Genomic DNA, 144,179 nt, shown 5'->3' on the forward strand with positions numbered 1-144,179 from the left:
CCCTAAATATTTCCAGTAATCTTCAAGGTAATCTATCTTTCTCTTAATATAACATTCCTAGTAATATAACATTCTCTTAACCAAACACATTCTTAATGGGAAGATAGATTACCTTAACGATTAATGGGATCGTGCGTTTGGTTGAGGGGTATTTGACATTACTCCAATAATGTCATCTTATATTACTTACATTATCATGTTTGGTTGTCAAATAATATAAGATTCTGGTAATTCTCCAATACCAATAGTAATCATTGTTGGTTATATAGGTGGTAGACCTAGCAAAACGAGCGGGTGGGCTGAGTTCGAGTCGGGTCGTCACGGGTACGGGCCCAATACAACTCAAGATATACAGGTCCAAAATATTGGGCTCATACCCTACCTTATGCGAGTACGGGTGGACCTGCGGTGCCCCTTTTTTCTCTCTTCGGATTTTAATTTTTACAGTTTCACCCCCAATAGTTTTCAATTATGACAGTTACACCCCAAAATTCATGTAGTTTTAATTTTTTACATTTACACTCCTAAAATCAACTTCTCTAAGTTCAATTCAATTTAGAATATAAACAAATAGGAACCAAAATAAACAAATAACGCATAAACAAACATAATAGGTCAATAACATATAATACAAAACTATAAATACCAACCAAAATAAACAAATACATAATCACTAATAATAATACACAAACAAATACAACAAGTCAATAACATATAATATAAAACTACAAATACCAACCAAAATAAACAAATACATAATCACTAATACACATAAACAAACACAATAAGTCAATAACGTAAAATACAAAAGTACAAATACCAATTAAAATAAACAAATACACAATCAAATGTTCAACAAAAAACATTCTTGGGCAGCAAATGTTCATCTCACAGCGGGGGTGATAAAGTCTCTTGATTCCACAATCCCAGGATTAGTTAATGGCACATCAAGATCTTCATCCGAATCATCATTCACATCATCATCTACAAAACAATGATCAACTACAAATATTAATAAATTTAAATAATAAAATATATGAAATATTATGTTAACATGTTACCTGTAAACTCATATCCATATAGCCAAGTCCGAGTGCATATCAAAGATTCTGCATTTTTAGGTCGAAGTGAGCTTCGATATTTATTGAGCACTTTACTGCCAATACTAAAAGCGGACTCCGAAGCAACGAATGTTATTAGTATTGCCATAATATCACGAGCCACCATAGCAAGTACCAGATAACAATCACAATTATTCTTCTAATGATCGAGGATATCCAAATTCTGATATTTGATGTGATCAAACCTCATCTCTTCCAAATAAAGATTTAATTTAGATTTCTTAGTGGAAATAAAATCACTCTCATAGTTTTCAAAATCCTGTACCATTTGAATACTTAAGTGTCAAAAGTTAAAATTAAACAATAAACAATACTTTATTTATCATAAGAATATAAAAACTAAAAAGTATAGTGACTTACAGAAGAATTATCTACACGCCTACCAAGAGTAGGACTACTCGCAGGAGAAACAACTGAAGGTGAGGCAGGAACTTCTTTGGAACATTGAGCCTCGTAAGCTTAAAAAAGCTTTTGCAAGTTATTCTTAACAACCTCCAACTTCCGTGTGGCAGTAGTTAAATCATAAACTTTCTTGAAAGCATACTCCACAAACTGAAACTTGAGACGTAGGTCAAGAATAGTTGCAATCGTCAACACAAGACTATAAGAATCCCAATATTTTGCAAATTTTGGGATCATTTATTTCGCCATGCTCCTAACAACGTCATCCTCACTCATCCTCTCTTAAATTAAATGCAACTGAATTTTCCACACACATTTCAGGTACAAGTTTGCTGTAGGATATTTGGAACCCAAGAATAAAGTCGTAATATCATAAAATGATTCCAAAAACTTGCATATCCTCGCCCCCCCTATCCTATTCATCATCTGATAGACAAAATTTATAACTGGGATCTATTGTTGATAAAGTCACAAACATTGGATGATATATTAACGTCGTTTCAAGCATTAAAAATGTTGAATTCCATCTAGTGGAAACATCAAATCTCAACCCCATTGAGCTTTTCACTCCCATTTGTACAGCAAGTTCTCCAAACTTGATTCTTCTAGCCTTAGTTGCTTTAATATATTTCACACTATCTCAAATCTTATTTAAAGCGACACTAGTATCTTTTAACCCTTCTTGAACAATAAGATTCAAGATATGTGCAGAACATTGCACATGGAAAAATTCACCCCTGCATAACAAAACATTTTGCACACAAAGCTGGTTCCTTAAGATATCCTCCATCCTAGCATTACTACTTGCATTATCCAAAGTAATCGAGAAAACTTTCTTTTCAATTCCCCACTCTTACAAGAAATTCATAATATTATCTGCCAAAACAACCCCTGAGTGTGGAGGAGGAATATGGCAAAAGTTCAATATTTTACTTTGTAACTCCCGATCCTCATCTGTATAATGAGCTGTCAAAAAAAAATCCCTCAGTTGTACCAGAAGTCCAAACATCAGAAATTAAGCATATTCTACTAATAAGCCTCCCTAATTCAAGCTTAGTTTTTTGCTTCATCCTTTCATATATTTTTAAGCAATCCGCCTTAGCGGTGTTCCTAGAATAATGCTTAAGCTTCTTACACACATATGAAAAGACTCTCCTAGTTCCTTGATTCTCCACATGTGAATATGGATAATTATGTTGAATAATTGATAAGGTCATATATGCACGATAAGTCTCTTGACTAATCTTTCTACTTTACAATCTATGATCACGATCAATCAATAATTGCCCTACATCATGGTTGCCACGTTTTGGACAATCTCTCATATGACGCTTCAAATTTTTAGTCCCATGTGTGGCACTACCATATGCATAAGTTTTATTGCATGCCTTACACCTAGCCCTCTCATTCTTATTCTCATCAACATATGTCCAAAGTAATTCCAAACTGCTGATGTTTTACATTTATTTCTAGAACTAGTTGCAGAAATACTAGAATTAGAAGGAGGTGGCATTACCCTAGAAGCATCGTCACTTGCTCTCATGTTAACCATATTTGTATCTGTAGTTTCAGAATCCACCATGTCAATGCTTGAGACTACCAAAAAAAATATATATATATTAGATTGACGGGGTGATATTACAATAATATTAATATAAATATTACATTAAAATGGATTGAAAAATAAATAAAACTAAATGCGATTAAATTATATTGACTTATTGTAATTACAATAATATTAATATAAATATACACTCCATTTTCCAAATACTCATCATTCATTATTCACATTTTGCTATAAACAAAACCCAATAATCATAAAGAATTTATTTATTTCAATGGACTGCAACAAGTAGAACAATAATTATATCAAAAGATTTGCATTTACCTCCTCTTGTTTAAGTGCAACACTTGTTTTTAAACTTCTCATCATCCCAATTTCCAACAAAAAACATAATAGAGTAGCTCTAGTGTTCTCACTTCATTTCAATCACAATATCTTTCACTAGCCTCAAAAGATTTTCTCCACTTATTTTTCTCTCTGTTTCGTCAAAGCCAACTGAAGCTAAGATTTCCAAAAATCTAAAACCTTTAGTCTTAGAACTACGATAACAAACTTAACTTAATCGACTATCTTCGCATAAAACAAAACTCAAAAAGCCACTAATGTTCACAAAATCACTTCCAATGTTCTTCTTTGCAAGTCTTTTCCATCAACAAAACTTCATCAAACTAAAACATAAAGCAAAACCAGTAACACCTAACATAAAAAGCTATCTCAAAATCAAAACCCCTTATCATAAAATTCACATAGACATTTTCACATACACCAAACACGCATATAGCATTACAAGCCATAGACTTAAAAAATTAAATGTAAAAAAAACACACACAAACACACACACTTTACCTTGTTGTTTTAATTTGTATTAGATTAAATAACGCCTTGTTGTTATGTAAACATAGAATCTCTAACTTGATTGAAAAAAGAAACATGTTTATAGGGCTATTATTTTACAAGCAAAATTGTTAAAATAATTAAGGAGGATATCCGATGAATGAATCCCAAATCATTACCTACTTTTAAGTCAAATTATCAAAGCTTAAAAGGGGTTTATATACTTTACACTTGATTCAATCTTTGGTAAAAACTCACCAATCTGCAATGGTGGAGGTGTGAGAAAGGAGATGTTGACGACGACGGTGACGATGTGAGATAGCGAGAGAGGAAATGTGTGATGGTGAGAGAGAGGAGATGTCGACAGTCAGAGAGGGGAGATGGCGAGTGGCGACGGTGAGAGAGAGGAGATCAGAGATGGCGACGATGAGGATTGGGATGGGAATGAGATGAGACTTGAGAGTCGAACTGATTTAGGGATTTCAAATCCCTTTTTTTTTTTAAATAAACGGGTACTTGCAGGTTTACCCGTATAACCCATTGATAATACGAGCCAGGCCGGGTATAGGTCCAATACATTAGACCCATACCCTATATTTTTTACCCAGGTACGGGTCGACCTACGGGTCTGGACCCGTTTTGCTAGGTCTAATTGTTAGTGTGTGCCCTAGGAACCAATCGTGTCGTCGGTTCCAAGGCATTATGTTTTGTATATATATGTTAATGTATATATTTTGTATATACATTTTTATCTTATCAATAGAAAAAAGTGTTCTTATTTCACATGTGGTTTATTGCTTCATTTATATATATGTATTACATGTGAAATGTCTTGATGATACAAATCTTTAGAAGATCAAAATCATCAAAGTATTCTCTATATATGTAATATTAATTGGGCAATAATATTACATAGTATGCATGTTGAATGCCTCCTTAGAATATCATGTGATGGTATTAGTGTGGGTGATTATAAAAGTTATATCACTAGGGCATTAGCATGGATAAGCGATTAGTGAATTGTTTATTGAATATAGTCATTTATGATGAATCACATGGACATTTAAAATGCAGTCAATGATTCATCATAGGATCGTACTAGTGTATTATAATCCTTAGACCTGAGATATCACGGTTGGATTCTGCATAAACGCATATGGTTCATATGGTATACAAACACGAGGTTATTCATGTCATGTGTTAATAAGCCGATTTGACCATGTGTTGTTTATGTGTGAGGACAAGTGATAGTCAAGATGGGATCCGTTGACTTGGTATAGATTGATATCAAGTTCTTAGACAAATGTCAAGATACGTTGGAAAAGGGAAATCTTAGGCCTGGGTATATAAAATGTTACCTAAAAGGTTGTTTCATGGTAACACGTTCCATATGTATTGATTGTCAATTTAATATAAAATTAAGATAAGGATTTTGATATACTATGAATTCATTCTTAATTAGGATTAAACAACAGAAGGATTTGATTATATAACGTGTATTATTATAAAAGGGTTCGTTGAAGTATATCTTCATTGTGACTTAGGGGTTATGGAGCACTGCTAGATGCCTACCATAATCGGTGGAGGTTTTGTTCATAAAGAGTTATGACAAAACATATCAGAATAGACTATGATATTGGGCCCACAGCTAGGCCACAGTGAACCTAAGAAGTCACACATAAAAACTAAGAATAATGGAGAAATAGCCAAAGAGGGTTGATTATCCAAGGTTGGCTAGCACCTACCAAGGGTAATAAAGTTATTTATATTATTATCATTGAATTAGATTCAATGGAGGGTTATATTAGTTATTATGAATAATTAAGAGTTAAATTGCTAATTGGAATTAAATGAAATTCCAATTCATAATTACTCATTTTATTTATATCAAATTGAATTTAACAATGGGTTGTAATTATAAACATATGAACGATTTAATGGTTAAATTGTTATGTAAACAATTTAAGAGTTAAATTGTTAATTGTGATGAAATGTTAACTTCATAATAATTATGGAATTATTTACAACCCTAAAACAATTATGGAATTGTTTAAGGAAATTCAAAACAATTATTGAATTGTTTACAAGGTTACATAAATAAAGAAATGATATACCAATTTTAAGATAGAGATCAAAATTTCTAAGAACCCTAAATGTCTCTCTTGGCCTAATTCTTCTTTTACCTTAGTGTGAATACTCTTTTGTTTAATTTCTCTTGAAATTAAAAGTCTACAAGGTTGCTAAGGACTTAAGGTAACAAGTTATACCTTACTTGTTTTCAATTTGATTGAAATTTTTTTGCAAAATATGAATATACATGTTATAGTATCACATGCATCATTCTCCATGCATTCTATCATTCACTAATAGGTGGTAATTTTTTATTATAAGACGACATTATTGGAATAACGGGGGATTAACCCCAACCAAATGGGGAATTGAACTCAGTAGACTATGTAAACTTAGATCCTCTTTTGCTCTTTTACCATCAAGCCACCTAGTGGTGATTCTTCCTTTGTTATCCTTCATTCCTATTGATACAAAAATCTACATCAATCAGAGAATTCTGATTGGCCCTGTTGAAACAGGAATAGATGTGCGCGTGATTACGGATAACTAGCAGTGGATGAATAACAAATGCAATAAAGTAAATGGCAAAGAGATTTTTAAAGTGGTTCGGCAAATTAGAACTTGAGCCTACGTCCACTGTTATCTTATTGCTTTTGAGAGCTTACAAAGAACAGTATAATTCCTAGGAAAATTTGCTTAGAACAATTATCCAGCCCTAGAAAACAAGTTGTGATGGGTTTATATAGCACCCATTTACATGATAGAGTTGAGATAAGATTCAAATATGTAGAATTAGGAAGTTGCATGATCATCGCCTACCTTAGTTGGAGAGTCAATCTGAATATATTTCTTCCAAATTGAGCCAATTTAAATATCTTCTCTTCTAATAGGAAATTATCCTCTTCGGACTGACCGCACAACAATAGGCCCCTAGTTTTTGGAGTACATAATCGCGCTTCAAAAACTCATGTCTTTGATCTGGATGGTTGTCGCACTATAGTCTGTAGTCTCGAACTGAAGAACTTGAGTTATGCCTAGCACTATCTAAGAGATCTAAGAGATCTTGAACACGTCATCTCAAGCGAATGAGTGAGCTTATGAACTTAATCAGGGAGCATAAAGAGCTAGATATGAGAACATAAAGAGGTCAATCAGAGAGCATAAAGAGCTCGATCAAAGAGCATAAAGAGCTCGATCTGAGAGTGTGACGAGTTCAATTAGAAAGTGCAGAGAGCTTGATCTAAGAGCATAGTTCGATCAGAAAGCATGGAGAGCTTGATCTAAGAGCATAGCTTGATCATGAAGCATGGAGAGCTTGATGTGAGAGCATAACTCGATCAAAAAGCATGGAGAGCCTGATGTGAGAGAATTGCTCGATTAGAAAGCGTGGAGGGTCTGATCTGAGAGATTAGAAAGCATGAAGAGCTTGATTTGAGAGCATAGGGTTAGCCATTTGAGTGCTTGAAAACGCGATTTGGATGCTTGGAAGCATGATCTGTATGCGGCAGCACGATTTGGCCGCTCGAAAGATAGATCTAAATGATCTGAATACTTGATCTCAACGTTCTTGAACGCATGATCTGAGCATTCTAGGAGCTAAAGAGCTAGCTCGATAGCTTGGGAGCTAGGGAGCTTGAAAGTTAGAGAGCTAGAGAGCTAGCTTGAGAGCTCAATAGCTTGGGAGCTCGAGAGCTTGAGAGCTTAAGAGGTAGCTTGGGAGCTAGAGAGCTAGCTTGAGAGCTTGATAACTTGGGAGCTAGAGAGCTAGCTTGAGAGCTTGATAGCTTGGGAGCTCAAAAGCTCGAGAGCTTGAGAGCTAGTGAGCTCTTTCTAATATGAGAGATCTGAGCATGCGAACTGAGCGATCTGAACCTAAAGATCAGAGCGATCTAAGCGCACGATCTGACCACACGATATGAGAGCTTTGATTTGAAACAAGCTTCAGTATTTTGATAATAACTTGAGCTGCAAACCTTAGATTTGGATGATTCTTAAACCGTCGAAAAGCTAACTCGAAGAGCTACAATTCTTGTGTTTACTGCTTAGCCAGATTCAGACTTTATCCTACTCAGATTTTCACATTTAATAACGTGATTCTAGAAAAAGAAGCTAGGATTCGCTGAAGAAGTTGAGACTTGCTAGAAAAACATGGAGAGCTGATGTGAATCAGGCCCTCATTTTAGCACCAAAATATTGATACAAAAATCTGCACCAACCAGAGAATTCCGATTGACCTTGTCGGAATCGGAATGAATGTGCGCGTGATTACAGATAACCATCAGTGGATGAATAATAAATGCAATAAAGTAAATGACAAAGAGATTTTTAAAGTGGCTTGGCAAGTTAGAACTTGAGCCTACATCCACTGTTATCTTATTGCTTTTGAGAGGTTACAAAGAACAATATAATTCCTAGGAAAATTTGCTTAGAACAATTGCCTAGCCCCATAAAACAAGTTGTGATGGGTTTATATACCACTCATTTACATGATAGAGTTAAGATAAGATTCAAATACGTAGAATTAGGAAGTTGTATGATCTTCGCCTACCTTAGTTAGAGTCTAAGTCAATCCGAATATCTTCCTTCCAAATTGCGCTAATCTAAATATCTTCTCTCCTAATAAGGAATTATCCTTTCCGGATGAACCAAACAACAATTCCCACCAAAACATCAAAACAATATGTTTTGATGATTAATAAGTGAAAAAACAAAATGAAAACTTTTTTCAATTTAAAATGTTAAAAAATCCATGTAATGCCAACCCAAACATTAACAAGAGTTGATTTGTGTATTGTGAACTTAAAACAAAGATGTAAGAAATAAATTTCTTTTACATGTATTTGTGTGTGTCTGTGTGTGTTTTTTTTTTTTTTTTTATATATATCTTTTTATACATTTTTATAGATAAAATGTATAAATTAACAAAATTCTCAGTACATTATGATTAATATATGAGAATCAACTCGTTTGTACTCTTTAAATATATATAACTGATATGGTACATTTAATATTTTTATTCTTACCACCCAAAGTTTGGCCTAACGACAAGTTGCCGCCCGAAAAGTTTCAAAACGATAGTTTCCCACGCATTCATCCAATTTCTCCATTAATTTCAACTGCAGAAGGATAGAATGGTAATTTCAAAAAAAAAAATTAAAGGATAATTATGTCCTTTTATCCCTAATATATAAACTTGAAAAACAAAACCCCAATTTTCTTTTCTTCTCTTATTCTCTTTCCTCTCTCAATCGCACCAGACTGCTTTATGTCTTCCCCCTCTCTTTTCTTTTCTTGCTTCTTTTTCTCTCCTCCCTTTCCTTTTTCTTCTCTTCTTACCTTTCCTCACTTTGGCAGTGGCCGCTACTGGCCAGATCTAGACAACACATGACGCCCTTGCATTGGCCAAAGGCGCGGCGCAAGAGACACATGCTGACTTGATCTGTCTAGCCGAAAAGCTTCATTTGCCGGCCAAACCGAGTCAAAGCCGACTTGACCGAGAGAAGACTTGATTATTTGATTGCTTTTTTGATATGATTTTTCTTGATTGATGATTGTTGTGTGTTGCGGTAATTGTGTTGAGAAAGAATTGAAGTTTGGTGGTGTGTTTGGGATGGGTTTTGCTCAAGGGAAGAGGTGACGAAGCGGCCATGTGTATTTCTAGCCGATGTCAAAACTGTGACTTTGGTGGTGGGGGAGATAATCGGGTTAATTGAGTTGACATTAAGATTGAGAAGGTGCGTTTGGTTCCCTATTTTTATCTATATTCTCAATCATATTCCCCAAATATTATTTGGCACATTATTCCAAAAATATTACTATATTTTTTTAATTACTTTTAAACCCCTTAAGTTTATTAATTTCATAATACCTCCAGAAAAAAAGTTTAAAAATTAGCAAAAACACCTCCACCCACCCATACTTGCCAGATTCCGGCAACTACCGTCGGTGGTAGCCGGAATCTATCACAACGGCTTACACCTCGACCGGAACTGGGTCAGATCTAGCTATTAGGGACGACCAAAGAAATGGCCATCGTTGACGGTCAATGATGGCCAAATCTTAGCCATCCAGATGTGGCCGTCGACGGCTGTAAAAGCCCATCATTGATCGACAACGACGACCAACGATGGGCTTTTACGGTCGTCGACGGCCACATCTGGCTGGAAAAGGCCATATCAATGCGTTACGACACAGATCCGATCGGTTTGTGTTGTAACGTAATTTTTCGGCTAAATTCCGACGGTGGTGGCCAGAATCTGGCACTGTGGGTGGTGGGGGTGTTTTTGTTATTTTACAAAATTTTTATATATTGGGATGTTTAATTAAATTAGCAAACTTAGGGGGTTTTTTAAAAAATTTTAAATTTTACCTCGTAATACTCCCTTATCCAACTACCCAATATTATTCCCAAAATCCTATCCAAAATAATAAACCAAACGCACCCATTAAGATTGAGAAGGAGATTGAACATGAAGGCTTGAATAAAGGCCACATGTCACCTTACACGCCCCATTTAGTTGATGATGATGATGATGATCATGGTGATGATGTGGATCCTTATGACAGTTTGTGATGAACAGGAAAGAATTCTTGAAATTAAAGAACATCTTGAAGATCCAAGTGGGCTAGACCCAATTCCAAGTGGGCCACCTCATGTTGCCAGGATACCAAGGTTGGTTCCAAGTGGGCCACCTCGATATCCTAGCAATATGAAGTGGCCCACTTGGAATTGGGTCTGGCCCACTTGGAACCAACCTTGATATCCTAGATCGCAACTTCCTCAAATGGTCAGCGTCAACGCGAGTTGCATCTACAGGGGTGAGTCCATGAGCGTTGGCAATGACTAAAAATGCAACGACGAAAAATATCAAGTACCTAAGCATTGTGATGGTGATCTTAAGGAACAGGCAAATAATTATATGAGAAATCAATGTTTTGATTTGTTTGATCATAGAGTATCAATCTATACAAGTGCATTAGTTCTAAATATGAAAAGAAATCATCTATATAATCTTCTATCACGATAAGATGAAATGATCTTTACAAAATTGGAAGTTTCCACCACCAAATGGGGTTAACTCAGTTTAATTGCAAATAATATGTGAGTTGTAATATTTCCTATAGTGTTCACAATTTAAATAGTAGATTCACTCAATTCTGTTTATAAATTGTATTTTGGGTGGCTTGAGAAAGTTAAAAGGATAAATAATAAATGAGATATAATTCCTATATAATCAATCAAATCTATTTATAGATTGTTTAAGAAAGTTAAAACGGGTTTTTAACTTTTTACTTAAATTGAACATTTATTACTTTTTTTTTTAATGTACGTGTAATTCAAGTTAAAATAACCCTTGTCGTCCGGGGTTTATTCAAAGGAAAGCTTGGGCTCGGCCCAAACAAAGAGTACTTCCAAGGATTGGTTCCTGAAAGATGGGCTTGGTCTCTATTAGGCGGCCCAGATAGAATGTGGCTATAGAGTTTCATGATTCATGAATAAAGAAGGTTTCATATGCATCGTGCATTTAGATTCCTCTATTCATATTTCGTTGCAATCAAGATTAGTGGGTGATGGGTTCACGGGGAGGTATTTAAGAATGGAAAAAGTGACTTCTAATGTTGTATTAAATTTTAAAGGGCCACTAGAGTATTCTCTCCAATTACCATTTAAAAGCAACGTCCACCCACCTTAATATATATATATATATATATATATATATAAATTTTTAATGAAATAGCAAGCACGTTTGTAAATTTTTGAATAATAAGAATATTTTTAAATATCGGAATACCAAAATAATAAATCACGCAGATCACTCAGACTAAAGCAAAAATTGACATGCTCCATTTTCAACATTTTGTAAAAAAAAAAAAGTCAAAGGACCACATCGTGTTTAAATAAAATTATAACCACCCACATAAACCCCAAAAATTCCTCAAAATTTTAAAATAGTCCTTGGAAATCAACATTTCGTTTGCCTCCTTTCTCCTTCCTCCCTTAAATCTCACTCAAATTCCTCCAAATCAGGTGGCGAGATCCAGCGAACCACTGTAAGGTTCGCATTCTACGATAACGTTCAATCAACGCCATTGTCACTGTAAGTATCTTCTCATCTGATCTGTCTTCAAAAGTTAGATCCGATAACTTAATTCTATAATGTTTCAATAAACACTCTCTTGGAACAGTCTATTCTATTCAAACAAACTGGAACTTAGCGTTATAATTTCTGTTTTGGAGAACTAGTTATTTGTTAGTTACATCAAACTTTGTGATATTGCTTAGTTTTACTTATTATTTGTGCAACTATGTATGGCATCATGTTGGAATTAGAATATAGATAGATTCTTGTGTGTTTGCTTATGTTTTATGTCGCTATTTTACTTTCATGAATTTGCGATAATTTAAAACTGAAGTTTATAGATATATACGACTGTGAGCAAGCTTTACAGATGATCTATATGTGCCTATCGGTATCTTTGTTTATCTATTGGTAAACCGAGGCCTCAATTTGGTGTGCATTCATTAGAATGTTGTAATGTAATCTTATGGGATATTAAAATCTTATCGCGTTGTTTTCTTTGATTTAATTCTATTGAATATAAGAACTGTGAAGTTGTGGTATTTGGAATGTGTAATTAGGACAATCAGACATTTAAATGTGCTCGAGTTTGATATGTCTAGTTGATTGTTTATGGATTGCTTGATTCTTATTTTCTTTCCCATTTTAGGTGCAATGATAAATTATCAAGATCTTTTAAGGTTGCCCGTTTTGTATCTTTTGATCTTCATTTGTTAATTCAGTTACTGTCTATTCTTTGTGTAGGATAAGTGACGTGGGTTAATACCTTTGCTATAATCTATTTACATCTATGTTTGGAGGTCTAGCGACTGCTCCTTCTAGTAGTCCACATTTAAGGAAGTCTGGAAGTAGACCCGTCTTCGTTGATCCTGGTATGACAGTTATTAACTTAAGAGTTAGATTTTTTATAAATTTTTTTTCTTTTTATTTTAATATTTTTGTATGTGTTGATATATGCATGCATCTCATTATTATAAAATATCTGTCAGGTAATGAGGCAGGAAATAATGTTGAGGAAGGTTTCTTGCAAACAGAGGCAAACGGAGTGAAGGTCTTGGGTTCACCAATGACTACTGTTGCAATCATGCCATCTCCTGTATTATTATGGAGATTCAAGGTTTCGTTATTAGTGATGTACATTTATTTATTTGTTTTTTCTTCTTGTTCAGTTTGTTATATGTGTTCGTATGTTGTATTGATATTAATAGTTCAACTTAACAAGAAATCATGAATGGGTTTAGAGTCTTTAGATCTAGTTTCTTTTACGTGTTTTTGTTTTTAGATAAGCCACTTTTCGTACAGTACTTCTCTAAGGAGTATATAAATTATTATGATGAATAGTCTCTTGATTTTACACCTTGTGTTATACTCTAGTGTCATTTTGTTGATTTTTAATATATAATTTCCTAGATCCTAACTTAGAATAATCTCCAGGTGTTGTTATTCTTCGTGTGGGGTTTCATATGCTGTAAGGTTAGTCTTTTTCTTCATGTCTCTTAAATTGCTACAGGTTGGTGCTTTTAGAGTTACAGTATTATTTGGTTATACTTCTCCTGTGTTCTTAATGCAAATATGCAAATTTGCAGGTTGGATGGGATTCTGTTATGAGGATGAGTGCAGACTTGAGGGATCTTTTTCTGTATGAGGCATTTTTGTATTATAATCCTCTTCTTCTTGTGGTTAGTTAAGTTTTTTTGGTCGAATGAAACATTATAATTGTACTGGTGCCCCCCATTTTATAGTATAATAATACTTTCTTTTGGTTTTTATATGGCAGACCATGATGGTTTGGCTTTGGGGAGTAAATTTATGGGTTTTTTCCCAGGCTAATGTCAATTATACAAAAATTTTTGATCTTGATCAAGATCATCTTACTCACAGAGAAATATGGAAGGTATTGAATTTAATCACTAATGCATTGACATCTAAAAGACAGAGATTAGCTTCATTGTTGATGTTACATGCTGACACTTTTTAGTTGTTTCCACTACAAGTGGCCTATACTTATTAGAACTTCCAATATCCTTTCTATTATGATATCCTATGAGATCTGCGAAATATAGTCTTGTGGCGGTATACTACTATTTAAATATGCTCTGGGTCCAGTTCTCTACCTTGTTGTATAGGAATAACAATCTTGTTTGCAGACCTAGAGATGAACTGAAATTGGAATTGCAAATGTATTAAATGATGGTAAAACCGCTTTCACGTATTTTGGATTTAAAGATGAGTGGCACTATCTGTATCATTAATAGCTTGTTTTTGGAGTATGAAAGGATTTCAGCCGAGTTTTTCATATGATTTTGCTGTTTTAATTATGGAGTGCAGTAAAATTACAAGTATATACTGTAGCATAAAATTCTTTTTCTTCTTCCTGACCGAGAAATAAGTCCATTAAGGTAATTGTTTCACAATCTGATCTGCTAATAATTTTAATACCATCATTGGTTAATGCCTTGTCCATTTATAATAAGTTCTATTATGTATATGATTTTAGAGTGACTCTTTTTATTATTTATATCATCCCTGAGTAATTCTTTGTACCTTTTTTATATCTGCAGTGTGCCACATGGATGACTATTGTTGTCCCAAGTAGCATGACAGCATATCTTTATCTATACTCGCATGGAGAAGTATCGTTGGCTGCTTCTCAACCAGTGTAATAGATGCATCCTCTCTTACTAGTTATTGAAAAACACTTACTATTATTATTATTATTTTTTGATTAATTGTTTTATTCTTTGCATTACTTCTTTACATCATATGAGCTATTCCCAGTTGAATTTTTGTTTCACGCTGGGAAGTTGATGTTAATTTTTATGCTGCCATTAGTTACCTGAGCTTATTTGAAAATTGTGCTTGCTTCATTTGTTCACCTAAGGTATCTGTTTTGGCTGCTTCAAGTATATACTAATCTAACTGTTGTTACCTTTTTTACACCCATATATAGATATAACTAAATTGTTATTTTGTTGTGAAAATTCGACAACTGAACTTTTTGAATTGATGTCTTAATTGATGCATTGAGATAAATTAAATTTAACGATCTAGTTTAGTACATAAAACAACATTTTGTTGTTTGAACGACTTATAGGAACAGCAACATGTTATTGCTTTCGTAATATGAATTGGCATTCGTCATATAGCTAATGTTAATAAGTTAGTATACATTGTTTAGCATAAAACTTCCATTTTATGTGATCACTGAACTGGCTGGTTTAAGATGTATTAAATTTTTCATGATCTGTATTGCAGGTTCTTTTATATCTTGCTGTTGTGATGATTTTGATATTTCCATTTGATATTTTTTACTTGTCATCCCGCTATTTCTTGCTGAGGACTCTTTGGCGGATAGTTCTCCCACTACAGGCAAGTTTATCACTTGATTCTCTTCCTGTTCTATGTACTCCATGGAATCTTTATGCTTTATGATGAACATATACAATTATTGCGATTTTTCCAGAAAACAAAAAAGAAAGAATTTTGAAAACTAGTTTTTTATGTACAAATTTTCTTCTGACTTCACTAGTCAGGCCCTACAGAAGTCTTGTTTTTCTTTATTAGGTGGAACAAACAAATTCATTAAACAACCCAAACGGAGACAAGATCATTTTAGGCTAGCAACCAAGCCAATATATACAAAACCATACGAGTTAAAAGAGTAAGAAGCTAGAAAATCTCAAAGCCACCACCTCCTGTAAAACTTCTTTCTTATATCTAGCTGCTTCACAGAGTCAAAAGTGTTGTGCTGCATTCTATGAGGGGATTATGCCCTTTCACTGTCAGTGAGTGATACAAGAATTGGTTAGCTGCTTGTAGGTTCTATAGAAATTGACATTTCTTTCTAAGTTTCACTTGAATGATTTTTAATTATTAATAATCGGATGAATTTGATAGGAACCCACGTCAATAACTCAACAATTGGGTTGGACCATGGGTCTTTCATGGGCTTGGGTTGAACTCTCTTTGGAAAATAGGCTTGCTAAGGGGAGGGTGTCCTAGCCCTTATAACCTACATGCCCACACCTTTTCCTTCCAATGTGGGATGGCTGGGCCATGAGTCTTTCATGGGCTTAGGTAGAACTCTTCTTGGAAAATCGGCTTGCCAAGGAAGGGTGTCCAAGCCCTTATAACCCACATGCCCACCCCTTTCCCTTCCGATGTGGGATCCTAACATTCCACAATGTTGGAACTCAAACCCAAGGGAGAGCCCAACCCAAAAGACCAGCCTGATAGGTAGGAGAGCCCCTAAGCTTAAGTACCACACTTGGTGGGTGTGAGATCCTGATGTGGGATCCTAACATTGCACCTCCTTCAAGAGCCGATGTCCATGACGGCTTTCACTCTATCGCCACTGACCCGACGATTGCCCTTTCCTCCTTTGGACGGCTTCACTCACCTATTAGTTATTCGATACAACACCCTATCCCAAGGAGAGCACATTGCACTTTAATCTAGTCTATAGGTAGCCATTTCCGCAGCCCAGGTCTCAATGAAAGCACCAATGTTAGTACTTAAGCCCAAGGGAGAGCCCAACCCAAAAGACCGGCCTGATAGGTGGGAGAGTGCCTAAGCTTAAGTACCACACTTGATGGGTGTGAGATCCCGATGTGGGATCCTAACAGAAGTCGTCTTGAAGAAATAAATATGCTACTATTAAATTCCAATGGGAATAATTAAAACTACTAGCTTTGTCTAAATTTCTTTCTCAAAGTGGAAAGTGTGCAACATGCATAACTGCACATAGCCTTACAGGATTTGATCGCAAAGCCTCCCAAAAACGTTCTACTGCAAAAATGTTGTTGGACCACTATAAACTAATACTAGTGATTCTTAGTTATATTGGATTAAAATAGTCTTGTGGAATTGTGTCCTACCACAACATGCCTTGTTATGACCTAGTATGAACACCTTGAGCCACGCGATCATTAGTCTCATTCAAACTGATCCCTTTTGTGTCTCAAGCAATGCTTTGAATGTCAAGTAGTTTAGGTTTCATATTATTCTTTAAATTTATTTCATGTGCTGAATACAGGCAATATCATTTCCTGACTTCTTCTTGGCCGATATCATGACCTCCATGGCAAAGGTATGCATCCTGTTGTCCAATTAGGTATTCTCTTATTTTATTCTTGTGTTTCATTTATAAAAAAATTGATATATTTGCATTTTTTTTTCCATAAATTAATTTTTAAAAAAAAAGATATACAGGTCTTCTTTTTTCTTTTAATTTAAGTTTTCATTTGTGATGTATCAAACAGTTCTTTGATTGTGTTTTACTATATCTTTTTGGATATTTATCTCTCAATTTCCTGGTGTATCCTTGCTGACTTGTCATTGTGAATCTTGTGCAGGTGTTCTCAGATTTGGAGCGTTCAGTATGTCGAATGGTTCATCGACAGGTTAGGGTTTTGTGCTGGAGCCAGTACTCATGCATGTTAGTAGAGTAACTATATTAGATTAACATTTGCTTTTCCAGGGTTTCTTATGTTTTGGTTTAACTTTGCTCTATCTTTTACCTCTCTTTCGTGAGACAATATTACTCTTCGATTTTAATAATTGGCAGTTGGACTCCAGTCGCTGGTATCCGGTGACTGGTATAGTCACTGGTGAGTTTGGGTAACAATAGCAGTATCAAAATGATTGTGTTTGAATATTTATTTATCTTTGTAACTTGCAACAGCAAAACAAGTGGTGTTTGGCCGAGATCTGATAGATAACGTTTGGGTGGATGAATTTTCTCCATCAGATCCTGACTAAATGTCGCGTCTATTGCTATAAAAATTGTATGGTTAGATAGATCGTTCAGAGACAATCATTTTGATACTAATATTATTAATAAAACACGCTGGCAAACTTTCTCGTCACCGGATCCTGAAGGCAAAAGGCTGAATTCCCGTGACTGGCAACTGTGGTGGTGAACAATCTTATAATTTTTTAAAAGAAACAAATTACAAAATCTTATTTATATCATTAAAATTTATATTTATTATTGAATAAGGGTGGTTTAGATTATCTAGTTCATTAAAATTTTAGGACTAAGTGATAAAATTTAACCTTTTGTATTCAGATGTTTTATTTGAAAATAAGTGGTAATTTAAAAAGAAAAGAAACCAAAAATCTAAACATATTTAGATTATAAGATAAAGTGGCAAAAGCAAACACAACTTTGTCAAACCTTGTACATGTACTTTATAGCTGATTTTACTTAACCTATAGCCGTTAATTGTATTAAAATATCACACATAATTTTTTCTTTATTGACTTATGTGTATCTGGATAGACACATGCTTTGTTTGTTCTTTTTAAAAGACTGTTTCTAAAACATGCAGGTTGCCACTATTGCGTGGTTTGAAGCTGATTCTGTTTGTGGCAGTCACTCCATTGCAATCCCCTTTGTTTTAGTTTTGCCTTATCTATTCCGCTTGTTTCAATGTCTTCGACAATACAAAGACACCAGGGAGAAGACAACCCTTTTCAATGGTAAAATCTGTTGGATTACCTTTTATATATTTATTTCTTCATTTTCTGTTGGACCTCTTTCTCTTTGGGAGGTGTTATAGGTGTTTGAGTATTGCAATATTTTTGAGCCAACTAGTTTGTAGGTTGTTGTTAAATACCATGGAGGAATATTCGTTTGAATCATTATCGGATTAGGCTGCTTCTGGCTGAAATACATGTTATGCATCAGTGAACATTTTGCCCCAAAAAAAACAAAAAAAAAAAAAAAAAAAAAATCCTCCACATGCTTTGCCTGCCAAACAATAGAGAGAACTTGAAAGTTAAATGTACATGCATTTCAACCTTAAATCATTTCAAGGTTCCATATTTTCTTACATCCTTGAAGTGACAGCAGAATGCATCTAGGAACTGGGTTACTACTTTTATGCCTTTGAGTTGATTCTGTAGAAGCCAATGCTTTTATTTGCTGTTTTTCTCAATAGTTTAATGTTTTTCTTGTTCAATGCTATAGTTTCTTTGTGTCTAAAGGTAAAAGATTTCTTTTGTAGATACTAAATATGTATGTATTGGATGCATGTGAGTATATATGTATCCAATGATTTATTATGATAGTTTCGTGTCAGGTATAGTAACCTTATGTGCTTATGATTTCAGCTTTAAAATATTCGACAGCAGTACCAGTGATTTTTCTTTCAGCCCTTAAATATCATGTCTTCCCTGAGAAGTGGACAAACTTTTATCGGCCCCTCTGGCTCATTTCTAGTGTTTTGAACTCTTCGTACTCATTCTATTGGGATTTGACCAGAGATTGGGACTTGAGGTATGCTAAAATGTCTTTCTATCGCTTCACAAATGTTATATGTAAATTTGCCTCTTTGGCTCTTGCTCTTAAATTGCCTCAATGACTCAAATCATTTTCTATTAATTTGTTAGTGCAACTCTTGCACTGTTATACAATTAGCACCTCCACTGTCTTTTGCTTCCCTCTAATGCACACAAATATTGAGCCTGTGATAGAGAAATATATGTCAGAATTTTTTTTTTTTGGAGAAATTATCGGATGATAATCACCAAGTTACTTGATTATGTGATTGGAACTCATCATGTCCATTAAATCTGTCATTTGATGCTTATGTGTCTTACATTTTTTTTTTTTTAACTTTAATATATATGGCAATTCAGGTTATATTAGAGCACAGAAGACACATATTATTTTGATGTTTTACTTAGTATCTTTTACCGATATTTTCATGCAAATATTCTTTTTTTTGGCAGTTGTTTCACTCGGATTTTTAAGTTCAGCAGACCAAATCTCTTCTCTTACCTTTTATATGGACGAAAATGGGTAAGGATATATGTCTTTCTCCTATTTTATAATTATCTTATTCAGAATAGTATCTCCTGGATCTCATCTTACTTATCTGGTTGGACCAAACCAAGAAATGAAATTCCTTACCTTGTATGCATGACACTTGAATTGACAATGATGAATGATGACAACACTGGGAGCATAAAAAGTTGCGTTAACTGTTGGTAACCAGACAAAATCTGTGGCCTAAATGACATGATTCAGCAACATCTTCAGCTTTGGTTCTGTTACAACACAACATTAGTATATATCAATTTCTTTTTTCATTGACTTAATTTTATCCATGGATTTGCAGGTATATGTTTGGGTTATAGGAAGCAATTTGATCCTGCGATGCACATGGACATACAAGCTGTCTGCCCATCTCCGGCATAATTACCTTACTGTGTTCGCAATCACTGCCTTGGAGATATTCCGTCGCTTCCAATGGGCTTTTTTCCGTGTTGAAAATGAGTGGAATAAATTGAACTCCTCCAAGTCCAATATTCAGCTGGCCGCCAACGACATCATAAATGAAGATGCCAAATTACTTGTTTCTAGTGACCACAATATATAGACCAACCGAGTGGTTGTCTTGCCACGAGCAATATCCGAGGCTTTTGTCATAACCAACATTCTTCATTAAAAATTTTGAACTTCAATTTTATATAGAGACATCAAAATTCTTTTGTTCTTAGAAAAGTGATGCTTAAAATTGTCTATACAAATACATTACTTGATTTTGTTTTTAGTATCATTATACAAATTAGAGAAATTTTTACTGGGTGAAGTGAATTATGTGCTGTCAGTTCTTTTTAAAGACCAAACAGAAGCTGATTGTTTGGGCTTTCGACCAAGCATTTCATGAATTGTTGCTGTCCAATTAATATCTATCTCGAATTTTTACCCATCGACTCCTCGGACCCATTCAATTCAAACGGTTCAGATTTACCCCACCCCAGTCTCACCTTTTCATCCGACCGACCAAATCCTCCGAACACTGTAACGTCTATCCTATCACCATCTTTGGTAATTTCTATGACTAATCAGCAACGTACACTTGTCATAAACCCAGTTCATGACTAAGAAGGTCCACACAAACATGCACATACAACAGATACAGTACAGCCACTCTGAACCACCCAAAATCTTAGAAATTCTCACACTTCCTATCAGAAGAAAGCAGTAAAATGGACTAAATGCTAGCCGCAACTGAGTACAGTAACCACCAAAGCCGGCTGCCGGAGCCGAGCCAAATCGAGTCAACCACACCAAGAGTTCTAACCATTCTGTCATCGGTGGTGGAGAAGCTGGTGGCAAGAAACGACAGGCTAGCTAATGAGTTGAGCCAGCAGGCGGTGAATGGGGTGAGTTGTAGCTTGGGCAGAGTTGGGAAGAGCTTGAACGCATTTCATGGGGTGAGGGCTCCGAGCATAAGCATACCAAAGTACTTGGAGAGAATATACAAGTACACCAACTGTAGCCCATCGTGTTTTGTGGTTGGTTATGTGTATATAGACAGGCTGTTGCATAAACACCCTGACTCCCTTGTCATATCATTGAATGTCCACAGGCTGCTTGTTACAAGTGTTATGGTTGCTTCTAAGATGATCGATGATATGTGAGTTTCCTTTCATCGCTTCACCTCATGAACGGAGTTACATTTATTAATTGTATTACATATTTCTTCTCATTAGACCATCTTTTAGATTTAGATTGGTAAGTTATGTCTTCTTTTTTTCGTTATTTTCTCGCTCGTATAGTTATCTGTTCATCGGTTTTCTACTTCTCTTTCAGGATGGTGAAGGAATTTTTATATTCTGTTTTTCTTACCAGTAATGGCTTTGATTAATATTATATCTGAAACAGTTGAATCTTATACAGCTCTATTCGGTGCAGTATCTTTATATTGACAGAATATAAGCTAAATATAGGCTAAGAAGCAAATCTAATATGATTCATGTTTACAAATCTTAGCCTGACAAGAACATACACCTCTTTTAAATTACAAGATGAGGATTAATCCTGGTGATTTTTTTGTTCTTTGATATTGGAATAATGTAGACATTACAACAACGCATTCTATGCTCGAGTTGGGGGAGTAAGCAATGCGGAATTGAACCGGCTTGAACTTGAACTGCTTTTCCTTCTAGATTTTGGAGTTACTGTGAGCTCTAGAGTATTTGAGAGCTACTGCTTGCACTTGGAAAAGGAGATGCTGATGAATGGCACTGCCCTGAAGATTGAAAGGTCCTTAATCTCCAATAATGTAGACGATGTGACTGAAATATCAATCGAAAATACTGAGAGTTGCTCTCCACCCTCAAGTAGTGGACACACCTGACTCAAATTTTCTTCATTTCTTTGCTGGCTTAGTGCATACTTGTCAGATATAACCTCAAGTTAAAGTCATGATTTTGATTTCCTTCCGTGATCTTTGTTACATATTCATGCATTTCCATATAGCATTACTGAAGAAAAGAATGTAAAAGGAAAATTAAAACACCGAAAGTAGCATTGGACAACGGAAGTTGGCAATAAGATGACGGATGATTATAGAAAGTTGCAATAAAATTTGAGAAAATATTGTTAACTTTGTAGATTAATTTGATATCATTAAAGGTCACTAAGGGATTCTTTAAATTTTGATGATTATATCATAATAGGAGAAGATGCCATGGATGTGATGAATATTGTTGTTATGCAAGTTCATTGTGTACAAAAGACGAGGACTATAAAACTTTGTGAAGTTCGGGACGGGAGAGTGTAGAGAAGTAGAACTACAAGTCCAATTCTATTTTATATTGTAGTTCAATTTAATGAAATCTCGAATCAAAGAAAAAGTAATTTAAACAATATTTTGATATTTAATTAAAATCATTCAAAATTAATCAATTATGCTGAAGTCTTTCTACAGTAGTCTCCCTACTCTAATCTTCCCAAACAACCAATCATATCTATCCACCTCGCTCTTGAACAAGACACATACCCAATCAGAAAATTAATCAAAGATTAATAGAAATAATATAAAATAATGAAACTCGAAAACCCAAAAAATAAAAAGAAATAAAAAATCGCATCACTGTAGAAACTATTTCTCGATCGTTGACGCAAAAGCACAAAGCTTTTTCTTTGTTTCTAAAAATTTTTGCCACTGCCTCCGTTTCATTTTTTTAAGCAATGAAATACCTGGAAAGAAGAATCTGAAATCCCCAACCCTCAAGCAACATCTAAACAGCACCGCTTTTATCACCCCTTTTTTTTATTGGAAACGACTTCGTTTCAATTCGTATTCAGGCAAATGGCGGAGTCGTCGTCGTCATCATCATCTAGGGAAGACCTAATTCAGCTGATCAAACGGTTCGGGGCTTATCTCACTGTCAAGATGTCAAATTTCTTTCTTCTCTCTCAATAACTTGGTACTTCCCCCCTTTTCTCTTTGGCTTTTTTGAACATTGCGTTAAATTTATGGCTGATCTGAGACTGTTTGTACCGCAAAATTTATGTTAATTTAATTTAATTTGTAATTTTAGGGACATTGTTTCTTAGTGATTAGTGGAACGATTTTCCATGAATTAACAACGAAGATTGAAAAGTTAGAATATTAATAGCTTTTTAATTCTAAAGATAAGGGACTTTTCGCCTTGTTACATGTTAAATGTATTGGAAAGAGAGTGGTTAAGATTAGAATGATCTTTTTGTTGAAGATGATTGGATTGCGCATCTTCCACAAGCTATCTGATTCAACGAACCTATTCATGGTTGTTGGCAAGTTGGGTTTCATGGGTTGGCAAAATTTTGAATGGTTAAGTTCAATCTAGGTATTTTTTTTTTTTTTCTAACTGAAATGATTAATTATTTATGATTATTACTACTTTTTACGGTTTATTTTAAAGTGTTTCTTTTTGTTAGAAAATGATTTATGTATTATATGTAAACTTTTTGGGTGGCTAAGTGTGAACCAGCGTGTTGAAGCTTGACCTAATTCATGAAAACCCCCCTTGAGCCAACTTAAGCATAGAAAATTTAGCTGAAGCTGCTCAGGTTTGGATGCATAGCATGCTTCCTACCAAAGTTTTTCGTAAACTGTGAAGTGTAATTGTTGGACTCTGTTACATAGAATTTACATAATGATATATGAATCCAACCAAGATATTGTTTTTCATTTTTTTAGATAACAATGGAAAAGAAGTTATTAATTCAGACACTCAGACTGGTACCTTTCTATTTGTTTTGTGAAGCTTTACATTGATCTTTGAGTATTTGGGAATGTTAAATTAAAAAGAAAACGAGGAATTCAGGGATTTCAGATTGTTATATTTGGAGTTCTCATAGTTTCTATTGATACAGGATTCACGATCAGTATGGGCTATTGCAGGGCTAGCCCTTGCAATAGTCTTTACCTGGCGGATGTTTAGATCACCAAGTGGACCTCAAAGAAGGCCACCAAAACGACAAGCTCCTACAACCAGTAATTCAATTGCCAGTCCTCAGTCTAATACGACTGTGATACCTTCCGGAATTAGTGCACCACCTGAAGATCTAAGAGCACAAAATGTTGTCGATGAGTTCTTTCAACCAGTAAAGGTAAGCATATATCTCTTTGTGCAAATTTTGAATATTTTTGTTCATATTGACATGGTTCATCATTAATTTGTCTCTTTTATCCCAAAATCTTTTTCCTTACTTTTTCAGCCAACTTTGGGGCAAATAGTTAGGCAGAAACTGAGTGAAGGAAGAAAGGTAAATTTACGTATCCTTTCTGATATGCTACATATAATATCAGGTTTTCTTAATGCATTTATGTTATCTGTTGGGAAGGATTTGTTGTAGTAGAATCTCAAACCTGCCCTGAATTGACTCTAGGTGTTTAATGTATTGATAACTTGGTGTGTTTGGTTATTTGCTTTATGCTGGGCATAAATTTAGGAGTTAGTGCAAATGGAAAGGGTTGAAAATTTTGAGAAGTAATGCATTTTGCGAACAAATTATGATGGAATTCATATACTGTGAATTAGGGGTAGGTAGGATTATGATGGTCTAGCAGTAGATAATAATCTTCAGACTGACAGCCAACTCAAAGCCATCTGTAGGCTGTGCCTTATTATCCGAGAGTAGAGTAAGTGATAATTTTCGGGATTTTTTATTTCCGGAGTTTATGATTGGAGGAGGATAAGTTGGGGTTTTCATGATAATTGATCTTGTTTAAAAGTAAGTAAATTTGAAATCTTAGTAAAAAAATAAGTAAACTGGATCTTGTAGCAGACAGACTACAAGAAGAAATAGAAGAATATCAAGAAGAATTATGGAAAAACAATCACTGTATCACACCACTCAAAACTGTCAATAATAAAAATTCTTATTATTAAGTCAACTTTGCCCTTAGGAATAAGAATATATGTATTATTTTAACATAAAGCTTATTGTTTTGTATATTAGAAAAAGAAAAAGGAATATGAAGATATCTATGGAGATTTGAATACTTCTTAACGATTGCTTGAACCTTATTAGTAAGGAATTTGAAGAATACTATCCCAAATCAACCAAATGCATTAATAAAGACCTAATAAATCATTGTAGATTCAATGCCGAACCCATGCAGCAAAACACTAAATGAACAAATTACCACCTATAAAGCTACTACTTTGTAAAATTATTTTGTTAAAAGATAGATGACTAAACTACCTTCTGGGACTTGGCTATGTCAAAAGGCTGTATTTTGCCATTGTTCGGGCCATATGTATAGGTCTTTGCCTCCAATAGAATGTTTAGGTGTACTGGAATTTAACATAGATGTTTGGGTGTGCTGGAATTTAATGCTTATGAATTCAGTTAACATAATGCAATATTGTGTTGTTTGGCAAAGCTATATTGGAGTTTTTAGACCCCCATTAAAATTTAATGCATCGACTAATTTTTTGTAGGTGACATGCCGTTTGCTTGGAGTAATCCTTGAGGAAAGCAGTCCAGAGGAGATCCAGCTGGTGAGAATTTTTTTCCTGTCAGCTCTATACTTGAAATAGAGTTCTAGAAATGATTAATTTAATTCATTTATTATGTGCAGACCCAAGCAACTGTACGGTCATCTGTGCTGGAAGTTCTGTTGGAGATCACGAAGTTTTGTGATCTCTATCTTATGGAAAGAGTACTTGATGATGAAAGTGAAGTGCGTTTAAACCCCATTGCTTACCGTAATCATGTTATCATTCTTCTATACCATGCTTATATTCTTTGTGTTGTTTCATGAGTAAAGCTTCATTAATCTTTTTGACATTTTTATGTTTATTTGATCTCTCTATTAACCTTCAGCATTTTCTTTCCGTTAGAAAATATTTTGTAAAAGAAATTTGGGATGATCGGTTGATGTATAAGTTTAAACTAGGAAGATAAAAACTTTTGGTCTATCTCTGTGTAAGATGCCTGAGTTTCAATTTGTCAAAACTACCTAAAAGCGAAGAACTCATGCTCTTATACTCGAAGATAATGGGTCATAAATTTCTCTTTCCAAGATGGATTGTTTAACTTCTAATTTACACAGTTTTGAGGGTCTATCTTAATACTTGGCATGTAATTGTAGATTCGCTCAATCTCTGCTTTCATATTGGAGGTCTAGGAACCTTTTGGTGGTTCTGCTAAGTGGCAGTAACTTGAATAAGCTCTTTGCTAGCTGTCTGATTTTAGTTTTTCAAACTGTAGTATACTTTTTGCGCCATTACATCCTGACCTGTTGTCTGCAGAAAAAAATACTTGTGGCTTTGGAAAATGCAGGGGTTTTCACATCAGGAGGTTTGGTCAAAGACAAGGTAAAGTTTCATGAACTTTATTGTTGAAACTTGAAAGTTTGACTGGATGAATTAATATTTAATAGTACGTAAGAAAAAAATTGTGGAAAATTTTGTGGTGGAGATAATATTGATAAATATTTAATTATTTTTAATCAATTACCACTTTATTATGTCTGACTTAAAATAAACCAATGCATAAGCAGGTTCTCTTTTGTAGCACAGAGATAGGGCGGTCATCTTTCGTTCGCCAACTGGAGCCTGACTGGCACATTGACACAAATCTTGAAATCATTTCTCAATTAGCTGTATACTTTCAATACTCAGCTAAAGTTTTCTATATTTTGTTCTGCTTTCATGTTCATCTCAGTCTACATAATGCTTGCCATCTGAGTTCTTTTTTTTTTTCGTTACAGAGATTTATCAAATATCAACTTTACATTTCGTCCACCAGACCTGAAAGAAGTGCTTCAAATGTTTTCTGTTCTCCATCATTGGAACAGTTCTTCGGATGTGTATGACACTAGAGGCAGTAAAAAGAGATAAATCTCTCATCTTTTTCTCCACATTGGTTTCATGTATTCCGGCTCAGTAGAAAAGTTTTCAGGCGCTCTTTTAAAGTTATTGCGTTTGAGATGAAGGGAGAAGAAGCTTCATTTGTTTGAAATTTGTGAAATAGGCTTTGTCAACTGGAAATCTCATAATATATTTATGTCTGTAGTTGATATTGTTTAAATTAAAGAGTATGGATCAACAATAATTTTGGTGTCCAATAATACGGTTGTGATAACACTTGCAATTTCTCCCCTATCATTACTGATTTTCATCTACTTGTATTCATACAACTCTTTGTTCCGATGGAAAAGTTAATGTTAGTATCGTTGTAATTTGATTTTCATTAAATTAAAGTTGTGTTTATTAGTCATTTTGAAAAAATTAAATAAAATAAAATTTAGGAAAAAATAATCTAAAACAACCTTTTAGATTTTTTTTTTTTTTTTTTTTTTTGAGATCTTAATACATTCATATTTTTTTTATTTCAACAAAATATCACTCTTTTTTTCATATTAAAATTTAAAAAATATTATTTATTATACATTAATAATACGAAAAAAATCAATGTTTAAATTATTAATATTTATAAATGTTAAAATTACATAATGACCGAGAGGTTTAGTGAAAAATTTAGTCCACAATTTCTAAAGTAAAGACTTCCATCCCTGGGATACTAATAAGAGGTAATTTCAGTGAAGCTTGTATTCAAGCATTTTCTTCTCTCATCATAGCAAGTATTGATTGCGGCGTCGCATGCAAAGCGGAGCAGAGGAGAGGTGTTTCAGTGAGATGGCAAGTGTATGCCCAATCGACGAAAAGTGTGCAAGTCAAGTCTCTTCTCTTCTCCAGCCTCCTTCACCTCTCCAAGTCCAGGCAATTCGATTACTCCACTTTTCTTTTTTTTCTTCTACACTATTTCTTTCTTCCTTTGAAACAATTACAATTTATTTGCAGGATTATTTTGATAACCTTATATCAACTAGACCTTCCCAGGGTATAAAAGTCCATCAAAATACCCACCTTGGAAGGGGTACGCTTTTCTTAGTGCTTAGTGTCTCTCTCAGTTCTCAGTCAAGTTGCCATTTGATGAGCCTTGTAATGTATTCATTTATATCACTTAAAAAAAAAAAAAAAAAAAAAAAACTTTTTTGCTAGTATAAAGTTGATAACTGAAATATTTCTGAGGCACTAAACATCCCAAAATCTATCTTATTGTTACTGGTGAACTGCAGGTGTGTATGCTGAAGTGGACTTTAGAGAAGAGGAACTGGTTTTGAAGGATCAAATGCTTGTGGGAATTCAGCATTCTTCAAACAAGGTCTTCTTTCTTTATTATAAGCATCCTTTATATGTTTCTTGGTTCATCTTCTCTTGAGAGTTTGTGCATTTACTCTTATAATTTTCATTTCCGTGTTTCAGGTAGACTGTTTGGTGTGTAGCTTCTGTTTCCGATTTATTGGATCTATAGAACTTCAAATTGGGAGGAAATTATATTTGCAAAATCTAGGTGTTTCTGCAAATGATTGTTGTGATATGGAGACCTCTTCGCACGTTTCAAATAACTGTTTTGATACTGTTTCATCTGACATGGAAGATGAATCTCAAGTGAAAAATCATCAAAATTTGGAAAATTGTGCTTCCAGTAGTTCGAAAGATAATATCTCTCTACCTAACGGGGTTGTGGAATCGTTGATGAATGGTGAATTGGTATTGCCTTACTCCAATAAGTTTCCCTTGCCTTCGGCTGTTTCCTGTTCTGGGGGATGCAAAGAAGCATACTATTGTAGGTAAGTCAGTTTAATATCTTTCTTATGCGGTCAATTTTCTTATGGACCATGTTTCTTTTTTTCTCTTTTTTGGGTAATGATGTGAACATGGTGCAGCAAGTCATGTGCTGAGACTGATTGGGAATTGTTTCATTCCATACTTTGCACTGGGGAGAGGTCAGAATCACCATCTAGGGAGGCACTTTCAAAATTTATACAACATGCTAATGGTACGGCTCTAACATTTCGGATTTATTGCTACTTAGCATACTTTTAACTAGTGAGATTTTTTGTTTTTAAATTACTGGTTTCTACTTTGTCACTTATTATTATTATTATTATTATTATTATTATTATTATTATTATTTGTATTGTTTTTTCTTTCTCAGGAACAAATGATATTTTCCTTCTAGCTGCCAAGGTATGTTCTATCATATATATATATATATTCACTGTCTGTATATTAGCTATCACCTACTCAATTTTTTTTTTTTTTTTAAATCCACAAAACTAGCATTATAGGTACTTTTTCTCTGATTGAAGAGGGATCCCATATAAATTTAAGGAAACTCCACCTCAATAGGATCTGCCACCCACTGTTTACCTTTCTCTTTCATCTATATCACTTCTCAAGTTGACCTTCCAGGAGATGAGAGGAACCAAAGAGAACAGGACTAAGAAATTGTTGGAAAATGCTAGAGACATTGACCTCAATATTTGAGTGTTACATGATTTTCTATTTGACATGAGAATTGACTAATTCTAAAAAAAATTTAACATAATTCTTGTCATACCATGAAAGGAAATTATCCATTTTGTTGTTATGCCTGGAAATTATAATGAAAGTGAGCACCTCTTGTTTTTGTGTATTGTTGCTCATCTTGTTGAAGTCTACTATGCAATACTTGAAACTATTTTGTGAGAGGTTCATAGAATTTCTGCACATCCATATGTCATAATGATTCATGTAAGGTGCCAAACACTGATTACCAATGCATTCTTAATTGATCTAACTTGACTTACTTTTGCTCAAGGAAATTGCAATAGAAGGACAACTTAATGTTATAAGTTAACTATTCAAATATTGTAAAACTAAACTTTGATGCATATTGCTTTACAAATTCATATTTGTCTTAACATTTGAGTGTCTAGAGAAAGTATCTTTAATGCTTATATTTGACATGAACCCAGTCTTGAACAAAAAGATTCCTTGCCTTCTATTTTCAGGCAATTTCTTTCACCATTTTAAGATATACGAAGCTCAAAGCGGCTCATCAAGGAGGAAAACACACTTCACCTGATGCTTTGGACAGTTCTGATTTGTCTTTACTTTTGGAAGCATGGAAGCCAATATCTATGGGATACAAGAGAAGGTAGTTACTTATTAGTGCTACTTCTATATATCACACCTAGAAACAAAATATCCACCAACCTTAGGTTGCTTTTCTGCTGGATCTATGTATCTGTATACAAGGTTTTAAAGTTCTGAAGAATATCAGGAGACTCACCTGCACTTCTCATTTTTGTAGGTGGTGGGACTGTATTGCATTACCAGACGATGTGGATTATTCTGATGAAGCTTCTTTCAGAAAGCAAATAAAGGAGCTTGCATTCACGGTAGGACCATGTTATAAAGAAAATGCATTCGAGAAAAAATGATTGAATATGTTTTCTCCTTTTAACAGTCTGTTCAAATTCTGATGGAATATTAGAAATGTCAGTAACCCCATTGTCAATTTATATGGTGGATTAAAATTTACAATTGCTCTTGCTTGCTTAAGAAAATGTTTACTTCATGTTCCTCATATTACCAAATGCTTTGTTTATCTCCTCATGTTCTTTCTGCTTTCTATTATATTTGTTGAATTCAATGTCCTCAGTTTCTTCTATCAGTTGTTGGCCGTTATAAGATTATAAATATGCCACAGTTGCTAGTTGCAGTATGTGTAATTCTTTGTCCATTTGAATTTTTTCAGTCACTAAAGCTCCTTAAGGAGGCCATCTTTGAGAAGGAGTGTGAGCCACGTATCCTTTCTAAAGTTTTTATTCAACTGGAGCACTTCTTTTGAAGTAGTATTGTTTCTTACCACTTCTGAAATTTATTGATGGAAGTCCTTGATTTAACAAAGTATTCTCCCTTGATGTCTATGGGCATATAATTGGCATGTTTGAGCTTAATAATCTGTAAGCATTGCAATTTCCAAGGCTTCTCCCATGTCTTTTTACTTTTGTTAATTAATAGAGTATGCACACAGCAAGACCTACTGCAATGCATATTTGACGAGGATGTTGTATCCTCTCAATTTATACATGTTATTTACTTGGGGCTTTTAAATGATAATTTGAAGTTCCACATTTGCAGTGATTTGGTTGTAGCATCTCCAGTGGAGGATTTTTTTTTGTACATTGATGACCTCCCATATCCGGAAAAGGTCTGAATGCATGCATTATTTATTCTTATTCCTAAATTTTGTATAATAAATGATTCTGGGTGCTGACACCATTCATTCTATCATCTCTGCAGAAAGAAGCTGAGTTAGTTACACGGCCGATTCTTGATTCTCTTGGTGATGACTATTCAATTTGTTGCCAAGGTTTGTCATTGAAATGAAGTTGCTTGTCTGTTTGTGAAATATATAATATATAGACTATATAGTATAATGTATCCAATTTTTCATCTTTTTGCAGATACTTAAAAAATAGTACATTATGAGGTATTTGTATTGAAATTTGTGTCAGAAGAGAAGAAAATAAAAGCCATACAGTTTGTGACATACTGCTGCATTCTTTATCTGAATGAATTATATGATTGAGCTTCAAGCTTATTAGGCCACCCATTATTAAGAATTATCACAGGCAAGGCAGAGGGACGTTGGGTGTGCATAAAGGGAAGGGGAGTTAGTTAAGTTGACTGTATATGTGTCCTTAGTTGATTGGGGCTTGAGTGAGAATCAATGGGAATATAAGGGAAGAGTCTTAAGACGTGAGTATGGTTAGTTTGTTAAGGGAATAATACTGGGAGGTCTCTAGCTCCTTGAAGTGCTAGAATTCTGTTCTGCATTTATCAGTTACTCTTTCTGTATTTCAGTTTATGTACTTCTCTGATAATTCAGTATATATAATTCTTTGATTATCAATATAATTCTGGAATATTTCATGTCTGTGGAATTATTTGAATTTCTGTGGTGTGCGTGAGTTGATTGCCAAACAGTGAGCTGAAAGGGATCTGTATCAAAGCTAAACCTTCATTTATTAACATGATTGTTTTCAAACTTTTCATTTATAATTTCCCTGAGATGGAAGCCTAGAAATCCTTACTTTCCCATGTGTGAATGAAACAATGAGTGGATGTACTAACTAAGACTTTGATTTATGTCTGCTTGGTACTTTTTCTTTCTGGAAGGTTTCCCCATTCTTTTTGGGGAAATTCCTGCATCATCTTAATTCTTCTAACACAATTTAGTTCTTTATTTATTTGTTTATTTTATTCTGCATTAGGGACTGCATTCTTTCCTTTGCAGAGTTGTATGAACCATTCCTGCTGTCCTAATGCGAAAGCATTCAAAAGAGAGGAGGTATGTCCAGTTTATAATCAATCTGCTTATACAGTGTCTGTATTTTGTGTTAGTCATTTAGTGATGTAGATATTTTAATTTACTCCTCGCCCAGAAAGACACGCAACATGGTCCTTTTCATGTTAATGTTAACCTTCCAAGTATCTGGTTGTATGCCATTAGGGGACATCTGGGAATTATTAGTTTCTTTTATGATTCTGTATCTTATCCATTTTGGTTCTCTTTTGCAGGACAGAGATGGTCAAGCAACAATTATTGCACGTGGACCCATTAGTAAGGGAGAAGAGGTACTTCACTGACTCAGTTGCTGCAAATTTTACTTCTTATTATCCTATTCTTCTTTTTGATTAAGAGTCACCAATTATCTACATCTTGGGAGCATTGGATTCTAACATGTTTCATCTACCGAATTTCCATTCTTGAGTAAAGACTAAAGACCACTAAATTAATCGGAATTTTCAGGTTACTATTTCATACATAGATGAGGACCTTCCTTACGAAGAGAGGCAGGCTTTGCTAGCAGATTATGGTTTCAAATGTAGGTGTCCCAAGTGCTTGAAGGAAGAATCCTAATCCATTGAAGTGGCCAATAGAAAGGAATACGCAATATAGGTCGTGGGACTTGTAAAATATTGACTCTTCGGAGACCCATTAGGAGATGCCCGCTTACTATCATGACATCAACTTTTTCCCAATCTGCTAATTAATTTGCTCATGGCTACTTTTAGATTGTATCTGGCTTTTTATTTAATTGACTATAGCATCAAAGAACAGAAAGTGTATCTTATACGAGGGAACTGTGTCTTATTTTATAATGGAATTTTGCCGGTACACCTGCTCTTTGATCTGTATATTAAGAGAGAAAAAAAAAATTAGGGTAACGTAAAAAATCGTGAGATTTTGTGAATTGTGACACTAGAACTGACATTTGAGATCGAATGAATAATTACGTGTTCTCGCGGTGAATTAAAGGAAGTGGTTAGCACTGATTTGATTCCCTGCTCATATGAAATTACACTTTCTTCAAAAAAATTCTTCCAGAGCATTCTTCAACAATAACGATTCCCTTCGGTCATAGAAGTCATCGTTGTTAAAATTATATTCAGTTTACTTCACAGAAATTGTAATTTGAATTTGTGACAAATTCCAGCTAGTACTCAAGAGGGACAGAAAACTTAAAGGCTTGACTGCAAATCTCCCACCGCTCTCTCTCTCTCGTTCTTTTGCTGTGTAACATCTACTGATCTACATATTGATTCGATCTGAACAAAAGATGACCAAAATAAAAATTTCATTTTAACATAGTACTGTGTTCGAACATTGTGCCCGGACACGGTAAAATGGAGGTGGGGATGTTAAATAATACTGATATACATAATATAATATCATGTTTCTTAAGACAACTAGGAAATACATCAATTCCAACTGTAATATACTCCAAAAATATATACACAGAGCTTCTGATTCACTTGTTCATGTATGCCAAAGCTAAGTATGAGAGATATTTCAGAGAGGGATATTTCATCCTTAAAACCCTAAGGTATCAACTAATTATTACATTCATCATCTCCTTCAGCCCACCACATCCACGTTCTCATCATCACCCGCATACTGCAAGTCAAACTGCTTATATTAGATGCCAATTTATAGAAAATTTTGAAAGATAGAAATATTAATGGTCGAGATTAAACTTAATATTAGTGCAAGCATGCTTCTTCTAAGAAAAAACATATTACATTTAGCATTAAGTATTTGAGAAAAGGAAGGCTGTGCACAAACTGACCTGTAAATAAGCATTTCGGGAGATTGGTGCAGGAGGGGGAAGTCTGAATGGCATCCGCTTGGCATTGAATATTACCCGTTTATCATTTCCTGCTGAAGCCATTTCAACCACCTGCTCAATCTTCTCCACTTCAGTCTCGACCTCGTCATCAACTGCATGGGCAGCAATGCTGGTTGATGGTAATAGATTCCCGGATCCCAAATTCGTCAACTGCACATTTGATTATGCAATGGTCAAAATCTTCCCTATCCTCCAACACAGATAGTTAAACATGAATAATTCACTTTTGATATCCTTTTAACTTTCTTTCAGCAGCTTTCCTTACAAATTTTATTATACTTTTCATACCATCGATCAAATTTGTTAAGGAGTTTTGATGGATCAGAAAGACAAATTTACTAAAAGTGGTGATTCCCAAGGCACAGCTATAACAAAGAACATGCAAAAGAATTAAAACTCTGGCACTTGCCCACACTAGGAGTTTAGACGTCATTAACAATTTACATACAGTGAGAAAACTCTGATTCTACAGTAAAAAGATAAAAATAATCAGTAAAAGATGACCTTATCTGCAGCAGGGAAGCTAGTAGAGATATTCTTTCTTCTCTTCAGTTTGCCTTGATCTAATAAAGGTCCATGGTTACTGTTTCCATCGTTTACAGCCTCAACTTCTATGCCAACATTAGATTGAAATGGGTGCACATTCCACCGAGAAACTTTCTCCGACGGAATAGATTCAGTCCACCGTCCTCTATCTTTTGTTAAATTGGCTAAAAGACCCATAAAAACAGCATAAATAACAATAGGGCAAACATGATATGGTGGAAAATACAAATATAATATCAAAGACCACAACAGCAAATGGGTTTCACTACTGTTTGCTGGACTTATTACACTGATGATTGGCATTTAACCTCATATATGACCTTCAAGTCCAACAATACCCCACTCCACTTTAAACACTTCTAAAATAGATACTATTTGCCTAAAATGTACAAACAGTTCTACCACACGTATGTCAGCTCAGTTATATCAAATCAGTACACAAAATCACATAAGGTAAGATCACAAGAACTAGGGTCTAGCATTCCTAATTTCCTAAATTAACATAGAATACGGTCATTCTGACCACCAAGTATTTAATTTGTACCTTTTATGAATTTAAGACAATGAGAAGTCCAGGAACTGGGAGGTAATTCAGCAGAATTTATATACTCCGCATAATGTCAGAAATTCAGTTAAAGTACCTTCTTGTATGGATTCTTCAGCAGTGACCCGATCAACATGTAGCTTTGTTTTCTTTGGAGAAGATATAGTCAAGACATCATTCTGTGGGCTGATTAGATGTTTATTGGCAGTCTCTCCATCACTTACAATATTGATGCTTGAATCCTCTTCATTGACACCAGTTACAGTAGCATCTGAGCCAAGTTGATTACCCAACTTCTGAAGTCGTGCTTGTGACCTGCAAATTTAGACATAATAAACCAAAATATTAAACCATAAAATTCATAAAAGCACATCAACAAAATAAAGAATTGCACAGAAGTTGTTTAATGCAAACCATAACTTGCCTCTTAAGTTCATCTTGGATCCTTACGTGACGGTTATGTTCTTTAATAAATTTCTTGATTTTCAAAGCTATCCTGCATATTTCAATTGGCCATAGGAACTGGGTGAGAGAGGGATAATCAGTAGTCCATTCAAGTAAATGATACATGATCAGATAAAGAGAAGAAAAGTGGTGAATGTTCGTGACCTGAAAACAATTTTGAGAAATTAAGACAATCTAAAACTTTTGAGTTGTTTCTCAAATTATTTTAATATTGGAAAACACATTTGATACAAGACTACCAAATTGTTTATGAAAAAAATGACTGCTTACAGTTTTGAACCAACTTTTTATCTGAAGACTGGTTTAATAACATTTCAACAAAAAAAAAGGGCTATTTTCATGATCACCTTTTACACTCCTCTTTCTCCTTATTTAGTTGAGTCTGAAGCTCCTTAATCCTAGAAGAAAGAATATCTGCTTCTTGAACCTTCTCATCCACATCAATCTTTAAAAAACAAATACATCAGGCGATGAATACTGTGCCTTAAATTCATACACATGGATGCAGGAAAAAAAATTAATAGCCATCATGACAATAACACAGAATGATGTAAACAAACAGCGTCAAATTAAAATCATAGTGGCTCATGCTTCCACCCATCAATCTGAGGCAGTCAACTCGAACTATAAGTGAGAAATATACACCTATAGTTGGCTATCTTTGGTTATCTTAAGTTCACACATCTATTTTCAATGGCTAGCCTCATTTATATCTTCATTTACACTAAACTCACTTTCTAGGAGTTCAAATTTACCATAAGAAACAAGAGAATTTTATTACTGATTACAAGACAAAGGATTACAAATAAGGTGAACAAGCAGTTCACCAAACCTCAGAAAAAACATTAAAAAGAATAAAGAAACAAAAAAATAAACTGAAATACTTAAAGGATAGGACAGGATTGAAGTAAAATTACATTTGATAAGAACTTTAAACTAAAATTTACCAAAAAGAAGTTGAGAAATTGAATCTAATAGAACCATATCGTTTATTTCAACTACTTTAAATAACAAAAGCAAGACGCAATGTCCCTAAAGAATATACATTTCAAATTATTTGCATACATGACAACGTAGAAATCTTAAAAAAAAAAATTCAAAAAAAAACAACCTAATATTTGTTTATTTCCATTTAAATGTCGGACAAAATTAAGCATCCAAACAACTAAAAACTAACTCTAAATATAAATTTGGCATGATAGAAAACAAAAAGTAGAAGACAGATTAAATAAAAAAAAAAAAAGGTGACATGATTGGCCACACATGATGATTGATAAGTAACAACAACCAGAAGGAGATTGACTAACCTCTAATTGATGTTTTTGGAGCTCAAGCGTGCTAATATCCGACTGCACTTCTTTTAACTGCACAAATTTCCAAACAATTAGACCAAAATAAGTTTTTTCTCAAAATACAAAGGTCTAAATGACACTAATTAAACTAAGTTCTTCAAACCTGCTCCTGAAGGATAATTTTGGAACCTGAAGAAGTAAATTTTCTGTCTTTAACACGATCTCCAATCCCATCCAAGATTTTCAAACTTCCAGAGGAATCATTTTGCCCATCAATGTGCTGCTTCCTCCTGCGTTTTCTGTCACAGTAAAAGAATATGCTATTGTTTTTTACTAGTTTGCATAGAAAGTAATTTTATAACTGATATATGTAAGCATAAGAAATAACATGAAATACTTCCATGAACATACATAAAGAATAGATGATATTAGGATGTTTCATACTTCTAAATTGATATTTTAATGGACCACAGAAAGTAAAGATATAGAAAGTCATTCATACATAAGTCAATTGATGGAAATTTTATGGGCCTGTTATTGGTTGCCAAACCTGGCAAAAGATTTCAGTGGACTGGAACTTTTAAGCTCCCAAAATGGAATATAAGCAAACTACTCTACCATAATTAAGAATGATGTGAGATTTAGAAAGAAAAGACACATAACGGTCAACTTCAGTATCAACTCCCAATAAAAGAATATCTGCCTAATCAAGTCATAAAGTACCATTTTACATAATACAAGTCTCACAAAAACTTTATTGGCTATTCATGTCCCCTTCAGACTTTGTTGCTTTGCATTCTATGCCTCTCACCTCAGAATATTTATCCCCTTTATCTGCATCTATCCCACTGTCCCTCCTACTGCATCCTTCTTTTCTTTTAAAAGAATTGGAAGTTAGATATTTAACAATATTGTAAACCCTAACAGGAAAAGAAATTAAAGGTAAATGCCAAGATAACAATGCACATGATGATATGGCAGACAGCATTTCAAAAAAGGAAACACTTAAAATCAGTAGATTACTCAAATACAGTAAAATCATCGGCACCAAAAACTGACCAAATAATAATAATAATAATCATAAAACAAGAATATTACCTTTCCTTCTCAAGAGACCTGGAAGGGCTAAGTCCTGCAATTTTAAATTTGATCAGGAATTACACCCTCGACATTAGGGATAAAGAAGAGTAACTAAAAAAGGGGGGAAAAATCTATTGTGACAAACCATCTATGGGGGAAAAAAAAAGGTTTTAGTTTAAAACGGGTGGTCAGGAGCTGTCACATTTATCTGCAAAGTAACTAAACTGGTCTCTTTCATACAACAAAATGACAGGAAGGAATTTAAAAGAAAATATAGTGATGCAATTACTGACCGTGAAATGTATGTCTACCTCCTGCATCACTTCCTGGAGAATACCTTCGCTGCGGGGAAAGCCTCCTATCAAGCTTATCCCTCAAGTCACTAACTCTATAGTCCCTCCTACCTGCAACTGTGAAAGCAGAGAGTTTCCAATACAGCAGACTAGTCATTTTTCATCTACCTTTTCAGTCACACCAACAAAAAAGAAAAAGAAAAAACAGAGAGCCTACAAACAATAATTTGTCTAACCTTACCATCATATAGAAAAAAATATGGTTAACATAATAATGAATAGTAATAGTGCCTCCTTGCCAGTTCCAAAGGGATAATAGAAACAAGGGCTCTCATATAATGCATAGAAATAGAAAATCCATATTTGAAATTTTTGTCCATCATATATCAAAGTAGCGTTGATAAAATAATAATCTCCATTTCCTCAGATTCCTCTTCAGCAATAGCAATACAATCTGATAGGTACTGATTTCTCCTCGATGCCATATTATGATATAGTTATAATCCATTCCACTCCCTGAAAACTGCATACAGTGATTCATCCCCATCCAGGAAATCCCTTCCCAATATCATTGATGGAGATGTTACAAATATAGTGATGATCACATGCTCCAAGAACATACAAAGTGAAGAAATTATTAGGATTACATTCAACTGTTCACCAAACAGGCCTGTGGTCCCAAATTCCCAATGGTGCGGAAGAATATATTTTCCAGAAAAATTAATATTGATCCTTCAATAAGACTTTTCTGTTTCATAGATGCACAAAGATAAACCAAGAAAAAGATCACCACGAAAAATACCATAATCGCCTTTAAGAATTACCAACCAGCATATCCATTCTGATGGAAAACAATACTAAACCTGTCAGTTGATATTTTATTTGTTAACAAAACAGCCACTCCGCTTATATAATTCAAAGTGTCCCAACAAGATATTTTTGATAATTTCTACAATCACTATAATCTCCTAAAAGACATGTCTCTGTAGTGTATGAGGACTCTTTTGAACTTTACTTTGCATAAACAATTAAAAGAATAACAATCCACCCAATTTAGATGTCACCCAGCCCCATAAGATTTATTTACTAAGAACAAATAAACTAGTGCAAAACTAGAAAGCATGAAATTCATAGCAAATTATCATTAATAACTTTGCATTTCACTCCAAACAAGGAATTCTAATTGAGCCAAGGTCTCTTAGTCAAAACATATTCCAGCCACAACAAACCAGTGAGAAATAAGCATATTTCAAAGGCAGATTTATTTTCCGTAATATAGAGGAGAAACTATTCTACATGTGAAGATTGATAGCAAATGCTCTTTATACAAAGTATAAATTTTCAGAAAATCCAAAGCATGGAATAAAACAACTCTAGCATTTGCAAACGACCATATAAGAAAACACACAACTTTCAGAAAGTCATTAAATCTTCAAACTATTATGCCTTAAAATTAACAGAAAAGATTAAACTTATATCTATGCTAAAAATGTATAAAGTAACCCTCAAATATTCTATATACCCAGATGAAGTAAATAACTAGTAAGGCAATTAATTATAGAATAGTGCGACAATGAGCTAAAGTTACCGTTATAGGAGCCAAAAGATCGGCGAAGCTCAGCATCTCCATGAGCAAAGGAGCAAGTTTGGCGCGTACAGCGACCGCTTTGATACAATACGCATAACTTTGTTTTGAAGAGCTTTCGTTCCACCATATTTAAATGGTGATATAATAAGAGAATAAGAAAAAATGAATTTACTAGTTGTAATTATAAACAACTTTACTTGCCAAGATGATCCCCGCACAATATGAGAAGTAAAAAATTTCAGAGACTATTTTGAACAGTATGCCTTTTCTTTATTTGGTTACTGAGAAATTAAAAGAAAACAACAAAAGAAGAGTCAAGAGAGAAAAGACCCATTGCCGTAACTGAGAGAAACCAGGAAGCCATGAACTTAGAAGTGATGAAAACCCAAGAGCCTGAAGACTATAACAAAGCAAAACGAAACCCTGGTATGAGGGAATCTTATCTATATTCTGTACTCTGGTTTTGTTTTGCATTTACTGTCATTCATGCCCGGCTCTTGGTCTTGGTCTTCGACCGTATCGAGTATTTAAACCGACATGTCGTTCTGTACTTGATATGTAAATACGAATCTTAGTGTAAAATACAATTTTTTTTTTTTTTTTTTTTTTTCAAACCAGTTTGGATTTAGCTCAAAAATCACTTAAGTCATAATATTATTATGATAAGTGATTATAAGGTTTGAACCTAAAAATTCAAGAAAAATATCAAATCTCCTTAATTATCAAATCAACCGTTTGAAATTAACATAAATGTTTTCATACGAACATTATGTAACATATTAGTCGTAATTAAAGTAAAATCCAAAATTCATTTGTTTTATAGATAAATCATGTGTATTCAAAATCGATCTATGCATGTGCACGCATTACTTATTAATCCTGTTGTTAAATTAGGATGAAATTCACGTAAAAACTTTCTTAGAATAAATGGGTTTGTTTATCAAACCTAACGAAGGGAATACATTAATATTATGGTATCTCCTTCTTTCAGGAATACATAAACAAAAATATTGGGAAAATAAGCTAATAATATTCTCTCAAAATTCAAGGACTATACAAAATTTATCGCCATTCATAAGATGTCCCATGGGCTTTCGGTTCAGGTTTAATATTCAGTTCTTCACCCAAGAGTTATTTATTAACATTGTATCTGCAATAAACTAACATGGACTTGTTCATACGACGCAGAATTTTATCTTTACGTTGTCATGTTCCAGTGATTACCAATTAAAAGTTCACAAATTACAGAGACAAAACTAATAAGAAACTTTCACATAAGGTAGCTGTTACCTTCACCAAATGAACTAATCACCAGCCAAAAATTTACACGTGTACGAAGTCCTTTATGTGTCTTATTTGTTTTGTAGCTTCCCAATTCTAAAACTTTTTCTTTCAGTTAAGAAACCTCTGTTGCCTGAACCTCAAGATATAATCACAGACAAAATCTGGCAATTTATTTTTTGAATTTAAGATATACGCCCGAGATGATGGCTGCCCCAGCACCCGCAACACCAATAGTAGTAAGAATTTTTGCGGCAGAAAGCACTGGCTTCTGTGTAGGAATTGCCATAAGATCGTTTGTCTGCGACACAAAATGAAAAAGCAATAAATAGTATGAAAATCTAGGCATGCATGTCAGAATTTTTTTATTTTATGCTTGCGCCAGAAAATTTCTATGATATTTGCATGCATTTATATTGAATTCTGAAGGATCCTGGAGTAAGGGTAAAGTTAATCCTATTAATATTTCAAAATAGAGCCATTATGGTAGAATGACTCTTAGTAAAGCTATATTCAACTTTTCAAAACAAAATAAATCACGAGCCAGGATAACAATTATTGAGAAAATAGGACACTAGTCTTTTTCGTATAAGAGGTAGGATCAACAGCATATTATGCATCCAAAAGCTTCCTATATGTGTTTTAACTACTAATGGACTGCTTCGAAGTGTTAAGGTACACGATTTCAACAAAGCATATTGGCAAAATACCGAAACAGGTTGCTTCCAGTGCTTCTTAATTCCTTGTAGGTGTCCTCTTCCAACAACAGCAACCACTGAATTATGCTCACTAGCAACTCTTAACAATGATGATGACATGTACCTGAATATGCACGCAAGTAATTCAGAATAAGGAAAACAAAATTATATGCAAAGTAACATAAGAAATGAAGTATGAACACAGTGAAGCCCCGTGATTTCATAAGTTAGAATGAGAATTGAGAACATTGATTAGTAAAATTACAAAGTACAATCTCTAAAAGTAATTTATCAAAAGCAAATATAAAGCCTGTATGAGTTCTCAACATCACCATAGCAATTAGAAGTGAGTTTTTCATAGGATTACTAACTAGGGTAATAAAAGCAAAATTTATGTACAAAAGCATATAGTAAATATGAATTGGGTGACTTTTCACAAAGTTTCATTGAATGGACAATATTAATTATTTGTATTCCCAAAAAATTTCAAAAACTTCATTCATTGCCAGCTGGGTAGAATGAACCTCTTAAACTTAAATCAGTTAACATGCTCCACATTAATACATATTATATGAGTAATACTACACTTATAAAGATTCTATACAAAGTCATCCATACAAAATGATGTGGCACTGCTCTTGCATTACCATATCATTCACAATTATTTAATGTGTATTTATTAAATTGATTTTTTTATATTAATTCATTCGATCATAATCTGACACGTCATTTTGTAGGGAGAGACTTTGTCTAGAGTATTTGTAAGTGTAGTATTATTAAGATTATATATATGAAACATGCAGTTCGTGTTATCAACTGTGCCCAAGAGAAGCTGGTCTATGGACAAGATTTAATGGAACCCAGAAGAATAAACGAAAATCGTTGCTGGGATTAAACACAAAATAAGGCAGCTCAACTTCAAATCTGGATTCTGCTTAGTAAACAGAATTCAAAAAGCATCTTAAGCCACCCTGTCATTATTTTCACACTTCGGGTGTGCCACAGATACCAAGCAAGGGAATACATAAGATGTAGTAAAAACCAACAGGTTTATTATTATTATTATTATTATAGAGGATTATCTTCCTATTTCACTCATCAGAAGTGAAAAAAATAAAAAATAAAGAACAATGCTGAGGTGAACCAAAGTTGTGCACCACTACAGAAAATTTAGGACATGAGGGCAGTATTTGCAACAGAATACCAAATTTAACAAATATATAAAGCCAGTTAAATACTCACTTATCTCGCTCATGTACAAGGGTTTCCATTAAAGTTGGGAATTCTTTGCTCATCTCTTGAATCACAAGGGTCAGCATGTCAATGTCGTCCATGTCCTTCAGCTGAGGATAAACAACTTCAAATTAACATTAACCAAACTCAAAAGCATTAAAAGGGTCCCTAACTTTAGTTTATCTTGCATCAAAGAGCAAAAGGTTGATGCATTTTAACCAAAAATAACTCTTCAAGGTGAAGATAAAATATGAGGGTAAATCTTGCCATTTTGTTAAGATCCTCAGGGCTAGGCAAGAAGAATGCTTGAAAAATCAAGGAATACAGTAATTTTGCCTTATGCCAAAGCGGCATCTTTGCCCAGGTCCTCCGCAGTGTAATCTGTTAAAATCAAGTCTAAACATAAGCACCACAATAAAATAGACAAATAAATAAACATACATACAAATGCATAAGAAAAATTAAATGAACACTCAATAATGCAAGCAGAGTGAACTTAATAAAAAAAAAAACCATCAGTAAACCTTTGGTACAGTCAAACATTTGAAGTTTGCATCAAAACAAAAGAAGGCAGGTATATTAGAATCAGACCTTGATCTGGCAGTTATCATGAATTGAGCCCATATGGGAGCTAAACAAATTTTTTATTAATTAAGAAACAAAGAAAAAATAATGAACTGAAAGGAAAATGAAAGAATTCCATACAACAATTAGTCAAATATCTTACCTGTACAGGACGATCACCAAGTATCACCTTGCCACCATACTTCATTGCTTCTTCAAATGCTACACGAAACTCAGAACCAGGAAAAACCTCGAGCTTACTAGCGACCTAACAGAAAATCAAGAAACAAATTATGTTTTTAAATAAAAGAGTCAATCAATTGACGAGATAAACAACCAAACACATAGACAGACGTAAAAATTACAGAACATGCCTTGGCAAGAAACCAACTGTAAAGTATTCCAAACATGTTATGCTTCTTCTTATACATTTCTATCATTTCTCCCATGGTGGGTACCTGGTGAGCTACACATAAGTTCAACAACCAGATGAAAACTTGAAAAGGAATTTGTTAATAAACTGAGATGCAAACCTTTAGATTCTGAGGAGTAAGGATAGCCACCCGACTTGAGCATAATTCCAAGAAAACAGCCTGCAATGAATGAAAACAGATTCATAAATGTAAACTTACTTCCAAGAAAAGTTCAAAATATTTGCAGGAGGATAAATTTCCAAAGCAGGTAGCTAACCTGCAAAAAATGATCCATCCATGAATCAAGTGTTAGTGAATTTTGAAAGAGAAAGCACCTGTGGTTTCAAATAATCAATTATTGCTTCCACTTCTCTGCATGAATCCTGCAACCGTATTATCAAGTATTACCACAACCATCAAGCAATATCATAAAATCAGCAAAAGTAACAACAATGTGTTTAAATAACAGGTCATAATATCATACTAGACCAATAACATTACTAGAATATTAGTAACAAATTGCTGGATGCAACTTGCATAACATTGTCAAGTTACCAAAACACATTATTCTAATAACAAAGAATTTCCCTAAAGTATTATATTTTTCTCTTCTCATTTCAGTTTCTAATCCATCAACTTTATTCTAAGACAACTGAATCTAATTCTAACTGAATTACCAAATTTTAAGATAATAAAAAGTTAAAACAAATCAATTAATGTAATTAACCCAATTACAGATTTAACCTAATCAAATGATCACCTGGGAAATGTGAGCAGTTCCAACAACATACACATCGCAAGTGCCGCCTTCGGCGGATGACTCGCACGTGAGGAAAACCACGCTCTTCGATAGCTCCTCAGGCAATTCCTTCTTCGTCTCCTCCGAAACGGCATCGCCCGAATCTCTCACCTCATCCCCATAACTAACCACGCTCTCGCCAAGACTAACAACGCTCTCACTCAGTGCCTCAACGTTGTCAGGGTTCGGATTCTCGATATGAATAAAATCCTCAACCGACTCCGGCGGATTCGGTTCCATGGAGGGAAAGTTTGGGTTATTAACGGTGGCAAACGAGGTAAATTTGAGGATCAATGAGGGCGAGAATTGTCTGTGGAGTGATAAAGGAAGGGTAGTAATAGAACGACGGAGACGGATTCTGGTTTTAGCGGTGGTAAATAAATAATATCGACGTAACTCGGACGAGTTGATTGGGGTGCCCAGGCGAGCCAAACGATTCATAGATGGGCATTCGCGTTATATATGCAAAAGGTGATGGAGTGGAGTGTGGGCATGCTCAACGTTTAATGTTGTAGCTGAAGCTGACGTGTATAGATAACTGACCCGGCTTCCGTTCTTGTATTATATGTAGCCATGTAGGCTGAGAGGAAATTACGGACGTGTCTTTGCGTGGCAGTTTCAAATTTGACGCCAGTGTTTACCATTTTTAATTAAGACCAAAAAAAAATTATTTCACGGTTACTATCCAAATCTACCCTGGGTTTGGGTTTTGGTTAAGGACACCCACAAGTATGAAATACTATCCTTCACCTCCCCTCAAGTTTGGAAAACTATTCCAAACCTCCCATGATAACCGTTAAGTAAACTTAAATACTAGTAAGGGCCCATTTTGATGGGGGGTAATATTAGATAATTAGGGTAATATATTTTAAATTGAGCAAATGACAATGTTTGGTTGGTTTGTAGAAAATTATTCCCGAAATCTTTTATGACAAACAGTGGCATTTGGGGGATAAGATTTACAGAACACCCAATTCACCCCAATGTTTTAAAAACCAACCCAAGGCACAACCCAGTAAACTGATCGGGTCCCGGGTTGACCGGTTCAACTGGCTGGTTCAATCAATGACGTCGTCCCAAAAAAAAAAAATCAAATTCCAGAATTCCAAATCACAAATTCCTAAAAAAATTCTTAACAAACCGTCATTAAACATCAATACAATCCCTACAAGTAATTACAAATCCTTAACAAAGCACCATCAAAGTTCAAACATCAATACAATCCTTAACAAAAACTGCAACTGGCCACACCGCAGCTCACAAGGAGGATCCCAGCAGCAACCAAGAAAAAAAAACACACTCCAACCTGCAGCAGCAGCATCCCACACTCCTGCCCAACAACACGCCAACCAAGACCAAGAAAAAGGAAAAAAACACAAGGAAGGACCCAGACAAGCACCACTTCACCCCACTCTCAACCTAGCTCCAACATTTTCAATAAAGAGAAAGGGAAGCCATTGTCACATCTAGAAAACGTCCCCACACATTCAAAAAAACTGGAAAAAGAAACCTAAGAATAGAAAATGATAGGCACATAAACCAAATTTGTCACTTTCATGACCAAGTCTCAAGGTTATTTGGGCTCCGTTTGGTTCAAGATTGGGAATACTACTCTTGGTATTCCCAAAAAAGTTAAACAGTAAAATACCCAAAATCTCTCATTTTTGGGAATACTATTTTCAATATTATTTAATTTTTTTTAAACCCTCTAAATTTGTTAATTTAATTAAATACCCCTAAATATTTTTTTTAAAATTACAAAAACACCCCAACAATCCACATTTACCAGATTCCGGCCACCACTACCGGAAAATGGCCGGAATCTGGTAGGATGGCGCACTACCAGCTGAATCTGGCCGGTAGTGCGCCGATCTAGCCTTTTTCGGCCAGATCCACCATGGATCTGGCTGGAAAAGGCCAGATCTAAGGCCAAAGATTTGGCCGTTGACGGCCAGATCTTTGGCCGTAACACTCGGTCACGACGGCCAACAAACGGTCGTCGTTGACTATCAACGACGACCGTTTGTTGGCCGTCGTTGAAAGCAAATACGGCCAGATCTGACCGTAGATCTGGCCTTTTCCGGCCAGATCCACCGTGGATTTGGCCGGAAAAGGCCATAGCGACGCATGACCGGTAAGATCCAACAGGTCATACGCCCATACAGCGACTCTGGCCACCTCCGGTGGTGGTCGTCGGCTGGGGGTGTTTGAGGGTGGGTTAGGGGTATTTTTGTTAACTTTTAATGTTTTATTATAGGGGGTATTTTGTAAAAAAACAAACATAAAAGGGTATTTTATTAATTTATAAATTCTACATCGTAATACCCGCCCAATTCAACTTTTTTTTAACTTTTTTCAAAAAAAATTTCCCAAAACCCCCAAATTTTGAACCAAACGGAGCCTTGTTCACCCACAAGACTTCAATTTTCAATGTCTCTACTGCTTTTCTTCTTCTTCCTCACAACACTGATTTTGATTTTAGACTAAAAACCCATAAATTGGAAATGAGAGATGAAACACAAAACTTAAAGAGAGATGAAAGAGGAAGAGATCGACTTTGACAGTACCTGACAAAGATGATCTGGAGCTGATGACGAAGAGGAGATGATTGACGGTGAAAAGAGGAAATTGTGCAAATGAGAGTCACCGATGGAAGATTTGAGGGAAATCAAAAAGTGGGTGCGAAGGAAATCACAAAAATGGGTGAATTGTGTTAAGGAAAAATAGGGGAAAAATCGGTTTAAGCCATGATAAAGATGAAACCAAGTTGCCGGCTGCCGCTGATGAAGATGAAAGCAAGATGTTGACCAAGAAATCGACGTGCAATCGCAAATGAGAGACAGAGAGAGTAGAGTTCGGTCGATGGAAAGAAGAAAAAAGGAGAAAAAATCGGTTTAGGGTATTAAAGGCAGGGTTTAATGTTTCACCCGGTTTATCCCAAAAACCGGTTGGATCGGCGGGTCGCTACAGTGAATACGGTGCAACCCTAAGGTAAAACAGCTTTCCCAGTTTTTTGCCTAGCCCAGCTCGACTCAGTAGCCGGGTCCCAGCCAAGCCGGGTCGGGTTTTAAAACAATGTGCAGACCCTTTTGTACTCATTTTTTAAATTTTCTAGATGACATTGCCCTTATTATTGTCATTATTTACAGAAATGTCATTGTACTAGAACTGGCCACCACCACCAACCACCGCCGAAGGCTGCCCAAGTCACCATAATGGCATATAACCAGTTGTATATGGCCAGTCGTGTGTTGTTGGTGAGGCATTTTTCAGCCATGGATCTGTCGGAAATGGCAAGATCTGGCTAGCGTTTCACAGCCAGATCTGTGGCACCGCCAGCGTCACGACCAAATCTGTGGCACTGTTGCCGGTGGTGGCTAGCTGCCAGCAGTAGCTTGGGCTGAGTAGGGGTATTTTTGTTAAGTTTAAAACGTTTTTGGTTACTTTGGTGTTTTTGCTAAATCTGAAAAGTAGGGGGTTAAAAGAAATTATTCAAAAAATAATAATAATAAATACTATTATATTAATATTTAAAAAGGAGGGCAATTTAGTAATCTATATAACATACCCACCCATTTATCCTCCCAACCAAATATATTATTCACCAATTTATTCGAACCAACTAAACACATTTTCTAAACATTCCCAATAATCTTCAAGGTGATCTTTCTTTCCGTTAATATAATATCACCCTATAGTAAAACATTATATAATCTAAACGCCCCCTAAATATAAGATTTAATTTCTATTGTTTTTGTTATGCCTAAATAATATGCTGACATCATCTCCACCAATCAAGACTCAGCAGACTTCTCCACCAATCAAATCTCAGCATGTATCTCCACCATCCAAGATTCACCAAGCACTTGAAGACAAAACATGTTAGTTGTCTGATCCCTAAACTGACTCTGAATGATATTTTGCACCTACAATTGCCGAAATTTCATTAAATTAAGGATATGGATGATAAGAGCTTGAAAATATGTGTTTAGTTAGTGATTCAATTAGATTATTTTGGCAAAATTAGTTTAAATTGCAAAATTTGAATTAATTATTTCATAAATACCGTTTATGAGATCATGGGTATATTTTGACTATTTTCAGGTTATAAATAATGTTTGAATGAAGAAGGATTATGTCAATGAAATTTGTGACAAGTAGCAACAAACGGTGCAAGAATCGGAATTGAAATGAGGAAGTTATGATGCTTTGAAGATGAGACTTAAAACTTGGAAATTCTTCAACATGAGCATGCTTCAATGTTTTGATCATACTTGAGTTGTATAAATCAGAATTTGATGATACTTGTGAAGTTGGAAAGCTTATTCAGATAGCTACAAAGTTTGTGTTGATGACTTTGCCAAATTCTGAAGATTCTATACTCATGGCACAGCAATCGTTCTTTCTGTCACAGCAATGATGGAGTGTGGGCCTAGATGGGTTGTTTTATTTCCTAGTCCAAATATGACTAATTTGAGGCATTTAATTCTTTCCTGATTAACCTCCAAACCTAGCCTTTATAATAAGGGTCTTTAATTAGTTTTTAGGGAGATTAAAAAAGAGAGAAGAGCAACCACTGTTTTGGAGATAAGAATTCTTGGAGTTTTTTTCACCAATTAGAGAAGTTTTTCTATTTTCTTTCTTGTACTCATGTTACTCAATACAATGGTTGTTTTTAATACTGAAATTAGAGCTGGTCCCAAATAGGACCAGTCGCTCATGGGCCTTGGGATGTCCTAGGCCCATGAGCAATATTAGGACCCGGACCGGTCCCTAGGACTGGTCCTATGGGCCTGGATAATTTCTTTTCTCCCCTGATCTTTTTTTATATTTTAGGGGCAAAATAAAATTTTATAGGGGGTTTTTAGTATTTTTCAAGGGTAGATTAGTAAGTTTCTAAAAATTTAAATTAATAGTTAATTTTAATTTTTAACATAAATTCACATTTCACACATTCACGCTTCACAAATAAACAATTAAATAATTTTTATTAAATTATTCATTTTCATCATCATCAATATTTACATCATTCAAATCTGTATTCCTAAAGAGTTTGAGTAGTTCGGGATCTTCAGGGTGCTGTTGTAGTCTTCTTTCTGCATGAGTCCAATCCTGTAAACACGTTATCGCTTCAATCATCTCATCGGTTAAAGAACATCTTCTGTCTTCAACAATCCGACCATTCGTTGAAAATGTTGACTCGGATGCAATTGTAGATAAAATGTCACGTGCCATTTGGGCTACAATGGGGAATCGACTTTCATGTTGGTTCCACCATTGAAGAATATTCATATCATGTTGCTCCTTCATCGTCATAAAAGACAGGTGTACTTGTAGGTAGTGATTCAGCTCATTTGGTCCATGTACGTACGAGCTGGAGCTGCTACTTCCGTCATGTTCCACATACGTCCACTTGCTCGATCCTTGACGGAGGGCTGCATTAAGGTCGTGATCCTCTCTCTTGAACGTTCCACTTCCATTGTACCTGTTCTCATATAAAGAAAAAAGGTTATCCAATTTTTGTTTAAAGTTAGTCAAATAAGACGTATAATCATGTCCTAAATGCTGGCCTAACTTTGTAATTATACAGTTAACTATGTGTAATTTAAACTTAGGATCTAGAACAAGGCCTAATCCATATAAGAATAGAATATCTAACCAATATCTCTTATATTTTTCTTCCATCTTTAAAACAATTTCCCTTAAAATGTTATTATATCTATGTTTAGCAAAAGTTTTAGCAATTTGAAATAAAATATCTAATGCTAAATTAGTAGTCGGATAATAAATATCACTTAATATATTAGTAGCATCATAAAATTTTTGAAGAAATGACTAAAAAAATTCACAAACCGCCCAATCATCATAGTTGACAACTTCCTCTGGATAGTGCTTCCGGTTAACAAAATCTGTAATTTGTTTCGCGGTTGGCAAAGCTTTTATTGCAACATCAAGTAGGTGTAGTTTCAACGGATAGGCATGTCCATACATAACTTCAAAGGTCGAACCGGTGGGTCCTCTTGCTTACAATATTTGACGTATTCCTGCCATCTTTTATTGCTATCGTCAACGATAAATCTGATAGCCGCGCACACCCTCTCCATCTTCGAATGTATAGCATCTAAACCTGCTTTAACTATCAAATTGATGATGTGGCAAGCACATCTCTAATGAAAAAAATTGTCTTTACCACGCGGATCCAATCTCTTTTCAAATAAAGAGATTGTCGCGGTGTTAGCAGCTACATTATCAAGCGTTAGTGCTACAACTCTATCAGCTAATAAATATTCTTGCAAAACTTCAAGAATTGTAAAATAAATAGTTTCAGCACTATGTTTTTCATATAATGGTTTAAAACCCATCAATTTTTGTTGTAAACCCCAATTATGATCTAAGAAATGTACTGTGACAGTTAAAAAGTCGGTTTTTTATCTACAAGCTCATATGTCTGATGTAAGTGCAATAGATATATTCCTAAAATTTTGAAATTCGTTTTTAAGTTTATTAATTATTTTGTTATAAAGTTTTAGTATATCTCTTCTACTTGTACTTCTACTAACAAGGGTATATGCTAGACAAAATGCAGTTTTAATCATGTGAATAAAATAAGGATTTTCAGATAAACAAATGGGGGAGTCCGTAGCAACTATGAATCTTGCTATTTCCTCTCGTGTAACATGTGCATTGTATTGTCATGTTGAGAGAGTTGAGGATTGTGGATTCAAATTAAGTTGAGTTTGAATTTGTCTACCTAATCCGCTTGAAGATGTATCCGACAACTCCATTATTTGGGAGTGCTTCTTCTCCACGTGTCGTCGCATCGTCGAAGTCCCCTTTTCAGCGCCAATAATAGTTCCACAGAAATTACATATCCCACACAATTATTCCCCCTCCCCATTTGTCTTTGGCCATTTTAATTTGGTGAAGTGTCGTCATACATCAGACACGACCCTCTTTGACGGTCGGGGGGGTTAGGCTATGCCCGTGGCCGTTGACTCGTAGCTCGCATATGTTTGGCTACACCTCGTCTCGACCGAATGTGATTGTGGAATTGCAGCTACTACCTCTAGAGGAAATTGTGAAAATGGATTGAACCCTTCAATTTCTTCGGTGGATGAAACGTAAAACTCATTTAGGGATGATCCTCCGAATGCATCATTTCGGGAATCCATTATGAATTTATGATAAAATAATAAATAATTAAAATGAAAAGAAATTAAATAATAATATGAATAAGAGATGATATTGAATAATAGAAAAAATTGAATAATATAAATAAATAAATAAATTATATGAATAAATTATAAATATAAATATAAATTGAATGAGAATTTGATTGGAGATTTGGAGTAGATAGATTGAGAGAATGAGAGATTGATTGGTGTGGAAAAAATGAAAGATTTTAGGGTTATTTATAGTGTAGTTGGGGGGGGGAATGAAAAAAAATATTGTTATAATAAAAATTATAACCGTTGACTGGCATGTGACCGAGGGAATGAAAAAAAATATTGTTATAATAAAAATTATAACCGTTGGCTGACATGTGACCGTTGGCAACAGCCAACGGTTATTAGAGAAAAGTTAATTTTTTTTTTATTTTTTTTTATAAATTTTGTAAATTTTTATTTTAACCCTTGTAATTTATGTTTATTTCCAAATTTATAGGGGGTTTTATGTAATTGTACAAGGGATTAAACCAAAAATGTGCAAAAAATTTGGGCCCAGGTCCGGGCCTTTGAGGAAGGACCGGGCCCTCCTCTTTAGGCCTGGTCCCGTTTTGGGACCAGGCCTCCTAAGACTGGTCCTCTCAAGGACCGGTCCTAGGACAGGGTTTGGTTTTTGGACCCAGTCCCAAATGCCGACCTCTAACTGAAATTATGAACTAAATCTCTTTTCTAGGGCTAAAGATGTAGCCCGATTTATGAATATGTATTAATTTTATTGTTGTTAGTTTTAATTGAACATTGTCTAAGTTTTATTATTGCGTGTAATGCTTTCAATTCTTATGGATCCGAGAGTTGAATGATATCATGGGTTGGATTGAGATCAAGAGATGAAACCTAATTAGTCTAAGGTAATAAAACCACAGATTGAGCGAATGCTAGAGATCGGTTACCGCGATTATGAGGTTCTGGTAAATTTCATAGAACTTAATGATCTTTTAACTTCTAAATCTAACTTAGAGATATTTCGGGTTGTTGCTTAAGAGTTAATTCACTAATTGTTCAAGAGAAAGTTAGTGAAATACTAGGGAATTTGGCCTTTAGAATAAGTTTAATTAGGTTAACAATAATTGTCAATGTATAGGATTAAATTGGTATGAAATTTGTGTCATAGGTTCAGTCATATTGATTTTCAACCAAAGTTTGATAATAATTATGCTGCTATTTACTTTTAATACTTATTTCTTAAGGATTTTGATTTATCAAATAGTAATAAGATATATTAGTTTGGTACTTGGTAAGTGATAGTTCTCTTGGGATTTGACACTCGTTACTTGAGTTTTATTACTTGCACGATTTCGTACACTTGCGAATAGCTTGTCAATGGATGAAAGCTCTCAACGAATTAGAATGAAAGAATATCTTCACCAAATCAAGGCAACTTGTAAAAACACTCATGACCTTGAGCTAAAAAGAGTATAATTAGGTAGTTCCACTCCTCCAAATAGGATCGATTTTACACACTTATTTCATAGCAAAAATAGCAAAGACATATTATTAGAAAGAGACTGACTTGTCATTCTCTTAGAACACTTCAAACACTTGTAATCACGAGTGATCGCTCTCTTTATAATCTTCATTATCGATCACAAAAGAAATCATAATATAATTATAATGGACATAAGACTTGCTTATATCATCTGAACCACTCTGAAAACCTATCCTATCAACTTTTAGGGCAAAAAAAATGTCCTTGGCTCAAATAGGCTCAAAGACGAAGACACCTTCAACAAAGCTGGAAGCTAAAGCCCAATTCCGATTGAGCCCACAACAGAGTTCTGCAGATGAGGCCTATTCGATACGCCTGCCCAGTTGCCCACCATCTAGACCCAATAATCAGAGGCCCAATTCATTTAGGCCTCATTGCCAGCTTATCAGGGCCTAGGCCCTCTGATCATAGAACATCTGCTAGACTTAAAATCTACTTGGAGCCTAGGGTCGCCTACTTACTCCGGTACTATCTGAACTCTACTAAAGAGGTCAATCACTACCCTAATTCATCTTAAGATCCGTATCCTAGGCACGTTGGGACTCCTTTTCCTACTGAGGTAAAGGAGTCAAAGGCTCCACTCTTTCACAAAACCACAACTGCGAGGACTCCTAGTCCCACCAGGATTCGAAGACCCTGCAATCACTATTTAAACAGAGGTCAACCCTTTCACAAGGGACACATGACACCTACAGACCTCGGAGCTCTCACTCTTGAGGATTTCGCATTACAGCTGTAGTTACAGTCTCCGACTAGACTTTTGGTAACCTTTTCTCTCCCTAACCCTCACTAAATTATCTCACTCAGCCTTGCTTACTTGAGCGTTGGAGTGCCTATGACAAACGCCACCCCAGTGTTTTCGGTCCGCTTCACGCTTGTTTTCTTGCGTGTGCAGGTGCAGCAGATCACTAGTGGCCTCAACCTCACAGGATCAATCCATATTTTCATAAACGTAGATTTTTGCATCTACATCAACTTGTTATTTACATACTAACAAACAAGCATCATCACTGTACCTTAAACACGTCTCACAATCACTTCAGGTGAAATTTCTTAGCACTTTATATGTGCGTAATCGTTAATGTCAAAATCATGCATCAACAGTTTTAATATTCAAATCTCAACTTAACAGTTTCACTTTATTATATCATATTGGTTTTAATTTTAGATGTTGAAAAAGTAATAATATATATAATCTTTTTTACTATCATTTCAACCAATTTGGAGATATAATATTATTGCATATTGTTTATTTTAAACTAGTATGACTATTGTAATTTTTTTTGTGTATGCTTATTTATTAAATATTTGTTTCTAGTTGATATTGAATCTTAAGCATTTCTAATATAATTTATGAATTTGTATGCAAATAACTTAGAAAAAGATAAGGTAGATAGAAAAGTTAGTTAAATTTCAAGAAAAAGATAAGGTAGGTAGAAAAGTTAGTTAAATTTCAAAATAGAATTTTCAAAAAGTTCTAGTTTACTACAAAAATTAAGTAATAATATTGTTTTGTATTCGGAAACTCTTTAGAAACCAAAAGTGGTACCATTTAACACATTGATGGTGCTGGTGCTAGCAGTAAACCATTTCTGGTCGCCATTTGCTCGGGGAAGGTTTCATCGGAGAAGCCTCATGTTTAAATGGTTTTGTTAAGAAAGGTAAAAAGGATGATATGGCCTTTTACTCTTTAATTTTTCGTAAAAAACTGAAAAAAAAAAAAAAAAAAAAAAAGAATAGTACTATACTTACTTACAAACTTTTTATACAAATGAATGTGACAAAATATGATTAAATGATTTTAAACTAAAAATAAATTTTCATACAATTATTTTTTGTCACAACTGTTTTAATAAACAATTTATAAGTATAAATATTTAATATAAATTTGTAAGCTTAATATTTGTACTCACGTGACCAAACCAGGTCGAGAGAGCACAGTTTTTTTTCTTCGAACTCATATAGTTCTATTTGCTTCATTTCATTAGGAGTAAAAGGGATTTTTAGTAATTATAACAGCATTTTCGTATCCATTTCTGCTGTCAATCCTCGCCCAAAAAATATATTTTGATTACCAATTTATATAAGTTAATATGATTTTATTACCAATAAATAATTTCTTTTACTGAAATGCTTCTCCCAAAACTATAGGCCATCAACCACATTTTTATTCATTAACTCCTTTCTTACTTCCAATCGTCCATGACTAATGATCATCGGGCATAAATCATCGATGGATCATCGATGGCCATAAACCTGCCATCACTGTCCATAAATCATTTCTTCATCAATCATCACTCAATATTAATTCTTATTCAGCCGTTCAATTCCACATTCACTTTCCTTTTCGTCTTTCCCAAGGGATTGAATTTTGCTTAGATGATTTTAGACAAACCCTACTCAATTAAATAAGTGGTTTCTCAAGGATTAAACATGAAAGTGGTGTTTCAAGGATTAAAAGTAATGTCTGTGGTGTTTCCACGATTAAATGGCATTGTAGAACCAACAATCAGGATCGCCACATGAAATAAATATCGCGCCCGAGCCATTATACCGAGAGGAACCAATTATCCCCCAGAATTGGTAATGGACGCTTTGACCATAACCTACTAATTCATCAAACAAGTGGGATTATTAGTGCTCAGTGGAAGGAGAAGTCGTTTAATAAGTAGGTTCACGGCGAGGATTTTCAGGTCCCCTCCACTACCCTTAACACACATTCAGTGCTTTCATCTCATCATAGCATCAAAATCCCTTTCAGCTTTTAAAAAAAAAATAAAAAATAAAAACATTCTTAAGAAAACAAAGAGAGGCTTCAGTGTGTGTAACAATCAGATCATTGACAAAATTGCCTCACTGAAATCCGCTAAGATATATTTAATTTATCATCATAAGCCCCCTATTCTATTCTCTAAAAATCACAAGGTGAACTGGGTGATCTGGAAATAGCCTTCTCTCTTCCACCTCCAATATCAAGGATGAAGAGAAAAGGGCTTTCCCCAAATTATCCGATAGTTACCTTTAACTGAAATAACCTAGAAATTAAATAAAAGAAGTAAGGTGCTCAGACAGCCAAGGGTTAGTCTTCAACTTCTGGGAAAACCCAGATCAGAAACTCTAGTCCACAAATATTGTATCATCACAGCACTCTTCCAATCTCATACAAATTCAAAACAACCTCAAAGACAAAACCTCCTAAAAACTAAGAACATATGATCAAATAAAAATAAAATACATACGAAACTGCGAGTTGATGAGATGAAGAGGCAGCCAAATCAGAGCGATAATGAAAAAGGTCGTTACGTTGTGCCGTATATATAGGCAAGTGTGTTGGTGGGATGAGAATTAGGGTTTCAAAGAGTGCGTTTGTTGAGTTAGGGTTTTGTTGGCGGCTGGGCCTTTAAAATTTGGGTTTGGAAAAAAAGTTAGCGACCAATATGGTAACTTACAGCCCAATCTAAAGTGTTGGGTTGCATTTCTTTTTCGTATTATCTGTTTTCAAATTTCATGGAAGGCCATTTTCTATAGACTAGTTCAAACCATCCAGACGTTTAATTTTTATTATAGAAAAATAATTAAAATTTAATTTCTAAAAAATTACTTTTTACTACACATTTAAGTGAGAGAATAAGTATGATGATGAAAAAAATATGATTATCAATAAGCATACTTAAATTTTGTACATGAATCCTTTACAATCCTGTAGGAAATTTATTCTATCAGAATTAGAAATCATATATATTTGAGTTGTCATCACCTGGACCTCCAATAATGAATTCCATTTTATATTAAGAGGTGTTTGGATCATATAATATTTTATTATAAGAGTATATTATATTTACGAAAAGAATAATCACTTTGAAAATTACTTAGAATATTTAGAAAATGTGTTTGATTGTTTCGAATAAATTGGTGAATAATATATTTAATTGGAAAGATAAATGGGTGAGTATGTTATATAGATTACTAAATTGCCCCTCTTTTTAAATATTAGTATAATAGTATTTTTTATTATTATTTTTTGAATTATTTCTATTAACCCCCTATATTTGAAATTTTGTTAAAATACCCCAACCATATAAAATTTTAATTTGTAACAAAATGACCCCCACCTACCCCAAACCACTGCTGACAGCCAGCCACCACCGCCAATAGTCGACAGAATGGTGCATGATTGGCCATATGTGGCCGACAGTGCTCTGGTAAAGCTGAAAATGATCATGGATCACAAATCTATAGCCGGAAAACAACCAAATCTATGGCCGTTTCCAAAGATCCATGGCCGAAAAATGCCTTACCGAAGCACGACTAACCAGATCCCTCCGATTGTATACAATTACGGCAACTGACGTCGACGGCCGGCGGTGGTGAATCATGACAGATGGTGATCTTGGGTGACTGAGGATATTTTGTTAACTTTTAAATTTTTTTGTGGTTGAAGTGTTTTAGCTAATTTCTCAAATGTAAGGGGGCTACGAATTATTATTTGGTAGACATTTAAGGGCAATTATGTTTGAAATGATTTTTTAATTAAGAACAAAATAGGTAGAAAAATCAGATTATCTCGATAATGTTTTAATAATATCTCATAATAAAATAATAAAATTATCTCTTATATTACCATTAATAAATATTATTTATAATAAAAGATTTCTGTTATATTTTATTACTGGTAAATAAAACATAAAAATCTTATAAAATAAACAAAAATTAACCTATCATCTTTTATAGCACTTATCCAAACGGCTGAGAAATTATTTGAGATGTGGACAAATGAAGAGAGAGAGAGAGAGAGAGAGAGAGTGATAGATCAATTGTCAAATTCGTGGTCCACACGCATAAATTTAATAGTCTGGTAACTATGCAATTTACGAAAACTGTGACTCTACACCTTTTAAAACAGTCCAGGTTCTTTTAACGTTACCGTTGTTTCATATATATTTGCCACAGAAATAATTGTTTTTGTTGCCCTTCAATTATGGGTGGGTGTCGTGCTTTCTTTAGACAACATTCCAGGTTCCAGCTATGCTTGAAAAGACATAAAATGCATTTGGAATTGCTTTTGAAGTTTTCAAAAGTGTTTTCAGAAGATGGAAAATCATATTGGGCTAGACTGCTGTTATAAATATACCTTTTCTTAGGTTTTCTCTTTTATGTTATACTTCTTATAGAAGCATTTCCAAACCCATCAGGTCGTTGGATCATAGAACAGCCGGGAAAAAAGTGATTTAAAAAAAAAAAGAAAAAAAAACATTAATTAAGTTGGGAAATTTATTATTTTTGCATGAGAATGACTGCAATCTTATACATGATTGCTGTGTTATTACATGAACACAATCTTCTGAAGGTACCAAGGAAGATATTACACAACGGCTAAATTATTCACACAACATAAAATACATAGCCCAAGTCTCACCAAGATTTATACATTAACAAAACTTCCAAATCAGAAATCAAAATTTGAAAAAATGAGGGGCAATGCGAAAGTTTAGTCTGTCTAGCTCTAGGTGTTAACCAAAGCACATTGCTTCCTGATCTGGCCAGTTGTTCCAGTCTTAACATTGACGCGTCCCATTTTCTCCATAGAGGTGGCGAATTCAGAGAAGAAATTTTGCAATGATCCACTGAGTAGTTGGTTAATTAAAGCCAATGAATTAGAGTTAGTAGTCAAAGCAGCATCAGATTGGAAGAGACCCCTTCTCTTAAGTAAAAGTGTGTAGTAACTAAGGTCAAAAGTCTTGCGACTCCCGGGGTCCATCTCAACTTTTGTGGTAGTATCATTGCGAACTCTGCACTTATTTGCCCTCAGAGTTGCTGCATATTCACTATCAAGCGCAGGGTCTTCATCACCTACTCCAGTGAAATTGTACAGACGGTTTTCAAATGATGTGCAGTGAGAAATACCGATTGTGTGCGCACCTGAAACAATTCCGTAACACTTATGTTAGAGAATAGTTGCATAGTCGTTTGTTCTTGCAGTAAGTTTGGACAAGTTTCCATGTAATTATAACAGTGTGTCCCATAAGCTGATGGAAATGGTGATACATGTTGGGCTTACCAGATAGCAGAACCAAGTCTTTTAGATCAAGTCCTTGATTATTAAAGAGTCCGCGTATAGTGGTGAAGTTGTGAAATGGAGATGGTATGTTGTTTGCAGCTTCTGTGGCATTGGAGATCGTCCCGTCTCTGCGTCCAGTTGGAACATTCCAGAAAGGACCTCCCTGTTCAGTGAATAGTAAGACAGAAATGAAAACTGGAGAATATGAAAATGTAACTAGTAGGTTTAAAGTAATTTGAACGGAGTTCTTACTGTTGTCACAATTGAGTCCCTTGCAACTAGAGAAATAATATCTGCACAGGAAACTACACCAGGGCATTCATCTTCCAGAAGGCTCTTCACTCTGTCAATGAAATCGAAGCCTCTGAGTGTTTGATTTGGAACTGCATCCCTCTCAGCATCTGCGTTGCCTGTAGTTGAGTTTAGAAGCACAGATGCATCACAACCCTGTAAATTAACAAAATGTTAATGTCTAATATTATTCAGACTGTACTGAGAGGAGAAGACAACCAAGTCACTCAGGTGTTAATCAATAAAAAAACTAGTATAGCATGAGGGAATTGAAGATAGATTTGCAAATTAACAGGAAAAACAAAGAGGGAATAAAAACACAAACCCTGACAAAGCAGTCATGGAAATGCATTCTAATGAAAGTTGCTGCTAGTGATGGAGCATTGGGGATGTGCTCTTTAACATAGTTGAGCACAATCTGTTCAGCTTTTGGGCAGCTCTTGGCATAAAATCCCAACTGCAGTTGAGCCTGACTTCCCACCATAAGTCCGAAAAGACTCAAGACCACAATACCAAATTGATTCATCCCTCCCATTGTTTCTTTCTTGATATGGAAGAAACTTCACTGGTAATAAGGAGCTGCTTTGATGTCTTGTTGCAGACACAAGCCAAATGATTTATAGACCTTAATTATAGCAACATGATAAGAAGGTAAACCATAAAAAAAGGTCCACCTAGCTGACTACCATGTGCTTTCGTTTGGAATCTTTGATATATTTTAATGTAAAGTAGTTCATTTAAAATACGATTAGTTAAGTCTTGTCCCTTGTAGGATGGGTGATATAAGATTCATATACAGAGCATCGACCAATGGAAGTAATTTAACCTTTGATAAATATTGTTTTTTACATTGTAAATGGAATCCTTTCTGTTTATTAAGTATAAACGGTAACTATTGTTGAAAATAATTAGAGATGTAATTGTCCCACCGCCACCGGGACGTGGCGGCTTAAATTATTAATGGATTTGGTAATGTCTCTTACGATTGCAAACTAAAATTATACAACAAAGATACAACAATGTGGTGGAATAATATCAACGGGTTCACCTGCTCCCGGATGGCTATGGTGTCATACGCTGAACTGTTCATTTTTCATATCAATAATTTGCTACCTGCTGCAAACATTGCAGCCGACACATTTAAAAGAGATGAGAAACAAATTAAGAATTTGACATATTTATGTACAGTTTGTAATGAGCTGTATAGATCTTATAAAATGACCTTATAACTACACATGGACTGATGCTCATATACAATAAGACGAGAGATCGACCAAATAAAAAAAATAAAAAAAAATTGAGAGTATCAAATCTATAAACTACAGAACATGAGTTACAAGATATCTGTTTTATTGTCTTTAAAAATAATTTAAGAATCTTTCATGGGGATATACTTTGTTTCAGTATGCGAAAAAACCGATCTCCAAGAGATGAAGAAAATAATATGCCTTGGTAAAAGCTACTCTCATTGCTTTCTTTTTGCATAGTAATAGATTATTTAGCTTTAGACAAGCATAATTTTTTTCTTTTAATATATATTCTTTTGACGTAAAAGAAAAATATAATCAATCCTGTGGCTGCAGTTCTTTAGGATTTATGTACTGTAATGTCTTATTGACATCACTGGCTAGCCTTTCTCGAGATGGCCGGCCAAGGGCGAACAGAGGTGAAACTAGAGACTTGCAATATACTATCTTACAAATTCTTTTTTTTTTTTTTTTGTTCATAAATTAATCTGCCTTAATTCCATTGGAGAAAACAGAAAAAGGGAGGAATATAAGAGTAGGTAGCTTAGTCTTTTAAATGAAAGGAATTTAGTAGTTCTTTTCTTGCACTTGAATCTGCCATCACTAGTACTGGTAACTGTGTTAATTAGTTACTATATTTCTTAACCTTTTTCTGTAGAACCATTTACATATTGGTAGCTACTTGTCAACAGAAGTGTTAAGTTAGATTTGGCATCATAATAAACCTGTTTTTACCGTGAATTAGTTTTTAGTTAGTAAATGTAAAAGCAAGTTAATTACTTGATAACACCTCTCTGGTAGGGAAGGCTAAGAATATCGCTGCATATATATGTAAGTAACTACATGGAAATGAATCGCTAAAGTTTTAAAAAAGTATCAAAAGTTTAAAGAAAAGAAAATCCTGAAAGAAAAGTCATAAGACATCTACACATAAGAAATATTGAAAGCAAACCACTTATGTAAAAGAGTAAGGAAGTATTTAATATAATCTTTTAAATTTGAATCCTTTGATAATAAAAGAATAACAGATTTAATATAGTATTTCGAGTTCCAGTCTTAAAAAGAATTATTATTAAAATTCTTATCTAACTTATAATTTTAAAATATTGAAAAATTAGTTAAAGTGTGTACAAATAAATATAATCACTCTTAGTCATATATATATATATATATATATATAAAGTTAAGTACCTTGTCATTGTTTTGTGTGATTATATTTAATTAAATTAACCTCGTTAAAGTACGTGTTGATATCGTGCTTACGGTGCTTTAGAGTTTAGAAGGGGCATTACTTTTATGAGAAATTACGTTTCAATAGAAGGCAAAGGAAGCTCCTTTTGTGACAGATCTAACTGTTGCCGGTCAAAGCATAAGTTTAAAATATGATTAAGTTTCTGTATATGTCAATGTGCATTAATTTCTCTACATGTGCGTGCATATAAGAAACAAGAAAGATTTAATTAATTGTGCACATCAATTATATGTTAGCATCATGACAAATTAATGTTAATGTGAATGTTTTTAACTATTAGTTAAAAGCAAGTTTCTACATGAATAATGAGATTTCCAGATTATTTTATAAAGTTTGAAAGATAAGGACAGGGGACCTGAACTTTTATCCCCACAATATCGTATAAAGATTAAAGGTATCTTATAATAGAAACTTTTACCGATAACGAGACATTTGAAGACATCGAAATTCAGGAAAGGAAAAGTCATATTACAGCTGCTTCAAATAAAAAGCTAGTATATTAAATGATTATATTCTGTCGTTTATATATATAATTACGGCTGACATGATATAGAAGGTAGAAGCCCCGTGATTATAGCACTTTAGTAAGAAGAGTTTTCTTTATAAATTGGTTCTTTGTTTCAGTCACAGAGCAGAAGGAGATTCCTTTACTTGGGTTAGATCTGAATTGCATTCATGCACATGGCATTTTTCGATTAAGATAAAAATTTCATTTGAATCTTAATTTGTCTCTGCATCCATGAACATGCCTGCATATAAACAAGTACCGACTAATTAACTTCATGCATAGGATTGGTAAACGACCTCTTACAAGGTCGATAGCTGTGATATAGAGTCCTAAAATTTTACCTTAAAATTGATGTATGAACAGGTTAGAGCATCTCTATTGGTATTATTTATTTTAAAGAGCATATTTCATATAAATAATAAGCATTTTCATTAATTTCTAAATATAAAAAATAAAATTTATATTCAAATCCAATGGACTCTTTAAATTAGACTTAATAAATACAAGAGAGACTTAATAGGAGAGAAAATTAATAATAAAATACAAAGAAACTTGTAATTTATTAAAAGCATCTTCAATTGTACTCTTTATTTTAAAGAGCATCTTTCATATAAATAAATAGTATCTTCATTGATTTCTATATATAAAGAACAAATTTTTTATTCAAATCTAATAGACTCTTTAAATTTTAGGAGAGATAATATGTTTTTTCAAGAAAGAAACTTAATAGGAGAGATAAATCATAAATAAATTGCATAGAAACTAACAATTTATTATTTAAAATTAAGATAAAGAGTAAAATTTGACTCTATAAGAGCATCTCCAAATGACTATTTATATGACCCAAACTATTTATTATAAAAAGTCTATCCATAAAAACAAGACTCCAACATGCTCTTTATCTTTAAAATATATATTAGAGAGTGAGTTTGACTCTCCACATTTAGAGAGTCAAATTTCACTCTCTATCATAATTTTAATTAATAAACTACAAGTTCCTATGCATTTTATTTATTAATTCTTTCTCCCATTAAGTCTCTTTCTTAAAAATAAAGAATATCCTCATTAAATTTAAAGAGTCTATTGGATTTGAATAAAAATTGTGTTTTTTATATTTAAAAATTAATGAAAATGCTCTTTATTAATATAAAAGATGGTCTTCAAAATAAAGAACACCATTAGAGATGCTCTAAATGTGAAGAGTAAAACTCACTCTTTAATTTATATTTAAAGAATAAAAAGTCTATTGAACTATTATTTTTATGAATAAATTTTTAATAATAAAGAGTTTGAATCATATAAAGAGTCATTTGGAGATGTTCTTAGAGGGATAAATAGTCCAAAAAAATGAATGATTATGAATATGATTGGAATGCCAATTCAATAATATTTTTGGGTTAGTAACAGCTACTAAATTGGTTTAAATTAATATTGAATAATACAATTCGGATGAGCGACATATACAGTCGGAATGCTGTAATAATTTATTAGGACGGAATATTAATGACTTAAGGGCACAAGAAGATTAATTAGCTAGTATCTCAAGAGTAGGACAAAAGAATTTAGATGGAATAAATCAGAGTTCAAATTGACCAATCCTTCCTAGGCAGCTGTCACATTTCTTTCTCAATTTTTTTTTCTTTGTTCTGGAAGAATTGATTTTTGGCGTTTTGTGTACAGTAATAGTACTGTATACGTATTTTTGAGGCAATATTGGAAAGGAACATAATGATCTTATTGGTTGGATAAATATTAGAATCCGATAAAATACAAACTTATTTTAAGTTTCCACAATCCACTCACGTGACAACAAAATTTATGCAAAAACAAGTAGTGGCAAATTAATTGACAAATGCACAGTGCTTCCTGATTTCACCGGTTGTGCCTGTGAGGACGCCAATTTTTCCCATCTTGATCATGGATACAGCAAAATCTTTTGCAAAGTTAGATCCATGGGTAGCAGCCTGAAGTTTGACATAAGCTCTAGTCTCATTGTCATTAAGAAGAGCTGCATCAGATTCGAAGAGTCCTCTTCTTTTATTTACAAGAGTGTAGTAATCTTCGTCAAATGTTTTGAAGCTTCCAGGATCCATTTCGACAAGTGTTGTGGTGTCACCAGGCTTGCATTTTCTCTTCAAATGCACTATGTAATTAAGATCCAATGAAGGGTCTGTGTCACCTTTGCCAGTGAAATTGTACAAGCGATTGGAGAAGGAACTGCAGTGAGATGTACCAATAGTATGCCCTCCTGCAAATTAACAAATTAAAAAGATCTATAATGACTCATGTAAAAATGTCTTGACAGTTCTTTCAAAAATTTCTGAGATTAAAAATTTGAAATGTTACCTGATAAAACCACTAGGTCCTTTTCGTTTAAACCCTTTGCTGCAAACATTTGTTTTAGCAAGGTTATGTTGGCAAAAAACGGTGGTAAAGATGTTGTCTCTGAGCCATTTGAAATTCTTCCATCTCTTCGTCCAGTAGGAACGTCCCAAAATGGTCCATGTATCTGATAAAAAAAAAAATAATGATTGTTAATTTAATTAATAAGCCACTGTAGGACATGAAACTGGTTAATTAATTACCACTCCAACTGCATCTCGAGCTACTAAAGCCAGGATATCAGCGCAAGAAACCACACCAGGACACTTCTTTTCTACTGCAGATTTTACAGCATCAAGAACTTGGTATCCCCTCAGGCTTAAGTTGGGGCCTGCATCCTTCTCAGCTTGATTGTTCTTGGTAGAATTTAGAAGCACAGAACCATCACATCCCTGCCAAACCAACTTATTAGAACATGTAAATTCTCTAAAATTAAATCGCCGTATGCTAATCTATAATATTTAATTTCTAAGCATTAATTGCGTGCTTACAACAAAAGAGAAAATCTAAAATACCACGAAGGGAACACATTACTTATACCATAAATCCATATCTTTATGTCACAGAAAACAAATTTCTCTTATTTATCTTTCTAATTAATGTGATTAATAATTGATAAATGAATATCTCTGTACATATATTCATTACCTTGTGATATAATTAATTTAATACTTCATTGTACTACAGACTTTGTCGACAACAAAATGATTCATGTATTATTACTCTAGCTAGCTGTTATATGCATGCATGTGCGCACGAAACTTAAATAACTCAACTTACCCTAACAAAACAATCATGAAAATGCATTCTTAACAAAGGAGCAGCAATAGTTGGTGCAAGAGAAATGTGTTGATGTGTAACTTCTTTTACAATGGACTCAGCAGCTGGGCATGTTTTCTGGTAGAATCCGAGCTTTAAGCCCTGCCCATTCGAGAGATTTATGACTAAAAGAAGATGAATTAGTTGAAGTAGGAAAAATGATAGCAGTTTTTGATCAATAGCCATTGTCACTAGAAATGGTACTGATCAACTTAATTGTGTAGCCAGGCATGAGCAAATGTCCTGGATTTATAGTAAGTTCAAGTCTTTTGAAAAATGAAAATATGAATAGCCGGGCTGTCATGTCATTGTATTATTGATAATTATTATCGATAAAGGTTGTTATACAAAAAAGGCCACTTGCAATATTTTATTTCATTTGGAAGTTTTGGGCTTAAACTATATCCATGGATATCTGTTTCTTTAACTAATGCAAAGTATTATATAGAACGAAATAAAGTTCGAATAGATACTTGAACGAACTCTGTACTAGCTACAAATAATACTCATGAAAGTAAAACGATGTATGAAATAATAATTAATTCAACAAATCAAGAAGAATTAGATACTAGTCTTTTACAAGAACATTATTAGACCCTTGAAATTCCAATAATATATTCTCCAAAGTGAAAAAGTTTCATCCACTTGAACAGTATAATAAGAAGATATAGAAGAACGACAAGTGAGTGTGGTTAAGCGTTTAGACTTCTGTGAATGGACATTGCACCATCTTTGTATACGTACTCGGTGTCGAGAATCTGGAGAGTAGTTGATATATGATACTTGATATTGCAAGCAACATGTCGAAACATGTGTTAGCTCATCAACGAATCGTCAATTTAATTATTACAAATTGTTGGCAATACATGCATTAGCATTAATCTTCATTGGTTGTCAATGCGATTGATTGACATTATTATATTTATAATATTTAATAAAACATTAGGCCGAAATTTAAGGATAAAATTTTTGAACAAAGACCCGAATTTAAGACGAATTAAATTTAATTAATTCCATCCTCTAGACCTGCACTTAAAGCCTGCAAAAAGACATGCATGAAGATTTTGATTTAACATTAATCCTTCCGAGGAATGAATTGTCAGAATTAATTCAAAATTAATATCTTCATCCATACCGCTGAAAAAAGAATAAGCAAACCAATGTCTAGACTCCTGCATATTCATGCTTGCATGAACCTATTACTTAATTGCTGCGATAATATTGTGATTATCTTTCAGCAGCTAATTGCTGGATTTGAGAATTAATGACAGGTTGGTCAACTAGGACCCGTGAGTCAGTAGGGGAGATAAGTCTAATCGAATAAATCAATTAATTGGAATGTCCAAAATATATTATACAGGGCGGCTATGGTGGNCGCACTTTTGTTTCATTTTGCCCGATAAATTTTATAAATTCTTCCAAATGTACATCAGTTCGTAAAAGAAAACTTTGTAGGTACCTTAGTTTGTAGTCTTCCATAGCTTTTAACTGTTGCTTACCGTGATGAATCGGACCAATTGAGACTACCCGAGGAGTATAGGCATTTTCATCTAGTTGACGTAGACTCTCTTGAACTCTATGAATACTGCATTCTTCAGAGAGAGGAATCAAGGATTTCATATCGTTTCGCAAAGAAGTTGCCAATCCTAAGGATTCCATATTGTTCCTCAAAGAAGTTGCCAATGCTTGTTTGGGTTTTCAATGTCAATTATTTATTTAACCCATTTTTAGTGTTAAAATAATAATAAAATGGCCTTGTATACAGAGTCTTTATTTATTGCAAAAATAATGAGTCCTCATGAACTCTATTTTATATGACAAATCCAAAATAATAATATGGTTGGAATTAGTCGTGATGAATATGACATCTTATAATTCTTTTTATGCAAAGTCTTTTTTTATTATACAAAAAGAATTAGTCGTCATGAAGTCTATTTATATGAGTATTCCAAAAAATAGTAATAATATAATAAGGTGATGAAATATGCTTAAATAAATTAGACAAAGTCTTTTTTAAGAATTAAGAGAGTATTTGCTTTGTTGTAACGCAAATCTTAATGAAATTATTTTTTATTTGGTTTTACAACTTAACATAATAACATGCATTTCAATTAAGTGTTAAATTTATTTAATTTTCTTCACTTCTATGAGTTTGTAACAGTTTATATTTGCGATACTAAAATNAGGGATTGAGTCTCTGGTATATTGTTTGAGTAGACATTGGACTATAGATTTATCAGAAACCACATGTAGATTGGTTTAAGTTGTTTATTATTTCCTCAGCCAATTAAAGGGTTTCAAATGATATATATAGGTAGGTCCATCAAAAATTTGCAGATTATGGATATTGTTCATCATTACCTTATATTGGATGTTAAATCTATCAGTAAAGCAGATTGCAAATGTATTTGATTGGTTCTAACATAATAAAATCATCTGACTAATTAAAACTTCAGAAAAAGATTTTACAGTTAGAACAAAAACTGATACTCTTTTCGACATAAATAAAGATAATGATCGACTAGATCACTATCTAGGTGTAAAATCCAGTCCTAGTGAACTGTACATCAGAACCGTCAGAAATATAGTACTTATACAAGGCTTCATCATCTTCCATTTTCTTAGACAGATGCCAAAGAGTAACATCTTTAGTTTCAATGCCCCAAATCTGCCCAAGTTTCTGCTTCAATTGGATAGCTTTGTGTATTTTGTTCACCCTTAACCCTATTTTAAAAGCCGGAGAAGAGACTGTAATATTTACAACTCGTTCGTCAGGATATAGGTCAACAACCAGAAAAAGTTCAGCAATGGTTCCGAAGTTATATTGCTTGATGGTGGTGAAGTCCACTAACTTAATGTTCTCGTATAAAATATTTTGTCTACTCACAGGAACTCCTGTGTGTTCAGTTATCTTCTTTTTCAATTGATAAACAGTTGCAGAAGTTGGCATTGTGATCATTGGCTTCACTTCACCTCCTGTAATCAGGAAAGTCACCTCTTCCACCTCCATTATCCTCCTCAAACCTCAAGTGTATATCTATCCACAACTAAAACTTCAAAATCATATATGTTGATGCACGATTTTGACACCAACTAAAAGCACATGTGAAATGTTGAGTTGACCCCAAAAGACACACGTGAAAGTTTTTAAAAGAATGGAAGTAAATGCAGTGAGAAAGGAGTTTTAAAATGGTTCGGATGCTAAGGAAGCAAATCCTACGTCTACTGATATTTTTATTAATGATAAGGGTCAGGTCGCTTTAGACGACTGACTTTACATTGATATTGCAAGGTATTGAAGACTGTCTTTTCTACAGAGTGAGTTCTTATCAAGAGTAACATCTGCGAATCCCTTTAATGAGAGAGGAACTCCCATTTTATAGTGGGATGCCTTGAGGCAATCATCACTGAATCTGAAAGTTGGTGGGATGATCCGCACAAATCATTTGTTTGGAGTAATTCACGTGATTTGCTGCAGGAGTTGGACACGCGGGATCATCACAACTCCTTGCTAACCTGACGTGCACCCATTACTCTGAAGAAAGCAAGCTGTGGGTGCCACCGTGATTACACGAAGCAACTGCGTCAGGATGGCAGTAGGCTCTTCCCGAGGTCTAACCTTGCGCACTTAACAGGGCGCCATGTCAGACCTAAGTTCCCAGGCATAACAGGAGTCCCCTAGTTTTTAAGGTTTGAGAACCGAACCTTGGAAACTACAAGTCATGCCGCAATTGGATGATTCCCGAAGATTCTGGAAATTCCAGAAATTCTGGAAACCCCGACCTGCCTGAACGTAGGTTGGGATGGAACTTTTTCGAGAACGACCTCACATGTCCATTGTTTGCAGGGGATGAACGACCTGGTTTTGTCAGACGTCACTTGTTGTCCTTTCGCCGTGGGTGCATTTAATGAAGCAGTCCCTGTGCTGACAAACGTGCCCTGTGCGTGATAAGTGCCTACCAGATGCATTAAATGCGTTGTACGCCGACACAGTACGCCTTATTAGGACATTAAATGCGCAGTATGTTGGAACGATGCCCTTTACCAGAGCATTAAATGTGGATTTGACACGCAATTAACGCTCTGAGAAAGAGAGAATGTCTGTCGTTTGGGCTTTTTAACGAAAGAGATGAAGGTCTGACTTTATCCAGTAGCGACTCTCACTCTTCCCTGCTGATGCACGACATGTGGCTGTGATCAATGGTGAGAAACCTTTGCCGCCCAAACGTCGTTTCAATTCTGAGAAACCCAAGCACCGATTCATATGCTATAAAAACCTCGAGTCGTCTTCAGGCAATGTTACCAGAGCCTTTTTCCTTAGAGAGTAAAAGGTTTGCGCAAACTTGGGATTTCTGCCTTTCAAACCAGTGTTTTCAAGCATTCGGAGCGGAAGTCGTTCTCACACTTCGTACGGTAAGAGCTTCTCCCAGTTTCTGTTTTGTTATTTTCCATAGTTGAGTGGCGTCTGTCTTCCAGTAGCTTATCGGAGACGAGATGCTTAGGCCTGGTTCGAGCCATGAATGGCGGCTCGAATCACACCGTTAGGGTTTCCTTTGGGATTTTGGGAGTTTGTTTTTTCCCACATCATTGTACGAAATAGCGTACGATGGCTAAATGACCCTCCTGCTTGTCACTTTTGCAGACCGGCAAGATGGACCCCTCAATGACCAGATCCGAACAGGGAACCAGTTCGTCCCCAAAGGATGCTCCAAACATCCCCGTCGAGGTCTTCTCGGTGCTTACCGGGGAAGAACTCGAGAGGGTAGTAAAGCAATACGCTATTGAGGTGGATGCTTTCCTTGACGTGGCGCACTCATCGCGATACCCACTAAGTGGTCTGGTCGCGGTTTCTGAGGAGATCATCAAGGGTGGGGGACTGATCCCCTTCCACCCCTTCATCAGGTCGCTTTTGGACCACTTCGGGGTTGCGCCAATGCAGTTGACCCCAAACACGTACGTCATTGCTGTTGCAATGTATATCGCGTGCCAAGAGAACGGATTGGGCGAGCTAACCGCTATGGAGGTCGGCTGCTCTTATTATTTGAAGAAGAGTAAGGACAAGGACTCTTACTACTTGTCTAGGCGGCCTACTATCGCCGATGGGATACATAGCTATCTGAGTAACGCGGGTGCCTACGAAACGAAGTTTTTCTTCTTTCGTTACGATGGCCATTGCCACTTCCAGGATACGAGTAGGTCCCTTTTCTTTCTTTNACCCTTCTGTTTGTCGCTTTTGCAGACCGACAAAATGGACCCCTCAACAATTGGACCCGAACAGGGAATCAGTTCACCCCCACAAGGTGCTCCAACCGTCCCTATCGAGGTCTTCTTGGTGTTCACCGGGGAAGAGCTCGAGAGGATAATAAAGCAATACGCTATCGAGGTCGATGCTTTCCTTGACGTGGCGCACTCATCGCAGTACCCGCTAAACAGTCTGGCCGCGGTCTCCGAGGATATCATCAAGGGTGGGGGACTGATCCCCTTCCACCCGTTTATCAAGTCGTTTTTGGACCACTTCGGGGTTGCACCGATGCAGTTGACCCCGAATGCGTACGTCATTGATGTTGCAATATATATCGTGTGCCAAGAGAACGGACTGGGCGAGCTGACCGCAATGGAGGTCGGCTGCTCTTATTATTTGAAAGAGAGTAAGGACAAGGATTCTTACTACTTGTCCAGGCGAACTACTATCGTCGATGAGATACACAGCTATCCGAGTAACGCGGGTGCCTACGAAACGAAGTTTTTCTTCTTTCGTTATGATGGCCATTGCTGCTTCTAGGATCCGAATAGGCCTTCTTTTTCTCTCTCTCTCTTTTTTTTTTTTTTTTTGAAATGTGCTTTTCTAATGACCTGGTTTCTTTCGGACAGTTAACAAGATGACCGACCTAGGGCTGCTCTTCGATAGATGTAGGATCGTGCATTTCGGCTCCCTACCAGAGGATCAGTGCAACGCAAAGAAACTTGTGACGACCGTGAGCTTACAGAAATACGGTTTCTTCAACGCAAACGTCGCTAGAGCCCCCGTTGAGTAAGTCTTGCTAACTGACCCCCTTTTGGTCGTGAAATGAAATATTTTTGCTAACGATGTCTTGCATGCAGCGACCATGCCTCCGAAGGACTCAGAACAGCCGCGACGAAGGCAGGTCAATTTCCCTCGGACGAAGAAAGCCAAAGCAGCCGAAGCTGCTTCAGCAATTCCCCTGGCCCAAGGCGCGACGTCGGGCCCACCAGCGCGACCTCCTGAGACTCCTCAAGCGCAGCCGTCAGAGGACGTACCAACGCGAAAAACGAAGGCTTTCGAGCCGTCCCCTGCTCGGCCAAGGTTGAAGACAACGGCCCAGGGAAAGAAGAGGAACCAGATTCAGGTCGAAGAATCAGAGACCGAGTCTGAGGGCGACCAATCAAAGAGGTTGCGGCCGGACGCGAGTAAGTCGGGCAAGGCACCTATGGACGACACGGCGGCTGTTGAGGCCGCGAAGAAGGGTACCCCAGTGTTGGACTCGCTGGGGAACCTGTTGGAGTATCTGCAGCTGGTGGTGTACGCCCTGCTGGAATGCAGACTCTCGGAATATTTCGAGCAGTTCGCAAGTTCCAGATATTCCGAGAGTCTGCATTCCAGCGAGGTGGACCTAATGTCCACATCGGTCCAACACTTGAGCAAGGTGAGCGAACTGTCCTCGGTGAGGACTTCCCTTAGCTTCTTTTCATTAGCTAACTCTATCTTTCTTTGTTCGCAGACTCTTCTTTCCATGAGAATGTCAATCAAAAGGGTCCAACTGGGGGCCGCGAAGGGAGGTGTTGCTCTGAAGGAAGAGAACACAGTGCTCAAGCGAAGCCTGAAAGTTGTAGAAACAGAGAGAAACCTGTCTTCTGAGTCGACGAACAGGTATCTGAACGAGAGAGACGCAGCTCTTCGCACGGTGGATTTCCAGAAGGTGCAACTCGAGAAGTAGGGAGAGGAAGTAAAAGAGCTACAAAGGACCATAGCTAGACTCTCCAAGGAGGCCAGGGAGAGGGACCAGAAGCTCAAAGCGACCTCTCTACAGGTCCTATGAGCAGAGCAAGAGAGGGACGCCTCCGAGAGGGAAAGGCAAGCCGTTGCAGTTGAACTTCAGGAAATTCAAGAGAGAGTTGCCTCCCTAACGCAAGAGATGCAGGATCATGCCGCGGAGGTTGAGGAGAAGGCTGCCGACTGGGCAATTGACTCTATTTATGCCTTGCGACCGAAGAACCTGTGACTTGACATGTCCGACCTCCCGGAAGACTGGCAAGACACACTTATGTCCACGGCGCGGGAGGATGATGAAGCGGCGGCCTCCCGAGTAGAAGGTTCGGGACACGCGATGGACAAACCTTCAACCGACCAGCCCTGGGACAGGGAGGTCGGCCCCCCAAGGGCCGGATTAGTTCTTGTAATCGCGTCTTTTTGCCTGCTGTACTTTTCAGTAATGAAATACATTTTTTGCCTTTACAATTTTCTGTTCGCTTTATTATACATGTGTACTTCTGGATTGCTTAAATTTATTGAAACAAGTGTGATGGCATAATACATTCACACGAACAAGATTACATGCGAACAAAATGACACTTTACAAGAAAATTATTCACAAAAATCACAAGTTAATTTTACAAGGAAAGCTGAGTTCGGAATTACTGATAGTATGGTCGAAGGTGCTCAGCATTCCAAGCTCGGGGTACCTTGGAACCGTTCAGCCTTTTGAGATGATAAGTCCCCGGTCTTATCACTTTGTCGACGCGGTATGGACCTTCCCAGTTTGGTCCCAACACTCCTGCACTTGGTTCCCTGGTACCGAGAAGAACTTCCTTTAGCACAAGATCTCCGACCTGAAAATCTCTTCGCCTGACCTTTGAATCGAAGAACCTCTTTGCGCATTGCTGATAGGCTGCTATCCTTAGCGATGCCTTGTCGCGATGTTCTTTAACAAGGTCTAGGCTTGCTCTCATAAGCGCTTCATTGTTGGCCTCATTATACAAGTCCATCCGAAGTGAACCAGTTCTCACCTCTACAGGGATCATCGCTTCGCATTCGTATGCTAGTGAAAAAGGTGTTTCTGAGGTGGAGGTTCTTGGAGTAGTTCTGTACGCCCATAGGACTTCGGGGAGGTCGTCGGCCCAACTCCCTTTGGTCGCGCCAAGTTTGACCTTCAGAGTGTGCTTGATGGTTTTGTTGACAATTTCAACTTGGCCATTTGCTTGTGGCCTTACTACCGAGGCAAACTTTTTATGGATTCCCAGCTCGTCACAAAACTGTTTGAATTCCTCGTTGTCAAACTGTTTCCCGTTATCCGAGATGAGGGTATGAGGAATTCTGTAGCGGCACACAATATTCTTGAAAACGAATTCTTGAAAACGAAGTCCTTGAGCTTTTTGGTTGTGATCGCGGCTAGAGGTTCAGCTTCAACCTATTCAGTGAAGTAATCTACCGCGACCACGACATATTTGACTCCCCCTTTTCCGACTGGCATGGGACCGATGAGATCGATCCCCCACATAGAGAAAGGTCAGGGGCTAGTCATGGTTACCAGCTCGTGGGAGGGAGCTCGCGGTATATTCGCGAACCGCTGGCACTTATCACACATTTTGACAAAGTTGTAGGCGTCATATTGGATTCGGGGCCAATAGTACCCTTGACGAACAACTTTGTTCGCAAGAGATCTCGCGGCGGTGTGATTACCACAGATCCCTTCATGTATCTCTCACATTTTATAATCTGCTTCTTCGCTAGTAACATATCGGAGGAGAGGGGCACTAAATCCTCGCCTGTACAATTGGTCTCCGATGAGGGTGTAGCGAGCAAATCCAGTTTGTAGAATTCTTGCCTCGACCTTATCGTCGGGCAAGATTCCATCCTTGAGATACTGAATAATGGGGGTCATCCATGAGTCTGGGCTCGTTACATTCACGGCATGTTCATTTGGGCTGATACTTGGGATTTCGATGAATCGAACTAGAATGTTCTCCGGTGCATCTGAGTCTAAGGATGAGGCTATCCTTGCCAAGGCGTCTGCCACAGAATTGTTTTCTCTGGGGATCTGAGTGATTGCGAAGTGCTTGAACGGCTTGAGTGCGGCTTGAGCTTTCTTCAGGTAATTGATCATGTTATCTTCCTTGGCTTGGTATTCTCCCAAAATTTGGTTAACGACTAGCATGGAGTCACTGTGGACGCTGATCACAGTTGCACCCATTTCCCTGGCCAACCTAAGTCCAGCGAGCAGGGCTTCATACTTGGCCTCATTATTAGTTGCTTTGAAACCGAACCGGAGAATGCCATGAATGCAGGCCCCTTCGGGACTCAACAAGAGAAGGCCAGCTCCAGCCCTCTTTCTATTCGATGATCCATCGACGTAGAGGGTCCACGTCGAGAGATTTTGAACGGTTCCCTGGATGACTTCGCTGGGCTGTTCTGACTCGTTCGCAGGACGATGCGAGAACTCTGAGATGAAGTCGACAATAGCTTGCCCTTTAATAGCTGCTCTTGGTTTGTAATGGAGATCGAACTGGCTGAGTTCCATGGCCCATTTGAGCAATTTTCCCGATGCCTCCACTTTTTGGAGGACCTGCCTAAGCGGGTAATTAGTCAATACATGGACTGTATGGGCATGGAAGTAAGGTTGCAGCTTTCGGGATGCGATCAGCAGGGCATAGGCTAATCGCTCCATTCCTGGATACCGCATCTCGACATCGAGCAGATGCTTGCTCGTATAATACACTGGCTATTGCGTTCTGCTCTCTTCCCGAACAAGAGTTGCATTGACCGTGAACTGCAAGACGGACAAATACAAAAGGAGGATCTCTTGTGGGAGAGGTTTGGACAGGAGTGGTGGCTTACCGAGGTGTTCCTTTATCCTCTAGAAGGCCTGTTCGCACTCGGGAGTCCATTCGAACTTCTTATTGGCCCTAAGTACATTGAAGAATGGCAAGCAGCGATCTGTTAGCCTTGATATGAAGCGACTTAGCGCCGCTATACGCCCGTTCAGGCTCATAACTTGTTTTTTGTTGGTTGGGCTCTTCATATCGAGGAGAGCTTGGATTTTTTTGGGGTTGATCTCAATACCCCACTGGTTAACCATGTACCCTAGGAACTTTCCCGAGGATAATCCGAATGAACATTTGAGGGGGTTCAACTTCATTCGGTACTGCCGAAGGATACCGAACATCTCAGCAAGATATGCTACATGATCTGAAGCAACATGGGATTTTACCACCATGTCGTCTACATAGATCTCCATCGATCTGCCTATCTGTTCGGAGAACATCCGGTTAACCGGTCGCTGGTAAGTTGCACCAGCGTTCTTGATGCCGAAGGGCATAACTTTGTAGCAGTACAGTTCCCGATCTGTAATAAAAAATGTATGCTCTTCGTTTGGCCCGTACGTCAGAATTTGATTGTATCCCGAGTACGCATCCATAAAACTCAGCAGCTTGTGCCTCGAGGTGGCATCCACGAGCTGGTCAATTCTTGGCAGGGGGAAACTATCCTTCGGACACGCCTTGTTGAGGTCGGTGAAGTCGACTTAGGTCCGCCATTTGCCGTTGGGCTTTTTTACTAGAACTGAGTTAGCAACCTAGGTCGAGTAGAGTGCTTCTTGGATGGACCCATTTTGAAGGAGGTTATCTACCTCAAGCTTCAAGGCAGCGTATCGTTCCGGGTCCATCGCCCTCCTCTTTTGGCGAACTGGCTTGGCTTCACTGTCGATGTTTAAGGCATGGCAAATAACATTCAGGCTGATCCCGACCATGTCTGCGTGCGACCATGCAAACACATCGATGTTCTCCTTAAGGAAGCTGGTCAGTTCGTTAGCGAGCTGGGTATTGAGATTTTTACCGATCCTTAGCACCCTGCTCGATTCCGTGTGGTCGAGCAATACTTCAGCCAAGTCCTCAACTGGCCCACTGGAAGGGCAGTCCTAAATGCGAGGATCTATATTATCCTCGGCTGGGCCAGGCTGTGGCTCTATCCGGCTGATCGCCATTGTCTGGTTCTGATCGCCGCGCGAAGTGCCTTTGCCTTTGCACGCCATCTGAACTGATTTCATACAGCAGCCCTGGGTCACACGCTGAGACCCGCTAACTTTTACGATCCCCATCGGGGTGGGGAACTTCATTTTTAAATGGTATACCGAAGTGACTGCCTTGAAGTGTCTCAGCAGAGGTCACCCCAGAATTCCATTAAAGGCGGATGGGCAATCAACTACCAAGAACTCGATTACTCTGGCCATTTCGTCGAAGTCACCCAACGTGACTGGGGGCGAGATCGTGCCTTTGGGGAGCAGGTGGTCCCCTGTGAAGCCATAAAGGGGGAACAAGGCGGGCTTCAGGTTTGCCTCGTCCAGATTCATTCTCTCGAAAGTTGAAGCGAACAGGATGTTCACAACGCTTCCATTGTCCACTAACATTCTCTGGACATTATGGCACCCTATAAGGGGCGTTATCACAAGGGCATCTTCATGAGGATGATGTAGCCAGGCCACATCCTTTTCGGAGAAGGAAATTTCCTCCTCCCGGCGAACCTTTGTCGGTCACCGCGCCACGCTCATCGCTCTGATGGGCTCGTGGTGTGCGTCGCGAGTATACCTTTCTTGGGCACCTCGCGAGTTTCCCGCGAAGTGCGGTCCCTCGAAAATTAAATTGAGGTTGCACAGACCTTTCTGGTCGCGGCGTTTCTTACTTGACTCTCCCTGATTCTCTTGTAGGGGAGCAGAGTCATCAATGTACTCCTTGAAATGTCCCTGCTTGATTAGGTTTTCAATCGCCTGCTTGAAAGCTCGACATTCATTGGTATATTGTCCATTGTCCCGATGGTAGCAACAATATTTTTTATTATTTCTGGCTGTCGCTAGAGTTTTCATAGGCTCGGGCTCTCCGAGTGGGCTGGCCTCCTTGGATTTATCAAGAATAGTCGATACGGATGCGTTCAGCGGAGTATATTGATTTCTGTCGTGATCGCGACGAGGGACGGGGGCGTAGGAATTTTTGAGCTCGTAACGAGGTTTCTTCCCTCTTCGCTGATCGTCCACGTCCCCACTTCGACCAGCTCTTCTATTATCCCATCGACCAAGTGCACTGCCTAAAGTGCCTTGGTCGCGACGGCGGAGTGCCGCCATTGAATTCTCTATTCGGAGGTACTTCTCCATGAGATTATAGAATCCGGTGAGGGAGACATCTTCCTCAGCCTGTAATTCTTTCCACAGGTCGATCTGTGGACGGACCCCAGCTATGATGAGAGTCCGAACAAACTCTTCAGGAGTATGAGCCACCTTGTTGAGCTCTCCATGGAAACGATCAATGTAGGACTGGAGGGATTCATCCATTTCTTGCCTTATATTGCTAAGGTAGCTCAAAGGCATTGAAAACTTCCGATTTGCCTGAAAATGCCTCAGGAACGTCGCGCTCATCTGAGGCCATGAACTAATCGATCTTGTTGGGAGCGACCTGAACCACCGTTTGGCATGGGAGGTCAAGGTCACTGCCAAACAACGGCATTTGGCTAGATCTGAGACCTGGTGAAGCTCCATCAGGTCGTTAAATTCATACAAATGATCCTGCGGATCGGAGTTCCCATCAAACGCCAGCATGTTGGGCATCCTAAATCCTGGTGGGAGTGGAGCTACTAACACTTCGGCAGAGAAGGGGGACGCAGATGCGACCTGCTCTCGCTCGTTTTGCTGAGCTCGCAATCTGTCTAGAGCTCGCTGCAGCTCCTCAATTTGCTGTACTGGAGCCGCTTGGGGATTGCTTTCACCTATGCAAGTTCGACCCTCGCGATTACGGTTGAGGAATGTCCGGAGGTCGGGTTCCTCTTCGCCTCAGCCAGCTGTTCCAGCCACTCTCAACACACGTCGGCTGGAAGCGTGTGATGGCGATGAAGGGTCCGGGGTATTTTCACGACCTTCGCGGTGGTAAGAACCGCCCCGCGAAGTGTGGGACCTTCTCACACGGTGACGATCAGGACTGTTTTGCTGGTAGTGATAGGAATCGCCCCGACCAGCGCTTTTATGTGTGTGCTTTTGCGATGTGGCATGGAACAGCTCAGGCTGCGTCCTTTCACCGAGTCTCAGCGAGATCGGTATTCTGCTCGGGATGCGGTCAGAGTTCGCTAGCCCTTTGGAGCCCGTGGGCTTGCTTTTTGCCACTTGTTTTCCCTTTCGTCTACGCGCTGCAGTGCTCGCGGCACGGGCTATTTCCCGTTGCCGCGCTTTTGCGCAACCTGCGGACGTTTTTGGCGGTTGCACCGCCACGGCTGACGTGGATGGCACGCCTTGGTCCAAACGGTCCAACCTTCGGTTGACCGTCTAGGGAGTATTGTCAAACCTCTCCAAGTAGCTTCTAATAGCAAGGTCAAGATGTGAACTTGACGGGATATCTCTTGCAGCATTTTGCGGGGCTGAAGGTTTTCTGGAAGAGGTGTCTCCCTGAACTTAGGGGAGCCCCTCAACGCCCTGGTTGGTCTGTTCAGGTTTTGGTTGACAGGCCATTTGTTGCTGTAGGACTGATAGGTTGGAGATTCTCCGGATGAAGGATGAACACTAAATCAGTCCTCCTTCTAGTGCCAAACTGTTGATGCACGATTTTGACACCAACTAAAAGCACATGTGAAATGTTGAGTTGACCCCAAAAGACACATGTGAAAGGTTTTTAGGAGAATGGAAGTAAATGCAGTGAGAAAGGAGTTTTAAAGTGGTTCGGATGCTAAGGAAGCAAATCCTACGTCCACTGATGTTTTTATTAATGATAAGGGTCAGGTCATTTTAGATGACTGACTTTACACTGATAATGCAAGGTATTGAAGACTGTCTTTTCTACAGAGTGAGTTCTTATCAAGAGTAACATCTGCGAATCCCTTTAATGAGAGAGGAACTCCCATTTTATAGTGGGATGCCTTGAGGCAATCATCACTGAATCTGAAAGTTGGTGGGATGATCCGCGCAAATCTTTCGTTTGGAGTAATTCACGTGATTTGCTACAGGGGTTGGACACGCGGAATCATCACAACTCCTTGCTAACCTGACGTGCACCCATTACTCTGAAGAAAGCAAGCTGTGGGTGCCACCGTGATTACACGAAGCAGCTGCGTCAGGATGGCAGTAGGCTCTTCCCGAGGTCTGACCTTGCGCACTTAACAGGACGCCGCGTCAGACCTAAGTTCCCAGGCATAACAATATATATCCACTTGTAGTAAGTCAAGGCGCGCATTTTAGTGTCGAAAATGGATTAAGATTGTGGCCGTTTTCTATATATTACTCATAATTATTCTAATATAATTTTTTTTTATTTAACTTGTTGACACATGACACTAATATGAAAATTTTGTGTAAAGAAAATTCAATAGCATAGGATAAATGGCGAAAATCTTGAAAGTAAACTGTTATTTTTAAACGTAAATGCTGGTTCAAAAGATTTTCCTTGAATTCATTAAATTGGCATGCTAAATTAAGGGAATGAATAATATCATTTCTTAAAGGTTATGCGCACAACGATTTATAAGGACAAAGAAATTAAAATGTGTTTATGCCAAGCTATAAATGTCGACAGTGAATAAATATGCATATGAAAAAAAATAACATTATCACGTCAAGATAATTATATATATATATATATATATAATTAAGCATATAAAGAATGGATGATACGTTATCACACAAAAGAATTCAAATTAAGAAGAAAAATGTAACGACAAGAAAATAATAATAATAATAATAATAATAATAATAATATATACTCAAGTTTTTGTCATAAAAGGCCACTCTATAAGAATTCAAAAATTCATTAATGATTAATATTTGACTTATGAAGAGTATACTATATATGTACAATATAATTAATTACATTTATTATGCGCCACGTTTGATCATACGTACATACGAATATGTATTCCCTCATAGAGTGCTACGTTTATACATACAATAATTATTAATTAAAGAAAATCAAATATAAAAAAAGCATAATAAAAGTATATATATTCTTTATAAAGCACAACGTTAATGAGAAATGATATATACATATACACACGTGAAAATTAATTAATTAAAAGAAAGGATAATATAACACTTGAGGAGTGTAGATATACATAAACGTAAAATTATTAACAAAGAAAAATGTGATAAAATAGATTCATATAGTTCATAATTTCACATATATCAAGGTATATCTAAAATAGAATTTAAAAAATTTGACTATATAGAGAATAAACAGTATAGATTTCTCTAAAAAAAAAAAACCCAAAATTATTATATCTTAACTGGCATGTTAAGAAAAAGCACAAAATATTAAAGATTATATTAGCACTGGATAGTGTACAGTTTATACTGTATTCAGATACAAATTATTCAAAACAAAAATTGAATCCCACCTCAATGAAGAAAAGTAATCAAATGAATTACTCGATCTTCATTTCTGAAATTGTTTGATGCATCCAATATTTTTGAATCAATTACTAACTCACAATTTAATCATTTGTAACGATTAAAGTCTAAAACATATCATAATAATGCAAAATGCCTTTTACAAGGCTAAATATAGAATTTGAAACTTAATTACATACCTGAATAAGTAGTCTTATATATTGTAGATCTCTGAGTAATCGCTTAGTGCCTGAGAAATCTTCAAGAGCAAAATTAATTAACAGCCAACACAAAGGATAGTAGAGCTGTAAATAAACTAATTGATAATCAAGCAAGGGAATTTATTTTATATTTTATATAGGAATTAACGAATCCGAGTTAATCTTCACACAATTTGTGTAGAATCTCAAGTATAATGAAATTTGTAATTATAGAGTATGTTAATTGATTAAATAATTGATAATTGAATCTCAAGTTTTAATGAAAAAGAGGTGTAATTAAATTCTACTTTACCTGGGAAAACCTCTTTATGGGACTGAGTAATGGTTTAGCAGTAGGCAGTTAGACAAGCCGCCACCCAATGTATTAATACTCACTCATAAAGCAAGAAATGGATTAACCGGGCCTACTGCCAGATGGACTTTCACATGGATTCCATTTGTTAATTGTACTAGGGCAGTAATAAATGTTTGTATATATAATAAGATAGTAGTAATTTGTGTAATGATATTCTATATAGAATAACTTGAATGTAGTTATAAAAATTTTTGGTCTCAATTTAGACTAGTTATAAATAAGAATAAATTTTATATTCTAATAAGTTATAATTTTTCTAGGTCTTGTCCTAAGGAATTTGTCTCTACATAGTAATAATTATAAGTATATTACAAAAAATATATGCTATGTTACATTAAATGTTTAAGATGAAATAAAATATTTATCTAAAGTTGCTTGGGATAATAATTTATGCTTTAGAGTTATTATCACATCTTTTATCTTGCGGATACATAATAAGCCACCAGCATAAACATCTTCTTGTTGAAGCCAAAATATTTCTAGCTCTCAAGCATATTTAGAGCTTTTTGACATGAAATTTTTGGTATTTCTATACTATTATCCTCAAGATTACCTCCTTCATCTTATTGTCTAATTTCAGTAATGATTTCTTTTTCAGTTAAAACATACACGACTTGTTGCTCATTTGGATTATTGAGAAAGACATTAATATCAATTTGATTAGTGTAGTAAAGTTATCGAATCTGATCACTCAATTTTACATTGACTCTTTGATATCAATTTCCATACTATCCTAATGCTACTAAAATAATGAATTGAAATCCTAATATTATTAAAACATGAATTATAAAATAAGAAATCAAAACAATAATTCTTGTAACTTTAATTAAATTAACTGGCCTACCCTTGATCACTTGTGGTCAAACTTGTGGTTTTTTTTTTTTTTTTTTTTTTTGATTGGGGGTGTCCAGGCTAACTTGCGCATATCTCAACTAATCTCTAGGGACCCTGAAGTTAACAACCGAGTAAATCTTCTTAGTGACTACCCTTATTAGCAACCTTAAGTGAATCGAACTTAAGACCTATTGAGTAAAATATTCAAGAGTCCTAGTTGACTACTAGGCCACCCAGTGATGCTTTACCGTATCATCATTATCAAGTGTATTTAATCAAACTTTTATGACAATAAATCAAGGAAATTGAGAATCATGTTTTAGAGTATCTTTTAAAGGAATATTCTTGTTGGTTAGATCTCTTACTCTAGTATAATATTTTTTTATTAAATATACTCAATTTGTGTTTGAGAAGGGATAAAATGAGGTTAGGTATGAGAGAAGTTTAAAATATTAAAAATAAAATTCTGGCATATAGTATTAAGGATTGAAAATTAAGCAACTAATTGATAATCTGCCTTCACGAGGACACATATATGGAAGGGACAACTTTGTTGATTTTTAAGAAATCAATAGCAGTATTAATGGATTTGATTACAATGTTTTATTAATTTTTTTTTCATTCTTTAAGCCTCCAAGTTAACATATTCACAGATAATTAAAATAATATTTATTCATAGGAAAAAATAATAATTGAACAATACATTACACGAAAAAGAGAAAGGCCCAATTAACAAGATGAAGGCTCTACACGAGCTATTACAAATCACATTCCGCAGCCTTTTGGCTCTGAATGTTGGAAAACAAAACTCACACAACCGAATGCAATAAACTTGGTTGCTAATTATACAATCACAAGTTGATTTTGGAAAAGAAAAACAAAATATATATTTCAATGCCTTTTATTAATTAACAAAAGCGCATTGTTTCCTGATTTCACCAGCTCTACCAGTGAGAACTCCTATCTTCCCCATCTTCACCATGGACTTAGCAAAATCATTAGTAAAGGAAGAACCATGTGTAGCAGCCTGAAGTTTCACGTAATTTCTTGTGTATTCGTCATTGAGAAGAACTGCATCAGACTGGAAGAGCCCTCTTCTTTTCGATACAAGAGTGTAGTAATCTTCATCAAATGTTTTGAAGCTTCCAGGGTCCATCTCAACAATGGTATTGGCGTCTTCAGGCTTGCATTTAACCCTCAAATGTGCTGCGTACTTTGGATCCAATGAAGGGTCTGCGTCACCATTGCCAGTGAAATTGTACAAACGTCTAGTGAATGAACTGCAGTGAGATACCCCAATCGTGTGCCCTCCTGTATACAAAAATAGTTACCCTGGCTTAATTAAATTCTACTCTCCTAATAAATATAAAGATAAATAACGAAGTGGACTTGTATTAAATTAATTACCTGATAAAACAACAAGGTCTTTTACGTTTAAACCCTTTGCAGCAAACATTTGTTTGAGTAAAGTTATATTGGCGAAAGGAGGAGGTAAGTTTGGGATAGTCTCTGAGGCTAATGACACTCTTCCATCTCTTCGTCCGGTGGGAACATCCCAGTATGGTCCATGAATCTGAACGAATAATTAATATCGATTTATTAAACCAATCAAATGGTGCATATATGACTTCTAATTACTTCATTAATCAATTGTGTTAGTTAAATACCATCGAAACTGCATCACGAGCAACCATGGCTAAGATGTCAGCACAAGAAACCACACCAGGACACTTATTTTCTATTGCAGATTTAACTGCATCAATAACGTCGTACCCTCTTAGACTTGAATTGGGAATTCCGTCTTTTTCAGCTTTGTTGTTCTTTGTAGAATCCAGTAGCACAGAACCATCACATCCCTGGTTGCAGAAGTAATCTTGTTAGAAGTGCTTAGACTTCATGACAACGTAACAATAAATCACTATATATAATTTATAATATAGACTTACTCTGACAAAACAATCATGAAAGTGCAGCCTTAATAAAGCAGCTGCAAGACTTGGAGCACGAGAAATGTATCGGTATGCTGTTTTAACAACAATATCCTCCATGTTGGGGCAAGTCTTTTTGTAGAATCCCAATTTCAAGCTCTCTGCATTAGTGAGGTCTAAGAGAAGAAGACAGAGGGTCAGTTGAAGAAAGAGAAATGAAAGCAGTTTCTTGATAGCCATTGCTGTAGCTAGAGAGAAATTTTTGAAGTTGATTCTCAGCTCGAAGGTGGTGTGTAACATATGGATTACTTGTACGCTTTTATAGCAGAGCTCTTGCCTCTTGAAAGTTTCATTGACAAACTGTCACTAAACTAAAAAATGTATAATAATAACTTTATCATAAGGTCAATAACTTAAGAGCTGACCTTCAGACATTTTAGAAAGATCAACTTAAATAGTTTACATTATTTTATGGCTCATCCATTTATTTTTAACGACTTTTTCATTTATAATTACACAAATATATGTATATAAAACATTAAAACCAACTAAGATTTCAGATGTACTTGGCGTGTCTTGTAAGAAACAACATGTTTTAAAACTAAATTAAAACTAAGTTGTGGGTAGTTGAGCACAGTTAATTTAGAGGTCGGTCCATATAGAAGAATAATACTATTGCACGTTGAGCAAGTGTTCTTAAACTAGAAAAGGAAATATGAAGACTTGAAATAGCTTGACCTGGTAAGTGGTAAATGCTTAAACATGAGCCAGCTCAAAGAATCTTACAATTATAATAATCATATTCCAACTTGACATTATAATTTCCCCATTGGTGGTCAATGAATTAATTAACATTTTTTCAATCCAACAAAGACATTGTTAAATTGTATATGCATATATAATTGGAATGAAACGACGAGTTCCACGTGCAGACATCTTACTAGATGTTGTTGGTTTTGTATATGGATTTCGTGGCTAGTCGAGAATGATGAATGGAAAGTAAAGAAAGATGGCGTTATTTGCATCAACATGTAAAATATAAATGAACCAATATTTACATGTTTATCATGGAATTTGAAGCTTAATCATGACAACACCAACTGCCCCTGAACGAGGACGATTGCTTTCTGGTTCTCAGTGTGAAATAGAGAGTTTTAAGTCAATATATAATATGGGTTTTGGATAAATGAAAAAATGAAAAAACAAGATTACAACATGTAATGGCAGAAATGTCTCAGATTTAAATATTTAATTAGCCTTCACACGTTTCCTTACTGGCCAACTTGTTTAGACAAATGATATTATACTATAAAAAACCAGTTATGGCTTCTCTCCTTCATTTCCTTAGCTCAAATAAGAAAAAGTCTTGGATAATTAGATATCATCTGTATAACAAATATTATCTTACTATTAGTTCACCTATCATAACGATTAACGATTATTTATTTTATAATAATTAAAAATATCTTTGACGTACGACTCATGGATTTATTAACTTGTTCTATTGATGTATCGTGTGCACAATCCTGTAGAGCCTTCTCCAAACCAAGCTAATCACTCAATTATAAGCTGGTCTGTAATCAATTTATCAGAAGATTCATCATTTGAATCATAATATATAACCAACAGCTCTCATTTATTTGCTAAAAATATTTGCTGGTTATTTCCTGAGTATACTACTACTTTAGCTCAGCTCTAATTAATCTGCGGCTTATGATTACTAAGTTTCATTCTGATGCAAAACCTACCTTATTCATCATCCTTGTTCAAAGCACATTTATAATAACCTTTCCATGTTCAAATTTGATCTTATGTATGTATGCATGTAAAATGCTACCCTTTTGTATCTGTTCGAAGTTGATATGCTAGTACAGTAGTACTGTGATGTCCTTGCAATACCACCAAATCAATTTCTGACTAATATTTCTGCAGAATATTGTTTCATTACTCACATTGAATACGGTTGGATAATGTGAATGTATTTGTAAGCATCATTTAAATATTATTGGCATATAATTTTAAAATTTTATTGTGTTAAAGTGTTATTTCATATGTAATTCTCATTTATTTGATTTCAAAATTATAAAAAAATAACGGGTGCCTACTGCAACCAAATTAACATGTTTATGCAATTATGGGTTTGCTCATGTGAATGTAAAAGGGAGTTGCAGCATGATTATTTCACAAGTGAGTATTGCATGAAATCATGCTCAAAACAAATAAAATACCTTCAAAATGAATTAAACATGAAAATAAAAATACTCATTCAACAAACATGACTATCACCATTAATTAACTTTCATATTCCTCCTCTTCCTTGGACTGGACTCATTATAATTAAACGACGCGCATTCTTTTCACAGTATCAAATATCTCACCCGAAAACAAAAACTAATGGAATTAATTTGCTGCCATATTTGGTCATCTTTAATTAATTATCTCATATTCTGATAAGTTGCTCTTATCTTTTGACAATTCAACAGAGCAAGAAGGAAAGTTCCATTTAGCAGCACAATCATCATGAGGATTATTATTGTTGCATGGGAACATGAATTTTCCATTGAAGTGGGTCACCAAGAACCCGTCCTCGAAATCAAAAGAAAGATAGAACAAATCCTCGGCATCCCGGCGGCTTCTCAAGCTCTAGCTGTTTCTGGTTGGGAGCTGGTTGATGGACTAGACATGGAAGACTACCCAATTGTCACTGAAGGTACCAAAATTGACTTAACTTTTAAACCCACATTGGAAAATCCATATTTAAACCAGCAAAGTAAAATCCAAATTATAGTAAAATTTTCTGCCAGACAAATTAAGATAGCAGTTGACAGAACTGAAACTGTCCGTAGCCTGAAAGAAAAAATCCACATCATTGATAGTACTCCTATTAAAAGAATGTTACTTTTCTTTTCTGGGATAGAATTGGATGAAGATTTTCGCAATCTATCCGAATATGGCATCCGTGAATCATCTGAAATTATTGTGTACTTGAAATCGATGAACCGTGGAAGGGATGATCCTCCAACAAGGAAGCTCAGTATAATAGTGCAAACAGCTTCTAGCTTGCTTAATGGTGCTAGCATTCCTGTAGAAATACAAGATTCAAGTACTGTTAGAGACTTGAGGGAAGTGTTATTGAGCAGAAAAATTCTTCCGCAAGAGGATTATTTATTCATACACAAGCAAAGGATCATGCGTGACAATTGTAGCCTCCGGTGGCACGGGGTCGAAAATGGGGATATTCTCTATGTGTTTAAAGGAACTGTCAGTCGAGGTGGGAATTAATTTTATGCTTGAAATTTAAGAAAGGTCGTATATAGGAAGTTTATTAGTAAGTGTAATTTCCAGTTACGTGGTAAGTGTCTTCTTCATAATTGTTTTTTAATCATATTATTAAACAAATTCAGTGATTTATTAATAGAAAAGCCTGGCTTTTCAAGGTTTTAATTTTGATAATACATTACAATTTACAATTTCTGGAAAGAGGAATTTATGGAATGCAAATCTTAATAAAAGGTAATAAATCCATGATTTTAATTTGAAAATCTCTGTAGATTCATTATTATTCACTTAAATAAAATATTATCACTTGCTATTAAGATAAGGATAAACCTTTAGAAAGATCAATAACCCTAAGTTACTGTTTTATCTAAAAGATATTTTTCCGAAGTTGTAGACTTCCCCTTTGAAAAGGAAAATTTTCACTGATCCTGAAAATCAAGCAGGGTCCGTGTTTGAGTAAAACGACAAAATTTTCATTTTTTTTTTTTTTTTAAATATGAACTGACATAAAGTTCCCGTCTCGCATACGTGAACGACATATCGGCAGTTAGTTCTGTCGAAAACATTATGTCTGGTCCAATTGCATATCATTCTTGTATCTTCATACACATCTCATAGTCATAGCCAATATAATTCTGCTGATAATTCAATCCGCATACACTTAAAATTATATATGTTTATATAATCAATGAAATAACCAGAGACCAAATATATATATAAACATGATCAAAGCAATAATAAACAGTAAGTAATCTCATCTAATCTGCTATTAATTTCTTTCTAGTAGCGAAGAACTAGGCCTACGCCGATAGAGAATCTGGTAAAGTACAGACAAGATGTTGAGAGGACCCATCATCAATCGGGTTGAAAAAGAGATAGATATGAGATCCATCTTTGACCCCACAATCAACCAAAGAGACTTCATCTTGATCTTGGCTCATCAGATGGCTTTTATCATTGTCCAGCAGTAGAATGAGACGGTCACAAGGGAGCTTTTGCTGGGTTTCAATCTCTTTCTTTAAATCAGCAACGGTGGCATCATTTCCAACTTGAATGTAGAAGAGTGTTCCTGTCAATATCTCCACCACCACCTTCATTGTTAAGATCGAGTTAAATGAAATCATTGTCATTTGATTTGAGAGAGAGATATAAGGAGATCTGGGTTTGAAGAATTCAAGTGTAAGTGTAACTTGGAAAGGTGTTCACGTTTGCGGCATTCTAGTTTCATGCTTTTGATATGGGGATTTTGGTTTTATTTGGGCAACTTAATTAACTGTTGCCATATGTTAACACTTGCCATAATTTGAAACAAAACGTATAAGGCATTATTAAGGCTACACTACTGAAAAACAAAGATTTGAATAATTTATATAACAGGAAATAAACAAAATTTATAACTATTTAAAGCCTATATTCTCTCTTTGGTCATGGTAGAAATGGGAAGTTTTCATATTAACAGTGATTGATTTTATTGTTACATATTAGTAATGATAGGCGCAGTATAGTAGTATACAATTCAACAAATATATAGTCATAAATGATAATTTTACCTGGTACATTTTTATCTTCAAAATTAACCATAATGTTAGGGTGAATTATCCTTTTGTAGACGGTAAAATCTACAGTTACGAAAAGAGATCTAATCCTATGAGATTGAGGCCACTGACAATCCGCTAAACCTGCACACAAAGCAAACAAGTGCAAAGCTTACGTAGACATCAGTGTAGTGTCTGCCGTAAGTACTTTGACGCTCAAGTCAGTAAGGCTAAATGAGGCTATTCAGTGAGGGCTAAGGGAATGAAGGATTACTGGAAGTTTAGTCGGAGACTAAAACTACGACGTATGTGTATAGCTTTTAGAAGCAAGAGCTTAGGAGCTAGTAGGTGGTATTGAGATTGAATGTTTAATGAGAGGCAGAACCTCTCTTTATATAGTGGTCATAGGATCTTTGAATCCTTGTAGGACTTTGAATCTGTATTGGCAGAGTTCTAGTAAATAGAAAAGACCCTGATTTATTTGCCTTTTCAAGATTGAGAGTCCTAATTCACATAAGATACATGATCTTGAATAAATTAGGGTAAACCCAAATAGGAAGTAGATGTATTAGTATTTCAATAGGATTCTGGATCCTTAGAAGTTACCATGGACCAATGGGCCTAGCCCTAGTTGGGCTAGTGGTGATGCCCAATATGGAGAGGGGTTGGGTTTAAGCCGTGGGTCTGGCCCATGACATGAACTTTAACGTAGGACCAACCAGAATTGGGCCATGGCCTTGGGCCTACACGATAGAAGTTACTTGTTTGGTCTTGATAAGGCCCAAGCTGATTTTTGACCCATATAGTTAGCCCCCTACTCTCTAAGTTAAGGAGTACTTAGCTTGGAAAGTAATCGGTTTAATGTATGTTAACTAGGCCGGATGACGGTGTCCTAGGTTAAGCGAGTGTACCCTCAGCCGAGTGAACATGTTTTGTGTTGAGGAATGATGCAAAGTGCCTTTATCATGTATGTCCCCACTCGGTTGACCGAGCTGAGTGGGAGGATGCACCTGAGGAAGGATGTAAAGTACCTCTATCATGTATGTCCCCACTCGGTTGACCGAGCCGAGTGGGAGGTTGCAAGGTGCATCCTTTGCATTGTTTTAAAAACAGAACCATTCCTTGACCTGGTCAAGGGCCGGTTCTCGGTTTGACTGATGTACAACACACCATCCGAAAGAATTACTCACTTCTTATATTTATTTTTTATTTTTCTCTCTCCCCATCAAGGTTTTGATGTCAACATGATGACATTAGCAAAAAACCAAAAAGAGTTTAAAAACTGCAGATTTTGATGACATTCTTGATTTTTGTCGATTCCCTAGCAACCAACAACAACAAAGATAAATGTTAGCACTTATCTTATACTCTTTAAGCAATGAATTAAAAAATTGCAAATAAATTTGGGACATTGCATATATGAGAAATAGCACACTGCAATGTGCCAAAAATTGTAGTATGTGAATTTGCACACTAAAATGTGCGATTTCACACACTACAGTGTGCATTTGCACACCCATTTTTGCACATAGCAATGTGCACCATTTTTGCACTATGCAGTGTGCAAATGTACACTTTAGTGTGCAAAACTGTAGTTTGCATTTGCACACCCATTTTTGTATGCTATAGTATGCAAAACTGCAATGTAAAAATGCATTGCACACTACAGTGTGCATTTGCACACCCATTTTTGCACACAGCAGTGTGCAAATGCACATTGTAGTCCATTTTTGCACACTGCACATAACCAATCAAACCAGTCATTTTTGCACTCTTTAATTCTCAAATACAACCAATCTCACACCAAACAATCACCGCTCCAATATCAACTTTCAAACGCACTTCTTTAATGTCAAACAATCTCTGTGACTCTATCTCAAACAATCTCACAGCAAACAAAAGTTACTAAGAACAATAACAATAACAACAATGAAACACACAACCTCGTGAGAGCTATCAAAGATCAAAGAAGAAGTAGTTATCAAAGCCAAAGTTGGAAGATCAAAGATTTAGAAGTCGTCCAAAGCCCGAAGATTGAAGATTGGTTGAAGATTGAAGATCAGAATCAAAGAACCCAAAGTTGAAGAAGCCGATTTCGCTGTTTGGTTTTTTTATTTTTCCTTTTCTGTTGGGTTTTGTCGAATGAAATTGGGAAAGGGAGAAAAGGGTTTTAATTTTAATTATTCCCTTTTTGTTTTACTGTGGTAGACCCGGTTTATATTGATTGGACCGATGGTTCATCATAAAAAAAACATGTCCAACCGTGGTTTGAAGTGAGTCAATTAATGATTTTGGTTTTTTATGTGAACCGACCTAGTCTGGCCACCAGTTCTCGGTCAAACTTGTTCAACCGATCGGGTCGGGCCAAGTTTTAAAACCATGCTCCCCATCACTTTTTTATTTTTTCTCTCTCCTGATCACTTTCTTCTCTTTTCTATCACTTTCCACCCTCTCTACTGTAACTTTTTTCTTTCCTCTTCTCTCTCTTCTTCCTTTCTCTTTCTTCTTCTTTCCTCTTTCTCTTTGTCTCCTATTTTCTTTCTTCTTCCTTCATCTTTCTCTTTCTCTTCCTCTCCTATTCTCTTTCTTCTTCCTTCCCCTCCCCCTTACTTCACTTGATGGTTAAGAAGGTCTTAGCCATCGCAATCTGGCCAAACGAGATCCAAATCGGACCGACCACTTCTCCCTTCCCTTCCCCTTACTTCTTCTTCTTCACCGTAACAAATAATGAACCCAAAATCAGGGTTTTTTTTTTTTTTCTTTTTGAAATAGAGAACCAGTTTTTAGGCGGTCTGGTTGGACCGAACGATTTTCACATTTTATTTGGTTTTATAGCAGGTCAAAACAGTTTTTCGAATATAATCAAGTTTTATATTATCTCAAACTGGACACCTATCCGAGTTCCGGTTGAGCCGCCTAGTCGGGTTTGGATTTTAAAACAGAGATCCTTTGTAGATGTCCCCACTCGGATGACCAAGCCGAGTGGGAGGATGCAAGGTGCATCCTTTGAAGATGTCTCCACTCAACTAATTGAGCCAAGTGCGAGTGTCATCTGCTTGTGAATTTTGAGTGGAGAGTTTCAACATTCCAAGAACTAGTCCTCGACTTGGCTTGATCGGGCGAGTTGATTTTTGTTTGAGTGTAAGCTGGTGATGTCAAGAGAATGAGACACGTGTAACATAGGATTCTTACACGCTTTGAGTGGGAAAAAAGGATTCCAATTCTCGAGACGATCTTATCAGGTGACATGTGTAAGGTTGAGATCTTGGTTTGATTTGAGCGGGAATTTGAAAGGTTAGAGATCCCAAGATATGATAGGACTTTTCCACGTGGCTTCATGCAAGAGGACGTGCATTTAATGCCTAACAAACACTTTTTGTAAGGCATTAAATGTTTCACTTCAAGTTCGTTTTCTCCATTTCAAATGCGAGAGAGAAAGCTTTGAAGAGAATTTTTGCAGAAGAAGAATTCGATGTCTCAAGGGTTTTTCCCTTTTCGACGCACTTATATGGCAATTTGCTTTATGCATCATCTTTTTAGTGTATTTCATCTTCCCTGTAGCTTCGTAATGCAATTTTAAGCTAGAATATATAGGATTTTGGAGGAGATTTGTTAGAAAAGGGATTTCTGGGTTTCTACTGGGGGTTCTTTAAAGAAAATTTGAGAAGTGGAAAAGTTATGGAGTGATGGTATTGTTCTCCTAGAAACATTTTGAATTGGGGTAGATTTTGAGACGAGTGTTATGCTGTAGGACGATTTTCTCAATCTTTGGGGTATTTGGGGAGTGTGTGGCTAAGAACGACTGACATTTGAGAATTTTAGAGGAAAGAAGGTAAGATTAATTTATCCAGTGTCTCCACTCGGCTTGTCTCGGTGTGCCTGACCGTGTCGAGTGATAATCTTTAGGATTAGAGTGGTTTTGAGGCTAGATGAGGTTAAGTTTGCTTCGGTCATTTAGTCAGTCAACCAAACCAAGTAGAGTGAAGTGAGAGTTGAAGTAAAGGTTTCTTCAATGTTGCATACTAATTTAGGTGAGGCGAGTCCGACGGAGATGGAAATGGAAATGGAAAAGGAAATGGAAATGGGAGATGAGTATCAGAGTGCTCCAACTATGGTGGTAGTGCTAGAAGAAGGTAATGTACCAATGTGAATACCCAAAGGGGGCGTTTGGTTCAAGGAATATTGGATTACTTGAAAGATAGATTACCTTGAAGATTACTGAGAATCTTTAGGAAAATGTGTTTGGTTAATTGGTGGGTATGTTATATTAATATGTATGGTTAGGAAGAATAAATTAGTGAGTATGTTATTTAAATTATTGAATTGTCCTCTAATTAAATATTATTATTATATTATTTTTTAATATTGATTATTATTTGGATTATTATAACCCCCCTACATTTAAAAACTTAGCAAAAACAACCCCATAATAAAAGTTTGAAAAATCAACAAAGCACCTCTACCAACCCAACCACTGTCGGTCGTCAGCAACCACAGCAAGCCCCGACAGTCGGCAACCTAATGACGCACGGAAGGCAGAAGATGGCCTCTGTGCGTCGTATGGCTATTTCCTACCAGATCGACGGATTTGGCTAGATCTGGCCATTTTCGACCAAATATCTGGCCGAAAATGGCCATATCGGTGCATGGCGGCCATTTTCAACCTTTTGTTCGCCGTTCTGGCAGCGGCCACAGCAATGGTTGCCAGCAATAGGTGGGTGGGGGTGGTGGCGTGGGTGGGCTGCAATTTGTTTTGAATTCAAGGGTAATTTTGTCCAAAAAATTAATTAATTTGGGTGAAATAATAAAAGCCATATTCATGTAAATAAATTTAAAAATAAGGGTATTATTGTCCTAAAATTTTATTAATAAATGATAGAATTGTAACAAAAAAAGATAACCTTGGTAATCCTAGAATATCTAAGAAAATGAAGATAATCAAATTACCTCTAATATTACCAATAGTAACCACTATTGGTATTTGAAGATTACCAGTATCTTATATTACTTGACAACCAAACATGGTAATCAAGTAATATAAGATTACTTAACCCCAGTAATCTCCAATACCCTCCAACCAAACGCCCCAAAAGGGTTAAGTGTGGTTGTGGCAAAACCGACTCCCGCTGAGTCAAGTGGTGATGATTTTAATGGGCAAAGGGAGAGTGGGGAAGAGATCGATGAAGAACCACGTAATAGTTTCGAGGATGAGCCCTCGACGAGTAGGAGTTTTGGGGGCGAGCTGAACCGGCCAGGTGGTGGCATCCTACCAATGGATTACCTTTCAAAGCTCAAGCAAGACGACTAATGGAAGATAAAGACCATGTATTATATACCTGACTCGGTGGAGATTAGGATTCCAAGATATTATGAGAGGGTCGACTGGGACGTGCCAGGATGGATCGGCATGTATGATATCTACTTCTACGATGGGTTCAGGCTACCGATTCTCCGGTTAGTCTAGGAAGTGCTGAATCACTTTATGATCATGCTTACTCAAATCATGCTGAATGGGTGAAGGTTATTAATGGCGTTGGAGCTTCTTTGCATAATGAACTGAGTAAGGTTTGGGTTGCAAGAGCTCCTTTACTCTTACTATCTTAAAGAGCATGACAAGGACAAAGGGCGGTACGCTATCACCTTGAAGCATGACCGACTCCACCTAACGACATGCCTTAGGTCAAGTGACAAGAATTGAAAGGGGAACTTCTTTTTCTTAAGGGAAGAGAGGATTTTCGGCAAGAGGGGACAGGGTGACATCCCATTCACTTGGAGAGCCACAGGTGACTTATTTACTTATCTTTGTATTTTGATGACTGAGTTTTATCTTCAATCATTTTGCAAATCTCTTGTTCAACAAAGCCAGACAGAGCGGTGATGGCTACCTTGGGCATGTCTCTTGGTTGAGGACTAACTTACACCATTGACTTCTGACCCACCAGATATGACATTACAGAAGCTTGTTGGTTTTGGATATGGGGGAGGGGAAGAGCGATCTTTGTCATTCCTATCAAGGGTGTGCAAAAAAAAAACCGTTAACCGAATCGAACTGATCTTGAATTTTTGGGTACCCAAAAATTCGGGTCGATTTTGGGTAATTATTATGGGATACCCGAATTTTCGGTTCGGGTTTTTATTTTAAGAGAATCGGGTACCCAGTACCCGGTTTTATTAAAAAAAAAAAAAAAAAAAACCCAGTTTTTATATATCTTTTTACTTTCAATTTTCAAAGGGCAAGACCGCAAAAGGAAAAACAAAAGCCCCAAATACATTTGCCCTAAAAATTTAGACTTCATCTCTCTCAAATTCTCCAATCTCCACTGATTTCTTCTTCAAACTTCAAATCTTCCTCTCACTTAGTCATTTTTTCCCCTATTATTATCATTTTTAACATAGAAACACTTTAGCTGCTTCTAAATTGTTCTCAATCATTCCGCTTCACTTTGCTCTATCACTTTTCTGCACTGTCGTCACTGTCGCCGTCGTTGGCTTGATTTTCATTCTCCATCTTCAAGGTAAATTTGCCCAGACTCTACTTCAACTCTTTTTCTCTTGTTGTTGACCCAAAACCCATAAATCTAATCATAATCAAATAAATAACAAACATTGTCACCAAATGAATTCCAAAACTGAGCAAGTTTATCATCCATTTATATGAATGCATGTGCTAACAAAATCGTACTTAAAGTTTGTGATATTTACTGCTATTAATTATCCGGTGGTTAATATTTTGGTGATAACAAGCTTAAGTTTTTGTTGAATGCAACATTCGTTGCACATTACAATTTTACTAAATTTGGAGTTGTTCACTCAGTTTTCTGTCAATCGTTTGTTTGCTTCCTTAAGCCTGATTGTATTGTTATTCTTAGCCCTCTCCACTGAAATTTGTATGAAAATATTCTTTGAATGCAACAAGATTTCTCATTTCATTGACCAAGTATCATACATAAACAACACTGATAAATTTCATAATCTTCTTTTTCAATAATGTGTAAACATAAGTTTTGGCACCAGTCACCAAGATATAGCTCATCATGTTGGTGGAATCTTTAGACTAGTCATTGTGCGCGTTGGCCCTTTTTAGCAGATGTATTATTTAATTAGTTATGTAGCTGTAATCAGCATTTGTAATGTTTTCCAACTATCCAGTGATTTGTATTTGTTTGCAAAACATTTGATGTTTGGTGTATATTAAATCTTAAGTATTTAAGTTATTAAGTTATTAAATTAAAAGTTGATGTAGTATATGGAAGGAATTGTATCTGCAAATTGAAAATTGAAATGCAAAAAATTAAAATTCATGCAAAGTTATGCAAATTCGGGTACCCGAAAAATCGATTACTCTAAAAAGTGGTTCAGTTTGCAGGTACTATTTTGTGGGGTACCTGAATATTCAGGTACCCGATTTTTTGGTCAAAACTGGTTCGGGTGCCCAGTTTTGCACAGCCCTAATTCCTATGGTTCATGGTGTTCTTGCCTTTGTCTGTCAGCAGGTCTCAAAGGTGTTCCCTCTTTAGTAAGGATGCAACATCTCTAACCTTAAAGCAATACAGTCAACTGTGTTATGGCCATGGCCATGGTTATGGTGGAACTCGCACTAATTGGTAGTGTCCCTCTTGACGTCAAGATTGAGCTTGGCCGACCACTTGACTGTTTGACACATCCCCTTCATTATTGCTACCATTTGGGTCGGCTTGATACCCAGGTTGTACTCTAGGACTACAAATGGTGTAGAACTAGAGGGTTGGTTTGCAAGTCAGGCTAGTTGGCAATCATATGGTCTTCGACTGTTTCTGTTGAAGCCGCGTGATAGAGGTGGATAATTTGCTTAATACTGATGAGGTTCAGGGCTCTTGTCATTTCGATTTTGTCGGCAGTCATCATAGGGTGTGTATCTCCTACAATTCATCTCGTCTTCCTCCCACCTAATATGGATGATTGCTCAGGCTAGGGCATCTTCCATGGTATTGCAACCGAGCTTGGTAAGATCTTTATAGAGTTCCCCATTAAGGAGCCTCTTCTTGAAAGCGTCCACTACTGTTTCAAGATTGTAGGATGGGACATATATCTTCTCTTTATTGAACCGACTAACATACTCTTGAAGCAGTTCACCCCATTTCTGATAGACCTGATATAGGTCAATTGATAACTTTTCTAATTTCTTGTGGTTGGCGAACTGATTGACAAATGTGTCGATGAGTTGGCGAATGAACCTATAGTGTTGTGGGGGAGGTTGGTGTACCATTGTAGAGCCAGTTCTGAGAAATTGGATCTGAAACTCTTGCACATGAAGGCTTCTCTCAAGTTTCTTGGTATTGAAGCGGCAAACATCCGCTGTTTGTACGACGCTATGTGGTCATCTAGGTCGGTCGTGCTATCGTAGGACCTCATGTTTGGAATGGAGAATTTGTGAGGCATCTCAGCTAGGGCTATGGAGTCTACGAAGGGTGAGTCGACATAGCTATAGGGAAGATTTTTCTTGGTTAGGTTGAGGACTCCACGTATACGCCTCATCATGGCCTCCATGTCGACAAGTTTCTTTGCCAGTATTTGCTTAAGAAGTGTGGCGGTGGATAGGAGATCTGCATTGATGGCTTGGTGATGGGTTTGTCTCCTACTTGGCATATTAGGTCAATCCAAGTCAGAGGGTGTAGCTTGGTGGTTGGTTAACAGGGTGTTGGGTTCTCCGTTGATCCCTTCAGGATGAGTCATTGCGAGTGTAATAGTTCGAATATTTCTGCCAACATGGATGGTAAGGGGGTAGTTTGGGGACCACTCGACCCATGAGAATAAGTCGAGCCGAGTGGTGTTTGGTAAGGGTGACTGCTCGACCCATAAGGAATAGTCGAACTAAGTGGGACTTGGATATAAGGTGGGTCACTCACATTGATGGGATGGTTGATGGTGGTGATATTTTGTTGTTGTTGGCTGGGGATGGTTTGAGTAATTTGGTCATGGGTGATTGATGGGTCGATTGATAGGGTTCTTGTTTGCATGGCTTGGTTAGTTGTGTTTGTAATGGTGGGGATCGAGCCATCCATTAAGGATGATTGGAGCTTAGAAGACTGAGGCTCTGAAGCCGAGGATCTGGGGTCATGAGAGGCTGCATGGAATTTACTAAGACACGGAAGCGGTTCTTTAGTATTTGGTTAATTGGGAAATTAAGAGTGTAGAACCGTGTTACCTTTTCCCGTAAGTTTTGGTTCTCGGCTCGAATGTTGATATTATCGACTTCCAATGTCATGACCTTGTCAACGTGTTGCTACATTAATGCAAAAAGAGCCTCGACCTTAGCCGTGAGGTCTGCTAAGGCATTGTCTGTGGTTTCAGTCATGTTGCAATTCTCTGTAGAGCAGATTCCTAAACGGGAGTTGATTGCCAGAGGCCCCACAGTAGATGCCAAACTGGAAACAGTAAAATCTACGATTACGAAAAGAGGTCTGATCCTATGAGATTGAGGCCACAGACAATCCACTGAACATGTACACAAAGTAAACAAGCACGAAGCTTACGTAAACACCGGTTTGGTCTCTACCATAGGCATTCTGACGCTCAAGTCAGTAAGGCTGAATGAGGCTATTTAGTGAGGGCTAATGGAATGAAGGATTACTGGAAGTTTAGTCGAAGACTAGAACGACGACATAGGTGTATAGCTCTTAAGAGCAAAAGCCTAGGAGCTAATAGGTGGTATTGCGATTGAATGCTTAATGAGAGGCATGACCTCTGTTTATATAGTGGTCATAGGATCTTTGAATCCTAGTAGGACTTTGAATCCGTATTGGCAAAGTTCCAGTAAATTTTCAAGATTGACAGTCTTAATTCACATAAGATACATGATCTTGAATGAATTAGGGTAAACCCAAATAGAAAGTATATGTATTAGTATTTTAGTGGGATTTTAGATCCTTAGAAGTTACCATGGACCAATAGGCCTGGCCCTAGGTGGGCTAGTGGTGAAGCCCAATATGAAGAGGGGCTGGGTTTAGGCCTTGGGTCTGGCCCATGACATGAACTTTAACATAGAACTAACAGGAATTAGGCCACGACCTTGGGCCTACACAGTAGAAGTTACTTGCTTGGTCCTGATAAGGCCCAAGATGATTTTTGGCCCATACACATTACCCCCTTTTTATGGAGGTAAATTATATTTAATTTGTGAGGTGCATTGCATATGCAATAAGTCCTAAAAGACATCCTAATTGATAATAGCAATTAAATCTCCATATGATCCAAACACCCCCTTAGTGTTAATTCTGATTACTTTTACAAAGCTTTCAGATTAGATCAATCTTAGAACCTCGAAGTTAGAAAGTAATTTATCACAACATGACATATATATACTAGGGAAAATGTTTTCCACTGAAGACTACTACAGCCAGAGGGTTTGTTCAACCATCTTCAAAGTATATCCACATTCAACATGATCTGTGAATATGTACCACATGGTCCACATTAGTGATCCATTCACAAGTCTTAAAATACTTGTGAACTTGAGTGGAAATGGAATTGTAAGTCATAACACACTTGCAAATTCGGTTGAATAAAAAATAGTCAATCGAAGTCCTAAAACACTTGGTACATGGCATGTGGATCACAAGAATTGTAATTCAACACAAGCCCGAGGAAAGAAGCTAACCCAAGTTGTCCAAGAAGGCAAGTCAGATTCGGCCCAAGCTCAACGAGAGGAATTAGCCCAAATTATGAAAGGAAACAACTCAGCCCATGTGTACAAAGGAGACATTTCGGCCCAAGCCCATTCAAGCATAAATTCATCTAGGTTCAAGTCCAACAAAGAAAAAGCTCAAGCATTCAAGAGGTCTAAAACAGCCCATTATCCAAGCCTAAAGAGCATTCCCATGCTATTTCACTTTGAGGCCACTTAAATGAATTCCAAGGCCCAAACACATGTACTCTTATTAGTAGGATTTAATTAAGTATTGTTATATTTAGTTAATTATCCTAGATGGCATATTTATTTCACTTAATTAGTTAATTACTCTTGTAATGCTACTATAAAAGCAATCTCTCTCTCATTTTGTTAAGGTTAAACAATGAAAATAAATTAAACGCTTAAGAGGAATGATTTTCCTTTTACTTTGAAATCTTTATCCAAGTCTTGATAAGGGATTTAGTGGTGATTCAACTTTAAATTAGCGGAGAGATTTTTTATGCTTGAAGATTCTTCTTGTCTCTATCCTTTACATACAAGTAAGTAGCTTGTGCTCTTGTTCTTACCTTGACCGAGATCCTTGTGGTTATTTTAGACTTATCTGAAATCTGGTTCAGTGCCTTGTGTTGTGTTTGTGCAAGTTTGGAAATTGAAATCTCTTGTTTGGTGAAATCGGGTTTGAAGTTGTGAAAGTTTTTTGCTTGGCCGAATTTTCTTTTTGTGTGAGTTTATGATGTTGTGTTGGGATATTCATGGTGGTGTTGCATCAATCATGTAAAAAAGATGATTGGATTTCACCAGAGAAAGAAAATCATCAAACATTATTTTAAGTTCACCGTTTCCCCTCCGGTGGGAAAATTGTTGACAACAACGTATCTTCTTTCCAAAGATCATCCGTTGAAGCATTACTTCTGCCAAAAATTGGGACAAAATTATGGCTGCCGACACTTACCTGCAAATATTTACTCAGTTCTTGTTTCTGTCACGAAGTTGGAGCATATCAACTGATATATTTTGATAAAGAAAGAATATGCTCACAAGTAAAAATTGAATGTTAATAGCTTGCAAAATAGATTTTTCTCAGTGCATGATTGATTTACACTAACATAAAAACAGAAATGAAGCATGGAATATAGATACAAAACTGCTGTTGGTGTGAGGCAAGTGCTAGATTCATAGCCTTAACCGTAAATTTGATAATTTCATAGAGAACCATCCGTACTTCTGCGTGTCACAAACAAATTCGCACAGAAGGATGGAGAGAGAGAGAGAGAGAGAAACACTATCTTAGGATCTCAACTCAAGGGTCAAAAACAGGGTTAATGCACTAGCCATGCAATATTATTAGCCAAGATGTAGACATAAAATCATTACTTTATATTGTTTCATCCCTGAATGAATTTATTCAGATAAAGAATGTTAAATTTGCTAACAAAATTTCTAGCTAACAGAGGCAAGATTCATCCAGAGATATACCAGATAAATTATCAAAAATGCGGATATGGAAGTGAATAAAGCTCTGCTCAATTGAGGTGGCAGTAAGTGATCTGAAAATTAAAATGCATCAGATCAACTCAACCCCCTTGAGAAGCAACTTGCAGATGGCGTGAATTAAATCAAACAGTTGCTGGTAGACCTTTCACTTTCATCATACAAAAATACTTAGCTGGAATAATTGCACCAGCCTGTGTGCATAGATCCACCACTGCTGGTGCATGCCCATAGTAGTCCCGTCCCTCATTCAAAAGTACAGGGGGATCCTGAGGCCGTCGCCGCCAAACAATCTTCAGAGGCACCAAATCATCTACTTCTGCCTTCTTCCAAAAGTGCGTTCCTCGCCAGCTTTCATATTTAAACACTCCACAGAGCCGAGCCTTGTGCCCAGACGGCCCAACATGAACTTCTGAGCAATGCTTACAAACTTTTGCTGGGTAAACCAACAACAATCTCTCAACACCAGATCTAACTGTCTCCCATGCCTTTAAGGTTCCATTGGCTATCAATGACAGATCTTCGGGTGATAAAGACTCTACTTCATTAACCCCTCTAATGGGACGATCAGAGTTACCAGCACTGGTGTGGAAATCTTCATCGTTGGGGTCAGCCCCTGCCTGCCAGCATAGCTCAACAACAGCAGGAACACGATCAAAATCAAACCGTTGGTTGTGCTGTATCACAGGTTGAAACATTCTCTGCAGGTGAAATGTTTCCACTGGAACAAGTACATCATTCAAACCACCACTGACCCATTCATGAACCCGATTCTTGGCTCGGCGCCTGTAACCATGACAAGTTTGAATCAAGTGACCTTTCTCTCCAATATATACTTCTGGACAGAACCTGCAACACAAGAGCATCTAATATTTTACTAAAAAGAACTAAGCTTAAAAACGGTGGCAAGTTGCGGCTAAACTATATGAATTCTCATTCAAATGATAAAATTGTCAATATATAAATGAGAAATTTCCCATAACGTGTCCATGCCACATGTCAAGCAATCTCAGCTACAGGTACAAAGCCTTTAAACCTCACAAGCTCTCAACCAAGGTAAAGCAAAACAATCATGCCCCGACACCCACAGTTGAAAACATTGAGATTATCGCAATACGTGACATAACAGCAAGAGGTGTTTGTTATAGAGACTTAAGCTTACTTGCAAGCCTGAACAGGAACAAGTTTCATAAGGGTGGAGATGCCTTGAATCAATAGAGCTCTGGCTTTAAGAACTTCCAGTGCAACAGGGACCATGCCTCGAACCGGATAGTCCTTGGCACGATTTTCAATTCTCTTAAGAATCATGGGTCTCAGCTTCTTCAAGTCGAATTTAGAACTGTAAAAACGAAGCCCACCCCACTCTCCCAAAACATTTATCCATAAATATGATTTCTTCCTCAAAGCCATCATAATAAATCTAACCTTGTCAACAATACTACTATCCTACTCTCAAATTTACGAGAAGAATAAATAATTTAAGAAATAAAATGGGAGATGATTATTCTTTTTTAAAAGAGAATTTACATCGAACAGATGGTGTGCATAGCAGGAATCATACTACAGGGACTTGTAGTGCAGAGGTGGCAGAGTTGAAGATGAATCTGGGAGAGGAAAGATAAGTGAAATTGGAGGTATTAGAGAATAAATTTCGAAGGTTAAAATCACAGAAAGTTGAGAGCGGGAACTAAAAGCAGCCCGAAGTCCCCGAACAATCGGAAATTTCTGAGCACAGCATAGAGTCCATAGTCATTTGTGATTAGGATTTAGGACAGGACGGGTTGTTTGGCTTTAGTGATCGGTGCCTGCTAATATTCTCAGTTTCTCACACGTTAAGTTAAATCAATTTTTTTTAGGAAAATGTTACAGCCAAAATAGTGCATCGAAAATATGTATAGAATAATATTATAAAATTCTAATCAATTATAATAAAATATTAATCAATATGATTTTATCGCATCATTCCATACATATTTTTAATATACTATTTTTGGTGGTTTTAACATTACCCATTTTTTAATATCATAAACTTAGTTATGGCCACTGTTTAAAACTGGCACCACACATTTACCAAGAAAAATTAACCAGACCTTACATATTGAACATTATAAAGTGATAATAAACTTTTAGGCATCTCAAACTACAAACATCAAATTAATGAAACTTTTACACTATATTAATGTGATTTTTTTTTGTATATTTCACTATTACATCTTCAATCCATTGCACCAAATATTAGATTAAAAAGAATATTCTTTAAAATATTCTTTTTTTCTTTTTACTAATAATTAACGATTAATTTATTTCACTGATTATTTTTATATATACTAATTAAATATTAAAAATGATATTTTTATTAAATAATAATAACTTTAAAAATTATATTAATTTAATCAAATTATTTATTTATTTAATCAAATAAACATTACATTTAATATGAAAAAACATTACATCTAATATAAAATACCACAAAAAATAAAAAAAAAAAAACAACATAAAAGTAAAATTTCATATTGTTATTTTTGTTCATGTTGTATTTTCTTTTAATTTTAATGTTTTTAAATTAGTATTAATTTATTTTGAGTTATTGTAGTTTAATATTTACATTGAATGAAGTTTTGTTTTTAATTTTTCATCATTTTTTTAATTATATAATTATTATGAATTTATTATTATAAATATTAATATAAATAATAATTAAATTAATATGAATACAAATTAAAAAATAAATAACAAAAATAAGGAAATAAAACATGTTTTGTTGTAGATGAATAGTATCACACCAAATTGGTGTGGATGAATAGTGCTGCACCAAATTTGGTGTGATACCATTCGTTCACACCAATTTGGTGTGGCTTTGGTGTTGGGTTGGAGATGCCTTTAGTGGTGCGTTTAGATCATATAATGTTTTATTATAAAGGATGTTATATTAATGGAAAGATAGATCACTTTGAAGATTGTTGAGAATGTTAAAGAAAATGTGTTTGGTTCATTCGAATAAATTAGTAATTATGTTATATTTATATGTTTGGTTGAGAGGATAAATGGGTGGATATGTTATATAGATTACTAATTTGCCCTCCTTTTTAAATATTAATATAATATTATTTGTTGAATAATTTTTTTTAACCCTTTACATTTGAAATTTTGCTAAAATACCCCAACCATATAAACTTTCATTTGTAGCAAAATCTGTTAGTTTATGTCCTATGAATCAATCGTGTTGTCGGTTTCAGGGCATTATATCTTGTAAATACTCTTTTGAGAATGGAAGAAAGAGTACTGATTTCACATGTTATTTACTACTTCATTTATACTATTTATAATGCATGTGAAATGTTCGGATGATACGGATCAAATCATTAAAGCATTCCCTACGTAAGTAATATTAATTGAGCAATAAAATTAAATAGTAGTCATGTTGAATGCCTCCATTGAATATCATGTGATGGTATTAGCGTGAATGATTATAATAGGTATATCACTAGGGCATTAGTATGGATAATAGATTGGTGAACTGTTTATCAAATATGACCGATTATGATGAATCTCATAGACATTTAGAATGTTGTCAATGATACATCGTAGGATCGTACTAGTGTACCACTAATCCTTAGACCTGAGACATCACTATTGGACTTGACATAGGATGCATATGATTCATATGATGTATATACACGAGACTAGTCATGTTTTGTGTAAGAAGCCAGTTTGGTCATATGTTATTCATGTGCAAAGACAAGTGATGGTCAAGATGGGATTCGTTGACTAAAAATAGTTTGGTCCCAAGTTCCCAGACGAATGTCAATAAACATTGGAAAAAGAAAATATCTAGTCAGAGTACAAAATAGTCATATGAAAAGGAGTTTCATTATGGCATGTTCCATTGTATTGATTGTCAATTCGGATAAAGATTAAGTTAAGAGTTTTGACATACCATGAACCTATACTTAATCTGTTAGTAAAACGGTCTTGTATACGCAGCGGAAACAACAAAAATAATATAACAGGATCGTTTACATGAGCCAAGATCAAGGGTATAATTTTATAATTTTATCAAAGCAAGAATCTGCATAAATTAATAATCTGTGTTTAGAAACCATACGCACGTTGGAGGCTCCTCCAAATTTGTCGACGAATGTTTTGCTACCGATCCAAGTGTAGGATCGAACCTGTGTAGTCCACACGAAGACAATCTCAAAAGAACCAAAGAGGTATTTGCTAGATCATATTTGGCTTCAAGATTAAGAAGAAAAGCAATCAATGAAATTGATTTCAAGGCCAAATCAATCTGCCATGGGAGTGTTTTTCCAAAAGGGGGCTGCTGTATTTTTCAAAGGAAAAATCATATCTAATTTAATTAACACATTTTTCTTTTATAGTTAATTAAGTTGCCCTAATCCCATACGGAATAGGCTTGGGCTTCAACCCAAACGCCCCATGTTGCCAAACACTCCCAATTTGATTTATTTTATTTTCCATCATTATCTCAATTAAAATCAATTAATATATATATTTAAATATATATTAACATTTAACAATAATGATAATATATTTAAATATGTGCGAACACACATTTAAACGTAATTTCACTTATTTAATTTTTCTAACAAATTAAATAAAGGCTACGACCTCAGCAAATTTAATTGCACTGTGAAATTACCAAAATACCCTTTCGCCTTAAAAGACGAAAACGCCCTTCTTTCTTCTTGCATCTTAAATTGTCTTCTATGTGTGTGACCCTTAGGCTCCTCATCATATCGGCAGTGTATAGTATTGCGATTAACACCAATTAATCGTCTCACTAATACACAGACCAAGATTGGCCCCTAGCAAGGCATCATGGCCACCCGATAGATTCGGATTCAGCAAAGTAGCTACCTGTCAACGATATGGTTACCGTGCAATTCGATCCTTTCATCATACGTTATCTCGACGAGACGAAGGCATAGAAATAGTGTCAACCTTCGGTTACTCTCGATATTATTTATTCAGTTTCTGGACCAATGACCCGTATTATAAACTGGATAGAGCAACAACTCAATCCCACTGTGGCCACAGTTTTAGTGTCATTGCCATATACTGAATTGCGCCGTGAGATAACTTTCTCCCGTACCCGGGAGTGATGAATCCTCTGTCAATCCACCATAGTCTTGATACACTCCTTGATGCAGCCAATCACCACCGTATTGACAGCTCTGAAAAGAACTGCGTTAGGCTAGTGTCAAACTATACCAATCGGTGCACAAGGCGCTCCGGTGATCTCAAGTCTAAGGATCACATGCACCACCATTCGTTAGAGGATTTGTTCCATAGACACTGGGGTTACCATCCATATGGAATCCTCTGGTGGGTCAGTCCAGTGAACTTGCTGCGGTATATTCGCCTACAACAAGCACCCATGTGTTGCACCAGGTTGTCACCAAACAACCTTGACAAGTGAGATCAGTCACTGCCTTTCGACAGGGTCGTTCAACACTATGATAGCCTTACCGTATTATCTGTGCCCTTACTTCAGAATAATACTGGGGCTACGGACGTTTCTAGAATGGCCACCATATGTGCTCATAGGGTTCTCACTATCAAGATTTGAAACACTTGATACCCTCGTCACGGTTCTACCATTCTAAGGACATATATCAATACATATTGCAATAATAATGATTTACGCGATATAGAATAAAATGTCTTTTATTGATTAATGAACATTATTACAAAGAGTCAATTCTACAATAATTGATTGGCTCTAGGGCACCTACTCCAACATAATCAGGATTAGATGACGGAGGGATTTTACTACATAAAATGTATGATTGGGAAAAAAAGGTTCATTGGAGTTTAACTTCATTGTGGCTTAGGGGTTATGGAGCATTGCTAGGTGCCTACCATGATCGATGGGAGTTTCGATCACAAAGAGTTATGACGAAACATATCGGATTGTGATATTAGGCCCATGACTAGGTTACAGTGAACTTAAGCGGTCACACCTAAAAACAAGTATGAGAAGAGAGAATAATACATACCGTTAAAGGTTAACGATGTTCAGATGTAAACATGTGCATCTGAATTTATGTATTGGTGAGAAATGATTACTCATGGAAAGCTAGCACTTACCAAGGGTAATCAGGTAATTTGGTCATTATTGGATTAGTTTCAATGATAGACTAAAATATATTATTGAATTGGATTCAATAATGGGTTAAATATTAGACGGGATTAATTTATATCCCTTGATTATAAATTTGTTTAAATCAAGGATTTAATATTAAGAGTTAATATTAAATTGAAATTATTTTAAGGACTTGAAAGTAATATTGAATTTGTATTAAGTGTTAATATAGGATTCATATTAATTCAAGGACTTGAGAACAATTTCAAATTATAGCAAAATGGTCCTTGTATATAAATAAGTGATATTCCCAAATTTAATTAATCTTCATTTTGATTGAAAATCTCTCTCTTGTGCTCTCATGGCCAACTCTCTCTTCTTCATCTTAGAGTTGACTTTACTTTGAGGATTTTCATTGAATTTGTTGAAGATCTTGAATTCATTTTTCAAGTTACAAAAATTGTAAAGCATAAAAGGTAACAATTTCACCCTTTTAGTTTCAATAACATGTCATATGACTTTATACCATGTTTTACACTAATTTTACCCTTTCTCAGCATGAATTCTTACAAAATCACCCCGACTCACCCCAAGCCACTGCCGACAACTAGCCACCACCGTCGGCCGCTGCCAGCAATCAATAGAATAGCGCACGACTGGTCGTATATGGTTGATTATGCGCCGGCAAAGCCATTTTCACAACCATAGATCTGGCCGTGAAAAGGCCAGATCTTTTGCCATAAAACGGCCAAATAGAAATGGCCTTACCGGCCAGATCCCGCCAGTTAAGTGCCATTACGACGACTACCATCGGCGGTCGGGTGGTTGGGGGTATTTTGTTAATTTTTAAACTTTTTGTGGCTGGGGTGTTTTAGCTAAATTCTCAAATGTAAGGGGGCTAGGTAATGGTTATTTGGTAAACATTCGAGGGCAATTATGTCCAAAATGGTATTTAATTAAGGGTAAAATAGTTATAAAAATCAAATTACGTAGTAATCTTTTAACAACACCTCCTGGGGAAGGTATCGGATTACCCTCTATATTACCAACAATAAACACTATTTGCAGTAAAAGATACCCATAATATTTATTACTTGCAAACCAAACAACAGAATCTTGCAAAAATAAACAAAGATTACCCCCGTTATCTTATATGACCCTGATCCAAATGCACCCTACAATGTGTTTAGTTCAGGTACTGTTGTACTACTGAGAATGTTATATTAATGAAAAGATATATTACCTTAAAGATTACTATGAATGTTTAGGGAAATGTGTTTGATTAGGTTGGAATAAATTGGTGGGTATGTTATATTAATGTGTTTGGTTGGGAAGATAAATTGGTGGGTATGTTATAAAGATTACTAAATTGCCCTCATTTTTAAATATTATTACTATTTTTTTTTTTTTGAATCATTTCTTTTAACCCCCTACATTTGAAATTTTGCTAAACACCCAAATCATATAAAACTTTAATTTGTAACAAAATCACCTTCATCAACGGCCAGCAGCTAGCCACCACCGCTGACCGCCATAGGCAATCATTGGAATGACACGTTGGCCGAATCTAACTGGCTGTGCATCGATAAAGCCTTTTCCAGTCACGGATCACAACCGAAAAAGGCCAGATCTTTGGCTGTGAAATGATTGTCGTTTCACAGCCAAATATCTAGCCTTTTCACAGCCAGATCTGTGGTTGTGAAATGGCCTTAATGGCGCACGACCAGTTGTGTGCCGTTCCGTCATCGGTCGACAACCGCTGACTATCCGGCCACCACCCTTGGGTAATTTTTTTAAAGTCCACGGGTATTTATGTCTTAAAAATTTTGTATACAAGGACAAAATAGTCTATGAATATATTTGTAAATTAATTTCAAATAATGACATTTTTATCCAAAATTTTTATTAATAAGGGATAAAATTGTAACAAAAATAAGATTACTAAGTAATCTTAAAATACCTAAGAAAATCGAGTTAATCAGATTATATCCTATATTACCAACAGTAATTATTATTGGTTTTGGAAGATTACTGAAATCTTATATTATCTGACAATCAAAAGTGATAATCAAGTAATATAAGATGACATTATCTCAGTAATCTCTCATTATCCCAACCAAACGCACCCTAGTTGGGGGTAATCCAATATCATCATCTTATATTACTTAATTATCACATTTGGTTGTCAAGTAATATAAGATTCCGGTAATTTTTCAAAATCAATAGTAATTATTGCTAGTGATACATGAGGTAATCTGATTACCTCCATATTCTTAGATATTTTAAGATTACTTGGTAATCTTATTTTTGTTACAATTTTACCCTTAACTATTAAAATTTTTGGACAATAATGCTCTTATTTTGAAAACAATTGACAAATATATTTATCGACTATTTTATCCTTATATAAAAAAAATTTAGGACATAAATACCCTTGAACTTGAACAAAATTACCCAAGACTGGTGGCTGAATCTGGCCGCCACCGCCGGTGGCAGACAGTTGGCCACCATCTCAGGTGCCAGAACAACACATGACCGGCCTGATATGGCTGACTGTGCTCTGATCTGGCTGTTTCTAGCCAGATCTATGACTTCTGATCGTGATGGCCAGTTCTAGCCATAGATCTAGCAAATTCCCCAAAAACGGCCAAATCGATGCACGATCAGTTGGAGCCGTTTCGGCCACTTTCGCCACCATCGTTGGTGGTGGTAGATGATCGGTAGTGTTGGGGTGGGTGGGGGTGATTTGCTAAGAAATTAAACTTTTATGTGGTTGGGGTGTTTTAGCAAAATCTCAAATATAGGGGGTTGAAAGTATGGTTCAAAAAATAATATTATATTAATATTTAAAAAGGAGGGCAATTTTGTAATTTATATACCATACCCATCAATTTCTTTCTCTCAACCAAACATATCAATATAACATACTCACCAATTTATTCCAACCAATCAAACACATTTCCTTTTTGGTTCGGGGAATGTTTTATTGCTCAAAAGTTAGGATTACCTCCAAGATAGATTACCTTGAAGATTACGAGCGAATGTCATACCAATATGTTTAGTTAGATTAGTGGGTATAAATAATTAAGATGTTTGATTGGGAAGAATAAAATATTATTGATAAAGACTTTTACTGAATTGCCCTTCTTTTTTAATGTCATAATAATAATAATTTAAATAAATTCTTTAACCCCCTATATTTTATAATTTAGCTAAAACACCCCCAACAACAAAGTTTAAATTTTAACAAAATACCCCCAGCCACCCAAGACCACTGCCAACCACCGGCCATCAACGTCAGTCAACAAAACGATGCATGACCGGCGAGATCAGGCTAGCCGTGCACCTTTTTGGCTGTTTTCAACCAGATCGAAGGCTGAAAACAGCTAAATCATTGTGGATCTGGCTGTTTTCGGCCATATCGAAGGCCGAAAACAGTCAAATTGTCGTGGATCTGGTAAAAAATGGCCACAAATGGTCGATCTATTTTGTCAATTTCTAGCCAAATCCACAACGATTTAGCCGTTTTCAGCCTTCAATCTGACTAGAAACAGCTAGATTGGCGCACGACCGGCCAAATCCCACTGGTCGTGCGTCAATATGGCTACTATTTCCAGTGGCTAATGGTGGTGGCTAGCGGTCGATGGTGGTCTTTGGTGGCTGGGGGTATTTTATGAACTTTTAAACTTTTTGTGGTTGTGGTGTTTTAGCTAATTCTAAAATGTTGGGGGTCTAGGTTATTATTATTTGGTAGACATTTGAGGGCAACTATGTCTTGAATGGTATTTAATTAAGGGCAAAATGGGTATAAAATAAAGATTACCCTAGTAATCTTTAAATACCACCCCTTAAGGAGGTAATCTGATTACCCCCTATTTGAGGGCAATTGTGGGACCGTTTGGATTGGGGGTAAATAAGATAGGAGGGGTAATATTCGTTTATTTTGCAAGATTCCTGTGTTTGGTTTACAAGTAATAAAATATTACGATAATCTTTTATTGCAAATAGTGGTTACTGTTGGTAATATGGAGGGTAATCTTATTACCTTGCTAGGGGGTGTTATTAAAATATTACCGGGGTAATATGATTTTTCTTCCCATTTTGCCCTTAATTAAAAATGATTTCGAACACAATTGCCCTCAAATGTCTACCAAATAACAATTACCCAACCCCCCTACATTTGAGAAATTAGCTAAAACACCTTAGCCACAAAAAAGTTTAAAATTAACAAAATACCCTTAGCCACCCAAGACCATCGTCGACCGTGACTTACCACCACCGGCCGTCTGTGTCAGTCACCGTAATGGTGCATGACTGGTGAGATCTGGTCGGTCGTGCACCGGTAAGACCTTTTCTGGCCACAAATCACATATCTATGGTCGGAAATGACTACATCTGGCGTTTTTATGGCGGTTTCACGGCCAAAGATGTGGACGTGAAACGACCACAGATCTTTAGTCGTGAAATGGCATGGCCAAAGATCTGGCCATTTCACGGCCAAATCTGTGGCCGTTTCATGGCCACATATTTGGCCTTGAAATGGCCATAGATCTGGCAGTTTTTCGGCCATGGATTTGTGATCCATGGTCATTTATGGCTTTGCCGGTGCACGACCAACATATATGACCAGTTGTGCGCCATTTCGTCAACTGCCAGCGGCGGCCAACGGTGGTGGCTAGTTGTTGGCAGTGGCTTGGGGTGGGTGGGGGTGATTTTGCTATAAATTAAAGTTTTATATAGCTAGGGTGTTTTAGCAAAATTTCAAATGTATGGGGTTAACAAAAATTATTCAAAAAAAAATAATAATAATTAGTACTATTATATTAATATTTAAAAGGGAGGGCAATTTAGTAATCTATATAACATACCCATCCATTTATCCTCCCAACCAAACATATTATTCACCAATTTATTGGAACCAACCAAATACATTTTTTAAACATTCTCAGTAATCTTCAAGATGATCTTTCTTTCCTTTAATATAATATACCCCTCCAATAAAACATTATATGATCCAAACGCCCTCACAGTAATCACTATTGGTATTGAAAGATTACCGAAATATTTTATTACTTGATAACCAAACAAGGGAATGCCCGAAATTAACGATAAATTATCAGAGTTATCTTTCCAAAGCCCTAACCAATCACACCCTTCCAGTAATCTTCAATGTGATATATATTTCCATTAATATAACATTCTCAATATTCTTTGAACCAAACACACCCTTAACACAATATATTAATTGCACCATGAAATGATGAATTGTGTTAGAATTTTCCTAGGATAAAGGAATATTCATGAAATTATTAGGGTTTCAACAAGGGATATTATCATTGAGAGTAAACATATTTTTCTAACATAACACTTAGAAGGCACAAGTTTTATAAACTACATTTAAGGGACACTTTACACTTAAGGGTAAAAAGCTGTTTAATTTAACCAGAAAAGGGGTAAAATTGTCATATCGCAAATAAAAAGAGGTTAGAAAATAATATGGAATTGGGCCATGTGTAAGACTAAACTTAAAAAACTAAAACAGAAATTCAAATCAGGTTGGGTAGGCTTCTTAACACTGCATCAACTCCATTGTGATTTGAGAATCCTTTCTCAATTTTGCAAATAACTATTTTTTAATTTTTAAAATATATTAAAAATAAATTTTTTAAATAAAAAAATTGAGAACACTATACAACTTGTTGGAGAGTCATTGGATGACAGTTGTTGATGGTGGCCGGATCCTGTCACTAGAGATGCATCCAAAGACACCGCAAGCTCCATTTGGTAGATCGTCGCCTGATCTACCCAGTGAAGCAATCAGAGAGACCGCACGCTATGACATTTAGTCGTAGTAGATCGAAAAATGTTGATCAAACATTTTCAAGCCTGCTTCAACAAAACGTCTTAGCCAACAAACTCTTTGATCGCTCCATTGGGTAGATCATTGACGATCTATCCAATGAAGTTGGGGGTGTCGCAGAAGCCTGAAAGCAGCTCTAATGATAGTGTCTGACCAAAAGTGATTATGGAAAAAACTACAACAATCCCAAACTCACCCTAAGATCAATAGTTTAATATATTATTTTAAAAGCCATTTTGAATATTAAAATTTGTAGAAAATTGAGAGATTTACGTTTAGAACAATTTTTATCAGTATCTTCAGGCTAAGTCATATATCATTTCAAGCCTTTTAGATTGTATAAGTTATTAACTTCCACATCTGATCAAATTCATACATCTATTCAAGTTCCTCTAAATAATTAAGTAATAATATTTTGCTTATAACTGAGTCATATAATTGAATCATACAGTCAGACGAAAACTGCATAAAATTCATGTAAAATACTACTCTATCCCTTATTTTTTGCTTGGTTGTATGAATCAGTTGTATGACTCAGTTGTAAATATAGTATTACTTATAATTAAGGTAAAAATTAAGTTGGATCACATATTCACACACAAATCTTCATCTCTATTGCTTCTACCATTCTCATCCCTACAACAAAAATCCATTACATATTTACATATTTAATTTGATTAAAAGAAGAGATAAGATTAATGGATAAAATCAAGTTAATACAAATTCTTTTTCAAAAAAAAGATCCTTAAAGTTATCAACAAGTATTTTAAAAATTTTCCACAAGTACATTACTTTGAAGGGGTGTATATGACATTAACCCTCGTATAAATAAGTACACTAGTTTTACTCATATGGGACATAGAGCTTGTTTGACCGTGTATATAAAAATTAGTTTATAAACAACTAGTACGTATAAAGTAATTTGAGCTTATAGGCATTTGAAATTTAAACAATTATGTGTTTTATTAAAATACTTATAAGTGACTGATAAGTAGTTAATGCGTTTGTTAAAATGTGGCTTCTAAATACATTTTATTATTAAAATGACTAAAAAGGGTATTGCATTATTTCATTAAATAATAAATTATATTAACTTAATTTTTTATTATAATATTATCAAAATATATTTTGATCATATTACAATATAATTTAATTTTAGAATTAAATAAACAAATACTTTATAAACAAATATTTTATTAAAAGCGTGAGTTGTTTGAAATATAAAAATAATGTTATATGATAAAATTTTAAAATTAAATAGGGGTAATGTGGTAATATATTTAGTCAAAATAACTTATAAATAAAGTGCTTATAACTCCTCACCCAAAAAAAAAAAAAAAAAAGGTTCTCCCAACTTATTTTTTTTATTTTTTAGCTTATAACCCAAAAAAATTACAAACAAATAGATCAGCAACTTATAAGCTGAAACAAACAATAAGATAGATATACGTTACAACAAAATCTTTCAAGATCCCATTAGTGAGTTCTGCCAAATGTATAAAAATGAACAAACATAACCAAATACGTCTGCAACAAACACAAACAATAGGATATTCATGAGCACTTCTAGCCCTCTTTATTTGTAAAATTAAAAGCCGTATCAGTGTTCTTTTGATTGGTTCAATAACCCTTCTAAAAGTCTTTGGAAAACATGATATATCCATTGATTTGTTCTCCTGCAACCAATGGACAATTGTTTTGTTTGGCTGTGGATTCAGCAAATAACCACTTAAATAACTGAAAATAATCATTACTAAAAATGCAGAAAACAGGGGAGAAAATATAGCAGCTCATTGGTATCTCTTACAAATGATTCTTAATTCTCATTCACTCATTCAGATCAGGTCTAATTACGTTGAAGAAATGTTTTATAATCATTCTTAAAAACAAAAAATAGACATCCCCCCACTGTAAGATTAAAGACTAAATTTACAGATCATCATCATCATTATTTTGTAAAATACAGAATAATTATTTACATACCTCTATTGGGGTCTATTGTAATTCCTGCCATTGTTGTTCACTTTCACAAAAGACTCAATTGACTCAATTCACTTTAGGATTTTTGGGTGTTTTTTTCAGACTCACAATTAGGGAAACCAATCCCTAATTATACAATCACCACCTAGGACCCAAGTGGTTAATGAGATGGTTACCTCAAGTTACATCCACTTCCTAATGGAAGTGAATTGTAACTGCCTATAACTAAGTGGCAGTTAATGGGCCACTTACATTCTCCCACTTGGCCCATTATTTGTCACGTGATATAAAAGAGTGAATTGACTTTGATGTATGGTCATACATAGAACTTTAGTTCACTCTTAATGGGCTCATCGCATCCATGATAAAAGTATAAGTCATGAATCATGGCGGTATATGCCTTATTACCAGAATACTCTGTTCCATGCATTACATGAATTGTTCGCTTTATGATGAGTGACAACCAAATTTTATCAAATAAAATTCAATAATTTATTCTTAAGTCAACTTTATTGCCTTAAATACAATAGACATTTGTCATTATCAAAACTATATGCATACACAAAATTAATAACAGAAAACTTCAATTGGAATCGTCAAGTTTACATTTGCAAAGTCTTAGAAATAATTATTAACACAATGATTTATATAAACTCATATGGCTTACATGAGCCACAAACACTTTGGGTGAAAGACCTTTGGTGAAGAGATCAGCGATCATATCATTTGTGCTAGTATGTTCAATCGATACATGACAATCTCGAACATCTTCTTTGACAGCAAAATACTTTATTTTGATGTGACGACACCGACTTACTGAACATGTGTTGTTAGAGAAGCGCACAATTGTTGTATTATCACAAAATATTTTTATTGGTCTTTCTATTGATGAGACCACCTTTAAATCTGTGATAAATCGTCTCAACCACAATGCCTGAGAAACTGCTTCATAACATGCTACTACTTCAGCTTCCCTTGCGGAAGAAGTTGTCTTCGGTTGTTTTACACTATGCCAAGAAATTCCTCCTCCAGCAAAGAGAAATATGAAGCCTGAGGTAGACTTTCTTGTGTCTTGAGTCATCAACATGCTTATAGACAAGCATGTGATCGTTTGTCCCTTGAAGATATCTCAATACCTTTTTTATCGTTGTCTAGTGGGCCGGACCAGGATTTTGTTGGAACCTACCCAGAACTCCCACTACATATGAAATGTCAGGTCTTGTGCAGAATTGAGCATAATTTAACTTCTTATTGCAGAAGCATAGAGAATATTCTTCATGGATTGACGCTTTAAATCAGTCTTCAGACATTGTTCAAGACTAAGCTTGTCTCCTTTAACAATAGGTGCTACACTTGATGAACAACGTTTCATATTGAAACGCTCCAAAACCGTTTCAATATAGCCCCTTTGAGACAATCCTAAGGTCTTTAATGACATGTCTTGGTGAATCTCTATGCCTAAGACATAGAAGGCTTCACCCATATCCTTCATAACGAAGTTTTGAGCTAGAAATTGTTCTGTTTCATGTAGTAATCCAAGATCATTGCTAGTTAAGAGAATGTCATCCACATATAGTAAAAGTATGATAAAACTACCTCCTTTTATCTTGATGTAAATACACTAATCAGCTCGATTTTCTATAAAGCCAAATGCCGAAATAGTTTTATCAAACTTTAAATACTATTACCTGGAAGCTTGCTTTAGGCCATATATGGATCTCTTGAGTTTACAAACTAAATGTTCTCCTTTGTCTGAACTGAATCCTTCAGGTTGATCCATGTATACCCCCTCTTCTAAATCGCCATTTAGAAATGCAGTTTTGACATTTATTTGATGTAACTCAAGATCATAATGAGCTACTAATGCCAAAATTATTGGCAAAGAATCTTTTCTAGATACCGGAGAGAAGGTTTCGTGATGAACGAATCTAGCTCTCTGGTTATAACCTTTCACTACAAGTCGGACCTTGTATCTATCGATTCGACCTTGTGAGTCCCGTTTTGTTTTATAGGCCCACTTACACCTCACAATGGAAGCATTTTTAGGTAGATCAACAAGATCCCAAACCTGGTTCTTTGCCATAGATTCCATTTCATCCTTCATGGCATTATACCATGAAATGAAATTTTTACATTCCATTGCTTTTGAAAAAGATATTGGATCTTCATTAATACCCACATCTATTTCTGATTCTTGGAGATATACTTGGTAATCTGAAGAGATTGTTGACTTTCTAGTTCTTGAGGATCTCCTTAGAAATTGTTCCAAATTTTTATTTTCTTAAATTTGAACAACTGGTTCGACAACAACTTGTTCTTGATGTGGTATTATATCGTGAATTTGTTTTCCACGAGTCATAGGTAAAAGAATTAATCCTTCACCTTCAGTTGTAGGAGAAATTTCAGTTGCCTCTGAACCATTGAGATCAATGTTTTGAGATTGAACACTCCCACTGTTATTGTCATTTTCTAGAAACTTAGCAACCTTTGATTCCACAATTGTTAGGGAATTTGAGGGATAATAGAACTTGTAACCCTTCGACTTTTCAGATAACCAATGAAGTATCCACTGACTGTCCTTGAGTCTAATTTTTGAAGATGTGAATTATATATTCTTATTTCAGCTAGACAACCCCACACTCGAGTGTGTCTCAAACTAGGTTTCCATCCTTTCCATAACTCAAAAGGAGTTTTAGGAACTGCTTTAGATGGTACCCTGTTCAAAATGTATATAACTATTTTAAGAGCTTCACTCCATAGGTTTGAAGGTAAATTAGAGTTACATATCATACTTCTGACCATGTCCATGAGAGTACGATTCCTTCTTTCGGCAACGTCATTTTGATTTGGCGATCCATGCATGGTATATTGTGCTTGAATACCTTGCTCTTGAAGATACCGTGCAAACAGACTAGGTGATTGACCGTATTCTGTGGTTCTACCATAATATTCTCCACCTCTATCCGATCTTACTATTTTGATCATTTTCCCCCTTTGTTTCCTACTTCTATCTTGTATATCTTAAAAGCATTTAATGCTTCATCTTTATGATGTAAAAGGTAAAGATACATAAATCTTGAATGGTCATCAATGAAAGAGATAAAATATCTTTGACCATTTAAACAAGGTGTGAACGGTCCACAAATATCAATATGTATGATTCCTAAGTTCTCATTTGATCTTCTAGCACCCTTTTTTGTTTGTTAGGTCATTTTTCCCTTTATACAGTTGATACAAAGATTAAAATCGGTGTAATCAAGAATCTCAAGTACCCCAGCATTTTCCAACCGTTTAATTTTTTCATCTTATATATATCCCAAACATCAGTGCAATAAATTTCCAGATTTCTCATTCAAATATAATCTTTTAGTGTCAATATGATTAATAGAAGGTAAATTATTTTCAAATGTTGGATCTAAATTTAAGACAAACAAATCATTTAATAAAGAACCACGACCTATAATTAGATCATTTTTGCAAATACGAAAATTAGAGTAACTAAAAATAACTTCATAACCTTCATAAGTTAATTTAAATATAGAAATTAAGTTCTTTGCAAAAGTAGGAACATAAAAAGTGTTCTTTAAATCCAACACATGTCCAAAATCAAGCACTAATCTATAAATCCCTATAGCTTCAACTTGAGAAATAGTCTTGTTTCCGGCATAAATGTATTTCTCAATTTGCCTGGGAGTTCTTGTCTGCAAGAAACCTTGCAAAATGCTGGTAACATGAATAATATAACCATAATCAATCCACCAGTTATTAGAAAATAAGTATATAATAAATTAGATTCATAACATACCATAGACAAAAGATTACCTGTATCTTTCTTATCAATCCCTTTCTTCACCAGCCACTGCTTGAATTTGAGCAATCCTTCTTCAGATGTCCTTTCTTCTTGCAGAAAAAACATTTAGGAGAACCTTTAATGCCTGATGACTTCATTGATATCTTCCCCTTATAATTTTTAAAAGACTTACCCTTAGAGCTGCTGGTTATGAGGTGCGAACTTTCTATATCCTCACCTTTCGGTCTTTCTTCCCTTGAACACACATGCCCAACAATTCATTTGCTGACCATTTAAATTGTTGTGTGTTGTAAGTTACCTTAAAGGTACTATACTCCTTAGGGAGAGAGTTAAGAATGAAAGTCACAAGAAGGATTCAGATATGTCAATTTCTAACTCCTTTAATTGTGTTGCTAAATCCCTCATACGCATGATATGATCACGCACTCCCTTTAATCCATGATGTTTCATGGAACTCAGCTTTTCTATAAGGGTACTTGCCATTTGCTTTCTAGATTTTATGAATTGGGCATCCATTGCTGTCAGATAATCGGTGGCCTTAATGCATTCAGGGATAGAACCTTTAATACTCTTAAAAATGTTTGCTTTAACGAGCATTAGACTCAAACGGTTGGAGCATTCCCAATTCTCAAAATGGACTTTTTCAACTGGCGTACTTAATTCCGTAATGGCATCTGGTTCGCAAATGTGAAGCACCAAATCCAAATCCATACACCCCGAAGTCAAAAAGATTTTTTCTTTCCATTCAGTATAGTTATCTCCATTCAGTAAAGGGAGACGAAATTGGTTACCTAACATAACTGCAAAATTGAATAATAAATGTCAAGATACATGAACGTAAAATTACTTTATACGGATATCAACTCATGCTAATAATCAGTTACTTACTAAAATAAATTACAATTTACCTGTAGGCAAAATCCTAACCATTCTAGTCTGCTAAACATAACACTAAACATTTGACTAGATATACTTTATAATCCAAGTTTAGTAAATCTTGATTAATTATACTTTACAGATTACCTGTAGGCAAAATCTATAATGCATAATAATCATTATATTTAACAATAAGACTAAAATATTACCCAATAAAATAATGAAAATTTTTCTTGCCTGCGGGCTAAAGAAAAAAAAACTCCCACAATTTTAGTATTTTACATTTTATCTTATTCCAACATCGTACATAAAAAATAAATAATCCCTGTAGGGACATTATTTATTTAAATGCACTAGTTGCAGATTATAATAATGTCATACATATATCATTATATCAATTTATAATTTACAAATAATAAATTTAATTAATTCATGTGGCCGAAATTCAGTAAAATAATTTTGGGCCTTAAAACTGAAAAAAACCCAATTTAATTTTCTATAGGAGAAGAAAACTGGGCTTGAAATCTGAAAAACCCATTTCTGCTTCTTGAAACCCATTTTCAGTGGGCTGGGCAGAAATGGAAAGCTAAGGCCAAAACTGCTTCCTGAAACCCATTTTAGTGGGCTGGCAGAAATATAAACTAGACCCCATCTCTGCTTCCTTAAGCCCATTTTAGTGGGCTAGGCAGTAATGAAAAATGGGCCCAAAACTTAATCCATGAACTCCTATTGTAGCAGTGGCATGACTGTAAATTATGCATTTCTCAATTAAGAAAATAACATAATATATTATAATGCACCACATAAAGTATATTAATGTCAGCCAAATGAAATGTATAACATTACAATAAATTCCAGAATACCAAAATATCATATTCAATAATTTTCATAATTATTTAAACATTTTTAAACACCCAAAAATAATTATAAAAACCCACACATTATGGAAAATTACAAATCATACACTGATAAGTAGATCCATCAACCAGCATTCCAGAAATGTAAATAACATCACTAAAACATGTTTAGAAATCAAGTACTTTTGAGAGTATGAAATTCCAGAATATCTCAAAAATATATAATAAATATTTAACATGTTCATAAAATTCCAGAAAAAATATGACAACACATAACATGCAATCTTAAGTATTATAGTGAAAACGGCATCAAATTCTGACATTTCTATGGCAGGGGGTGAAATTTACCCTTCTGGAGTGAAAGTGGAAATGAACAGTAACAAATTTCATCGTAACCTTTGAACATAAGCATTTTCAGGATATTTTAATCTGTCCCAAAACTTTAAAACATCATAACTTTGCAATCCGAACTCCGATTTTGGCAAATAACATATCGTTAGAAACCTCTTGAAACAAAGATTCCAATGATATCAAAACAGAAAATTAATTTGCTTTATACTGAAAGTTATATAGAATTTAAAGTCATGGGTTTTATAAATATTATTTTGATTTTCATGCAATATACTCTAAATTATCATTTCAAAATCTCTAGGATGTATCATAGATCAACAAGCCATAACATACTAAGAAATCACGACAATTCAATATTTAAAACATACACTACTATTAACAAAAAAAAAAAAAAAAAAAATAAAAAAAAAAATAATTTAAATAAAATACCAAAAAAAAAAAAATAAAAAAAAAATTATCACTTAATGAACATGAAACATGTGATAATTAAGCATGAAAATACTCAAAACTTACTCTGATACCAAATGAAAGATTAAAGATTAAATTTACAAATCATCATCATCATTATTCTGTAAAATGTAGAATAATTATTTACATACCTCCGTTGGGGCCTGGTGTAATTCCTGCCATTGTTGTTCACTTCCACAAAAAACTCAATTGACTCAATTCACTTTAGGATTTCTAAGCGTTTTTCTTAGACTCTGATAGGAACCTACTCCAATAACTCAACAATTTGGGTTAGGCCATAAGTCTTTCATGGGCTTGGATATAACTCTCCTTAGAAAACCGGCTTGCCAAGAGAGGGTGTCCAAGCCTTTATAACCCACATACCCACCCTTTTCCCTTTCAATGTGGGATCCTAACATTCCATCACGTTTCCGCAACCGACGTACATGTCGGCCTCTTTACCCCCGTCGACCTCTTTACCCCTTGGGTGACTACGCGGATCCCCTTTCCCTCAGGCCTCCATGCCCTTTCTCAGGGTAATAGCCCGGGCCCAAGGTCAGCCTGACACGCATGCGCTGCCACATAGGTGCATGATCATGCTCTGATACCAATTGATAGGAATCTACTCAAATAACTCAACAATTTAGGCTAGGCCATGAGTCTTTCATGGGTTTGGGTATAACTCTCCTTAGAAAACCGATTTACCAAGGGAAGGTGTCCAAGCCTTTATAACCCACATGTCCACTCTTTTCCCTTTCAATGTGAGATCCTAACAGACTCACAATTAGGAAAACCAATCCCTAATTATATAATCACCACCCAAGATCCCCAGTAGTTACTGAGGTGGTTACCTCAAGTTACATCCACTTCCTAATGGAAGTGGACTGTAACTTTAGGAAGTGGATTGTAAGTGTCCATAACTAAGTGGTAGTTAATGGGCTACTTACACCCACATCATGTTACATTTTCGTTCACCAGAGTTAATTTGTTACTCTCAAGTTTCACAACATTGTACTTCAGCAGTTTTAGCATATTTGGAAATTGGTAACAGCAACAAGAAAATTATTGAACTACCCGAGTTAAAGCATGGGTCAAGCATTCAATATAACTCGAAGATTTTTAATCAGTAAACCAAACTTGACTAAACATTTTGGCCACACAACATCTCTTGTAAAATCTATAGAAACTAAAATAAGCAGCAGAAATTTTCTCTAGCCGAGAAACATAATCCTCTAAGCCCACCTTAGATTCATTTTACAGGTGAAAAGTATATTATGCGAAATGACAAAGTGCACACCTTTAGGAGCTTCTTATAGCATTTGATTTAAACATTATGTGTTTTTATAAATACTTATAATGACTGATAAGTAGTTAATGGCGTTTGTTAAAATGTGGCTTCTAAATACATTTATTATTTAAATGACTAAAAGGGTATGCTTATTTTCTAATAAATTAATATAACTTAATTTTTATATAATATTAAAATATATTTGATCATATTACAATATAATTTAATTTTAGAATTAAATAAACAAATACTTTATAAATTTTATTAAAGCGTGAGTTGTTTGAAATATAAAATAAGTTATAGATAAAATTTTAAAATTAAATAGGGTAATGTGTAATTATTTAGTCAAAATAACTTTAAATAAAGTGCTTATAACTCCCACCCAAAAAAAAACAAAAAAAAAGGTTCTCCCAACTTTTTTTTTTTATTTTTTAGTTTATACCCAAAAAATTACAAAATAGATCACACTTATAAGCTAAACAAACAATAAGATAGATATACGTTACAACAAAATCTTTCAAGATCCATAGTGAGTTCTGCCAAATGTATAAAAATGAACAAACATAACCAAATACTCCTCAACAACACAAACAATAGGATATTCATGAGCACTTCTAGCCCTCTTTGTTTGTAAAATAAAAGCCGTATCAGTGTTCTTCTGATTGTTCAATAACCCTTCTAAAAGTCTTTGGAAAACATGATATATCCATTGATTTGTTCTCCTGCACCGATGGACAATTGTTTTGTTTGGCTGTGGATTCAGCAAATAACCACTTAAATAACTGAAAATAATCATTACTAAAAATGCAGAAAACAGGGGAGAAAATATAGCAGCTCATTGGTATCTCTTACAAATGATTCTTAATCCATTCACTCATTCAGATCAGGTCAATACGTTGAAGAAATGTTTTTATAATCATTCTTAAAAACAAAAAATAGACATCCCCCCACTGTAAGATTAAAGACTAAATTTACAGATCATCATCATCATTATTTTTAAAATCAGAATATTATTTCATACCTCTATGGGGTCTATTGAATTCCTGCCTTGTTGTTCACTTTCACAAAAGACTCAATTGACTCAATTCACTTTAGATTTTGGATGTTTTTTTCAGACTCACAATTAGGGAAACCAATCCCTAATTATAAATCACCCTAGGACCAAGTGGTTATGAGTGGTTACCTCAAGTTACATCACTTCCTAATGGAAGTGAATTGTAACTGCCTATAACTAAGTGCAGTTAATGGGCCACTTACATTCTCCCATTGGCCCATTATTTGTCACTGATATAAAAGAGTGAATTGACTTTGATGTATCATACATAGAACTTTATTCACTCTTAATGGGCTCATCGCATCCATGATAAAAGTACAAGTCATGAATCATGGCGTATGCCTTATTACCAGAATACTTGTTCCATGCATTACATGAATTGTTCTTTATGATGAGTGACAACCAAATTTTATCAAATAAAATTCAATAATTATTCTTAAGTCAACTTTATTGCCTTAAATACATAGACTTTGTCATTATCAAAACTAATCATACACAAAATTAATAAGAAAACTTCAATTGGAATCGTCAAGTTTACATTTGCAAAGTTAAAATAATTATTAACAATTGATTTATATAAACCATATGGCTTACATGAGCCACAAACACTTTGGGTGAAAGACCTTTGGTGAAGAGATCAGCGATCATATCATTTGTGCAGTATGTTCAATCGATACATGACAATCTCGAACTCTTCTTTACACAAAGTACTTATTTTGATGTGACGACACCGACTTACTGAACATGTGTTGTTAAGCGCACATTGTTGTATTATCACAAAATATTTTAGTGTCTTCTATTGATAGACCACCTTTAACTGTGATAAATCGTCTCAACCACAATGCCTGAGAAACTGCTTCATAACATGTATACTTCAACTTCCTTGCGGAAGAATTGTCTTCGTTGTTTTACACTATGCCAGAAATTCCTCCTCCACAAAGAGAAATATGAAGCCTGAGGTAGACTTTCTTGTGTCTGAGTCATCCACTGCTATAGCAAGCATGCGATCTTTGTCCCTTGAAGATATCTAATACCTTTTTATCGTTGTCTAGTGGGCGGACCAGGATTTTGTTGGAACCTACCCATAACTCCCACTACATATGAAATGTCAGGTCTTGTGCAGAATTGAATTTAGACTTCTATTGCAGAGATAGAGAATATTCTTCATGGATTGAGCTTAAATCAGTCTTCGGACATTGTTCAAGACTAAGCTTGTCTCCTTTAACAATAGGTGCCACTTGATGAACAACGTTTCATATGAACGCTCCAAACCTTTCAATATAGCCTTTGAGAAATCCTAAGGTCTTTAATGACTGTCTTGTGGAATCTCTATGCCTAGACATAGAAGGCTTCACCCATATCCTTCATAACGAAGTTTTGAGCTAGAAATTGTTCTTTTTCATGTAGAATCCAAGATCATTGCTAGTAGAGAATGTCATCCAATATAGTAAAAGTATGATAAAACTACTCCTTTTATCTTGATGTAAATACACTGATCAGCTGATTTTCTATAAAGCCAAATGCGAATAGTTTTATCAAACTTTAAATACCATTACCTGAAGTTGCTTTAGGCCATATATGGATCTCTTGAGTTTACAAACAAATGTTTCTCCTTTGTCTGAACTGAATCCTTCAGGTTGATCCATGTATACCCCCTCTTCAAATCCCATTTAGAAATGCAGTTTTGACATTATTTGATGTAACCAAGATCATAATGAGCTACTAATGCCAAAATTATTGGCAAAAATCTTTTCTAGATACGGAGAGAAGGTTTCGTATGACTTAGCTCTGTAACCTTTACATGGACCTTGTATCTATCGATTCACCTTGTGAGTCCCTTTTGTTTTAAGGCCCACTTACACCTCACAATGGAAGCATTTTTAGGTAGATCAACAAGATCCCAAACCTGGTTCTTTGCCATAGATTCCATTTCATCCTTCATGGCATTATACCATGAAATGAAATTTTTACATTCCATTGCTTTTGAAAAGATTGGATCTTTAATACCACATCTATTTCTGATTCTTGAGTATACTTGGTAATCTGAAGAGATTGTACTTTCTAGTTCTTAGGATCTCCTTAAACTTGTTCCAAATTTTATTTTCTTAAATTTGAACAACGGTTCGACAACAACTTGTCTTGATGTGGTATTATATCGTGAATTTGTTTTCCAGAGTCAAGGTAAAAGAATTAATCCTTCACCTTCAGTTGTAGGAGAAATTTCAGTTGCCTCTGAACCATTGAGATCAATGTTTTGAGATTGAACACTCCCACTATATTGTCATTTTCTAGAAATTAGAACCTTTGATTCCACAATTGTTAGGAATTTGAGGATAATAGAACTTGTAACCCTTCGACTTTTCAGATAACCAATGAAGTATCCACTGACTGTCCTTGAGTCTAATTTTTGAAATGTGAATTATATATTTATTTCAGCTAGACAACCCCACACTCAGTGTGTCTCAAACTAGGTTTCCATCTTTCCATAACTCAAAAGGAGTTTTAGGAACTGCTTTAGATGGTACCTGTTCAAATGTAATAACTATTTTAGAGCTTCACTCCTAGGTTAAGGTAAATTAGAGTTACATATCATACTTCTGACCATGTCCTGAGAGTACGATTCCTTCTTTCGCAACGTCATTTTGATTGGCGATCCAGCATGGTATATTGTGCTTGAATACCTTGCTCTTGAAGATCCGTGCAAACAGATAGGTGATTGACCGTATTCGTGTTTCTACCATAATATTCTCCACCTCTATCCGATCTTACTATTTTGATATTTTCCCCTTTGTTTCCTACTTCTATCTTGTAATCTTAAAAGCATTTAATGTCTCATCTTTATGATGTAAAAGGTAAAGATACATAAATCTTGAATGGTTCAATGAAAGAGATAAAATATCTTTGACCATTTAAACAAGGTGTGAACGGTCCACAAATCAATATATATCTAAGTCTCATTGATCTTCTGCACCCTTTTTTGTTTGTTAGGTCATTTTTCCCTTTATACAGTTGATACAAAATTAAAATCGGTGTAATCAAGAATCTCAATACCCCACATTTTCCAACCGTTTATTTTTTTCATCTTATATATCCCAAACATCAGTGCAATAAATTCCAGATTTCTCATTCAAATATAATCTTTTAGTGTCAATATGATTAATAGAGTAAATTATTTTCAAATGTTGGATTAATTTAAGACAAACAATCATTTAATAAAGAACCACGACCTAAATTAGATCATTTTTGCAAATACGAAATTAGAGTAATAAAATAACTTCAAACCTTCATAAGTTAATTTAAATACATAAATAAGTTTCTTTGCAAAAGTAGGAACATAAAAAGTGTTCTTTAAATCCAACACATGTCCAAAATCAGACTATCTTAAATCCCTATAGCTTCAACTTGAGAAATAGTCTTGTTTCCGCAAAATGTATTTCTCAATTTCCTGGGAGTTCTTGTCTGCAAGAAACCTGCAAAATGCTGGTAACATGAATAATAAACCATAATCAATCCACCAGTTATAGAATAAGTATATAATAATTAGATTCATAACATCATAGACAAAGATTACCTTATCTTTCTGTCAATCCTTTCTTCACCCCACTGCTTGAATTTGAGCAATCTCTCATATGTCCTTTCTTCTTGCAGAAAAAATTTAGGAGAACCTTTAATGCCTGATGACTTCATTGATATCTTCCCCTATAATTTTTAAAAGACTTCCCTTAGAGCTGCTGGTTTGAGGTGCAACTTTCTATACCTCACCTTTGGTCTTTCCTCCCTTGAACACACATGCCCACATTCATTTGTGACCATTTAAATTGTGTGTGTTGTAAGTTACCTTAAAGGTACTACTCCTTAGGGAAGAGTTAAGAATAAAGTCACAAGAGATTCAGATATGTCAATTTCTAACTCCTTTAATTGTGTTGCTAAATCCCTCTACGCATGATATGATCACGCACTCCCTTTAATCCATGATGTTTCATGGAACTCAGCTTTCTATAAGGGTCTGCCATTTGCTTTCAGATTTTATGAATTGGGCATCCATTGCTGTCAGATAATCGGTGGCCTTATGCATTCAGGGATAGAACCTTTAATACTCTAAAAATGTTTGCTTTACGAGCATTACTCAAACGGTTGAGCATTCCCAATTCTCAAAATGGACTTTTTCAACTGGCGTACTTAATTCCGTAATGGCATCTGGTTCCAAATGTGAAGCACCAAATCAAATCCATACACCCCGAAGTCAAAAATTTTTTTCTTTCCATTCTATAGTTATCTCATTCAGTAAAGGGAGACGAAATTGATTACTAACATAACTGCAAAATTGAATAATAAATGTCAAGATACATAACGTAAAATACTTTATAGGATATCAACTCATGCTAATAATCAGTTACTTACTAAAATAAATTACAATTTACCTGTAGGCAAAATCCTAACCATTCTAGTCTGCTAAACTAACACTAACATTTGACTAGATATACTTTAATCCAGTTTAGTAAATCTTGATTAATTATACTTTACAGATTACCTGTAGGCAAAATCTATAATGCATAATAATCATTATATTTAACAATAGACTAAAATATTACAATAAAATAATGAATTTTTTCTTGCCTGCGGGCTAAAGAAAAAAAAACTCCCCATTTTTATTTTACATTTTATCTTATTCCACACTCGTACTAAAAAATAAATAATCCCTGTAGGGACATTATTTATTTAAATGCACTAGTTGCAGATTATAATATGTCATACATATATCATTATATCAATTTATAATTTACAAATAATAAATTTATTAATTCATGTGGCCGAAATTCCTTAGACAATAATTTTGGGCTTTTGAAAAAATGACTACTGAAATCTTGGATGATTCAATTGCTTTCAAAAGCACAGGTGAAATTTCATCTCCTCTTTGAAGTCCACTGTCATCAATAAAGGTTTCAATCTGTTTTCGCCGCAAAGCGGCATAGAGATGACTAGTAAAGTTATCACGAGTATCCTCGCCTCTGAAACTAAGGAAGACATCGAATTTGGCTTGAAGGGTAAAGGAATCACAAGATAACGATGATAATGAAGAAGCCATAAACGGAAAATACAAGATTGTATGATGCGAAATCAGTGAATAGACCAAAGAGATTCTCAATTTTAAGAAGTAAAATTCACCATAAAGAAATGCTGCTCCCTTCCACGCGAATTCTTATGGCTTTCTTGGACCTTTCTATTACAACAAACAGTAAGAGAGCAAAAGTCAACAAGAGAGGAATCTTGATGCTGAGCGAGAAAACGCGTTCAGAGGAATAAATATTGATTAAAGAGAAGACTAAGAAGACCTGTTACTCTTCTGGGTAGTTTCTAAGTAGTAGATAATCAACAAGTTGGTTGGATATCAATGGTAGAGAGGCGAGGCTAAGGTGTTCGACAAAATGTTTAAAAAAGGAATGCATTTTTGTTATTCAATATGATTCATGACCGTTTACTGGTGGTAATGGCATAAGTAAAAAATTGCTTTAAACACCTAGTAGGCCATTTAATATAATTCCTTTTTTTTTTTTTTTAATTTGAGGATGTTCATGTTAGTTTGTGCGTATCTCGACTAATCTGTTAGACTCTAAAGTTAACAATCAGATATACCCTTAAGTGGCTATCCCCATAAATAATCAAGAGAAATCAAATTTAAGATCTCTTAAGTAATACACTCAAGAGTTATTATCATTCCACTTAACCAAATTAAATTCCTTTTCTTTTATGTTGCTTAAACTTTAAAGGGTTATAAAAGATATACACATAATTCTCACACGAAAACATATATAATAAGTATTGAATCACATCCAATCTTTTGTGATGCAAATTCACACCCACTGTGGTGATCTAATATTTTAGCTAAATTATATTATCACACAAAAACATACATAGGAATTTTGCATACAAAGTTTTATGCACAAATCCACGTGTTACAAAATGCATACCGAAAGACCTTTTTATTTACTTAGGTTAAGTTTGGGATTGCTTTAGCTTATTCTTTAATCAGTTGGGCCTTTTTTTTTTTTTTATGAATAATTAGCTTTTGATAAAAACTTTTAGGTGTTTGTTTTGTTAAATTTTTTATACTGCTTTTACTCTTGAAAAAGATATATGATAACTGATATCTGCAAAATGACTAAAATTGTGTTTTTTTTTTTTTTTTTTGCAAATAACTATTTTTTAATTTTTAAAATATATTAAAAATAAATTTTTTAAATAAAAAAATTGGGAGCACTATACAACTTGTTGGAGAGTCATTGGATGACAGTTGTTGATGGTGGCCGGATCCTGTCACTAGAGATGCATCCAAAGACACCGCTAGCTCCATTTGGTAGATCGCCGCCTGATCTACCCAGTGAAGCGATCAGAGAGACTGTATGCTATGACATTTCGTCGTAGTAGATCGAAAAATGTTGATCAAACATTTTCAAGCCTGCTTCAACAAAACGTCTTAGCCAACGAGCTCTTTGATCGCTCCATTGGGTAGATCATTGACGATCTATCCAATGAAGTTGGAGGTGTCGCTGAAGCTTGAAAGCAGCTCTAATGATGGTGTTTGACCATAAGTGATTATGGAAAAAACTACAACAATCCCAAACTCACCCTAAGATCAATAGTTTAATATATTATTTTAAAAGCCATTTTGAATATTAAAATTTGTAGAAAATTGAGAGATTTACGTTTAGAACAATTTTTATCAGTATCTTCAGGTTAAGTCATATATCATTTCAAGCCTTTTAGATTGTATAAGTTATTAACTTCCACATCTGATCAAATTCATACATCTATTCGAGTTCCTCTAAATAATTAAGTAATAATGTTTGACTTATAACTGAGTCATATAACTGAATCATACAACCAGACAAAAACTGCATAAAATTCATGTAAAATACTACTCTATCTCTTATTTTTTGTCTGATTGTATGACTCGGTTGTAAACATAGTATTACTTATAATTAAGGTAAAAATTAAGTTGGATCTTATATTCACACATAAATCTTCATCTCTATTGCTTCTATCATTCTCATCCCTACAACAAAAATCCATTACATATTTAATTTGATTAAAAGAAGAGATAAGATTAATGGATAAAATCAAGTTAATACAAATTCTTTTTAAAAAAAAAAAGATCCTTAAAGTTATCAACAAGTATTTTAAAAATTTTCCACAAGTACATTACTTTGAAGGGGTGTATATGACATTAACCCTCGTATAAATAAATACACTAGTTTTACTCATACGGGACTTAAAGCCTGTTTGACTGAGTTTATAAAAATTAGTTTATAAACAACTAATGCGTATAAAGTAATTTGAGCTTACAGACATTTGAAATTTAAACAATTATGTGTTTTGTTAAAATACTTATAAATGACTGATAAATAATTAATGTGTTTGATAAAATGTGGCTTCTAAATACATTTTATTATTTAAATGACTAAAAAGGGTACTGCATTATTCCATCAAATAATAAATTATATTAACTCAATTTTTTACTATAATATTATCAAAATATATTTCGATCATATTACAATATAATTTAATTTTAGAATTAAATAAACAAATACTTAGATAAATATTTTATTAAAAGCGTGAGTTGTTTGAAATATAAAAATAAGGTTACATGATGAAATTTTAAAATTAAATAGGGATAATGTGATAATATATCTAGTCAAAATAACTTATAAGCAAAGTGCTTATAACTCCCCCACCCCCAAAAAAAAGGTTACCCAAAAAAAAAAAAAAAAGTTCTCCCAACTTTTTTTTATTTTTTTTATTTTTTAGGTTATAAACCCAAAAAAATTACAAATAAATAGATCAACAACTTATAAGCTCAAACAAACGCCCCTTTAATAAGATAGATATACGTTACAACAAAATCTTTCAAGATCACATCAGTGAGTTCTGCCAAATGTATAAAAATGAACAAACATAACCAAATACCTCTCCAACAAACACAAACAATAGGATATTCATGAGCACTTCTAGCCCTCTTTGTTTGTAAAATTAAAAGCCGTATCAGTGTTCTTCTGATTGGTTCAATAACCCTTCTAAAAGTCTTTGGAAAACATGATATATCCATTGATTTGTTCTCCTGCAACCGATGGACAATTGTTTTGTTTGGCTGTGGATTCAGCAAATAACCACTTAAATAACTGAAAATAATCATTACTAAAAATGCAGAAAACAGGGGAGAAAATATAGCAGCTCATTGGTATCTCTTACAAATGATTCTTAATCCTCATTCACTCATTCAGATCAGGTCCAATTACGTTGAAGAAATGTTTTATAATCATTCTTAAAAACAAAAAATAGACATTCCCCCACTGTAAGATTAAAGACTAAATTTACAGATCATCATCATTATCATTATTCTATAAAATGCAGAATAATTATTTACATACCTCTGATGAGGCTTGATGTAATTCCTGCCATTGTTGTTCACTTTCACAAAAGACTCAATTGACTCAATTCACTTTAGAATTTCTAGATGTTTTTCTCAGACTCACAATTAGGGAAACCAATCCCTAATTATATAATCACCATCTAGGACCTAGGTGGTTAATGAGGTGGTTACCTCAAGTTACATCTACTTCCTAATGGAAGTGAATTGTAACTGCCTATAATTAAGTGACAATTAATGGGCCACTTACATTCTCCCACTTGGCCCATTATTTGTCACCTGATATAAAAGAGTGAATTGACTTTGATGTATACTCATACATAGAACTTTAGTTCACTCTTAATGGGCTCATCGCATCCATGATAAAAGTACAAGTCATGAATTATGACGGTATATGCCTTATTACCAGAATACTATGTTCCATGCATTACATGAATTGTTCATTTTATGATGAGTGACAACCAAATTTTATACAATAAAATTCAATAATTTATTCTTAAGTCAACTTATTGCCTTAAATACAATAGACGTTTGTCATTATCAAAACTACATGCATACACAAAATTAATAATAGAAAACTTCAATTGGAATCGTCAAGTTTACATTTGCAAAGTTTTAAAAATAATTATTAACATATTGATTTATATAAACCCATATGGCTTACATGAGCCACAAACACTTTAGGTGGAAGACCTTTGGTGAAGAGATCAGCGATCATATCATTTGTGCCAGTATGTTCAATCGATACATGACGATCTCGAACATCTTCTTTAACAACAAAGTACTTTATTTCGATGTGATGACACCGACTTACTGAACATGTGTTGTTAGAGAAGCGCACAGCTGTTGTATTATCACAAAATATTTTTATTGGTCTTTCTATTGATGAGACCACCTTTAAAGCTGTGATAAATCGTCTCAACCACGATGCCTAAGAAACTGCTTCATAACATGTTATTACTTCAACTTCCATTGCGGAAGAAGTTGTCTTCAGCTGTTTTACACTATGCCAAGAAATTCCTCCTCCAACAAAGAGAAATATGAAGCCTGAGGTAGACTTTCTTGTGTCTCGAGTCATCAACATGCTTATAGACAAGCATGCGATCTTTTGTCCCTTGAAGATATCTTAATACCTTTTTGACTGTTGTCTAGTGGGTCGGACCAAGATTTTGTTGGAACCTACCCATAACTCCCACTACATATGAAATGTCAGGTCTTGTGCAGAATTGAGTATAATTTAGACTTCTTATTGCAAAAGGATAGAGAATATTCTTCATGGATTGATGCTCTAAATCAGTCTTCGGACATTGTTCAAGACTAAGCTTGTCTCCTTTAACAATAGGTGCTACACTTGATGAACAACGTTTCATATTGAAACGCTCCAAAACCTTTTCAATATAGCTACTTTGAGATAATCCTAAGGTCTTTAATGACCTGTCTTGGTGAATCTCTATGCCTTAGACATAGAAGGCTTCACCCATATCCTTCATAACGAAGTTTTGAGCTAGAAATTGTTCTATTTCATGTAGCAATCCAAGATCATTGCTAGCTAAGAGAATGTCATCCACATATAGTAAAAGTATGATAAAACTACCTCATTTTATCTTGATGTAAATACACTGATCAGCTTGATTTTCTATAAAGCCAAATGTCGAAATAGTTTTATCAAACTTTAAATACCATTACCTGAAAGTTTGCTTTAGGCCATATATGGATCTCTTAAGTTTACAAACTAAATGTTCTCCTTTGTCTGAACTGAATCCTTCATGTTGATCCATGTATACCTCCTCTTCCAAATCACCATTTAGAAATGCAGTTTTGACATCTATTTGATGTAACTCAAGATCATAATGAGCTACTAATGCCAAAATTATTGGCAAATAATCTTTTCTAGATACTGGAGAGAAGGTTTCGTGTTGGACCTTGTATTTATCGATTCTACCTTGTGAGTCCCATTTTGTTTTACAGGTCCACTTACACCCTACAATGGAAGCATTTTTAGGTAGATCAACAAGATCCCAAACCTGGTTCTTTGCCATAGATTCCATTTCATCCTTCATGGCATTATACCATGAAATGAAATCTTTACATTCCATTGCTTTTGAAAAAGATGTTGGATCTTTATTAATACCTACATCTATTTCTGATTCTTGGAGTATACTTGGTAATCTGAAGAGATTGCTAACTTTCTAGTTCTTAAGGATCTCCTTAGACCTTGTTCCAAATTTTCATTTTCTTAAATTTGAACAACCGGTTCGACAACAACTTGTTCTTGATGTGGTATTATATCGTGAATTTGTTTTCCATGAGTCACAGGTAAAAGAATTAATCCTTCACCTTCAGTTGTAGGAGAAATTTCAGTTGCCTCTGAACCATTGAGATCAATGTTTTGAGATTGAACACTCCCACTATTATTTTCATTTTCTAGAAATTTAGTAACCTTTGATTCCACAATTGTTAGAGAATTTGAGGATAATAGAACTTGTAACCCTTCGACTTTTCAGATAACCAATGAAGTATCCACTGACTGTCCTTGAGTCTAATTTTTGAAAATGTGAATTATATATTATTATTTCAGCTAGACAACCCCACACTCAAGTGTGTCTCAAACTAGGTTTCCATCATTTCCATAACTCAAAGGGAGTTTTAGGAACTGCTTTAGATGGTACTCTGTTCAAAATGTATATAACTATTTTAAGAGCTTCACTCCATAGGTTTGAAGGTAAATTAGAGTTACATATCATACTTCTGACCATGTCCATGAGAGTACGATTCCTTCTTTCGACAACGTCATTTTGATCTGGCGATCCAGGCATGGTATATTGTGCTTGAATACCTTGCTCTTGAAGATACCGTGCAAACAGAATAGGTGATTGATCGTATTCTGTGGTTCTACCATAATATTCTCCACCTCTATCCGATCTTACTATTTTGATTATTTTTCCCCTTTGTTTCCTACTTCTATCTTGTACATCTTAAAAGCATTTAATGCTTCATCTTTATGATGTAAAAGGTAAAGATACATAAATCTTGAATGGTCATCAATGAAAGAGATAAAACATCTTTGACCATTTAAACAAGGTGTGAACGGTCCACAAATATCAATATATCTTCTGGCACCCTTTTTTGTTTGTTAGGTCATTTTTCCCTTTATACAGTTGATACAAAAATTAAAATCGGTGTAATCAAGAATCTCAATTACCCCATCATTTTCCAATCGTTTAATTTTTTCAACTTATATATATCCCAAACATCAGTGCCATAAATTTCCAGATTTCTCATTCAAATATAATCTTTTAGTGTCAATATGATTAATAGAAAGTAAATTACTTTCAAATGTTGGATATAAATTTAAGACAAACAAATCATTTAATAAAGAACCACGACCTACAATTAGATCATTTTTGCAAATACGAAAATTAGAGTAATTAAAAATAACTTCATACCCTTCATAAGTTAATTTAAATACATAAATTAAGTTCTTTGCAAAAGTAGGAACATAGAAAGTGTTCTTTAAATCCAACACATGTCCAAAATCAAGCACTAATCTATAAATCTCTATAGCTTCAACTTGAGAAATAGTCTTGTTTCCGGCATAAATGTATTTCTCAATTTGCCTGGGAGTTCTTGTCTGCAAGAAACCCTGCAAAATGCTGGTAACATGAATAATAGAACCATAATCAATCCACCAGTTATTAGAATAAGTATCTAATAAATTAGATTCATAACATACCATAGACAAATGATTACCTGTATCTTTCTTGTCAATCCCTTTCTTCACCAACCACTGCTTGAACTTTGAGCAATCCTTCTTTAGATGTCCTTTCCTCTTGCAAAAAAAATATTTAGGAGAACCTTTAATGCCTGATGACTTCATTGGCATCTTCCCCTTATAATTTTTAAAAGACTTGCCCTTAGAGCTGCTGGTTGTGAGGTACGAACTTTCTATACCCTCACCTTTTGGTCTTTCCTCCCTTGAACACACATGGCCAACAATTCATTTGTTGACCATTTAAACTATTGTGTGTTGTAAGTTACCTTAAAGGTACTATACTCCTTAGGGAAAGAGTTAAGAATGAAAGTAACAAAAAGGATTCAGATATGTCAATTTCTAACTCCTTTAATTTTGTTGCTAAATCCCTCATACGCATGATATGATCACGCACTCCCTTTAATCCATGATGTTTCATGGAACTCAGCTTTTCCATAAGGGTGCTTGCCATTTGCTTTCAGATTTTATGAATTGGGCATCCATTGCCGTCAGATAATCAGTGGCCTTAGTGCATTCAGGGATAGAACCTTTAATACTCTTAAAAATGTTTGCTTTAGCGAGCATTAGACTCAAACGGTTCGAGCATTCCCAATTCTCAAAATGGACTTTTTCAACTGGCGTACTTAATTCCGTAATGGCATCTGGTTCACAAATGTGAAGCACCAAATCTAAATCCATACACCTCGAAGTCAAAAAGATTTTTTCTTTTCATTCAATATAGTTACCTCTATTCAGTAAAGGGAGACGAAATTGATTACTAACATAACTGCAAAATTGAATAATAAATGTCAAGATACATTAACGTAAAATTACTTTATAAGGATATCAACTCATGCTAATAATCAGTTACTTACTAAAATAAATTACACTTTTACCTGTAGGCAAAATCCTAACCATTCTAGTCTGCTAAACTTAACACTAAACATTTGACTAGATATACTTTATAATCCAAGTTTAGTAAATCTTGATTAATTATACTTTATAGATTACCTGTAGGCAAAATCTATAATGCATAATAATCATTATATTTAACAATAAGACTAAAATATTACATAATAAAATAATGAAAATTTTCTTGCCTGCGGGCTAAAGAAAAAAAAAACTCCCACAATTTTAATATTTTACATTTTATCTTATTCCAACATCGTACATAAAAAATAAATAATCCCTGTAGGGACATTATTTATTTAAATGCACTAGTTGCAGATTATAATGGGTGCTTTTGGCTTATTGTTTTTATCCATTTTCCCAATCCTATTCTTCAAATATTGTTTGACACATTATTCCCAAAATATTAGTCTATTTTTTTAATTACTTTTAGTCCCAGATATTTATTAATTTCATTAAATACCCCCAGAAAAAGTTTAAAAACTAACAAAAACACCCCCATCCACCAATACTTGCCAGATTCTGGCAACCACCGTAGGTAGTTGCCGGAATCTGTCACAATAGTCATACAACCACCAAAAATAGCCGGTAATAGCCAGATCTGGCCGTCAACGACGGCCAAAGAAATGACCGTCATTGACTGTCAATGATGGCCAAGTGCCAAATCTTGGCCATCGTTGACAGACAACGATGACCATATCTTTGGCCGTCGTTGGCCTTTTTCCGGCAGTTGAAGGCCACAACCGACCTTAAATTTGGCCTTTTTCGACCAGATCCGTAGTGGATCTGACCAGAAAAAGCCATAACGACTCGTTACGACACAGATCAACTGGTCTGTGTCGTAACGTAATTTTCCGGCCAAATTCCGACGGTGGTGGCCGAAATCTATCATTGAGGGTGGTAGGGTTGTTTTTGTCTTTTTACACTATTTTAATATATTTGGTTGTTTATTAAATTAACAAATCTTGAGGGTTTTTTCATAATTTTTAAATTTTATCTTGTAATTCTCCCCTATCCAACTATCCAATACTATTCCCAAAATCTTATCCAAAATAATATACCAAACACACCCAATAATGTCATACATATATCATTATATCAATTTATAATTTACAAATAATAAATTTAATTAATTCATGTGGCTGAAATTCAGTAAAATAATTTTGGGCCTTAAAACTGAAAAAAACCCAATTTAATTTTTCTATAGGAGAAGACAACTGGGCTTGAAATCTGAAAAACCCATTTCTGCTTCTTGAAACCCATTTTCAGTGGGCTGGGCAGAAATGGAAAGCTAAGCCCAAAACTGCTTCTTAAAACCCATTTTAGTGGGCTGGCAGAAATATAAACTAGATCCCAACTCTGCTTCCTTAAGCCCATTTCAGTGGGCTGGGCAGAAATGAAAAATGGGCCCAAAACATAATCCATGAACTCCAATTGTAGCAGTGGCATAACGGTAAATTTTCCAAATGTATATTATGCATTTCTCAATTAAGAAAATAACATAATATATTATAATGCACCACATAAAGTATATTAATGTCAGCCAAATGACATGTATAACATTACAATAAATTCCAGAATACCAAAATAACATATTCAATAATTTTCATAATTATTTAAACATTTTTAAACACCAAAAAATAATTATAAAAACCCACACATTATGGAAAATTACAAATCATACACTGATAAGTAGATCCATCAACCAGCATTCCAGAAATGTAAATAGCATCACTAAAACATGTTTAGAAATCAAGTACTTTTGAGAGTAAGAAATTCCAGAATATCTCAAAAATATATAATAAATATTTAACATGTTCATAAAATTCCAGAAAATATATGGCAACACATAACATGCAATCTTAAGTATTATAGTGAAAACGACGTCAAATTCCGACATTGGGGTGAAATTTACCCTCCTGGAGTGAGACTGGGAATGAACAGTAACAAATGTTCATCGTAACCTTTGAACATAAGCATTTTCAGGATATTTTAATCTGCCCCAAAACTTTAAAACATCGTAACTTTATAATCCGAACTCCGATTTTGACAAATAACATATCGTTAGAAACCTCTTGAAACAAGGATTCCAATGATATCAAAACCGAAAATTAATTTTCTTTATACTAAAAGTTACGCAGAATTTAAAGTTACGCGTTTTATAAATATTATTTTGATTTTCATGCAATAGACTCTAAATTATCATTTCAAAATCTCCAGGATGTATCATAGATCAACAAGCCATAACATACTATGAAATCATAACAATTAGATATTTAAAACATACACTACCATTAACAAAAAAATAATAATAATAATAATAATAATAAAAAAAAATAATGTTATTTTCATTCAATTCCCACACAAAACATCTTAATAATCAATTATCACTTAATGAACATGAAACATGTGATAATTAAGCATGAAAATACTCAAAACTTACTCTGATACCAAATGAAAGATTAAAGATTAAATTTATAAATCATCATCATCATTATTCTGTAAATATGGAATAATTATTTATATACCTCCGTCGGGGCCTGGTGTAATTCCTACCATTGTTGTTCACTTCCACAAAAAATCAATTGACTTAATTCACTTTAGGATTTCTAAGCGTTTTTCTCAGACTCTGATAAGAACCTACTCCAATAACTCAACAATTTGGGCTAGGTCATGGGTCTTTCATGAGCTTAGATAGAACTCTCCTTAGAAAACCGGATTGCCAAAGGAGGGTTTTCAAGCCTTTATAACCCACATGTCCACCCTTTTCCCTTTCAATGTGCGATCCTAACATTCCAACACGCTTCCGCAACCGACGTCCATGTCGGCCTCTTTACCCCCGTCGACCTCTTTACCCCTTGGGTGACTACGCGAATTCCCTTTCCCTCGGGTCTCCATGCCTTTTCTCAGTGTAACAGCCCGAGCCCAAGGTCAGCTTGCCACGCGTGCGCTGCCACATAGACGCAGGATCATGCTCTGATACCAATTGATAAGAACTTACTCCAATAACTCAACAATTTGAGCTAGGCCATGAGTCTTTCATGGGTTTGGATAAAACTCTCCTTAGAAAACCGACTTGCCAAGGGAGGGTGTCAAAGCCTTCGTAACCCACATGCCCACCCTTTTCGCTTTCAATGTAGGATCCTAACAGACTCACAATTAGGAAAACCAGTCCCTAATTATATAATCACCACCCAAGATGCCAAGTGGTTACTAAGGTGGTTACCTCAAGTTACATCCATTTTCTAATGGAAGTGGATTGTAACTGCCCATAACTAAGTGGTAGTTAATGGGCTACTTACACCCACATCATGTTATATTTTCGTTCACCAGACTACCAGAGTTAATTTGTTACTCTCAAGTTTCACAACATTGTACTTCAGCAGTTTAAGCATATTTGGAAATTGGTAACAGCAACAAGAAAATTATTGAACTACCCGAGTTAAAGCATAGGTCAAGCATTCAATATAACTCAAAGATTTTTAATCAGTAAACACAACATCTCTTGTAAAATCTATAGAAACTAAAATAAGCAGCAGAGATTTTCTCTAGCCGAGAAACATAATCCTCTAAGCCCACCTTAGATTCATTTTACAGGTGAAAAGTATATTATGTGAAATAACAAAGTGCACACCTTTAGGAGCTTTTAATTAAATGATGACATTATAAATCCTTAATGTAAATTAAACAGTCAGAGACTTTTATGATAGGATTATTGAAAAATGGAATTTGGAAGGGAACTACCTTCAGGAAGAGACGCCTAGGTCATCTATTAGGCCACAGGGTATTTATTTCTTTGATCAAGCCTGGGATAGCATAATTAGTTGTGTGATCAAACACATCCATCCAGAATATCATTTAATTATAAGGCTAAAATTAATAAGAATTTATTACAAAACAAACTAGCTTCAAGTCATTTCATGATAAATTTTCTATAAACCCAAATCATAATTATGCTCAATCAATTCCCATGAAAATCTATAAAAATAGTTCTTTGAATTCTTTATATTTATTCAGTGATACCTGATTCATAAGCTTCAAAAGGATTAATCCAACTTCTCTATCAGCTCCAATTTGTGTCAAACCTAGCAGCAGCAAAAGCATCCACCTCCTTGATAAAGATAACTGCAGGGGCATTGCCTTTAGCAGGATGGAATCTAACACCAACCATGCAATTGGCCTGATGTATACAAAATGAAAGATATGATAAATTATAACTCCCTAAAAGTATAAATGATATTGAACTGCCAAAATTAAGGGGAAAACTCATTTCCACTAACGATACAAGCTTTGCAGTTATCCAGCAAGCACACAGGATTTGTAGAATGTTAATGATGACCTATCAAATTATAGCACAAGTTTCATCCAACGTAGTGAAAGACATAAGAAGTTGTGAAATTCCCCGTCATACTTATGAACAAATCCTGAGCCAACCACTCTAATGAATGATACAGTAGGAAGATTAGAAATAGCTTTGGCAAGTGTGGGTTTTTCGATTCTCAGGAAGGGAAAAGTAGAATGCTGTTGTTGGAGAAATATCATTGCTCCAATCATCATATGCTATCACTAATAATTTAAGCCTCAGTTGGGAAGAAAAAGGCTCAATTTGATCCTCTATTTTATTGTATGACCTAGTGTTTTTATTTATAAATAACAAATAACAAGAATAAGAAAACATTGGAATAGGTGTTGCATCTTCAAATGATTTGATAGAATAAATTCAATAATTATACACCTCTCCAAGTGCCAAGGACTTAAAATTATTTAATTGAAAAAATTTCCCACCTCGACATCACAATTGATAAACTGATGAGTACTCTAAAAAGAATCATAGTGTTTCATAACTTTTTTTAAAAAGAAAAAAAAGATTGAACCAATTGTAAATATGCTCTGAAAATTATCAAACAAAGATGATTTAGAGTTCCATTTACTGCTTAAATTAATTCCCTCACCCATCTATGACATTGCAACTTCAATGTAAAAATTCAATAGTATAGCATTACATAGTAAATTCACAATATATGAACAGTATAATAACTTATTACTCTAGCTGGGGCCTTAACCTCCTAAAACAAGGTGTAATGATGTGCATTTACTTCAACAAAAACATGCATATTTGAAGGAATTAATTAAAACGAAAAATGAGCTCAATTCCCCCAAGCATCATGCATAGGTCAGTTGAATCAAGAAATGTGTTTCACAAAAAACTCTGCACTTTAAAAAGTTAAAAGGAGCGTATCAAAACGAGATAAAGATCTATCAGATCGAACCAAGTATTTTAGTATTAGGCAGGGAAAACGTACAGAATACAACAACAAATTATAAAAGCAGTAATTTCCCCATGAACCATAGAACTCAGGCAATGTATCAAACATAAACATAATCAACTGAATGCCAGCCTCAGAATTAAGCATTTAAGAAAAACTTCAAATTTTGATACTAAGCTAATCACAATGCATATTACCTGAAGCTGAAAAGTTCCATCAGTAAAACTAGTACTCAGTTTGCAATGCAGGAACACAACAAAAGCATTATAGTGCTTACACAAAAGTTTGTTGTGTTGCATGAAATGGAAATATTGTTGATTAAATAAGTAAATAAAATACACTATTTGATGAAAGTGAAGGTAAAATTTCAAACAATATAAGCTTCTAAAATGTATTACTTGTTCTCATAGCTATCAAAGTATCATAATATGCGACTTAAATAAACCTTATCATAGAAGGTCTCTAGTTTTAATATTTCTTAATGGAAAAAAGAATAACCAGAGAGCTGAACTATGTTTCTGCAATTATAAACACAGGCAATACCTTATATTCAACAATCAAAGATAAAAAAATAGCACACTGATATTACTCATTGAGAACAATTTCTAAACACTATAAACTTTTAGTGACAATAATTTCTAATCAATCACTATTTCTTCTTCAGATCTACAACTTAAACTTCTATTTGTGACAGCATGATCAAAGTAGTCGTCATGACATTCCAAATTTTAGTGTCTTCTTCCCAAAAACTTGATTGATTGCACAAATTCTCAGTAAAAATGTTACATATCATACATAATAACTTAATACAAAGTAAAACTAGGCTTAATATTATTCTAGCTCTAGAAAATCAATACATGAGAAACTTAAATCTATTAACTCTAGAACAATAGGGACTTTAATTGATAAGGTAAGAAAATATTAATCCTATATAGAAACCTAAAAAATTTAATAAGTTAAAACACTAATATAAAATAAGAGTCTAACATAAAACAATGAGTTGAATGACCATTGCAGAGGCAAAATGATATAGTTTACAGAGAACTGGAA

The 144,179-nt window shown here is 35.2% G+C and overlaps 11 protein-coding genes and 4 non-coding genes across 17 annotated transcripts; 5 read left to right on the forward strand and 10 right to left on the reverse strand.

The window, feature by feature from the left end:
• Window positions 1-11,899: 11,899 nt before the first annotated feature.
• LOC116112579 (SPX and EXS domain-containing protein 1-like) lies at window positions 11,900-20,655 on the forward strand. The gene is made up of 14 exons (XM_031398705.1): window positions 11,900-12,089; window positions 12,816-12,943; window positions 13,061-13,188; window positions 13,506-13,544; window positions 13,658-13,750; window positions 13,849-13,965; window positions 14,633-14,728; window positions 15,327-15,440; window positions 17,107-17,160; window positions 17,426-17,473; window positions 18,404-18,554; window positions 19,188-19,353; window positions 19,809-19,878; window positions 20,198-20,655. The coding sequence occupies exons 2-14, from the start codon at window positions 12,862-12,864 to the stop codon at window positions 20,456-20,458; spliced, it is 1,419 nt and encodes a 472-aa protein (XP_031254565.1). The 5' UTR covers window positions 11,900-12,089; window positions 12,816-12,861; the 3' UTR covers window positions 20,459-20,655.
• A 322-nt stretch (window positions 20,656-20,977) lies between these two features.
• On the forward strand, window positions 20,978-22,310 carry LOC116112564 (cyclin-U1-1). Its single transcript, XM_031398691.1, has 2 exons — window positions 20,978-21,502; window positions 21,946-22,310. Exons 1-2 carry the CDS (start codon window positions 21,081-21,083, stop codon window positions 22,223-22,225), a joined length of 702 nt encoding a protein of 233 aa, XP_031254551.1. The 5' UTR covers window positions 20,978-21,080; the 3' UTR covers window positions 22,226-22,310.
• A 633-nt stretch (window positions 22,311-22,943) lies between these two features.
• LOC116112510 (peroxisome biogenesis protein 22) lies at window positions 22,944-27,464 on the forward strand. 2 transcript variants are annotated; one of them, XM_031398642.1, is made up of 9 exons: window positions 22,944-23,300; window positions 24,056-24,097; window positions 24,232-24,468; window positions 24,577-24,624; window positions 25,806-25,865; window positions 25,946-26,047; window positions 26,619-26,684; window positions 26,870-26,971; window positions 27,080-27,464. In XM_031398642.1, exons 2-9 carry the CDS (start codon window positions 24,062-24,064, stop codon window positions 27,182-27,184), a joined length of 756 nt encoding a protein of 251 aa, XP_031254502.1. In that variant the 5' UTR covers window positions 22,944-23,300; window positions 24,056-24,061; the 3' UTR covers window positions 27,185-27,464. The 2 variants fall into 2 exon arrangements, with proteins under 2 accessions (XP_031254502.1, XP_031254503.1); XM_031398643.1 differs by lacking the exon at window positions 24,056-24,097 and having other exon boundaries at window positions 22,947-23,300.
• Window positions 27,465-27,822: 358 nt separating this feature from the next.
• Window positions 27,823-33,390, forward strand: LOC116112577 (histone-lysine N-methyltransferase ATXR2). Its single transcript, XM_031398703.1, has 15 exons — window positions 27,823-28,091; window positions 28,173-28,248; window positions 28,451-28,536; window positions 28,638-29,005; window positions 29,102-29,214; window positions 29,374-29,405; window positions 30,212-30,357; window positions 30,514-30,601; window positions 30,961-31,009; window positions 31,114-31,168; window positions 31,347-31,416; window positions 31,509-31,578; window positions 32,483-32,559; window positions 32,790-32,846; window positions 33,022-33,390. Exons 1-15 carry the CDS (start codon window positions 27,972-27,974, stop codon window positions 33,130-33,132), a joined length of 1,518 nt encoding a protein of 505 aa, XP_031254563.1. The 5' UTR covers window positions 27,823-27,971; the 3' UTR covers window positions 33,133-33,390.
• Window positions 33,391-33,840: 450 nt separating this feature from the next.
• On the reverse strand, window positions 33,841-40,717 carry LOC116112557 (zinc finger CCCH domain-containing protein 40). Its single transcript, XM_031398681.1, has 11 exons — window positions 40,211-40,717; window positions 38,623-38,739; window positions 38,348-38,381; window positions 37,413-37,554; window positions 37,265-37,321; window positions 36,305-36,402; window positions 35,917-35,988; window positions 35,590-35,807; window positions 34,907-35,112; window positions 34,343-34,552; window positions 33,841-34,170 (listed from the first exon to the last, which is right to left on the reverse strand). Exons 1-11 carry the CDS (start codon window positions 40,335-40,337, stop codon window positions 34,132-34,134), a joined length of 1,320 nt encoding a protein of 439 aa, XP_031254541.1. The 5' UTR covers window positions 40,338-40,717; the 3' UTR covers window positions 33,841-34,131.
• A 946-nt stretch (window positions 40,718-41,663) lies between these two features.
• LOC116112552 (traB domain-containing protein) lies at window positions 41,664-45,532 on the reverse strand. Its single transcript, XM_031398676.1, has 9 exons — window positions 45,160-45,532; window positions 44,735-44,782; window positions 44,520-44,579; window positions 44,361-44,444; window positions 44,150-44,254; window positions 43,690-43,803; window positions 43,432-43,532; window positions 42,202-42,313; window positions 41,664-41,792 (listed from the first exon to the last, which is right to left on the reverse strand). The coding sequence occupies exons 1-9, from the start codon at window positions 45,436-45,438 to the stop codon at window positions 41,664-41,666; spliced, it is 1,032 nt and encodes a 343-aa protein (XP_031254536.1). The 5' UTR covers window positions 45,439-45,532.
• A 10,839-nt stretch (window positions 45,533-56,371) lies between these two features.
• Window positions 56,372-56,495, reverse strand: LOC116112585. Its single transcript, XR_004125267.1, has one exon. It is a non-coding gene; the product is annotated as a small nucleolar RNA snoR80 (small nucleolar RNA).
• Window positions 56,496-56,546: 51 nt separating this feature from the next.
• On the reverse strand, window positions 56,547-56,657 carry LOC116112589. The gene has a single exon (XR_004125271.1). It is a non-coding gene; the product is annotated as a small nucleolar RNA Z152/R70/R12 (small nucleolar RNA).
• Window positions 56,658-56,720: 63 nt separating this feature from the next.
• On the reverse strand, window positions 56,721-56,808 carry LOC116112588. Its single transcript, XR_004125270.1, has one exon. It is a non-coding gene; the product is annotated as a small nucleolar RNA R11/Z151 (small nucleolar RNA).
• Window positions 56,809-56,967: 159 nt separating this feature from the next.
• On the reverse strand, window positions 56,968-57,062 carry LOC116112587. Its single transcript, XR_004125269.1, has one exon. It is a non-coding gene; the product is annotated as a small nucleolar RNA Z157/R69/R10 (small nucleolar RNA).
• Window positions 57,063-59,201: 2,139 nt separating this feature from the next.
• On the reverse strand, window positions 59,202-60,870 carry LOC116112550 (peroxidase 3). Its single transcript, XM_031398673.1, has 4 exons — window positions 60,585-60,870; window positions 60,221-60,415; window positions 59,969-60,131; window positions 59,202-59,829 (listed from the first exon to the last, which is right to left on the reverse strand). Exons 1-4 carry the CDS (start codon window positions 60,792-60,794, stop codon window positions 59,414-59,416), a joined length of 984 nt encoding a protein of 327 aa, XP_031254533.1. The 5' UTR covers window positions 60,795-60,870; the 3' UTR covers window positions 59,202-59,413.
• Window positions 60,871-64,998: 4,128 nt separating this feature from the next.
• On the reverse strand, window positions 64,999-66,672 carry LOC116112560 (peroxidase 27-like). The gene is made up of 4 exons (XM_031398687.1): window positions 66,429-66,672; window positions 65,852-66,040; window positions 65,613-65,775; window positions 64,999-65,514 (listed from the first exon to the last, which is right to left on the reverse strand). The coding sequence occupies exons 1-4, from the start codon at window positions 66,651-66,653 to the stop codon at window positions 65,108-65,110; spliced, it is 984 nt and encodes a 327-aa protein (XP_031254547.1). The 5' UTR covers window positions 66,654-66,672; the 3' UTR covers window positions 64,999-65,107.
• A 17,367-nt stretch (window positions 66,673-84,039) lies between these two features.
• Window positions 84,040-85,446, reverse strand: LOC116112563 (peroxidase 27-like). Its single transcript, XM_031398690.1, has 4 exons — window positions 85,189-85,446; window positions 84,910-85,098; window positions 84,650-84,815; window positions 84,040-84,553 (listed from the first exon to the last, which is right to left on the reverse strand). Exons 1-4 carry the CDS (start codon window positions 85,408-85,410, stop codon window positions 84,147-84,149), a joined length of 984 nt encoding a protein of 327 aa, XP_031254550.1. The 5' UTR covers window positions 85,411-85,446; the 3' UTR covers window positions 84,040-84,146.
• A 2,244-nt stretch (window positions 85,447-87,690) lies between these two features.
• Window positions 87,691-89,264, forward strand: LOC116112507. The gene is made up of 2 exons (XM_031398637.1): window positions 87,691-88,441; window positions 89,237-89,264. Exons 1-2 carry the CDS (start codon window positions 87,691-87,693, stop codon window positions 89,245-89,247), a joined length of 762 nt encoding a protein of 253 aa, XP_031254497.1. The 3' UTR covers window positions 89,248-89,264.
• Window positions 89,265-101,866: 12,602 nt separating this feature from the next.
• Window positions 101,867-103,948, reverse strand: LOC116112561 (APO protein 4, mitochondrial-like). Of its 2 annotated transcripts, XR_004125265.1 has the most exons (3): window positions 103,307-103,948; window positions 102,130-102,993; window positions 101,867-101,877 (listed from the first exon to the last, which is right to left on the reverse strand). XR_004125265.1 is itself a non-coding variant. In XM_031398688.1 (2 exons), exons 1-2 carry the CDS (start codon window positions 103,555-103,557, stop codon window positions 102,270-102,272), a joined length of 975 nt encoding a protein of 324 aa, XP_031254548.1. In that variant the 5' UTR covers window positions 103,558-103,948; the 3' UTR covers window positions 101,900-102,269. The 2 variants fall into 2 exon arrangements, 1 of the variants encoding a protein (XP_031254548.1); XM_031398688.1 differs by lacking the exon at window positions 101,867-101,877 and having other exon boundaries at window positions 101,900-102,993.
• Window positions 103,949-144,179: the final 40,231 nt, after the last annotated feature.

Source organism: Pistacia vera, unplaced genomic scaffold (assembly GCF_008641045.1).
Source record: "Pistacia vera cultivar Batoury unplaced genomic scaffold, PisVer_v2 Contig663, whole genome shotgun sequence".
Lineage (NCBI taxonomy): Eukaryota > Viridiplantae > Streptophyta > Magnoliopsida > Sapindales > Anacardiaceae > Pistacia > Pistacia vera.

Coding starts and splice junctions, on each gene's coding strand:
- LOC116112579 (XM_031398705.1), top strand. CDS start 12,862: ATGTTTGGAGGTCTAGCGACTGCTCCTTCTAGTAGTCCACATTTAAGG. Junction 12,944..13,060: donor ACCCGTCTTCGTTGATCCTG/GTATGACAGTTA, acceptor AATATCTGTCAG/GTAATGAGGCAGGAAATAAT. Junction 13,545..13,657: donor GGGGTTTCATATGCTGTAAG/GTTAGTCTTTTT, acceptor GCAAATTTGCAG/GTTGGATGGGATTCTGTTAT.
- LOC116112564 (XM_031398691.1), top strand. CDS start 21,081: ATGCTAGCCGCAACTGAGTACAGTAACCACCAAAGCCGGCTGCCGGAG. Junction 21,503..21,945: donor TCTAAGATGATCGATGATAT/GTGAGTTTCCTT, acceptor GGAATAATGTAG/ACATTACAACAACGCATTCT.
- LOC116112510 (XM_031398642.1), top strand. CDS start 24,062: ATGGAAAAGAAGTTATTAATTCAGACACTCAGACTG. Junction 26,048..26,618: donor TACTTGATGATGAAAGTGAA/GTGCGTTTAAAC, acceptor TGTTGTCTGCAG/AAAAAAATACTTGTGGCTTT. Junction 26,685..26,869: donor GAGGTTTGGTCAAAGACAAG/GTAAAGTTTCAT, acceptor ATGCATAAGCAG/GTTCTCTTTTGTAGCACAGA.
- LOC116112577 (XM_031398703.1), top strand. CDS start 27,972: ATGCAAAGCGGAGCAGAGGAGAGGTGTTTCAGTGAGATGGCAAGTGTA. Junction 29,006..29,101: donor AAAGAAGCATACTATTGTAG/GTAAGTCAGTTT, acceptor AACATGGTGCAG/CAAGTCATGTGCTGAGACTG. Junction 31,417..31,508: donor ACCTCCCATATCCGGAAAAG/GTCTGAATGCAT, acceptor TCATCTCTGCAG/AAAGAAGCTGAGTTAGTTAC.
- LOC116112557 (XM_031398681.1), bottom strand. CDS start 40,337: ATGGTGGAACGAAAGCTCTTCAAAACAAAGTTATGCGTATTGTATCAA. Junction 37,555..38,347: donor AGGTCTCTTGAGAAGGAAAG/GTAATATTCTTG, acceptor ATTCTTTTACTG/TGACAGAAAACGCAGGAGGA. Junction 37,322..37,412: donor AAATTATCCTTCAGGAGCAG/GTTTGAAGAACT, acceptor AAATTTGTGCAG/TTAAAAGAAGTGCAGTCGGA.
- LOC116112552 (XM_031398676.1), bottom strand. CDS start 45,438: ATGGAACCGAATCCGCCGGAGTCGGTTGAGGATTTTATTCATATCGAG. Junction 44,445..44,519: donor TTACTCCTCAGAATCTAAAG/GTTTGCATCTCA, acceptor GTAGCTCACCAG/GTACCCACCATGGGAGAAAT. Junction 43,804..44,149: donor TTGGTGATCGTCCTGTACAG/GTAAGATATTTG, acceptor TGATTTTAACAG/ATTACACTGCGGAGGACCTG.
- LOC116112550 (XM_031398673.1), bottom strand. CDS start 60,794: ATGGGAGGGATGAATCAATTTGGTATTGTGGTCTTGAGTCTTTTCGGA. Junction 60,416..60,584: donor TCCATGACTGCTTTGTCAGG/GTTTGTGTTTTT, acceptor GTTAATTTACAG/GGTTGTGATGCATCTGTGCT. Junction 60,132..60,220: donor GGGACTCAATTGTGACAACA/GTAAGAACTCCG, acceptor TTCACTGAACAG/GGAGGTCCTTTCTGGAATGT.
- LOC116112560 (XM_031398687.1), bottom strand. CDS start 66,653: ATGGCTATTGATCAAAAACTGCTATCATTTTTCCTACTTCAACTAATT. Junction 66,041..66,428: donor TTCATGATTGTTTTGTTAGG/GTAAGTTGAGTT, acceptor TTGGTTTGGCAG/GGATGTGATGGTTCTGTGCT. Junction 65,776..65,851: donor CTCGAGATGCAGTTGGAGTG/GTAATTAATTAA, acceptor TTTTTTTATCAG/ATACATGGACCATTTTGGGA.
- LOC116112563 (XM_031398690.1), bottom strand. CDS start 85,410: ATGGCTATCAAGAAACTGCTTTCATTTCTCTTTCTTCAACTGACCCTC. Junction 85,099..85,188: donor TTCATGATTGTTTTGTCAGA/GTAAGTCTATAT, acceptor TTCTGCAACCAG/GGATGTGATGGTTCTGTGCT. Junction 84,816..84,909: donor CTCGTGATGCAGTTTCGATG/GTATTTAACTAA, acceptor TTATTCGTTCAG/ATTCATGGACCATACTGGGA.
- LOC116112507 (XM_031398637.1), top strand. CDS start 87,691: ATGAGGATTATTATTGTTGCATGGGAACATGAATTTTCCATTGAAGTG.
- LOC116112561 (XM_031398688.1), bottom strand. CDS start 103,557: ATGATGGCTTTGAGGAAGAAATCATATTTATGGATAAATGTTTTGGGA. Junction 102,994..103,306: donor GTTCCTGTTCAGGCTTGCAA/GTAAGCTTAAGT, acceptor CTTGTGTTGCAG/GTTCTGTCCAGAAGTATATA.